The following is a 144,179-nucleotide window of genomic DNA, read 5'->3' on the forward strand; positions in this document are numbered from 1 at the left end:
CGTTATCTTGTTGTTTTTAATCCCACCCTTCAGCTCCACTCAACCCCTCCCATCTATCCCCCAACACCATCCATGGTTTATTTATAATTGCCATATATTTTTCAACTGTGCTGTGATGTTTCACAAAAGTTCTGAACCTTTCTACTCTCATTGTTTTTACAGATTGTAAATTAAAGATAACATTTTTTTGCTAAAAGTGTTATTCTATTATTGATCAACTGACAATGACTTTTCAAACCACCAGTAGCGCTATCTGCAGAGTTAGCTCCAGGTAAATGTTGCACTTCATCACCCATTCCTGGACATGAGACCAAAAACAAGCTACATGGACAGAACCAAAACAAATGATCTAATGATTCTGTCCCTTCACAGCTAAATATTCAGAGCTGGGATGGTTGTAACCCACTCTTGAACATGGGGTGAGACATTCTTACTGATCTTCTAGAGAACCAGTTCGGATTTAAATATAACTTTTGTATGACTGACGCCTTTAGTTAGAGGTCTAATGCTTTAATATTTTATCATTTCTGCCCTCCGAATTTAAATTCATAATATAAATAGGCTCACCGTTCCAAATAAAATTGAAAATGTTTTGCTAATATAATTTTTAAAAACAGGTCACTTGGTGTAGGCAAGACCATAAGTAAATAGGTAAACTGGGATATGACTAAAGAGTTAATCAGGGTGATTTTTCTACAAATAGACAGATGTTTTAGTTTCCATGGTAACAACATCGTACCTTTTTTTACTAACTTTCTATTACAATGTATTGTATTGAGATAATTTCTTTCAGGATATGTATACAGAGTATGTCCACATCACCTTCAGACCATTTTATTGGTAGACTACACGCTAATATAGTACACTTATCATCATTTGGTTGTAATCAAGAGAAGTTAGAAAAAGTATCTAAATCCTCTATGAGGCTGTGGAGAGATCCAAATGATGGATTTAAAAGAAAGCATGAATCATCAGCATACAATGACGCCTTTGTTTCTCAGCCCTGGATCTCTAACCCCTTGATATTATTGTTGGATCTGATTTATTTTAATAGCTAACATTTCGATGGCCATAATAAATAGATATGCCGATAGTGGACAACCTTGTTTTACTCCTGTTGACAGTTTAATACTTTCAGAGAAGTATCATTATTTACTTTTTTGCACCTGGGGTTACTGTACATAACTTTAATCCATTTTATAAGAGATTCTCCAAAATAGAAATATTCAAGGCATTTATATATAAATTCCAGTCGTACTTTATCAAAAGCCTTTCAAAGTCAGCTATGCATACAGATTTTTCATAGTGTTCTATTGTTTCCAGTACTTGTCATATATTATCTCCAAAGTATCGTACATGTAAAAAACCTGTCTTATTAGGATGAATAATATCCGACATTACCGTTTTAATTCTATGCTCTATGCATTTTTCTAGAATTTTTGCATCACAACACGGAAGTGTAAGGGGCCTCCAATTTTTTTTATAGACCGGATCTTTATATATACCACTTGGATCCTGTTTAAGTAGTAATTAAATCAGACCTTCTTGTTGAGTATCTGATAATCTATCATTTTTGTAGGAGTGGTTAAAACATGCTTGCGTCAAGAAGTTCTTCCTCTGTAATTTGGCATTCACATGAGTCTTTCTGTACAGCTATTAATTTTACATTATTCATAGAAAAAAAATCCATACAGTTATCTTCGGTTAGTGGAGATGGAGGAGACTGAAACAAAAACATGTGTTTCAGTAAACAATTTTTGGTAGCATTTCTATGTTGAAGATTAAAAAATAATGTGATGCATTCCTCCCCATCTTCCATTCAGTTCGCTTTATTTTTTATAATATATTACACTTGATCTTTGTTGAATAAGTTCCTCCATTTCGTTTTGTTTTTCCTTTAACTTATTCTGTGCCTCTATGTGATCAAAGACTTTGCATATTGGATTATTTGAGAGAGGTTTGGCCATTATGAATTGAAACTGAATTACAACGTCTAAGTCTAACAAGGTTATCGAGGAGGTCTAAGGGAACAAAAGAAACAAATAAATATGAGTGAAGTATTGTGTACATTACAATTGGATACACAAACTGCTGTTTGTCAGGATGAAATAATCTGGTTTCTGAGTGGTTCAGCAGTGGCTGCTGTTGGAGGCCATTAACATCTTGAGTGGGTGGAACATTTGATTAATAATTAATCATAGCCCAAACACTGCATGGCATTTACCTGGGGCTACTCTGGTGCTGCTCTCTATAGAGCACAATGAACAGAAGGAGGACAATGGCACTGTGCTGATTATTACTATCAATCCTTTTCACATTGAAGTTATTATAAGCATACACCACGCCCAATCCAAGTGATTGTGCTGTGTTGTATTTCTCTGTCCGGCCTTATCATGAAAGCAAAATTACACTTACAGTTGAAGTCGGAAGTTTACATACACATTAGCCAAATACATTTAAACTCAGTTTTTCACAATTCCTGACATTTAATCCTTGTAAAAATTCCCTGTCTTAGGTCAGTTTGTCATGGGCGTCGTAAGGATTGGACCAAGGTGCAGCGGGTAAAGTGCTGATACTTAATTTATTTGATGAAAACACTTAAACAAAATAAACGTACAATGAAAAACAGTTCCATAAGGCTCCCAGGCTATACAGAAAATAACCACCCACAAAACACAAGTGAAACAAACACAACTAAATATGGCCTCCAATTAGAGACAACGACAACCAGCTGCCTCTAATTGGAGGTCATTGCCAAAAACCCAACATAGAAAAGGGAACATAGAACCTAAACCCAAAAACACCGAAACACACAAAACAAACACCCCCTGCCATGCCCTGACCAAACTACAATGACAAATAACCCATTTTACTGGTCAGGACGTGACACAGTTAGCATCACCACTTTATTTTAAGAATGTGAAATGTCCGAAAAAAAGTAGAGAAAATTACTTATTTCAGCTTTTATTTCTTTCATCACATTCCCAGTGGGTCAGTGTAACGATCGTCTGACAGAGGGGACCAAGATGCAGTGTGGTGAGTGTTCATATTTAAGTTTTAATAATACGAAACACTTGAACTTAAGAAACAAACGAACGCCAACAGTTCTGTCAGGTGCAAACCACACAACAGAAACAACTACCCACAAAAACTCAAAGGAAAACAGGCTGCCTGAGTATGACAACGATGTACAGCTGTCCCTGATTGAGAGCCATACCAGGGCAAAACAAAGAAATACAAAAACATAGAAAAAGGACATAGAATGCCCACCCTATTCATACCCTGGCCTAACCAAAATAGAGAACAAAACCCTCTCTATGGCCAGGGCGTGACAGTCAGAAGTTTACATACACTCAATTAGTATTTGGTAGCATTGTCTTTAAATTGTTTAACTGTTCTGCTTGCGGCTATGGAACCCTGACCTGTTCACCGGACGTGCTACCTGTCCCAGACTAGCTGTTTTCAACTCTCTAGAGACAGCAGGAGTGGTAGAGATACTCTCAATGATCGGCTATGAAAAGCCAACTGACATTTACTCCTGAGGTGCTGACCTGTTGCACCCTCGACAACTACTGTGATTATTATTATTTGACTATGCTGGTCATTTATGAACATTTGAATATCTTGGCCATGTTCTGTTATAATCTCCACTCGGCACAGCCAGAAGAGGACTGGCTGCCCATCATAGCCTGGTTCCTCTCTAGGTTTCTTCCTAGGTTTTGGCCTTTCTAGGGAGTTTTTCCTAGCCACCATGCTTCTACACCTGCATTGCTTGCTGTTTGGGGTTTTAGGCTGCGGTTTTGATCAGAACTTTGCGATATCAGCTGAGAAGGGCTATATAAATACATTTGATTTGATTTGATTTAACTTGGGTCAAACGTTTTGGGTAGCCTTCCACAAGCTTCCCACAATAAGTTGGGTGAATTTTGGCCCTTTCCTCCTGATAGAGATGGTGTAACCGAGTCAGGTTTATAGGCCTCCTTGCTCGCACAAGCTTTTTCAGTTCAGTCCAAAAATCTTCTATAGGATTGAGGTCAGGGCTTTGGCCACTCCAATACCTTGACTTTGTTGTCCTTGAGCCATTTTGCCACAACTTTGGAAGTATGCTTGGGGTCATTGTCCATTTGGAAGACCCATTTTGTGACAAAGCTTTAGCTTCCTGACTGATGTCTTGAGATGTTGCTTCAATATATCCACATCATTTTCCTACCTCATGATGCCATCTATTTTGTGAAGTGCACCAGTCCCTCCTGCAAGAAGTACAATATTTATCCCCATGTGCAGTTGCAAACCGTAGTCTGGTATTTTTATGGTGGTTTTGTAGCAGTGGCTTCTGTAGCAGTGGCTTCTTCCTTGCTGAGCGGCCTTTCAGGTTATGTCAATATAGGACTCGTTTTACTGTGGATATAGATCATTTTGTACTTGTTTCCTCCAGCATCTTCACAAGGTCCTTTGCTGTTGTTCTGGGATTGATTTGCACTTTTCGCTCTTAAGTACGTTCATCTTTAGGAGACAGAATGCGTCTCCTTCCTGAGCGGTGTGACGGCTGCTTGGTCCCATGGTGTTTATACTTGCGTTCTATTGTTTGTACAGATGAACGTGGTACCTTCAGGCGTTTGGAAATTGCTCCCAAGGATGAACCAGACTTGTGGAGGTCTTGGCTGATTTATTTTGATTTTCCCATGATGTCAAGCAAAGAGGCACTGAGTTTGAAGGTAGGCCTTGAAAACATCCACAGGTACACCTCCAATTGACTCACATGATGTCAATTAGCCTATCTGAAGCTTCTAAAGCCATGACATAATTTTCTGGAATATTCCAAGCTGTTTAAAGGCACAGTCAACTTAGTGCATGTAAACTTCTGACCCACTGGAATTGTGATACAGTGAATTATAAGTGAAATAATCTGTCTGTAAACAATTGTTGGAAAAATTACTTGTGTTATGCACAAAGTTGCCAAAACTATATTGTTAACAAGAAATTTGTGGAGAGGTTGAAAAACAAGTTTTAATAACTCCAACCTAAGTGTATGTAAACTTCCGACTTCAACTGTGTATTTCAACTGTATATATCCGGTGGCATTCTGTTGTTTAATGTTATTGATGACCTCCAGCTGACCCCTGGGTCAACACAAAATCTACCGTAGCTACACTATATATACAAAATATATGTGAACACACCTTGAAATTAGTGGATTCGGCTATTTCCTGCCACACCCGTTGCTGACAGGTGAATAAAATCGAGCACACAGCCATGCTATCTCCATAAACAAACATTGGCAGTAGTATGTCGTTACTGAAGAGCTCAGTACATTTCAACGCGGCACCGTCAATAGACAACAAGACAGCTCGTCAAATATCTGCCCTACCAGTGCTGTCCCCATCAACTATAAGTGCTGATATAGTGGACATTTCAAGGAGCAACAACGGCTCAGCCACGAAGTGGTACTGTAGACCACACAAGCTCACAGAACGGGACCTCCGAGTGCTGAAGCACTTAGTGCGTTAACATCATCTGTCCTCCGTTGCAACACTCACTACCGAGTTCCAAACTGCCTTTGGAAGCAACGTCAGCACAAGAACTGTACATCAGGAGCTTCATGAAACGGGTTTCCATGGCCAAGCAGGGCACACACAAGCCTAAGATCACCATGCGCAATGCCAAGCATCGGCTGGAGTGGTGTAAAGTTCACTGCACTTGGACTCTGGAGCAGTGGAAACGCGTTCTCTGGTTTGATGAATCACACTTCACCATCTGCCAGTCGGACGGACAAATCTGTGTTTGGCGGATGCCAGGAGAACACTACCTGCCCCAATGCATTGTGCCAAATGTAAAGTTTGGTGGAGGAGGAATAATGGTCTGGGGCTGTTATTCATGGTTCGGGCTAGGCCCCTTAGTTCCAGTTAAGGGAAATCTTAACTCTACAGCATACAATGACATTCTAGACAATTCTGTGCTTCCAACTTTGTGACAACAGTTTGGGGAATGCCCTTTCGTTTCAGCATGACAATGCCCCTGTGCACAAAGCGAGGTCCATACACAAATGGTTTGTCGAGATCGGTGTGGAAGAACTTGACTGGCCTGCACAGAGCCCTGACCTCAACCCCATCAGACACCTTTGTGATGAATTGGAATGCCGACTGCGAGCCAAGCCTAATCGCACCATATCAGTGCCCGCCCTCACCAATGCTCTTGTGGCTGCAGCAACGTTCCAACATCTAGTGGAAAGCCTTCCCAGAAGAGTGGAGGATGTTATAGCAGCAAATGGGGGACAAACTCCATATTAATGCCCATGATTTTGGAATGAGATGTTCGACGAGCAGGTGTCCACATACTTTTGGTCATGTAGTGTATGTCGTCACTGTAGTGGACAGGACGATCAATTTATGAATTATTGAAATTAAAATGCATTGCTGTGACCTATACTGTATGTCCTTAATTAAAACTGCATTATCCACCATCAATGGAAGAGTTAGTGTGTTGCTAAATCTGTTCCGTGACTAAAAAGGGCAGATGGAAACAGTGCCATGTCCGGGGGAACTCTTATTGGAGAGTCATTAAAATTAGGAGTGATGCTGCAGATTCTCCTCACCTGTTGTCTGGCAACTTGACATCACAGCTCCTCTGTGTCTCACTGTTCCTTATTGCTCAACCTTTACTGCCTGCTTCCCAGAATTCTCTGTACAAACGAGGAGTCCGCCTGCACTGGCTGTCCTACCTTCCCCCACTCTTTCTCTTCCGTAACATGGCCACATGCGAAAATGTCTATCTATCTGGAGGGCAAACACAACTATGGAGTTTGCTCTGAACCTGACCATATGATGGGAAAATACAACTGTGGAAAGGAGAAACAGATGTCCCAAATGGGGCCCACTCTATAAGAACAGATTGTTGGTTTTTAGATGGACTAGTGTTCTTGACAGGAAAGGGATTCCCATTAGCGATAGATACTAAGGGCCCCACCTACCCCAGTACACACACACACACACACTGACACAGCACAGACAGGCATAGACACTTGAGCACATTGCAATAATTTCAGCCAGGTTAGCTGGGATACCCAGAGTAATGAGCCAGAAGGGATAATGCCTAATGTATTTACTCTCAATAAACATGGTTAGTAATTTGATATTATGCGTTCAGGAAAATGCCAGTCCAGTTTTATGCTGCTATAGATTACCATCACGGAGATGCATGCATTTCTCTCCCCCATAACACAATCACTAACAATCCAAATCGACCCACTGTAAAGTTATGTTAATGAATAGGATCGTACAGTAAACTTTACTGTACATGCATTTGAAGTATTCAATTATTTATGAAATGGTCTTAGAACAACGTGGACAAAATTCAAGTGTAAATCAGCCAAAAGAGCTGTGTGTGTTATTGACTGGGACATTAAGTAGCCTGTTAAAGAAAGAAACCACAATGGAAGTGGCCAGTAACATACTGTATGTAGCAGGATATCCCACAGACACACATTTATCAGTCTCACCTAACAGGTTTTCTAATGTGTTCTTGTTATATACTATCGTTCCTTATCCTTACAGCGCTATTCCTTCAACCTACAACACTACAGTTCCACAATAACATCTGCGCAAACTGTGTTGATGTGTGTTTATAAGGGTGTTTCTATAACTATACGAAAAAATAAAACCTCACTTCACATGCACTGGTTCATTAATGTAACCTTTATGATCAATGATTGTTTAGCAGCAGTTCTGTTAGATCACAACAAGGTGTGTGGTACACTCGTTAAAGGGAACCAGCTATACAGCTCATAACCAGTTATCACAGTTGCCCATGCTCAGAGCTCGATAGCAACCTGATTTACTCTTCCATTGATGTGTGCTGCAGAGAGTAATGATTATGTGCCAGTGCTTGTGTTAGATAGTATCTGACATGGCATGGAAAGGTTTCCCTTGGGACAGCTGTTCTGTGCCCATGAACACTGGGCATTGGATGCTCCTACTATTGAGTCAGTGCCCAGTCATCAAAGGGTTATGATTTCACAATCAATCTTTCTGTTGTGTAACATGGAACCTCCAATTAAAGCTGACTGGATGTGAATATATTTCCATTGTACATGAGACGGACTGGTATGTGGGAGTTTGACATTTCTGATAAGTAGGCAATACAGTAACTGAACTTTCATTTAACCTAGCCCACTTTATGCTTATAATTGGTATCTGACCTGAAGGTTCCCAAGCCAGGAACCTCATAGCGCTCCTCTTTGCCATTATGCAATATCTTCCGGTATTCTTTCTATGTATCTGAATATTTGACTGGGCTACCCCCTGGTGACGCTTTGCTGCTGGAAAAGTGCAAGTCTGAAAAACAGATGGCCAATACACACACACAGATTCGACCTCTGTGCATAGAAGCCATTGCCAAATCAGAGCTATCTGGACTAATTTCTATATACTCAAAGTAACATAACCTTATTTTTTACATGCCTGCGCTCTGATAGAAATGTGCCATTGTTTATTTTTGGCGTCCTAGATGGCAAGTCAAGCCTAACTGCCCAACATCAGTACCCGACCTCACTAATGCTCTTGTGTGTGAATGGAAGCAAGTCCCCACAGAAATGTTCCAACATCTAGTGGAAAGCCTTCCCGGAAGAGCGGAGGCTATTATAGCAGCAAAGGGGGGACCAACTCCATACTAATGCCCATGGTGATTTTTGAATGAGATGTTCGATGAGCAGGTGTCCACAAACCTTTGGTAATGTAATGTAGAAAGGGAGGCAGACAGGCGGAGCCCCGTGTGGCCCAGTTGGTAGAGCATGGTGTTTGCAACGCCAGGGTTGTGGATTCGATTCCCACGGGGACCAGTACGAAAGAAAAAAAAATGTATGAAATGTGTAAGTCACTGGATAAGAGAGTCTGCTAAAATGTAAAATGTAAGAGAGATGAATGTGATTCTACTGTTTTTATTTGTCGGCTTTAGACTTATATATTTTACTTAGTTGATGATGGTAGTTGATGATGGTAGTTATAGGCCTACTGCTGCATTGGCTGCATTGGCCTATAGACTATCTGAGTTCTATGCTCTCATTTCATTAGCCGCCTGTCATGTTCTGACCAGTAAAAGGGGTTATTTGTCATTATAGTTGGTCAGGGCATGGCATGGGGGTGTTTGTTTTGTGTGTTTGGGTATTTTGGATTTAGGTTCTAGTTTTCCTATTTTCTATGTTTAAATCTAGCTTTTTTATTTCTATGTGAGTTTTGGCAATGACCTCCAATTAGAGGCAGCTGGTTGTTGTTGTCTCTAATTGGAGGCCATATTTAGTTGTGTTTGTTTTCACTTGTGTTTGTGGGTGGTTGTTTCTAGTATAGCCTGTGTGCCTTATGGAACTGTTTTTCGGCGTTGGTCATTTCGGCAATGTCTTAGGTAGTAGAACATGTTATTACCCCAACCTCATGAAAGTGACACGTTTTCATTTTCGTCAAAAACAACTTTATATTTGAAGGACTGCACATGCGCAGTTCGGTTCGAGCGACCGTTATACCCGATGACGTGTTTCTACGTATCAGTTTAGCTAATCAACGTCGCCATGACATCACCTACGAGTGTGATCGGGGATTTATTTTGGACAAGCAGCTTTAGTCTATCTTCATACTGTACTGTCTATAATGAAACTATGTGGGAGGACCGTCTTCCGTTTGTCTACGTACGAAATGACACTCATCGACCACTGGTAGTCACTAGTTACCACAGCCACAAAGTCATAGACCCCGCCCATTTCTACAATTTATCTTCTTCAAATTGTTGTTTTCATGAATTTTTATAGACATTTTTACTTTGTGGTAACTAGTGTAAACCTCGACCATTTTTTTTTTTTTTATCGGTTTAAGGGTCACCGACTAAAGATGGGAACCTAGGTCACTTTTGTCCAAACGAGAAAACACCACAAAGTAGCTACAAGCGTCCTCTTCTCACAGCCTTTGTGCCAAAGAACCACAAGCTCGGCATGCGGGTGGGGTCAGTATTTTACGTTCAGCGTGCTTGGTGCGCCACCTTGTGAAACATTATTGTTAAACCAATGATTTTCAACTTCCTCTACAATTTAAAAATGGCGGCGGTGGTTGTCAAGTAAACGAAAGACGCTTACTGGTGTTTGTAAGATGGCAAAAAAAATGTAGCTATAATCGGTTTCTATCTTGCCTTTTAAGAGTACATGTGGCCGCAGTATTCAGTTAAACATTTAAGATCTATTTAATTGCTGCAGTTTGAGGTGAAACATTGTCATGGCAGAAATGGAGGATGAAGAGTCAATGCTGGTAAGTGTTGTAGCGTTGCACTGTAGCCAATTTCTGTTTGTACAGAGACATGTTCACCTCAATGTATACAATAAAGCAACACATCACCGTGTAGCCTGTTTAGCTTGTTTAGAATGTCAAGCTGCAGTGTAGCCTACTTGGTTCTTTCAAAGTTCTGAAATTAAAAACGCACAGTTAACCTTATCTGCCAGGCAGGCAGGATGTTTATGATGACATGCAAGTGACATTTATCATAAAAACGTGTAAGATATTTATTTATCCTCTCAGAATAAGGGGCAAAACATTCAGGATAAAGCTCCTAAGTTATTCAGGTTATGAATGGTCTTCATCCGCATATTGGTTACATTGTTGAATAAACACACGACTTCCCATCAGTAACACAGGCCAATTTGGACATGGAGGATATTACGGACAAGTATTGTCATGCTGGCCGTTTGCATTCCATAAGAGTTTTTGTTTTTATCAGCACAATGTTGGTTTACAGCCTACTTTGATTTACTCAGGTATTTATTTTCTGAAATGTTTTTTGTTGTTTTGATCTCTGCCATAAATTAAGCTATTTTCTATCACAGCTCTACATTTCATGTTTTTGTTCCCAGGCCTTGATCAACTACTATTGCCAGGAGAAGTATTTCAATCATGTATTAAATACTGCAGCTGTGGCACAGAGGAAATTCAGCAATGATCCAATCTTCAGCTTTTTCCATGCCTACAGCACACTGATGCAAGGTAAATGAGTACCCCATTGCTTAGTTTAAAACAATTAAATAAAGCAGCTACAGCCACAATTATTTGTTGTTTTGGCTCTATACTCCAGCACTCTGGATTTGAAATGATACAACTATGAGGTTAAATTGCAGACTGTCAGCTTTAGTTATAGGGTAATTTCATCCATATCTGGTTAACCGTTTAGAAATTGCAGCATTTTTTGTACATAGGCCCCCCCCCCCCCCCACGTCATTTTGGAGTCACTTTTATTGTAAATAAGAAAATAGACTTCCAGTCATTGTGCTAACGCTAGTTAGCATTGTCTCACAAAACTACCCCTAACTTTCTTCATACTGGACACAGAGACAAAAATGGTATCCATGAATGTATCTGACATCATTGCCAAAATACCGAAGTATCCCTTTAACCTCATAGTCATTGTATCATTTAAAATCCGAAGTGCTGGAGTACAGAGCCAAATCAACAAAAAAATCTGTCACTGTCCAAATACTTTTGGACCTGTATATCTGTTTCATGTAATATCAATCACAGTGTGTTGTGAAACGTGTATTGTAATGTTTTTTTAAAATTGTATAACTGCCTTAATTTTGGCAGCAGCTAATGTGGGATCCATAATAAATACAAATGATTTATATGTTTCGTTTTAGATCAAATTCAGGAAGCCATCCATGAGTTTGAGATGATAAAAGACAGAAGAGATATGTCCCTCTGTACATTCATGGCTCTTGTTTTCGCTGAAAAGAAAAGGCCAAACCCAGGTAAACCCATATTTGTCTTGATCCATGTTTACATCTCTTGTGTATTTTTTTGTAGCTGAATCTATACACTTAACTTTTTATGTTGACTTCAGATCGAGATGTCATTCAGGAACTGGATGCCAAGGTGAAAGAGGACCGTAAAAGTGCAACACCTAAGGGTCTCTACTATGCTGGGATGTTCCTCTGGCTTCTGGGACGAAATGACAAAGCAAGGGAATACATAGAGAGGATGATCAAAGTCTCTAATGGTTCCCGAGAAGTGAGTTTGGTTATATGTGTTTCGCTCAAATTGTATCAAATATTTTTTTTATTTTGAAGATGCATTTGCAAAATCTTACGAAGTCTGCAAGTGTCACTGTATACATACCTCAAACAGTTAAATGGATGAAATTATGCCCACTCTAGGGCACTATAGGGTTGCCTAGGGACGGTCTTTGTCAGCACTAGGCTATTTGAGAATTTGTTTTAGGAGCATTTTGAGTGGAATTACTTGAAAACCCGGTAGCGGTCTACTCTGATTTATATTTGTCTACCCTTCTAACATTTGGATTAATGTCTGTTGTTCAGGGGATTATCCTTAAAGGCTGGATAGATCTGACCTCTGGTAAGGATGCATATGCCAAGAAGGCTGGGAAATACTTTGACGAAGGCCTGAAAGAGAAAGCAGATGTTTTTGCTCTGATGGGAAAGGTAAGAAGGCACACAACCCTTGTGTTGCCATGAATAGATTACTTCACTTGCAATGAGAAGAGATGTTAAGATAGTGGAGACATTGTTGAGGTCTTTGTCACGTCTCATATTTCATGTGGCACCTAGGTTATTGTGCCTGAATGATAATCCCCTATTGTGCTGGATTCTCTATATCCCACAACCTCACTAGGATTTCAGAGGCTATTATTCACTAACACAATCTGTTTCTCAATTTGTACCATATCTTGAATATTGAATGGACTGTTTTGAAATGCCAAAGCTCTATGTTGCCTTATCTGTGGTAATACAGTGAGACCAATTGTTAGCTTGCTATCTTTTGCTCTTTGTGGAGAGTAATTAGCTTTTGAAACAGATGTACAACATTGCATTTTACTTTCCCTCAACATGTCCATAAATTGTGTGATATTTTATCTGTTTCAGGCACATTACTATGAGTATCGGCATAATTATTCTGGAGCTTTGGAGACAGTCAACCAAGTGATTGTTAGTTTCCCTGGGTTCCTTCCTGCCTTTATCAAGAAGATGAAGCTTCTATTGACCCTGCAGGACTGGGAGCAAACTGTAGATGCAGCACAGAGGTATAGTATCTCATATTAGAGGTGATTTTGCTCTAGAATTTCTGTTTTCTTGTTACTTAAGCTAATGACACTGGAAATAATAGCTGGCTTTAATCTTAGTTTGTAAAGATCTGTTCGGATCAAATAAATACTTTCATTGATGGATTTGGTCAATCAATAGCAGCCATATAAAGAACGAGCCAGTCAGCCTTTGCAAGTGGCCCTTATTGAAGTGCAAATTAAAATGGAGCGTGATGCCTGGAACCAGTGGCATAATGACTGAGCCATTGTTCCTGACTGCTCGCCCGCTGGACCCTGGCCAGAGCCAGGGAATATGAAAAGGCTTTTGAGCTGAAGCGCTAGAGCCACACGTTTCCCACGATGCACTTCTCCAGGTTCTATGAACTGCAGGAAGGAGGATCACTCAGGTGGAGCCCGTTTCTAAGGGGATTAAGCCCAAGGCCAGAGCCACTGGTTTAGCCCTGCTGAGCCATAGCTCTTTGAACAGGAATGGACACATGCAGTGCACAGTCCGGCTCTCTCTTTTTTTCTCATTGTCTAAGTGGGTGTTCTTCCTTAGATTGTATTCTCTCTCCCTTTCCTCCAGCCTTGTCAGGCATATAAGCCATCATGGGAAGAAACGAATACAATACTCTGACAACACCACATTTTCATTAGCATCAAACAAACAGTGCTGATCATTAAAGAGATGTTTCCTGTCCCATTCTAGGCTCTTGCAGAGGGATAAAAACAACCTAGAAGCCCTGAGAATGCTCGCTCTTCACTCCTTATGCAGAGAGGGGGACATCACAGAGGTAATTTCCAAACATTAAGAGTTAAAGGGATGGTTCGGGATTTTGGCAATGAAGCCCTTTATATATTTTCCCAGAGTTAGATGAACTCGCGGATACCATTTTTTATATCTCTGCTTCCAGTATGAAGGAAGTTAGAGGTAGTTTTGCGAGCCACTGCTAACTAGCGTTGCCGCAAAGACTGGAAGTCTTAGGGATCAGCTAGCATGCACTTCAACCTGTTGCCACACAACTACGTGTGAATGGTACATAATGATTCCCATGATGTGTACGTGGTCAAGTGGGATACCCTTTTTACTTTTGGCAGTCACTAAACCTGCTCTCAAGTCTCGTCAGCAACTTGGACGCCCAAGAGCCTCACAGCCCTGAGCTTTTCTACAGGATGTCCTTGGCTTTCACACGGGTGGTAAGACTCATTTGATTTATTAGTCGAGCGTATTGCATTTTCAGGATGCCCAGCCCACATGGGCTTATAAGACACTGTCTTCAGTGTTTAATGCTTTTCGATAAGAAAGGTTTTTACATGGAAACTACTGTGACTAGGTTTCACCTCTGAAGAGATCGAGAACCCTTTCACTTCACCTTGTGACATTACAGTCCCTGAACCAGGACAATTGCATGTCTGACATGAGGTATACACAAAGACTTAACTCTGTTGTCATTTGCTAGTGTGGAAGAAATGAGAAAGTGATTCAGCAGACTCACATCATGGTGGACAGAGCCTTCTCCCAAGCCCAAGGGGATTCTGATCTGGCCACAGAGCTGGGCTACCAGTTGGTTCTGCAGGGAAGAATAAAAGAGGCTATGAAGTGGTACAAGACTGCCATGACTCTGGATGAAACAAGTGTCTCGGCTTTGACAGGTGAGACAGGCTTCCCTGATTGTTTAGACATATGCCATAGATCTCAAACTTTATAGCTGTAATGTAGCTATGCATGTAATTCTATACCTACAGTTGAAGTCTGAAGTTTACATACACTTATGTTGGAGTCATTACAACTCGTTTTTCAACCACTCTACAAATTTCTTGTTAACAAACTATATTCACTGTATCACAATTCCAGTGGGTCAGAAGTTTACATACACTAAGTTGACTGTGCCTTTAAACAGCATGGAAAATTCCCGAAAATCATGTCATGGCTTTAGAAGCTTCTGATAGGCTAATTTACAAGTCTGGTTCATCCTTGGGAGCAATTTCCAAATGCCTGAAGGTACCACGTTCATCTGTACAAACAATAGTACGCAAGTATAAACAGCATGGGACCACACAGCCGTCATACGGCTCAGGAAGAAGACGCGTTCTGTCTACTAGAGATTAACTTACTTTGGTGTGAAAAGTGAAAATGTACATCAAAATAAAGCTTAACTTCTTGTTAATCCAGCCGCTGTGTCAGATTTCAAAAAGGCTTTACGGCGAAAGCAGACCATGCGATTATCTGAGGACAGCGCCCCGCATACAAACACATGAAAATCATTTTTCAACCAGGCAGGTGCGACACAAAAGTCAGAAATAACGATATAATAAATGCCTTACCATTTGAAGCTCATCTTCTTTTTGCAATCCCAAATGTCTCAGTGACACAATGAATGGTCGTTCGATAAATTCCTTCTTTATATCCCCAAAATGTCAATTTATTTGGCTCGTTTGATTCAGAAATACATCAGTTCCAACTAGCCCAACATGACTACAAAGTATCTAATAAGTTACCTGTAAACTTGGTCCAAACATTTCAAACAACGTTCCTAATCCCACCTCAGGTATCCTTAAATGTAAATAATCAATAAAATTTAAGACGGGATAATCTGTTTCCAATACTGAAGAAAAATAACACGGAGCGCGCTCCTGTTCACGCGCACGAAAATAGTAGGGACCTTCAGAGTGACACATGGAATGAATAGCACTACTTCTTCATTTCTCAAAAGAAAAACATCGACCAATTTCTAAAGACTGTTGACATCTAGTGGAAGCCATAGGAACTGCAACCAGGTTCCTAATAATAAGGGTATCTATTTACCTTTATTTAACTAGGCAAGTCAGGTAAGAAAAAAAATCTTATTTTCAATGACAGCCTAGGAACAGTGGGTTAACTGCCTTGTTCAGGGGCAGAACGACAGATTTTCACCTTGTCAGCTCGGGGATTCGATCTTTGGTTACTAGAACAACAGCAAAGCACCTTGTGAAGATGCTGGAGGAAACGGGTACAAAAGTATCTATATCCACAGTAAAATGAGTCCTATATCGACATAACCTGAAAGTCCGCTCAGCAAGGAAGAAGCCACTGCTCCAAAACCGCCATAAAATGCCAGACTACGGTTTGCACATGGGGACAAAGATTGTACTTTTTGGAGAAATATCCTCTGGTCTGATGAAACAAAAATAGAACTGTTTGGCCATAATGACCATCGTTATGTTTGGAGGAAAAATGGGGAGGCTTGCAAGCCGAAGAACACCATCCCAACCGTGAAGCACGGGGGTGGCAGCATCATGTTGTGGGGGAGCTTTGCTGCAGGAGGGACTGGTGCACTTCACAAAATAGATGGTGTCATGAGGTAGGAAAATTCTGTGGATATTTTGAAGCAACATCTCAAGACATCAGTCTGGAAGATAAAGCTTGGTCTCAAATGGGTCTTCCAAATGGACAATGACCCCAAGCATACTTTCAAAGTTGTGGCAAAATGGCTTAAGGACAACAAAGTCAAGGTATTGGAGTGGCCATCACAAAGCCCTGACCTCAATCCTATAGAACATTTGTGGACAGAACTGAAAAAGCATGTGCGAGCAAGGAGGCCTATAAACCTGACTCAGTTACACCAGCTCTGTCAGGAGGAATGGGCCAAAATTCACCCAACTTATTGTGGGAAGCTTGTGGAAGGCTACCCAAAACATTTGACCCAAGTGAAGCAATTTAAAGGCAATGCTACCAAATACTAATTGAGTGTATGTAAACTTCTGACCCACTGGGAATGTGATGAAAGAAATAAAAGCTGAAATAAATCATTCTCTGAACTATTATTCTGACATTTCAAATTCTTAAAATAAAGTGGTGATCCTAACTGACCTAAAACAGGGAATTCTTACTTGGATTAATTGTCAGGAATTGTGAAAAACTGAGTTTACATACGCCTTAGCCAAATACATTTAAACATACGGAGATCAACTGTATATAGAATTTGGTAACAATTATTCTTCATTATAATAATATAAACCAGCTATAAACAAATAATGAAGTTGTAAATCCTTTAGATGTAGATTGTAAAAACATCTGATCTGTATTTCCAGGTATTATCAGGTGCCAGCTGATCGAGGGAAACTTGGAGGATGCAGAGCAACAGCTGGAGTTTCTCACAGAGATCCAGCAGTCTATCGGGAAATCAGGGGTAAGGCTGATAGAGAGATATTGCTCTGTTCAATCTAGTTCAAAGGCCTTGCCAAAGTAATTATATTTCTAATTCTACTTTTGACATTAATATCTAGTGTTTGGTCATCTAGTGAAGCTTAGCAGCCTTTTGGACAGCTTTTTGTTTAGGTAATGGTAGTTCTTTAGAAATATGTGGGCTTTCCTGTGTTTGCTAAGCCCTTAACAGTGACATCAGCTTGGATAAGTAACCGCTGCGTAACAGCTGGTCCTGTGGATCTTAAGTATTATAGGGGAGACTCTGGGTACATTCCAAATGGCACCTTATTCCCTTTATAGTGCAAAATAAAGGCCCATAGGGCTCTGGTCAAAAGTAGTGCACTATATAGGTAATAGGGTGCCATTTGGCACGTTCTACTGTTCCTTGGTCCTACAAACCATGTTGTGTTAGAGCTGCCCTACTGAGCTGAATACTGTTGTGTGAACCTGTTGACACCCTTGGCTTGCTCTTTCCTCTCTGTCAGGAGCTGCTGTACCTGCGCGCCATGCTGGCTGTGAAGAAACGCAGGTCACAGGATGAGGTCACCAACCTGCTGAATGATGCCGTGGACACCCACTTCTCCACACTGCAGGGCCTGCCGCTGGGGGTAGACTACTTTGAGAAGCTCAACCCTGACTTCCTGCTGGAGATCGTCAAGGAGTACATAGCACTCTGTCCTGCTAAGGTCAGTCTGGAGAGACATGTCTATGGATACATTTGTTCAATACATATTTTAAGGTTTTACTATAGGGGACTATAGATAAGGAGAGGAGAGAAAGGTGGAAAGATCGACTTGGGGATTGAACCCCGGTCTCCGGTGGGGGTGGGGCTTTGCATATCTACCGATGCATTTATAGAGATTACTGTCAGTAATTTTTGACACCACATTTACTGGGATTAACAAACAATACAAAGACGTTGTCACAGGTCGTAAATAGATTTTTAGCCCCCGTCGTGTCATTCATTGTGGTCTTGATCGTAGAGATAACCATCGGTATCACGTGTGTGTTAGCCTCCAGCCCAGGGCCAGCCTCCTGCCCCTCAGCTCCAACACTGTGCCTCTGTGTTGGACACTGTGGTCAAGATAGTACCTGGACTCCTGCAAGGTGTCTTCCTATTGGCCAAAGTTAGGTTTCAGTCAGGTGAGTTTCAACTGAATTGCATGTGACAAAATTCTGCTCTGTTTTCATGCCAAGTTGTTCTCAACATGGATGACAACAATTAATGGGTTTGATGGCAATGCTGATGTCCTTTAGGTGACATTGACTCTGCTCAGAGCAGCCTCCAACACTGCCTGGACCAGTGTCCCTCTCATGCTGAGGCCCACCTGCTCATGGCACAGATCCACCTCTTACAAGGCAACTACAAGCTCTCCTCCCAGTCTCTGGAGCTTTGCCTCAGTCACAACTTTGCGGTAAGAAGAGCATTCCAGATGAACGTGATATTAGATCAAACAACTGTTATGGGAACATCCATCCTCTAATAACTCTGTATGCTGCTCCCTGCCAGGTCCGAGAGCACCCTGTGTATCACCTTATAAAGGCCCAGGCCCAGAAGAAGATGGGAGAGCTCCAAGAGGCCATCCAGACTCTGCAGATGGCCATGATCCTGCCGGGGGTCCGCAGGGCCGGTGCCTCAGCCAAATCCAAGAACAAGAAGGTGGAGCTGAGCTCTGCTGACTGTGTGTCCGTGTTCCTTGAACTTGCCGAGGCCCTCTGGCTCAACGGAGAACAGGTAAGGGACCATGGAGAGAACAAGCTCAACAACAGAGAGTATTATTCAATATATCTTGAGTTATGCCTACCTTTCAAGGAACTGTGTACTTTCCAGGAACTCATGAAATGCAGATCCTCCATATTTTATTGTACTTACATTCCCGGGAAGTGTTTGTCCATTCTTTTCTGTCTCAGTCATGTCGTTGCCCAGTGTTGAACAGTGAAGTCTGATTCACGAACGTGGGTTTGACGTTTCAGCACGAAGCCGCCAAAGTGATGCAAGACGCCATCAACGAGTTCTCAGGCACTCCTGAGGAGCTGCGTGTCACCATCGCCAATGCTGACCTGGCTCTGCTGCGTGGCGACACCGAGCTTGCGCTGAGCATGCTCAGAAACATCACCCCTGAGCAGCCCTACTATATCCAGGCCAAGGAGAAGATGGCCGACATATATCTGAATCACAGGAAAGAGAAGCGCCTTTATGCCAGTTGTTACAGGTGAGGAACAACACGGCATTATAAAAAAGGCTATAGTCTGACGGTTAGGCACACAAACTGTTCACTAATGGTGTTTGACATGTAGCTTAGGGTAACAAATAGTTTGTTATTTCTTGAAACCACGTCTCTTATTCAGTGTACTAACCACATCCCCCATTGCTGTGTCAGCCCACCCACCCATGTCATAGCAGCAGTCAGGCCATAACAGTATGCAGGCCACAAGTTCACAGCAAATCAAGTGTAAATGTTCAACTTTATCCACTCATGCAGCAAGGCTGTAATGTGCAAAGCTGCCTGCAGTGTCTAAAAGTGAGCCGAAGGCCCATCACCTCATCTCTGATACTATACTTGTGCTGACAGAATTTTCCACACAGAGACACCGCTGGGAAGCCATTAAGGATGAGTGAACCTCAGAGCAGAGTAGACCCATGTCTGTATAATGTGATTGAATCTTATTCGAGACATTCTAGATATTCTATGTGATCTTGTTTCTGTCTGTCCTCAGAGAATTAGTAGAGAAGCTGCCCAGTCCTCATACATATCTTTTACTTGGGGATGCTTATGTGAATATCCAAGAGGTAGGTATGAAATTGAATATCGATTAATCTCGTTGTTGCGCAAAACGAGGCAATGCAAGGCCTGCAGGGTTTTGGGGTCTTTTACAGTAGTGTGTTCATAGGAAGTAGTATTATGCAGTGTTTTATTAATTCATGCATATATTTATAAAGAGTAAACATCTGTGCATTGTGCTTATATCTTCCTTCATGACTCCCTCACTGTGGAATGTTGAATCGTCACAGTTAATGTTCGGTACAGCTAAATGTCACTAAGTCAAGTCCGTTTATCCGCAGCCAGAGAAGGCCATTGAGATCTACGAACAGGCTCTGAAGAAAAACCCCAAAGATGGAGCTCTGGCCAGCAAGATTGGGAAAGCTCTCGTCAAGACTCACAATTACGTCAAGGTCTGTATACTAACTGGGGAGCTACACTGAGGCTTCGGGAAAACAGTAGCTGCTACACTGGATGTGTACATTTTTGCCGCGCAAGCACGTCAAATTATTACAAAGAAAACCAGAGCGTAATTTTACGCTAAGTAATGCAATCCTCTCACAGCTGCACTCCTTATGCCCAGGTTTCTTTGAAATAAATTGGAGTGTCTTACATGCTGACCACACCGCCCGCATCGCCCGCGTTGCAAAATAAATGTACACATACATGTTCTTCAATCATTGGACCCACACTGCTCGCACGCGTCTGCGTAGCCAGGCGCTAAAATAGAACTTGGTTCTATTTGTGATGCTTGATGCGCTGCAAGTCCCGCCTCTCCCATCTCCTCATTTGTTTTTAGGAGCATATACCCACATTGGTGATTGAAAGATGAACTGAGATCCACACTCCAGTCCAGTTGGTGGTGGTAATGCATCTTAAAGTTGGTTGCCAACCGCCATATAAAGTCCAAAGAAGAAGGAGAAGCCTGAAGGAGGAGAGATTACTAGAAACAAACTCAGTTTACCATTTTTTTCAGTGGATTAATTGTCAGAGTAGAGGACCTTGTGCATTTCAGGTAAAATAACAATGCAATGTTTATATCCCAGGACAAATTAGCTGGCAACAGCAAGCTAGCTAGCTACATTTCGATAAATGTTTAATGCTTTTCGACCTGTCCCCAAATTAATATACTTGGTTTCGTTTTGATATTTCAACCTACGTGTCCTGATCACGTCTAGTGTGGGTGGGAAAAAAATCTACATGAGCGTAATGACGCACTCACTCGAGCGGTGTGGTCATCATGTTAGGCTCTGCAAAAGTTACGTGTCCAGTGTACCAGGCCTGTAAGGAAAAAAAACATTCAAAGATCAATCTATAGTAGTCAATAGCTGTATGATTCACCGCTGTTATTCACAGGCAATCAATTACTATGAAGCTGCTCTGAAGACTGAGCAGCAGAACTTCCTGCGATATGACCTGGCTGAACTGCTTATGAAGATGAGACAGTACGAGAGGTGTGAGAAAGTTTTACAAGAGGCTCTCGCCCATGACCCAGGTAAGCTGGACATCATTGCTACAATTTTGAACATTTTGTATGGTAAATTCTGTTTTGTTGCTGGTAATAAATTACAATGATAATACATAGTTACTTGTATAGCGCTTTTCCGACTTCTCACTCGTCGCTTTGTGTTGTTTTGTCTAGTAAATGAGCTGCCGTTGCTAACCGATGATTGTCGCTATCTGGTCCTGTTGGCCAAGATCCAAGGCAAGGTTGACAAAAACGAGGATGCTTTACTTTCCTTGCAACGAGTAAGTATTCTGATATTGTAAAAGCCATTATGCTAAGCAATGAGAGAAATTGAAATAACTGAAATATATAATTATGATCATTTCTACGATTGAAAATCTGTCTCCTCTAAAATACATGCATAATTCACAACATTGCTATTTCTTAGCTATGCTCTGGACCCAGACTTGTGTTTTCTTTTAGGCCCGGGATGTGCAGGCCAAGGTGTTGAAGCGGGTGCAGTTGGAGCAGCCAGACGCTGTCTCCATGCAGAAGCAGCTCGCTGCAGAGATCTGTGGCGAGATCGCTAAACACTACACGAGTCTTAGAGGCTATGAGAGAGCAGTGAAATTCTACAAAGAAGCTCTTGTCTATTGTGAGAGTGATGGCAAGGTCGGTGCAGCTGAATCAAGCCTTCAGTGTGTGCTCCCTGCAGCTGTATTTGTGGATCCCCAGCATCCCTTTCTTTATATGCAGTTTTTGTATTTGCTAATTTGCATATTACAGTAGTTTATCATGTTTATAATCACAAAATGTTTACAATTACATTCAAATCAATTTTTATGAATGTGTAAATGTATGTTTAATGCCAGCAAGGCATACTGCAGCAATTGCTCATAGGAAATGGTATTATAATTATGATGTTAGAAGGTAATTGGTTAACAAAGTTGAATTCAATTGAATGCTTTCATTGTTACCAGGTGATGCTGGAGCTGGCGCGGTTGTACCTCACTCTAGATGATGTGGATGGCTGCCAACAGCAATGCAGTGTCCTTCTGAAGAGTGACCAGGTCAATGAAGATGCAACACTGGTTAGTTCTATTTATATGCCATGTCTGTCAAGTCCCAAAGGAAAATCCTATTGTAAAACTTGATTGTTTTACGAACTTCTCGGTCTCCTCGTAGATGATGGCTGACCTGATGTTCAGGAAGCAGGACTATGAGCAAGCCGTCTTCCACTTTCAGCAGCTACTGGAGCGCAAACCAGGTGTGACAGGGCTCTGTTTCTCTTAGGTCTGAATACACAACTTCCCCCCCGAAATAGATTTTAAATGGAGATTTGTAAAGCTTGAAAAGGAAGTGTAAGAACCTCAATGTAAATATGCACTGCTGATTTGACCTCCCCTGGAAGGGAAGTAATGTCTTTCCCATATGTTCCTGCCAGACAACTACCCAACACTGTCACGTCTAATCGACCTGCTGAGGAGAGCTGGGAAGTTAGAGGAAGTTCCCAGGTTTCTGGAGATGGCTGAAAAACATTCCTCCAGGGCCAAGTTTGACCCTGGGTTTAACTACTGCAAAGGACTTTACCTGTGGTAAGTGCATTAGTCAAAAGTATCTTTAGCTAGAATGATTATGGTGTCTTTTTAATAATTGAGTTGTATTTGGTGCCCAGGTACACAGGTGAACCCAATGATGGGTTGCGACACTTCAACAAGGCACGGAAAGACAACGACTGGGGTCAGAATGCTGTGTACAACATGATTGAGATCTGTCTTAACCCAGACAATGACACTATGGGAGGGGAAGTCTTTGAGAACCTAGATGGTGACATGGGGTGAGTTACATGTGCAGTAATTTGTCCTTTTTATTAGGATCCCCATTATTAGCTAACGCCGTAACGCTAGCTAATCTTCCTGGGGTCAAACACCAATTAACAAGACATTACAAATAACCACAAATCAAGGCTTCATAAACATTCAACAAGTAGACAATAGAGACAATATCTGACAGGAAACACATTTAACATTCAGTTTTCTATTTCCTGTCCAGTCATCGCATTTCACTGAGTGTACAAAACATTAAGAACACCTGCTATTTCCATGACATAGACTGACCAGGTGAATCCCGGTGAATGCTGTGATCCCATATTGATGTCACTTGTTAAGTCCACTTCAATCAGTGTAGATGAACAGTTTCCTGCATGTATCAAGAATGGTCCACCACCCAAAGGACATCCAGCCAACTTGACACAACTGTGGGAAGCATTGGAGTCAACATGGGCCAGCATCCCTGTGGAACGCTTTCAACACCTTGTAGAGTCCATGCCCACACGAATTGAGGCTGTTCTGAGGGCAAGGGGGGGGGGGAAGGGTGCAACTCAATATTAGGAAGGTGTTCTTAATGTGTTGTACACTCAGTGTATATCTTAGCTAAAACACAAATCCTTATGTCCATGTTATACCTGCTCATTTATCTGGCTGTCATTGATGTAAATGCACTTCCTTTTCCATTTTCATCTATGCTCAGGAACTCTACTGAGAAGCAGGAGTCAGAGCAGCTCGCCGTGAGGACAGCAGAGAAGCTCCTGAATGAGTTAAAGCCACAGACAGCCGGTGGACACGTCCAACTGCGGATCCTAGAGAACTACTGCTTTCTGGCCACCAAGCAGAAAGCCAATGTCGAGAAAGCCCTGAATGTTTTCACAGAGATTGCAAACAATGAGGTAAGTCAACTCCAGATGGTGTACATAAGTGTGCCCTTAGCAAATCTAACATCACTACGCGGGTGCATTATCTTAGGCTTTCTCTTTGCTTTACACTTTCTTGATGCTGACTTTGGAGGTTTCCTTAACAGCTTATTTATTGAGTAACTTACTATGTCTTTAACATAGTAAGATAACTTGTGTAAGATAATATCCTGTTGCGCAAATTGAATCCTCCTTGCTGACAAGGAAACCTTTGTTTGCATTTTTGGATACTCTTGTCTACTTCATAGAAATAGAGGGAAATGTTAGACCTGATTCGCTGTAAAACGACACCGAACTAACCAGAACTCTCTGTTTTAACTTAGAAGGACCATGTGCCTGCACTGCTAGCCATGGCGACAGCCTACATGATTCTCAAACAAACCCCTCGAGCCAGGAACCAGCTCAAACGTGTAGCTAAGATGAACTGGAGCATTGTTGACGCTGACGAGTTTGAGAAGAGCTGGCTGCTCCTGGCCGACATCTACATCCAGTCAGGGAAATATGACATGGCCGGGGACCTCTTGAAGAGATGCCTTCGCCATAATAAGGTCAATGCATACCCTTGATCAAAAATGTATCCGGAATGAGTTTGAGTCACTCACGGTAACAGTCATTGTTTATTTTCACAGTCATGCTGTAAAGCTTATGAGTACATGGGCTACATTATGGAGAAGGAGCAGGCATTCCGGGATGCGGCGCTGAACTATGAAATGGCTTGGAAATATGGAAATCAAACGAACCCCACGATAGGTATGTTTAAGGACATCTTGTACATGCTGGCATTAGATTTCTTTTAATAATGTAAATATACAACAGTCCATGAATAGTAGTATGTGTTTGTCCCAGGATACAAGCTTGCATTCAACTACCTGAAAGCAAAGAGGCATGTTGATGCAATAGATGTCTGTCACAAGGTAAGTTGAAATTGTAGCTTCACATGTTATTTATGTTGAAATAAGTGTGTAAAAAAAATCTGATTTTGTTTACGTGTTGTCATTGAATAACATCATATGCATAAACTAAATATTCATGTTTTGTTTAGGTTTTGGATGCTCACCCCAATTATCCAAAGATGAGGAAGGACATCTTGGACAAAGCTCGGGCAGCTTTGCGGTCTTAACATAAATGTTTTAGCGAGAGAGAGTGCAGTGTGTGGGTGTATTATTGCTCAATCTTTTTTGATGTGTTTTGTTAACAAGCATTATTACTTAGGTAAGTATTTGGATGGAATTTTGGAGGGATGAGAGACGGTGCTTTTTATAAACGTGATTACAATACAAAACACATTGTTGTAGAGTTATTGTGTTTTTCTTACAATACAATGAAAACAGTGACTCTGTTTCAACACTCTCTAAAGAAAGACGTATTGCTTTGCAATAAATGTCACAGAGTTCAATCTTAATCTTAAATAAATCTTAATTGTACACCTTATTAACATGTCATTATATAGGAGGGCAGACATGGCGGTGTCCCAAATGTTCCTGGTCTAAAGTAGTTCACTACATAGGGAATAGGGTGCCATTTGGGACAGACAGTCAGTGATTTCCAGGTTAAGAATGAATATGAACATCCAACTCAGTGCCACATAGACTCGATCTAGATATGGTAACATCCACACCGATTTTATTTATATATATATATATATATATATATATATATATATATATATATATTGATATACATACATGGTTGTTACTTTTTAATGAAGGTTAATGCCACTCTGGGAGTTGACAACTTGACAGCACACTCCCATAAGGAGGTTGAGGCTACTATTAAATGTTGACATCAAGTCACACATCCAAAAGTCTTGTACCAGTCCATAATTTGACATTCAAATGTATTTCTTTCCAAAAGTATTTGCACTGTTATCTATTAAGTTTAGGTTATAAAAACGGCAAGTAGCCTACATTATGCCAATTACCAGTGTAAGGACATAATATTGAAACGTTCACACACTAATGGAAATTGTATGCATTGACTATGTTTAGTAAAGCATTGATTTTATTAAGAATCTAGAATGAATATATTTTTTAAAATCCCTCATCAACATCTACACACCCCATAATGAAAAAGCGAAAACCGGTTTTAAGAAATGCTTTGCAAATGTATTGAAAATAAAAACAGAAATATCTTATTTACATATATATATTCAGCCCCTTTGCTATGAGACTCGAAATTGAGCTCCGGTGCATCCTGTTTCCATTGATCATCCTTGAGATGTTTCTTCAACTTGATTGGAGTCCACCTGTGGTAAATTCAATTGATGGGACATGATTTGGAAAGTCACACCTTTCTATATAAGGTCCCACCGTTGACAGTGCATGTCAGAGCAAAAACCAATCCATGAGGTCGAAGGAATTGCCCATAGAGCTCAGAGACAGGATTGTATCGAGGCACAGATCTGTGGAAGGGTACAAAAACATTTCTGCAGCATTGAAGGGCACCAAGAACACAGTGGCCTCCATCATTCTTTAATGGAAGAAGTTTGGAACCACCAAGACTCTTCCTAGAGCTGGCCAAACTGAGCAATCGGGGGAGAAGGGCCTTCGTCGGGAATTGACTAAGAACCCGATGGTCACTCTGACAGAGTTCCTATGTGGAGATGGGAGAACCTTCCAGAACGACAACCATCTCTGCAGCACTCCAACAATCAGGCCTTTATAGTAGTGGCCAGACGGAAGCCACTCCTCAGTAAAAGGCACATGACAGCCCGCTTGGAGTTTGCCAAAACTCCAAGAAACAAGATTCTCTGGTCTGATGAAACCAAGATTGAACTCTTTGGCCTGAATGCCAAGTGTCCCGTCTGGAGGAAACCTGGCACAATCCCTACGGTGAAGCATGGTGGTGGCTGCATCATGCTGTGTGGATGTATTTCAGCAGCAGGGACTGGGAGACAAGTCAGGATCAAGGGAAAGATGAACAGAGCAAAGTACAGAGAGATCCTTGATGACAACCTGCTCGGGATCTCAGACTGGGACAACGGTTCACCTTCCAACAGGACAACGACCATAAGCACACAGCCAAGACAATGCAGGAGTGGCTTCGGGACAAGTCTCTGAATGTCCTTCAGTGGCCCAGCCAGAGCCTGGACTTGAACTGGATTGAATATCTCTGGAGAGACCTGAAAATAGCTGTGCAGCTACGCTCCCCATCCAACCTGACAGAGCTTGAGAGGATTTGTAGAGAAGAATGGGAGAAGTGTCATACCCAAGACGACTCGAGGCTGTAATCGCTGCCAAAGGTGCTTCAACAAAGTACTGAGTAAAGGGTCTGAATACGTATTGAAATTTGATATTTCCGTTTTTTTATTTTTAAACCTGTTTTTGCTTTGACATCGGGTACTGTGTGTAGATTGATGAGGGGGAAAACATATACTTGATCAATTTTAGAATATGGCTGTAACGTAACAAAATGTGGAAAAAGTCAAAGGGTCTGAATACTTTCCGAATGCACTGAGACTCGCCTATTATTCGCATAAGCTATTCGCCTATTTCAAATAGAATATATAATAGAGACGGACTACTCTTGCATATGAAAAAGTCACTTCCACAACTCGGTGAGATTGTGATCTGTAGGCTAAGTACCAAGAAGTACAGGAGAACAGTCGCGGTGAATTGTGTCCCTCGGTGAACCTACTTGACAAGACTTCTACTGCGCACCGGAGTATTCCTCCTCCGAATGTCTACGGTGTCCACGTCTTATCTTTACCACCTCAAGCATCGAACACTTTACGAACACCATCTGCCAGGGGTGACTTGGCAAACAGGAATATGTTGGGATATGTCTCAGAGGGTCCAACATGTTCGGTGAGTGGCAGATGTTCAGTCATTCCTTTTCTTAAGCCTTGAGATAAATTCAAGGTTGGACTTTGATTCTAGTGTAAACCGTAACATTAAACGTATTTGCCTGTCGTGTAATGCTCTTTACCTTCTGAGGAGTTCTATAGCTTTCTTATGCTAACCTACTGTATGATACTTTGTAACAGATGCGCTTGAGCGCTTTTGCTTGAATATTTGGCAATTCTGATAAACAGTTTGAGTTCTAATTGTATTATGCCTACTATAATTCAACACTTGTACATAAACTAACATAGCTCATGCCCGATGTTGATCTGTTTAAACAAACCAAAAAATTGTCCTCACTTATTTCTGCAGTGTAGGTTATAGGTTAACCCGTATTCTGTAAGCAACCCATTATTCTTCTAGCCTGATTGGATGCAGTGAAGTATAGGTTACGTTCCTCCGATATTTGTAACCCAGCAACAGTCTCAATGAATGGCTGAACAAATCCATGATTTTAAGAATTGATACCATTATTAGATCAGACATATCCCGCGGTGTAGACTATTTCCAATATTGCATGAGACAAAGTTACTCTGCAAGATGACACTTTTTAAATTGTATTTAACCAAACGGGGCACAGCGAGTTATAGCTTTGTAGCGGAAGTAAATCAAAGTGACTTTTGCAACTGACACACAGACTCATACTTCCTGCGCCAAATGACACATTCATCATTTTTAAGCCACTGTTTTGCAATGTTTCACTAATGTAACAAATGGCATGACTTTAGTGCTTTGACAAAGGGAGATCCGCTCTACGCAGGCGTGCCAAATATAAGGGTCCCACCCTCTACCTGAAAGGAGCTCACCTGGATCCAACGAGACGGAAGTAGTGTGCAAAGATTGAGAAACGCTGCACAACTGTATTCTTTTTGGGCAACACTTACTCTGGAATTTCACGTTATTTCGCAGATGATTTTCGTTTAGCCACATGCTCGACATAACTTGATGGACTTTTAAATCAATAATTTGGAGTCCATTTCCCATCCTTTTTATGTAACGTCCCGGTAAGTCATATCATTTTCCCGAAAAGAATGTGAAAATGCGGGTACTATGACAATAATTTTTATAGTAGCCTGGTCTATCCTGTCATTTATTAGACTGCTGTACAGTAGAACGTTTTCCAACTATTTTGATGGGCAGTAGGTTGTTTAGAAAAACAATCACATATCTTGTTACATTCCTGCTTGTGTATGGTCATAATCCAAAGTGGCATAGCATGTAACACTTCAGTCTGTTCTCAGCTTTGAAGAAATACTTGTTTTCCATTCATGTGAAACTGAGTTTTGTGATTCTGCTTTTTACCTCTGTTAATTTGTCACCTTTTCTTTCTTTTTAAGGTTACCTCCTCTGGTGGTGCAACTGACTGGTAGGTGAAGTTCTGTCTCAAAGCTATCTACCCCACACATCTCCAGAAGAATGAGTGGTCTCCGCAGAGTTCTCAGAAGGCGACTACACCCCTTAAAACTGGTGGTAGTGGCCCTTATTTTTGTCACATTTCTCTTCCTAATACAACGTGAGGTAGTAAGCCAAAGTCCCTCCCTAGAAGAGCCCTGGCTGAAGGAGATGGCTGTCAAACGGGATTCCGTGCTGGGCATGGTGATGGGGGCCGTCAATAATTTTAGGGACGCGATGCCAAAGATGCAGATCAAAGCCCCAGTGCGTCAGCAGGACAATGCAGGGAACTTCTCCTGTTTGCCAGGGACCTACACAGCTGCTGAGCTGAGGCCAGCCCTGGAGCGTCCACCTCAGGACCCCAACAGCCCCGGGGCCTCTGGGAAGCCCTTTCACACAGATAAACTGAGCCCTGCTGAACAGAAGGAGAAGGACCGGGGAGAGGAGAAACACTGCTTTAACCTGTACGCCAGCGACCGCATTTCTCTCAGCCGTGACCTGGGTCCTGACACCAGACCACCAGAGTATGTTATCTCTCCATAATTGACTGGCCATTTTTGTGCTCTTATGGTAGCCATCACAGTTGTTTCCATATCCATGCTTTAAATTCTGTGGTGGAAAAAGTACCTAATTGTCATACTTGAGTTAAAGTAAAGATATCTTAATAGAAAATGACTCAAGTCACCAAGTAAAATACTACTTGACTAAAAGTATCTGTATGTATGCATGTACAGTTGAAGTCGGAAGTTTACATACACCTTAGCCAAATACATTTAAACTCAGTTTTTCACAATTCCTGACATTTTAATCAGAGTAAAAATTCCCTGTCTTAGGTCAGTTAGGTTCACCACTTTATTTTAGGAATGTGAAATGTCAGAATAATGGTAGTGATTTATTTCTTTCATCACTTTCCCAGTGGGTCAGAAGTTTACATACTCAATTAGTATTTGGTAGCATTGCCTTTAAATTGTTTAACTTGGGTCAAATGTTTCGGCTAGCCTTCTACAAGCTTCCCACAATAAGTTGGGTGAATTTTGGCCCATTCCTCCTGGCAGAGCTGGCCTCCTTGCTCATACATGCTTTTTCAGTTCTGCCCACAAAAGGATGAGGTCAGGGATATGTGATGGCCACTCCAATACCTTGACTTTGTTGTCCTTAAGCCATTTTGCCACAACTTTGGAAGTATGCTTGGGGTCATTGTCCATTTGGAAGACCCATTTGTGACCAAGCTTTAACTTCCTGACTGATTTCTTGATGTTGCTTCAAAATATCCACAGAATTTTCCTCCCTCATGATGCCATCGATTTTGTGGAGCGCACCAGTCCCTCCTGCAGCAGGGACAGTCCCTCCACAACATGATGCTGCCACCCCCATGCTTCATGGTTGGAATGGTGTTCTTCAGCTTGCAAGCATCCCCCTTTTTCCTCCAAACATAACGATGATCATTATGGCCAAACAGTTATATTTCGGTTTCATCAGACCAGAGGACATTTCTCCAAAAAGTTCGATCTTTGTCCCCATGTGCAGTTGCAAACCGTAGTCTGTCTTTTTTGGAGCAGTGGCTTCTTCCTTGCTGAGCGGCCTTTCAGGTTACGTCGATATAGGACTCATTTTTACTGTGGATGTAGATACTGTTGTACCTGTTTCCTCCAGCATCTTCACAGGGTCCTTTGCTGTTGTTCTGGGATTGATTTGCACGTTTCGCACCTAAGTACGTTCATCTCTAGGAGACAGAACACGTCTCCTTCCTGAGCGATATGACGGCTGCGTGGTCCCATGGTGTTTATACTGGCGTGGTCCCATGGTGTTTATACTGGCGTGGTCCCATGGTGTTTATACTGCCGTGGTCCCATGGTGTTTATACTGGCGTGGTCCCATGGTGTTTATACTGCCGTGGTCCCATGGTGTTTATACTTGCGTACTATTGTTTCTACAGATGAACATGGTACCTTCAGGCGTTTGGAAATTGCTCCCAAGGATGAACCAGACTTGTGGAGGTCTACAACTCTTTTTCTGAGGTCTTGGCTGATTTCTTTTGATTTTCCCATGATGTCAAGCAAAGAGGCACTGAGTTTGAAGGTCGGCCTTAATACATCTACAGGTACACCTCCAATTGACTCAAATGATGTCAATTAGCCTATCTGACGCTTCTAAAGCCATGACATCATTTTCTGGATTTTTCCAAGCTGTTTAAAGGCACAGTCAACTTAGTGTATGTAAACTTCTAACCCACAGGAATTGTGATACAGTGAATTATAAGTTGTATATAAATTATAAGAATTAAAATTATTGGAAAAATTACTTGTCATGCACAAAGTAGATGTCCTAACCGACTTGCCAAAATTATAGTTTGTTAACAAGAAATTTGTGGAGTGTTTGAAAAATGAGTTTTAATGACTCCAACCTAAGTGTATGAGGGAATCCATCAAATTCCTTATATTTAGCAAACCAGCCGTCACAATAAAAAAACAAAAAACTATAATAATAATTACGGACAGATGTGCACACTGGCAATTAACGAACACAGCATTTATGTTTAGTGAGTCCACCAGATCAGAGGCAGTAGGGCGGACAAAGCGTTATATTTATAGGTGGGTGAATTGGACAATAATTCTGTCCTGCCTGAGTATTAGAAATGTAACAAGTACTTTTTGGTGTCAGGGAAAAACATATGGGAGTAAAAAGTACATAGTTTAATCAGGAATGCTGTCAAAAATATAAATAGTGAAGTCCAGATACCCCAAAAAACTACTTGCGTAGTACTTCAAAGTATTTTTACTTAAGTACTTTACACCGCTGTCTAAAATGTATTGTCTCAGTGCTATATGCTTCGGCTACGTAGCCATGTAAAAATGTAGAGTCAATCTTGGGGTTAGTGGCCCTGTTTATGATGATATTCTATTATTATTATTATTATAGGGTATATCTTGTAAAACATCCTAATATGAAGCAAACATCAAAAGTGGGGTTTCTCCTCATCACATCCTAGCACCATCTAGTGGTGTTCAATAGAACACTTTCTCTGTAGAGGAATTCAGTTTGTATATACTTTTATGTCTTGTCTCAGTGGCTCGATATGAAACCAAAGTCACATTCTGAATGACCACAGAAGGAAGGAGATAACCATAATGTGTCCAACAGAAATGACAGTTTTTAACTCCCAAGTCTTTTGATATTCTCTTTTGAGTTATTGAGGAAAAATTCACTCCAACCACAGGCTGAGTTTCTCTGTCTGAAACATTGTTTCAGCATGCGTGCCCAGTAAATGTGTCTGGGTCAAGAAAACGCTTAGTTTTGTTTGGCTAATTAAACAAGTCTGTCCATGTTCCTATTATTTTTAATGGTGTAATTTACACGGGTTCAGACTGTCTGATGCGGTTGGCATTTCAAAGGGAGTCTCACATCCCAGTGAAACAACTGAAACAGACACCCCTTTAGGGGAAGACTTCAGATGTTTCAACCACAGTCCTGCACTGAAAGGCCTCTCAGGGACCCAAAAATACACTTAAAAAAAAAAAAAAATTATGCTCTTTTGCAGATGTATCGAGCAAACGTTCAAGCGCTGTCCCCCTTTGCTGACCACCAGCGTGATCATTGTGTTTCACAATGAAGGCTGGACTACTCTGCTGAGGACAGTGTACAGCGTCCTCCACACCTCCCCTGCCATCTTCCTCAAGGAGATCATCCTGGTGGACGATGCCAGTGTGGACGGTAAGGAACTAATTGGCCAGCCAGGCAGACGGCAAGACCACCTTGTTTTCACTTGGAATTGATTTCAGTCGGCCTGCTGGGCGGCCTGCTGGTGTGCCATGAAATGTGCAGGCAGGAGCCCCGGCATCTTGTGAAGGGGGTTATAGCAGGAAGCAGCACTGCTAGTGAATACTTTCCTAAGAGGGGCTAGCTAGTCCGTGGCGGTGTGGAGAAATATGTCTGTTTTCTCTTGTAAACGAGGCTGTGGGTAAAAAGACGAGGAAGCAGGGAATGCAGCCCAACTGAGTGACACTCAAAGCCCTCTGTCGTTTGTTGGGAATAGCCTGCTATTAGACATCTGTACTAAAGCTATTTCCATGGCCCAATGGGATAAGGCTAGGAACTGATCAGGCAAACTTGGCAGCTAGCCATGGTCTCTCTCTGTCTCTGTCTCTCTGTGTCTCTGTCTCTCTGTGTCTCTGTCTCTCTCTCTGTGTCTCTGTCTCTCTCTGTGTCTCGCTCTCTCTGTAGAAGGTCAAGCTTCCATACTGGGGTGGGGGGGAGCAAGTTGAGGTAGAGGCCAACTCTCCCAGAAAGTGTTACAAGGTCCATTACTGTATCTTGACTGTCCGTTCTAGATCTGCATGGTCCAATGCTGTGGGCTCATTTCCTTTCACAGACGCCTTGAAAGAGGAGTTGGATGAATATTTGAAGCGGCTGCACATCGTGCATGTGGTGCGTCAGCGGGAGAGGAAGGGCCTGATCACCGCTCGGCTACTGGGAGCCTCGGTGGCAACCGGAGACATCCTCACCTTCCTCGACGCTCACTGTTAGTACATGCACACCCACACCCCAGCACACACATCGAACAATTGGGTCATCAGGCTGGAACAACCAGAACAGCTCTGCCTTTTTTTTTTAGACACGCCTGTTTATTTATCCACCTACACCCCAGAATATGAGCACTATGCAGATGCTGTTTCGGGCATGGCAGGAAAACCACAAAACATTATGAGTATTCGAATGTAACATTTTCGGGCAGCCTGCTTTGGGTTGGCCAGGGAAGAGATCAAATCAGTGTTAAATTGAGTTGTTTATACAACAGCCTTCTATGTTCCTTGCCGATGTAGTGTTTCGCATTTGAAAATGCTATGTTATTTAGTGGTTCTATTTTAAGGCTGGTGGCGAATGCGTATCCAACAGGTGAATGCTTCAGTGGCTGGCTGGAGCCTCTACTGGCCAGGATAGCAGAGAACTACACTGCAGTAGTGAGTCCTGACATCACTACCATTGACCTCAACACTTTTGAGTTTATGAAGCCCTCGCCGTACGGGCAGAACCACAACCGTGGTAACTTCGACTGGGGCCTGTCCTTCGGCTGGGAGAGTCTACCGGACCACGAGAAACAACGGCGGAAGGATGAGACCTATCCTATCAAGTGAGAAGAACTCTGTGAATGATTGAATGCCTATTTTCAGGAGGAAATACTGACATGACAAACGCCTGTGTCTATATACCTTGATTAGCTGGTTGTGAATTGTCTATTTTTCAACTGTGTGTAAACAAACTTATCTGGACCCTCTATTCAGTGGATATCTTTTACCTCACAGGACACCAACGTTTGCTGGGGGCCTCTTCTCTATCTCCAAGGACTACTTCTATCTCATCGGAAGCTATGATGAACAAATGGAAATCTGGGGCGGCGAGAATATTGAAATGTCTTTCAGAGTATGAGCTGATTCACTTGGCTTTCTAGTTAGGAAACGCCTTGTGTTAGTGTCATTTTTTTTTTTGTGATTCATTCTCTATATCTTTGTATTGTGCAGTAGAACCCAACCAACTGGTTACCAAGTATGACTAACAGTGTTGGGTGTGTTGCCTCTCTGTCTGTAGGTGTGGCAGTGTGGGGGTCAGCTAGAAATCATCCCTTGCTCCATCGTGGGTCACGTGTTCCGCACCAAGAGCCCCCACACCTTCCCCAAGGGCACCCAGGTGATAGCACGCAACCAAGTGCGGCTGGCCGAGGTCTGGATGGACGACTACAAGGAAATCTTCTACCGACGCAACCAGCAAGCCGCCCAGCTGGCCAAAGACGTATGTGGTATTTCTGAGTGAAGTTGTTGTACGTTATTTAAACCCAGCTTGGCAGGTTGATATCCCAAGAAATGGGACAGGAGTTCTAAACCAGTTAATCTATTCCCTAAAGTAATGCTTTAGCAGGAGCAGTTTGCTCTGGAATGTTTGCCCTCCACTATATCCCACATGGACATATGAATGTTCTCATTCTGACTGCAGACCACTTGTTATCCCCCTCGTAGGACAAGTTTGGGCAGCCACAGGCTGATGTGAATTTTTATTTTTTTATTTTTTATGTGATCTAGCGTTTTGGAAATAAAGTCTTCATAAATTCTTGTAGCTTTGTCATGTTCCCCAGAGAGACTCATTTTAGAGCACTGACCCCCCTAAACAAAGATCATCTTTTGGTTAGGTATCGTCTGAACACAGTTGAATGTACAAACCCATTCCCCTGAGGGGAACATACATTTTGAGGTCCCTAGTATGTACTGTAGAACTATGTGACGTGAAATGAGTAGTATCCCTCTAAAAAACCTTCTGCTGGGCTCCAGGCTATTAGGTGTTTAGAGTTGTTAACAGGCAGGAAGGGGAGCCCTTTGGAGGCAGCAGGATCTGTTAAATGACGGGGATTTGTCGTGCTGCTGCATCCCCAACACAAGTTCTCATCTCCACGCCATAAACAGTCCCCCTCAGGCCATGTGTAGTTACGTACCTCAGAGTGAAGCAGGCCAAGGGGCCTCTCCTGCTGCCTTCAAACACCCCCTGTGACGCTAACCGCTTCAAGGAGCACAGCTACAGTAGTTATCATCACACACTGCTGTTTACAGCATCCACGTCATTACCTCGCTCGAATGCTCTCGTTACTGAAGACCTGCCTGGAGAAGCTCTCTGTTCCTTGAAATACTCTGTTTATACTGGCAATCGGTGAATCAATGACTGAGCAATGTCTGCGTGCATTCTTTTGAAACGTTGATGGCGTGAATGAATTTAAATGAAGCAGAGAGAGGGGGAAAAAGTCAGTCATTTCTGGACTAGAGGGTTCATCATTTGCTATGGTATTTCATCTCCGTTGTCTTCTGTATGTGTACCGGATAATTTTTGTGCGTGTCAATTACTTGAAACAAGATCAGGCAGATTGAAACTCTGCCACACATGGTGCTGTCTTCAAGCAGTCACCCATCAACCACGGAGCTCCAGCACTAGACCGACTGTGGGGAAGTGGTAATGGAGTTTTTCCTCCCAGTCCAAAGCCTGGGCAGTGTGAGTAATGAGGAAAGTCTCCCCCCCCCTTTTTAATGGCTGCTGCCTGGAATTGTTTCCACAGAGGGCCTTTGGAGACGTCGGGCGTCGCATGGACCTCCGGGAGCGGCTGCAGTGCAAGAGCTTCTCCTGGTATTTGAAAAATGTGTATCCAGAGGTCTTCATGCCCGATCTCAACCCACTCCACTTTGGCTCGGTAAGTCCCCCTCCCCCCTCTCCCAGACTCTTTCCAGACCACAGAGAGCTTTCTGGCAATAGTGGGTTTCCACTTAGCATCTCCAGAGGGCTCTGAGGAGAGCTCCAGGGTAGGCCAGGGGAGAGAGCAGCTCCACACTACCTAAGGTTGGGAGGTGGCTGGGCTTGTTTGAACAGCTTGTGAATCTGACTGAAATCCCTTTCCTTGTGCCTCCAGGTGAAAAATGTAGGTAAAGACTCATGTCTGGATGCAGGGGAGAACAACGAGGGAGGGAAACCGCTGATCTTGTATCCATGCCACGGCCTCGGAGGAAACCAGGTCAGAGGGAAGGGAATGAAGGGACTGGGTTCTGTCATGAAGGAAATGCTGAAGTACTTTCTCGGTCACTTTCAAAATCAAAAGGATTACTTCTGGTGTTCTTTGTGATCCCTCAGTATTTTGAGTACTCGACCCATCATGAGATCCGGCACAACATTCAGAAGGAGCTGTGTTTGCACGGGACGGATGGAGCCGTGAAGCTGGAAGACTGCCAGTATAAAGGCCGCAACACGTTTGTAGGAGCAGAACAGAAGTGGGAGTTAAGGGAGGTGAGACCAAATACCCACATTGCTATCCTAATGGGTTCAGTCAACATTTGTACTTGAAAGCCTTTTTTTCCCCCTTTTTTTTAAACTGTCAATTATTACCAAATTGTTGGAAGTTTGCCTTGTTCTCTTCCATCATCTTCACCATAGAAGTGGATGTCAGTGATTTCCTACTGAGGATGTTGGTGACTAATCTGTCTCCTCTCTGTAGAACCAGTTATTCTACATCCCAGGATGGAACCTGTGTCTGAGTGCTCGTCATGAGCACCCCTCCCTGGTGGCCTGCAACCCCTCAGACAGATACCAGCTGTGGTTCTACGTCTGACTACAGGACAGACATGGTCCTCGGCACTAGTGGACGATGTGTGCCTTGGTATCCTAGGACCATTAGAACAAGTAGCAATTGGCGTACATTTTTTACGTTTTATTATCGAAGTTGAATTTTAATTTATTTTTATACATATAAGAACTGCTGCTGGAAAGTTTGCTATTTTTGAGAACGTGACCTCAGGAAGGAAGCGTTCAAACTGATACTGAAGACTTGTTTGTTTTACTCCTTCCTTTTTTTTTTTATCATGATTTGGGTAAAGGAATTGTTTTTCTTGTCATACACGCCAACCGCTCTCTGTAGACTGACGGAGGTAGCTGGGACTGTGGAAAGACTTTGGATGGATACTGAATGAAGAGAGATTTCTTTGAAGAATACAACTTGTGTTTTTCTTTTTTGTGTACTTCGGAGGGAAATCAACATTACATTTTATTTAATTACCAAGGTTTGTTCTTTATTGCCCACACTGAATAATTTATTAATATAAATGTGAAAACCAACAACAAAATGGACTGTCAAATAATGCAATAGTGCACTTGCCTCTTGCACAAACTGAATAACTTCGATGTTGTACACCAAAGACTAATCAAGGTTTTTTTTCTTTTCTATTAAAGACATGCTCCAGAACTTTGGCAACTAGTTAGTCTTTTTTTTAAACCTTCCGCCATGGGCTGGATGCATAATCTGAGGCGAATTACTGTCTTACCTCAATTAGCCACGAAAATCCATTTACTGGAAGCGGTGCAGTGCCAGTTTCCTTAAATTTTCCCCCACGTGGGCCAGCCCCCTAGCAATTCGAGTTCCAGCCAATGAGGTTCAGCCCCTCAGAGAGAAATTACGTGGTGCACATATGTGACGTATGCAATTTTTCGGGGATACTTTTTGGCTCGTAAGCTCTACTTTTAGAACTACTGGATAAGAAGTATACTGGGAAAATCTATTTTAAAATGTTTATTATAGGTTATTCAAGATCTACCACTACTGCCTATTTTTTTTTATTATGCGAACTAGTCTATCAGATGTGACAGGGAATCCTCCATTACCATTGCTAGAGGGTCTGGTTCCCCTCTCATCCAGCTGGTTTTCCTCACAAGCAGGAGGATAAAATGAGGTCTCCAAAGTGGCATTTTAACCAAGGGCTTGAGTCGTGTGGTACTGTTTAATTGGGTACCTCTAATTCATAATCATCTGGAACTTGCCAGATAAATTATATTTTCTTTTGCTTTTCCGTATTGCTTGGCTGGGGGCGTTCAAAGGTGTTTTAATCATGTATACAGTTAACCTTTTTTTTCTGAGACTTTATCAACATAGCATTTTGAAACACAATTCCAGTCACTGCTGTGGTATTTGAAATGACCTGTTGTGTACAATCTGGTTCATTTCAAGTTTGACTGCAATGAAATATTGTAATTTTTTCTTTCTTTGAAATCTCTCTTTACAGGAACAGCTGGATTGATTGGGCCCTGCCAATTTTTATCAAAAATCTAATAAAGTAAACTAATACTTTAGATGTCAGGGTTTTAGGGAATAATTTAAGGTTGACATATCTTAACATGCATAGATCGTTGGAATGTATTTTTCTATATTTGACAACACATTTTGTAAAATAATTTTCTTGAGAATTAAATGAATGTACATGGTTTTTCTATCATGTTCATGGGGATTGGAAAATGTATATGTGGGCTTAAATGGGAGAAAATGTTAACTTGGTTTACAACATGGAATGTATGATTGTAGTTTTTGATTCAAGTCTCAGAGCTCCCAGTATCACACAAACGTCAGTGTTTCGATGCAAGGGTGTGGGCTAGTTTATACGAATCTATGGGAGAATGCTGACTGACAATGGAATGTTAGAATTTTGTTGAATATGGCTGGGACTTAGAAACAGATGGGTCTACAGCAGTCTGTCAACAAATTAGAACCGTGTGCCTTTTTATGTTTGGATCCTTGAGGTTTACCATTTTCATAAAAGGAACTCTGTACAATGACTGAATATGGCAGGGGTGTTGAACTTGCTCCATGGAGGGCCTAGTGTCTGTTTCTCTTCAATTAAGCCCTAGATAACCAGGTGAGATCATTAGTAATTAGTGACCTTCATTCATCAATCAAGTACAAGGGTGTGAAACCCGTAGACACCAGGCCCTTCGTAGAATGAGTTTCACACCTATGCTGTATGGCATGAGTACCATTCTTCACCATTTCTTATGTTCAACGGAAGAGGGTGCTGTGCACAAAGGAATTCATCCTTGACCCATCCTTACTGGGCTGTTACTGTACCCTTTTTTTCTAAATAAAAGTTGTTCAAGCTAAACGCATTAAACGGATAAAGGAAAAACAACACATGGTTTCATTTTATTTAAAGGTCATGTATTGTTAAAGCAAAAACGCAACAAAAAAATTGCATAACATTTTGGATTTATCTAACGTTAAAAAACCAAAACACATTGAAACATTTATACCATTCCGTACAAAAAGTATTCTGTTTCACATTATAGTAAGCGATAATGAAATCAGGCACATGGAGCTGTACAACTCACAAGCAGCATTTTAGACAGAAACGTTTTTATCCAATACAGACGGTTCAGTAAAGCACAATAAATACACATTTCAATATATCATTCATAATAAATACTGAAAATCATAAACACAGCAGAATTACTCAATTGGATGCAATGTTACTGTATCTTGCCTTCCCTTAAATGCTTTGGCACTGATACGGTATAGTCAATACAGTAGCACTGATTGGCTGACAGCTGGATACACTTTGTTTGCCAATGAGGTGAGGTAACATTTTGTGTTTCAGTCAGGTGCAGAATCACAAATCAAGTAGTGTTGGTTGAATAGAGACAATGTGCAGACTTAGAGGACAGGGATACATGCAGGGCTGCCCACTCCTTTTATGGAGAGGGAATTTAGGGAGAGAATGTTGGTATTTCATTGTAAAGGCTGTCCCTAACGTTTTAATACAGTTGTAGCAATACAAATCTGGAGCATTCTGTTCAATGGCCTTACAAGTAAGTTATTTCATATGAGGGGTTCAAAGTTATTTACAGATTTTCTGCAAATCATACTTTTCTCCCAATGTCTCAGGCTGATCAGTCATTCTCTAACTTGGCGCTGATATGAATCATAGGCTTGCTTGATTGTCCGACCTTAAATGCCTGATGTGGCTCTCAAAGAGTATGACATGACTTTCATTAAAACCTTCGAAGGGTTGTTTTGCATTTCCTGTTATTATTGCGCTTCACACTTCAATCATTGTGTCACACAATAACGTTCTTATCTGTACAAACAATCTCTTCAGGTATTTACTGTCAGTTGTCATAAGAGGACGGAATGTTTGTGCAAATATGTACTTGAAATCATTTCCCTGTCCAACTCAGCAATACCAATGTTGTCCCCAGTTTCGAAGAGTAACGTATTTTTTATTATGACATATTTATTGGAAATGAAGCCCCGTGAAATATGATTTACTGATCATATTATTGTCCTGTTGTTGCCATATATTTGATAGTTGTATATGGTCTTTGAGAGCTGTCAAAGTGTTACATTAGTAGTCCAAACATCTACTGTATGAATCATTTTAACTTGAATGTTTCCAATGAAGTGATGCTATTGGCATTATAATTCTGAATAAATAAATAAAAGTTGTAGTCTGTTTCAAGCTTTTCCAGACCATATAAAAGCATGGATTACAAGTGACGACACAATAACAAGGTTTGTACAGTACATTGATACAGATGTTATCAACCCAAATTGACCATGGTCAATTTCTCATAAATGCCATTGAAAGACACAAAAGAACATGCATTTATAGTTATCAAAACATAAGTATACACATACTTCAGAACCAATAAATAAACTGTGACAATATTTTTTTTGCACATTTGACACAAACATAGAAAAGTCCCACTCACAATATATGCTTAAAACCTTACCTTTAAATTATGAGATACATTGCACAGGCTTATAGCTTTCAGTTTTTGTTGACTGATTCCATCTTGCAGTTTAGAATACTAGAAATCAGGGGGTTCATTAGAAATCTTTCTCATCATGGAACTTGTAGATAAATAATGTCAATGTAATATATGGTCTTGCAAATTGCTTGGAAAGTTTAGTTCCCATTAAAGGCCATAAAGATCTTCAACACCTGGTCAGCCTTCCCACGGGCGAAAAACTGGTTGAATCAACGTTGTTTTCACGTCATTTCAACCCAAAAATCTATGCGACGACATTGAATCAATGTCGAAAACTGATTGGATTTGCAAAAAAGAATCAACTTAAAGGCATTTAGTCTTTTCTTTCACCCAGCTTTTAACCTAAATCCAGCGACATGGTAACATTTGTTGTTGATTTCACATTGAATTCACGTTAGTTGACATTGAACTGTGCCCGGTGGGTCATTCATTACGAAAAGACACAACATGAAGTCTACAGACAGGTGAGCTAGGCCCACTAAACTGGTGCGACCTGGGGGAGATTCTCTGCTAATGCAGGGGTCTTTGTACTGTCTGCTAGAGAAGGCCCTTCAGACAAATCATTAGCACTAGACACTTCCTTTGGCTGCTCTGCTACAAAACACTTCCCGTTACTACCGTAGCCTTCCTGGGAGCTCTTACTGTTCAGGTAGTTGTTGTGTAACTCCATCTGGCTAATGCCCCCAGGCTGCTCAGGGAATGTTCCTTTAGATTGGACCATGTTGTTTTCCAGGTCAGGTGTGCAGCAGCCCATGGCAGTGGTCGCTGCTCTGCCGTTGGTCAGGGTAAAGTGTTGATTGGTGTACTGTTCCTCAGCCTGGTGGGGGTAGTCTGTGTACTGCTCTGCCTTGTCGGCGGCCATGTTGAATGGTCCTTGTGGCATGGCCCCGTTGCTAGTGCTAACTGGGTGTGGGAACGATAAGGCCTCCCCGTAAGTTTCACTGGGTTTGCTGGCCGTCCCGTTGGCAGAGGCAACAGCATTGGGGTTCTCCTGCTGATAATACTTGGCTTGGGAGCTGAGTAAATAAGAGTTTCCATTCATGTGCTTTTCAATGTGGTTGTCCTGTGGCACGGTGCCATCAGAGTAACACAACACAGAGGACAGGGGGACAACCTCTGTGTGGGACACAGGCGGCGTGCTCACGCCATCCTCAAAGTCCTCCGACTTCTCCTCCTCATCCTCTTCCTCAGAGTCACTGTTAGCCAAGCTCTGAGTGCTGGAGTCAGACAGTCCGCTGCATAAACTGCTGTTGTCCTCTTCGTCCTCCTCATCCTCCTCATTCTCCTCATCGTCCTCATCCTCATCATCTAGAGGCTCTTCCATGTTGTCAGCTGTCTGGAGGTGCATGATGGCAGACTGTTGGAGTGTTGGGTCTATCAGAGAGTACTCCAGACTATGTTGGGTCTGGACCAGCGGGTTGCCGTGGCTGTGGCCGTTGCTTTCGCCATGGTAACCATTGGCAGGGGAGGCCTGCTGCTGCTCGCGGCTCTTCTCCAGCTCTAGCTTCATGATGGTGTGCAGGAAGTGGGTCCGTACACGGATGGGGTTAAATTCCACCCGGCCGGCCGCGTTGCTACACCCCTCCTTGGTACAGCCACAGGGAAAAGACATGCGGTCCACCTGTAGATTGGACCACATTGGGTTATATGACCATATATTCTGCAGTTTGCATGTAATAGATGAATTAATGTAATCCTTTGGCAATATCAGATAAGCGACTGTAATTATACAATGCTTTTTCAATAATACAGTGCTTTCATCTACAGCGTGTAAAATATTTGATCACTTAATGATACATCACTGTCAGTATGTCTGGGTCAGACCACCCAGAGATTTACCTGGCATTTGATTCCTGCTACACTGCACGCACATGTCTCTGGGTCACAGAACACTCTGCAGTCGCAGCCACAGTCCTCCCTGGACAACCGGATGGCCCGCAGCTCATGCTTCTCCTCCACGTCAATTTTCTTCACCCCCGAGGTCCGCAGCAGAGCCCGGCGCTTCTTCGTGGTGAGGGGCTGGAGGAAAAAGTACTCGTCCACCTCTGTGTTTTCCAGATCAATGTCATCGTCAGAGATGTCCTCAGCCGTGAGCGTGTTGGCCTCCTCCGACTCCACTGTACCGTTCTTAGTCAGCTGAAAACGAACCAGAGGGGATCAAATTCAGTCCGGTTTGAAGAGTAAGCAGCCAGCCGAAACAAATGACATGCTGCATCTCAAAAGAGGATACAGAGTTAGCCGTTGAAAACGTGTTCTGGATTTCTACAAGGATACGCTATGACACAACTGTGCATCTAGTACCGTCTGTATATCGTGATGCATGATATCATCTCCCCGTGTACAGTACATTTCATTAGCTCAGTAGCTTCCGTTTCTTTTAATACCTTGAGTTTAATGGAGTTGATTTTCTCCTCCTTCAGATGATCTCGGAGCATGTCTCTGTGGATCCTCTCCTGCTCCAGGGCAAACTCTCCCAGGGAGAACTGCCTGACACCGCTGTGTCTGTTGGACATGCCCAGCGTACTGCCTCCCTGACTAGGCACACTGGTGAAACCCTGGCGCCGGCTGAAGTAGTACACCGTCACGTTTTCAAAGTGCACCCTCCTCGTCCTCGCGCGCTTCTCTCGCTTCAGTATGGAATCAGCTAGAGGACCAGATGACAACAGAAGAAGTGGATGGTGAAAGGAACGTTAAAAAGCAGTGATAGCTGGCCTACTCGTACATGAATAACAGGGGGAAGCAGGGTGATTTGTTCATACATGAATGCAAGATTAACCAGTTCCATATGGTGGAACCACCAGTATGAGAAAAAGCTAGATTTAACCATCATTACAGCATACAAGAACAAGGACACTGATTCAAGAAAATGCACCTATTTAAAGCTGCATCATGTACATAGGAAAGTGTTGTATGTTTTTGCTGTCTGTGATGCACTCTCAATGGTGTAAATGTGTAGCCATACTATGACAAGATAAAAAAAACGTTTCTATTCTGTGCTTACTTACTATTTGCATGATTTGAATACCTATTTTTATTTGACTTATCATGACCCTAGAACCTCAGGAGTCGTTTTGCTAGCATGTCGATCCTACTTGTGGCTTTTTAAGGGCAGGTCTACGAGAGGGAGGGAGGGAGGGAGGGAGGGAGGGAGGGAGGGAGGGAGGGGAAAAAGGAAAGCAAAGACTGAGAGCATAAATAATCTCCCTCCCCTCCTGGCCTGGATGTAGAGTCGCTTTCCCAGCGGTCACTTGAGGTCAGACAAACAGGACAAATTGGGACCATCTGGTAGGTGCAGCTCTCCACCCTGTGCCATAAGGACAATGTCTTCATTAACATGGCAGTCTTGGCTTCATGATTGGAATTTTTCTTTATTGTCTTGAGAAAAGGTTTATAAGATGTTGTTTTGGGTATTCAAACTTGCACCCTGAAGAAGGCACAGTGATGCCAAAACGTTGGTGTTTTTTTACCCAATAAATTACGGGGAGGTTATACATACGGAGTGTGCGACTGTCTTTGTTTTCAAAGCTTGCAATACCTAACATAGTTGGATATTTCTCTGTATTTCTTCCTATTTCTTGTCCATTTTCGATTAGGGTTGCTACAACCATGTCTAAAAATGTATCTTTGAGAATATATCAATCAAAATCAAATCAAACTTATTTATATAGCCCTTCTTACATCCGCTGATACAGTGAGGGAAAAAAGTATTTGATCCCCAGCTGATATTGTATGTTTGCCCACTGACAAAGAAATGATCAGTCTATAATTTTAATGGTAGGTTTATTTGAACAGTGAGAGACAGAATAACAACAAAAAAATCCAGAGAAACGCATGTCAAAAATGTTGATTTGCATTTTAATGAGGGAAATAAGTATTTGATCCCCTCTCAATCAGAAAGATTTCTGGCTCCCAGGTGTCTTTTATACAGGTAACGAGCTGAGATTAGGAGCACACTCTTTTTTAAATTAGGAGCACACTCTTAAAGAGTGTGCTCCTAATCTCAGCTCGTTACCTGTATAAAAGACACCTGTCCAAAGAAGCAATCAATCAATCAGATTCCAAACTCTCCACCATGGCCAAAACCAAAGAGCTCTCCAAGGATGTCAGGGACAAGATTGTAGACCTACACAAGGCTGCAATGGGCTACAAGACCATCGCCAAGCAGCTTGGTGAGAAGGTGACAACAGTTGGTGCGATTATTCGCAAATGGAAGAAACACAAAAGAACTGTCAATCTCCCTCGGCCTGGGGCTCCATGCAAGATCTTACCTCGTGGAGTTGCAATGATCATGAGAATGGTGAGGAATCAGCCCAGAACTACACGGGAGGATCTTGTCAATAATCTCAAGGCAGCTGGGACCATAGTCACCAAGAAAACAATTGGTAACACACTACGCCGTGAAGGACTGAAATCCTGCAGCGCCTGCAAGGTCCCCCTGCTCAAGAAAGCACATATACATGCCCATCTGAAGTTTGCCAATGAACATCTGAATGATTCAGAGGACAACTGGGTGAAAGTGTTGTGGTCAGATGAGACCAAAATGGAGCTCTTTGGCATCAACTCAACTCGCCGTGTTTGGAGGAGGAGGAATGCTGCCTATGACCCCAAGAACACCATCCCCACCGTCAAACATGGAGGTGGAAACATTATGCTTTGGGGGTGTTTTTCTGCTAAGGGGACAGGACAACTTCACCGCATCAAAGGGACGATGGACGGGGCCATGTACTGTCAAATCTTGGGTGAGAACCTCCTTCCCTCAGCCAGGGCTTTGAAAATGGGTCGTGAATGGGTATTCCAGCATGACAATGACCCAAAACACACAGCCAAGGCAACAAAGGAATGTCTCAAGAAGAAGCACAGTCCTGGAGTGGCCTAGCCAGTCTCCAGACCTTAATCCCATAGAAAATCTGTGGAGGGAGCTGGAAGGTTCGAGTTGCCAAACGTCAGCCTCGAAACCTTAATGACTTGGAGAAGATCTGCAAAGAGGATTGGGACAAAATCCCTCCTGAGATGTGTGAAAACCTGGTGGCCAACTACAAGAAACGTCTGACCTCTGTGATTGCCAACAAGTGGTCAAATACTTATTTCCATCATTAAAATGCAAATCATTTTATAACATTTTTGACCAGCGTTTCTCTGGATTTTTGTTGTTGTCTGTCTCTCACTGTTCAAATAAACCTACCATTAAATTTATAGACTGATCATTTCTTTGTCAGTGGGCAAACGTACAAAATCAGCAGGGGATCAAATACTTTTTTCCCTCACTGTATATGAAAGTGCTGTACAGAAACCCACCCTAAAACCCCAAACAGCAAGCAATGCAGGTGTAGAAGCACGGTGGCTAGGAAAAACTCCCTAGAAAGGCCAAAACCTAGGAAGAAACCTAGAGAGGAACCAGGCTGTGAAGCCCTTTTCAAAGACCTCACAATTCCAAGGCTGCTTCACTAAAAGCAATCACACCAGGAGACGAGCTGGATTATTTCTTCAACACTAACGTGACCCAAGACAGGTTTGTTCTGTATTCCCCAGGAAACAATGCTACTGTACATCTCAGGAGCAAGCCTGATACATTGTGGCACCTCTTTAGTGGGGAGAAGCTGGGAGAGCCATGTGTTGTGTTGCATAGTGCAAGACTAGAGCTTAGAGATGCGTCCTCCTGGTTGTCTTTATCTGCAGCAGCTGACACAGAAGGCTCAGGAGCATGAGGAAACAGTACCCTGGTCACTGGTCCACACACACATACACACACACCCCTGGGAGGAGCACTGTCACTCACACCCGTAATAAACCAGGGAAGGGTTACTGTATGCATCTGTCACCAAACACAACATAGATCTGTCACCTGAGGAACCATCCACCAATTTTTCCATAGGTTGCCTACGAATAGCATCATATCTGCTCATAGAAAAATACAGGTAATCTAATACACAGTTCTTTTTTATCAGTGGCGCCATCAGTGGTTCCTGCCAAAGTGGCTGTAGCCTTTCCAATAAGTAGCTGTGGAACAGAGAACAGGTTCACTCGACTGAGAGCTTCTTAGAGAGCCTGACAGACACACCAATAGCTTTGCACACGGCTAGAGACGAGACAGTCCTCCCTATGGCTACTCAGCTGAGAACACAGACACTGCACTAGTTCAGCTCAGACACGGCTAGAGACTAGACAGTCCTCCCTATGGCTGCTCAGCTGAGAACACAGACACTAGTTCAGCTCAGACACGGCTAGAGACTAGACAGTCCTCCCTATGGCTGCTCAGCTGAGAACACAGACACTAGTTCAGCTCAGACACGGCTAGACAGTCCTCCCTATGGCTGCTCAGCTGAGAACACAGACACTAGTTCAGCTCAGACACGGCTAGAGACTAGACAGTCCTCCCTGTGGCTGCTCAGCTGAGAATATAGACACTAGTTCAGCTCAGACACGGCTAGAGACTAGACAGTCCTTCCTATGGCTGCTCAGCTGAGAACACAGACACTAGTTCAGCTCAGACACGGCTAGAGACTAGACAGTCCTCCCTGTGGCTGCTCAGCTGAGAATACAGACACTAGTTCAGCTCAGACACGGCTAGAGACTAGACAGTCCTCCCTATGGCTGCTCAGCTGAGAACACAGACACTAGTTCAGACAACAACAAAAAATAATTTACCAGGATTTCTGTGTTAATATGGAGGAAGGAAAAATAATCTTATTTCTATACTAGTGGTACGAGGCTAAGCTGAAAATGTGGACTCAGTAAAACACTTTGTGATAAAAGCACCAAATTTGGCACAGAGGTAGACATACACTACATGACCAAAAGTATGTGCACACCTGCTAGTCAAAAATCTCATTCCAAAACCATGGGCATTAATATGGAGTTGCTTCCCCCTTTGCTGCTATGACATCCTCCACTCTTCTGGGAAGGCTTTCCACTAGATGTTGGAACATTGCTGCAGGGATTTGCTTCCATTCAGCCATAAGAGCATTAGTGAGGTTGGGCACTGATGTTGGGCGATTAGGCCTGGCTCGCAGTCGGCATTCCAATACATCCCAATGGTGATCAAGGGAGTTGAGGTCAGGACTTAGGTGGCATCCTATGACGGTCCCACATTGAAAGTCACTGAGCTCTTCAGTAAGGCCATTCTACTGCCAATTTCTGTCTATGGAGATTGCATGGATATGTGCTCGATTTTATACACATGTCAGCAACGGGTGTGGCTGAAATAGCCGAATCCACTAATTTTAAGGGGTGTCCACATACTTTTGTATATATAGTGTACAGTATGTACCCTGAAAATATATAGATATGGAGCCACCCCAGATTTGGCCCATGGGGGACGTGGCCGCCACTATAAAAAAAATCAATAGGCCCATATATTGCCCATATTGGTGGCCATCTTAGGTCCTACCGTTATGTCAGATTAGCTCAGTCACCAATTTCTCAGCCTCTGAGTATCACAGAAACACACACTTTGAATTAATAAATGACAAATGTTCCTAAGAAGTGGCTATGAAAGAAATGGATCAAAATCTGTTCATAGCATGGTAAACATACAAAAACTTATGTTTTCAAACATCAAATTTGACTATACATGTGAGATTTTTTTTTACATAAATGCTTATTTTTGAGAAATTAAACCATTTACTTGTATTACAAAAACCTAATAAAATCTAAAGTGTTACTGCTTGACAGAGAGTGTCTCTTTGCAATCATTACCAGTTTGGGGTCAAAATGGACCCCCCCTTTGCGATGGAAATATGTTGCCGCTTTCAGGGTTAAAGTGCACAGATTGATCCAGCTTTTTTTCTTTCCACTTCAACTGTGTTATCAGAATTATATTCCTACTGGCCATGGGTTGGTTTTGGCTTCAGAACTCAGATTATCAGTCATCACAAGTTATTATTGACAATATGTTTCCTAACACACTCAACATCCATTACAAAAGCAACATTATGATGGATTAGTTACATCAGAATGACACATGCTTCATTAAAAAACAAATGTCTCTTTCACTAATGTACAATATGAACAATGAATGTAGCTTTTTGTTCGTTCTTTCGACACTGTGTCAGTGTTGAGCACATCAATGAGTGTTTGTAGTGTTTTGAGTGTTACGTTGACTGCAGGGGGAGAGAGCAGTGTGTGTGTATGTGCATGTGTGTGTGGGAGCCAGGTGACTCACGGGTGAAGGTGCCCGAGGCCGAGGGGTTGACACTGTCGCTGCTGTCCCCGCTCTCGCTGCAGGAGACCTCGTAATCAGACTCCCGCAACGAGGAGCACGGAGAGGAGGACACCTCCTCAAACCTCCTCTTAAGTATTCCGCTCATGGCCCTCCTCTCCGTCTCCGCCGCTGCACCTGCAACGTCAACAGGGAAGGAAGGTAACACATGATTTAATGCCCGGCGTAGGCCCCGCCGGTCTGGGCAGTACTCCTCAACACAGTCAATTAGCAGTGAGTCACAGAACACAACACCCCCAGCTGCTGCCCAGCTTCCCCTGCCCTCTTCCCCCCCCTTCCACACACACACCTCCCTGATGGTCCCCAGGCAATTGATCACCTTGCCACAAAGGGGCTTGGATGCGTGGCAAAGGCTGCGAATTGCATGCTACGTCTACCTCTCAGGAAGTTCATTCTGCCTGTCTTTGATTGAGTGACCACAGAAAAAGGACACTGTTCTCGTGATGGTGTTCATAAAAACACTGCCTGACTGTTGTTCAACTCAATAGAAAATGTTATCACAAAAGAACAACATGGGGTGAAAATGAAATGAGACGTTAATGCCCAAAGCAGGCTTTTAGTATCCGGCCACAGCGTCATCTGAAAAATTAAAAACATTATGTGACTGCACCTCAGAAGCACAATGAATGCATCCAGCCGGCTACTGATTAAAATTATCCACTGGCTTCAAAATGTATTAATTACATTTTAGGGGAAATTTAAAAAAGCCTGACTACAGCTTTACTTATTCTGGGATATGCAGTGAATTTAAATATGCCTGTAAAAACTGAATGTGTGTGGGTGTGTGCGTGTGCATGCGCACGTGAATGTGTGTGGGTGTGTGCGCATAAGATGCATGCATGTAAAATCAAATAGTGATTTGTGAAATGGTTAACGTTGCACATTCAGTGCTCCTCCTTAGAGGGGTTCCAATCTGAGGCATGACTTGTAGTACTTAGGGGGAAATTATGAGTGACATGGTTATACCTTCTATAAAAGAAAGTTAACATTTTCCAGTGGACCGGGAGGAGCACCCAGAGGGCTGTAAAGTGCTATTGGCTGAATAAAGGAACCTGAGAGTTTAGCTAGCTGTCAGTGTCACAGAGACTGAGGAAAGACCCTGGTTGCGTCCGAAATGGCACCCTATTCCCTATATAGTAGGGATCTTGTTAAAAGTAGTGCACTAGATAGGGAATAGGGTGCCATTAGGAATAGGGCGCCATTCGGGATACAGCCCCTTTCTGAGTCCCTCATCCTCCCCAATGCCACTACACAGCAGACCACTACACGAGAGGCCAGTGGAGAGCAGCCACCAGTGACAGCCATTAAACTCTGACTGATGGTGCAATTAAACCAATCAAAACAAGAGCAGGCTCATCAGTCAACTACACAGATATTAAGTGCCAAATTAGGCTACTGACTTTAAGAAGCCTTACTTTGTAACTGTCAAACATTGTTTTTCTGGAACTAGCTATACCTTCCCTCCACAAATCATGTTACATCACTTGGTCTTCAGCCAGTCATTGTCTGCATCAGTAATCTAGTAGCAATTATTTTGATATGAATAATGTCATTTTAGACATCAATAAATCTATGCGTTATTACACAAACAATAGTAATTGCATTTTGTGTAATAAATGTATGTCCCTCAATATGATGACAACGTAACGTTATATGTGACAACAAGAGTCTGGCTTTTGTTTCTCTTACTACATGACTTGGGAAGTTATCTTCTAAAACCCATCCAAGACCATTATCATATAGATAGACAGCAAAGCTAGAGAAGCATGACTGGCAGGTTCTCTCTCCGACTCCTCTTTGTTTTCGACACGGAAATAAAGAAACAAGACTTCAGAAGGACAAGACATTGAGGTAATGTGTGAACGTTTGTTCACTCAAAAAACTTTGCTTAATTTGAGCTGAATGTATAAAAAGTTGTTGAGACGAATTACAAATTCATGTTTGCCTTTGGAAGGCAACACTGCTGTTGGTTCAGCTATATTCCCAAATGTTGACAAAATTCACAATCATATTGCAGCTGGTTGCCTTACAATTGTACGTTGAATCAACAAACTCAGCTCGAAGTGAGCTGAATTTGAACAAGCTTGACGAGTCAAATGACAAATGTATGTTCGCTTAAATCCACTAAAAGCCATACCCATCATTATCATATTTCCCAGCATGCTCTATTGCAGGTTGATTTTCAGAATTGTTTGTTTCAATATCTGTGTTTTTTCATGTACATTGATTGGTTGATTAATATCTTATGCTACACTAACAAAAATAAAATACATTTTTCTAAACTAATCCAATCTGTTAGTAGTTGGACTTTTTGCACCCGTTACTGAGATGGCTGTACCAGTTTATATGACTTAGGTCGTCTTAATAATCAACCTTCCCTACCCTAGCAGTCATACTCAATGCAGGTTGTGGGTGATTAGAAGTTCAAATTGTTAGATATCCTCACTCTGGCTGGATTCCAATAGGACTTACGCATCCCTTTGCAAGCCAGCATAATGGCACTTGCAGTCTTGATATGGCCTGTTAACGAGGAGTTTCAACTAGGCCCTCAAAGAAAGGCCTTATGATATATGTAATAATTAAAGGTAGAATAAATTCTCAGGTTAAATTGTTCATTGTTCACTCAACCTATAATTCAAAGTTGTGAACATGCAATTTAACTTAAGAATGTATGTTTGTTCATCTATATGCCAAAAATGTTAAGCAAACTCACAATCCTATTGCAGATGGCTGCCTTAAAATTGTACGTTAAATCAACTTTTACATTTTATTTTGACCATGTGTGGTAGTTACTATGACATAGGCCTGCTTGCACCTGGAGGAGATTCAACGTCGACTACAGTACCTTGCACTGTGGAATGTCCAAGTGAGGCATCAATGTGAGGCACCCGCTGCATGTACAGTAGGCAACTCACACTGTTGACGCCAATCATTCTTTTCCATTGTCACTTTAATGGATCACAACAAACTCTACATACTTTGATCCAAAACCTATCAGCATTTCTATTCATGAAATATTCAATCAGTCTAGAATGGTCACTGGACCGTATCATTTAGCGTCAAAGGGTGCACAGATAACGCAACTATCAAAGACTGCCTGAATGCTAAGATAATTGAAAAATGTAAAAGACTTTTATCCACCTTTTGGGTCATTCGGTGTGAAAATGATACACCATAAATGTCAAGGACATTGAGGAGCTTCCTGTAACCTACGGAGCCTTTTTATGTAGTCTATAACCAATGGAGGAAATGTATAAAGGTATAAGAGGGTTAATACCTCTTTTTCTACAGGTGTCCAACTGGGAAGTTGGACAATGCTCCATGTAATTCAGGAAAAAAATACAAAATAGTACAGACATTTGAGTTCCATTTTACAAATGGGATGGCCCATACAATGTAAGTCTATTTTGTCATTATTTTAAGTAGTTCCCCATTGCTGAAAATCATTCGTATTCTTAGCCCTCAGCGGATGCTGCACCAGTCTTTGATAGACAAAGTGGTTTCCATGGAAATGCTAATATACTAGCACAAATAGTGCTTTCACAGTGATACTCCTCCAGCCCTCTATGTCTGTGAAACATAAATGTCACCGCAGCACCACATCTGAAAACACATGAATACAATACAGGTTGAGGATAATCATTTTTGAGGAAATCACACAAATTAAGAATATTACAAGATAAATATCCTACTACCAACTTCACACAGAATCCAAAGGCACACAAATAGAATTTTCGGTATGAACAAGGATCATGATGTCTTATTTCACACTGTAGCTATCCCAAAATAGATCCATCCAGACAGGGTAGCATCATCTGTATTGTAACACAGTGGTTGATGTAAGCAGACTCCACTTCTAACGGCACAAGCCAGAGAACAGCGCTCGTTCCTCCTCTACATCATGCAGTTCTTTCTTTGTCTCCTCCAATGTTGTGTTCTAACTAATCAAGGCTGGGAATACACCACGGTGCATGAGAAAATGCTTGGAGAAATAATGCAGCAAAAGCCTGCTTGCAAAGCCCCTCCCTGTGCTGGCTTCACTGAGCGCACACACATGCACTGTACAAACCAACTGTATTCCTTTAGGAACTGTATCCACAGCCCGCGGTGGCACACTCATATTCTGAATCAAACGGACAATGTTTTCCCCATTCATAAGGTTCGCAAATCACCATACACAGAGGTGACACACAAGACTCACACTGCAGATCTGCTATATGGAGAGAGACACTGTGAAAGCTCTCGTCCCAAGTAATACTAACAAGCCCACAGCATCTGTAGCAAGTCATGACACATCAGGTCCTGCAAAAGAATACATAAGGGTGAACTTTGTGCCAACCCTGGTAGAAACGACTGACCTGTGTCCACTGGCGTGTTCTCCGACTCCTTTGACACCCTTCTCACAGTGAGACTTGGGAGCAAAATCTAAATGAAGCACTCAAAAAGAGGTGAAACATGATAAATGAAGGGCTCCCATTTTGCTTTAGTCCACTGACTTGCTGCGACCCTGCTACTCTGAGGGCACGAGTGCCGGCTGAGAGGGAGAGATAGGGAGAGACACAGAGAGACTTGTACATTTCCCAGCCCTGACTGCCACTGCCGGTACCATATGTTTATTGTTAAATGAAGATAGGCACTCTCTCTTTAACTCTCCCTATCCCTTCCTCCCTACCTCCCCCTCTCTGTCTTACTCACCCTAGCCACACAAAGACTCATTAGCTGCTGCCGGCTGAAAGGCTGGATCCTAACTGGAGTGGAGGGAGGAAGCCTGTGAGATCACATGGGTGGGATGTCTGAGAGAGAATCAGGCGTGCCTGTGCTCCTGCTGTCTGCAGATCGTTTTTTTTTACCAGCATGAGCCTGGGAGGGAGGGAAAGACAGAGGGAGAGGAGGGGGGGGGGGTAAGAGAGATGCAGAGGGGGAGGGTATGGTGAAGGGGAGGGGAGGGGAAGAGAGGTAGCGTGAGAGAGTGAGCGAGAGAATAAAGAGAGAGAGGGGCAGGGAGCGGAAGAAAAACATTTGATTCCAGGCTCAATAACCCAGTAAGATGAATGGGCACAATGCTTAAAACCACAGGAGGATCCATTGCATGGCTCACAACATTGAGATTGGAAGTAAAATCTCCAGAAAGTGACAAATCCAGCAAAAGAGAATTATTTGTGCTTATTCTAAAAGGTCTTCGAATCATTGAAAATGTATGTATACCTCAGACAAATGGGAATTAGCCTACCCCATACAAGCTAATTATGGCAAAAGTTTACTGGCCCCAAAACCAACTAAATATCCAAACCATCACAGTAATAATATAAGGATCTCACATCACAGTGAATACTACACTATATCACCCGCAGAGAGGAGCCCATCTACCTTTGTAATAGTTGTCCCCATGTGAAGTGATTATAGCAGAAGCACTTCCTATCCAAGGAAGTCCTGTTTAGTGTGGCTGTGGCTTGTGGAGTGAGAGGGATGATACCATTCTTACACGCAATCGGAGAATGATTCAACATTAGAAGCACTGCACTTCCTCCTACAGCTTTGGCTTAATCTACTGCTTTATAGTCAGACAGGAAATCAAATCAACATTGGAGCAGTGCTGTTAGGAGCTACAAGCACTATGGCTGATTACAGACAAAAGGCAAACATACAGAGACAGAGTTACACCAAATGTCAATAAATAAATGCACTTCAATACACACACAAATATATTCTATTTACTCCTCTGCCCACAAAATGTGTATTCCAAGATGAAGACATGTAAGACTTTGTGGGGCTAATACACAGTGCATAATGTAAATCCCCAGTGCCTCTGGCGAATGCCTATGTTTAGTGGGCGGTTACAGTGTGAGAAGCATGTTTTTTGATAGTGACATGTTATGTGTTACGGGATTACATTGTTTTATTGATAAACCATTAAAACAAAGCTGTCATCCCTCTCAGGCAGGGGCAGGCGTGTGAGTGTCCTCACTGAACTTTCCCTTGACAGCAGCCTGGTCTCATAGACTAGTAAATGTAAATCTGGGACACTCAAATTGGTATGACATGTTTACGTTTGTTGTGGTTACATAAGACGGAAGGTTAGCTAAAAAAAACCTCTAAAATTCTAAGCCGTTTAGGTATATACATTGATTTTCAAATAACAAATATACAAAATTTGGCCTTTTCTACTATAGCCATAGAAACACATTGAATAACACACTCATAAATGGCAAAAAAAATGTATCATAAGGAATAAGGTTTTGAAGTGTCTGTCCTATATCTAGGATATATTAGAAAGCTCAGGAAATATTTTAGTTTTTTTGGAGACATATTTAACAACGTATTTTTGTTGGCACAAAACTAACACCATATTTCCATTCATTTATATGGATTACCTTCAGATGAGTGCTGTGACACTCGTAGAGCAAAACAGAGAATACCATCGTGTTCGTGAGTCTCCCCTTTCCACAGTTGGGTAATATTAGTTTGTAGGCCAAACCATTCAGACGTTTTTGTGAGAAGACCGATTTTCGGGATGTCTCCTGGTCTGACAAACATCGCTGTAGCTCGGCCACCTTCCACTGCAGATGCGGAAGGCCGGCCATAGGCGGATGCAGTGGATTGAGCCCATGCAAAACAGATGTCTAGCTTAAACTGAATGATTTTGATGACAATTTTTTCATTATATTACTTAGATTGACACAGGGGTGTGGCCCAGCCAGAACCCGATCAAACATCTCTGGAGAAACCTGAAAATAGCTGTGCAGCGACACTCCCCATGCAACCTGACAGAGCTCGAGAGGATCTGCAGAGAAGAATGGGAGAAACTCCCCAAATACAACTGTGCCAAGCTTGTAGTGTCATACCCAAGAAGACTCGAGGCTGTAATCACTGCCAAAGGTGCTTCAACAAAGTACTGAATAATGGGTCTGAATAATTATATAAATGTCTTATTTCATTTTTTTATTTTTAATTAAAAAAAATTAAATTCTAAAAACCTGTTTTTGGTTTGTCATTATATTGGGATATTATGTGTAGATTGATGAGGGGAAAAAACAATTCAATCAATTTTAGAATAAGGCTGTAACGCAACAAAATATGGGAAAAGTGAAAAGGTCTGACAAACACCCTTTGACTTTTTCCCCCAGGTTTTTTGGTGTAAATTAATAACAATTGAAAATCTGAAATGTCAGCTTGAGTCAATAAATCAATACATATATTTAACCCCTTTGTTATGGCAAGCCTAAATAAGTTCAGGAGTGAAAATGTACTTAACAAGTCACATAATAAGTTGCATGGACTCAATCTGTGTGCAATAATAGTCTTTAACATGATTTTTGAATGACTACCTCATATCTGTACCCCACACATACAATCATCTGTAAGGTCCCTCAATCGCGTAGTGACTTCCAAATAGGGATTCAACCACAAAGACCAGGTAGGTATTCTAAAGACTCGCAAAAAAAGGAACCTATTGGTAGATATAAAAAGCAGACATTGAATATCCATTTGAGCACGGGGAAGTTATTAATTACACTTTGGATGGTGGATCAATACACCCAGTCACTACAAAGATACAGTTGTCCTTCCTAACTCAGTTGCCGGAGAGGAAGGAAACCGCTCAGGGATTTCACCATGAGGCCTATGGTGACTGTAAAACAGTTACAGAGTTGAATGACTATGATAGGAGAAAACTGATGATGGATCAACAACATTCTAGTTATTCCACAATACTAACCTAACTGACAGTGAAAAGAAGGAAGATGATACAGAATAAAAATCTTCCAAAACATGCACCCTGTTTTCAACAAGGCACTAAATTACTGCAAAAGATGGGGTAAAGCAATTCAATTTTTTCCTGAATACAAGGTGTTATGTTTGGGGTTATCCAATACAACACACTACTGAGTACCAATCTCCATATTTTCTAGCATTGTGGTGGCTGCATCATGTTATGGGTATGCTTGTAATCGTAAAGAACTGGGGTGTTTTTCAGGATAAAAATGAAGCGGAATGGAGCTAAGCACAGGCAGAATCCTAAAGGAAAACTTGGATCAGTCTGCTTTTCACCAGACACTGGGAGATGAAATCATCTTTCAGCAGGACAATAACCTAAAACACAAGGCCAAATCTACACTGGAGTTGCTTACCAAGAAGATAGTGAATGTTCCTGAGTGGCCGAGTTACAGTTTTGACTTAAATCTACTTGAAAATCTATGGCAAGACCTGGAAATGGTTGTCTAGCAATAATCAACAACCAATATGACAGAGCTTGAATAATTTTTTTAAAGTATAATGGGCAACTGTGTCACAGTGTCCACAGAAGGTGGCGCCCCTTCCCGGTTGGGCGGTGCTTGGCGGTCGTCGTCGCCGGCCTACTAGCTGCCACCGATCTATGTTTCTGTGTCTTTTGGTTTTGTCTGTCTAGGTCCGCACCTGTTCCTTGTTAGTCATTTAGTTTGTCTTTTTTGTTTGGGAATTCGTGCGGGATTATTTCATGTCATGTGTGAGTGGCAGTTGGTATTTTGCGCTGCCTTTTACTACGCAGCGTACTTTACATTGGGATTGCCGGGCTGCGCCCCGTGCGTTTTGAATTTTGGAGTTGTTCTCCTATCGTGTGTTTTGCGCACCCTGCCTTGTGGCTAACTTATTTATACAGTGTTTAATAAAACATCTGTGTTAACGGACCTCAGTCTCCTGCACTTGACTCTGCCCCTTTCCTGCTACCAAGGATATCGATGACAAACTGTTGCACAATCCAGGTGAGAAAAGCTCTTAGAGATTTACCCTGAAGACTCACAGCTGTAATCTCTGTCAAAGGAGCTTCTGCACAGTATTGATTTAGGGGTGTGAATACTTATGGAAATTAGATGTTTCTGTAATTCATTTTTTTAACTATGTCATTATGGGGTATTGTGTGTAGATGGGTGAGTTTTTTTTATTTGTTATTTTTTAATTTTAAAAAAAATGTTGAATTCAGGCTGTAACAGAACAAAATGTGGATTAAGTCATGGGTACTTCCTGAGGGCACTGTAAATGTGCACAAAATAACTCACCAACAATAATTATTGAAGCATTGAAGTTAAAGACACCAAACCAACATTCACATGTTCAGGCTATCCTAACTTCAAATTTGTATGTTTTTTTCCCAGACTAAAACGATGGACATTTGCATAATATAAAACTCACCAAAAGTAACCCTTGAATCGTTCAAGCTGGATACACCAGCACCAACTCTGATATGTTCAGGCTGTCCAAACTTTTCATCTACCTACTTTTTCAACTATAAACAGTCACCACCATTACCACAGCAAAAACTACCACTACTATAATGTATTTCAAAACCATACATAGTTTAAAACATGCTAGCAAACACACCACATTTTCTTCAGGAAATGTACTTTTCAGTGATCACTGTTAGCCTGAAGAGTGTATTTATTACATACAACAACAGCTAGCTATCAGTAGGTCTACATTCAATAGCCTAAAACTTCAAAATCTTTACATCATCATTCAACTGAAATCAAACTTAATTTACACTGAACGTTTTACAAAAATCAATTGTGAAACCCACAGCTTGATTGAGAGTTGCTTTGCTTTCCTAAGAGTGTTGTCCACATGATCCTCGCCTTTATTCCCATTTTATGACAGAAGATCACTTTGTCTTATGTCTTTCGTTTTCACACGCAACAACTGTGGTTTAGACATTTTTGTGATCTAACTGACTCACAATCCAAAGTAATATGGTTGATATAGTAGTCCATCAAAGTAATCAGACCAATTTTACGACATTTAAACTTTTACCACTACCACAAAAATACTTTTAAAGAGTTAAAGCAAGTCCCACCAATTGTACATCATGTACAATTACCATCTACTTATTATTATTATTCTTTACAACGCTACTCCTCTTACAACATTTAAGATAGAGATGCCATTCAAAACTTTTGAAGTGTAGACTGGTCTGGAAGAGTGTGCTTGTATACTTTTTAAACTATTTAACTTGTTGTCCTCCATCCACTTTCATGGCCTGGCCTGCTAGCTGTCTGAATCGCCGTGCCTCCAGCTCGTCTAGCTACTCACTGGACCCTATGATCACTCAGCTACACATGTCTCTCCCTAATGTCAATATGCCTTGTCCATTGCTGTTTTGGTTAGAAATTTTTGCCTTATTTCACAGTAGAGCCTCCAGCCCTGCTCAATATGCCTTAGCTATCCCTTATGTTCCACTCCCCACACATACGGTGACCGCACCTGGCTTAAATGGTGCCTCTAGAGACAAAACCTCTCATCGTCACTCAATGCCTAGGCTTACCTCCACTGTACTCACATCCTACCATACCCTTGTCTGTACATTATGTCTTGAATCTATTCTTCTGCGCCCAGAAACCTGCTCGTTTTACTCTCTGTTCCGAACGCACTAGACGACCAGTTCTTATAGCCTTTAGCCGTACTCTTATCCTACTCCTCCTTTGTTCCTCTGGTGATGTAGAGGTTAACCCAGGCCCTGCAGCCCCCGGCATCACTCCCATTCCCCAGGCGCTCTCATTTGTTTTATTCACTGCTTTAGCACACTACACCAACCTGGATGTCCTAGCCGTGTCTGAATCCTGGCTTAAGAAGGCCATCAAAAATCCTGAAATTTCCATCCCTAACTATAACATTTTGCGACAAGATAGAACTGCCAAAGGGGGTGGAGTTAGCCTGCAGAGATCTGTCATACTATCCAGGTCTGTGCCCAAACAATTTGAGCTTCTACTTTTAAAAATCCACCTTTCCAGAAACAAGTCTCTCACTGTTGCCGCTTGTTATAGACCCCCCTCGCCCCCCAGCTGTGCCCTGGACACCATATGTGAATTTATTGCCCCATCTATCTTCAGAGTTCGTACTGTTAGGTGACCTAAACCGGGACATGCTTAACACCCTGGCCATCCTACAATCTAAGCTAGATGCCCTCAATCTCACACAAATCATCAAGGAACCTACCAGGTACAACCCTAAATCTGTAACCATGGACACCCTCTTTGATATCATCCAAACCAACCTGCCCTCTAAATACACCTCTGTCTTCAACCAGGATCTCAGCGATCACTGCCTCATTGCCTGCGTGCGTACTGGGTCCGCGGTCAAACGACCACCCCTCATCACTGTCAAACGCTCCCTAAAACACTTCTGTGAGCAGGCCTTTCTAATCAACCTGGCCCGGGTATCCTGGAAGGATATTGACCTCATCCCTTCAGTAGAGGATGCCTGGTTGCTCTTCAAAAGTGCTTTCCTCTCCATATTAAATAAGCCTGCCCAATTCAAAAAATGTTGAACTAAGAACAGATATAGCCCTTGGTTCACCCCAGACTTGACTGCCCTTGACCAGCACAAAAACATCCTGTGGTGTTCTGCATTAGCATCGAATAGCCCCCGCGATATACAACTTTTCAGAGAAGTCAGGAACCAATATACTCAGTCAATTAGGAAAGCTAAGGCTAGCTTTTCAAAACAGAAATTTGCATTCTGTAGCACAAACTCCAAAAAGTTTTGGGACACTGTAAAGTCCATGGAGAATAAGAGCACCTCCTCCCAGCTGCCCACTGCACTGGGAATAGGAAACACTGTCACCACTGATAAATCTACGATAATCGATCATTTCAATAAGCATTTTTCCACAGCTGGCCATGCTTTCCATCTGGCTACCCCTAGCCTGGCCAACATCTCAGCACCCCCTGCAGCAACTTGCCCAAACCCCCACCTGCTTCTCCTTCACCCAAATCCAGACAGCTGATGTTCTGAAAGAACTTCAAAATCTGGATCCCTACAAATCAGCTGGGCTAGACAATCTGGACCCTCTCTTTTTAAAATGATCTGCCGAAATTGTTGCAACCCCTATTACTAGCCTATTCAACCTCTTTCGTATCGTCTGAGATCCCCAAAGATTGGAAAGCTGCCACAGTCATCCCACTCTTCAAAGGGGGAGACACTCTAGACCAAACTGTTACAGACCTATATCCATCCTGCCCTGCCTTCCTAAAATCTTCGAAAGGCAAGTTAATAAACAGATCACCGACCATTTCAAATCCCACCGTACCTTCTCCACTATGCAATCGGGTTTCCAAGCTGGTCATGGGTGCAGCCACACCAAATGTCCTAAACGGCCATCGATAAAAGATAGTCCTGTGCAGCTGTCTTCATCGACCTGGCCAAGGCTTTTGACTCTGTCAATCACCGCATTCTTATCGGCAGACTCAATAGCCTTGGCTTCTCATATGACTGCCTCGCCTGGGTCACCAACTACTTCTCAGATAGAGCTCAGTGTGTCAAATTGGAGGGCCTGTTGTCCGGAACTCTGGTCAGGTCTCTATGGGGGTGCCACAGGGTTCAATTCTCGCGTTGACTCTTTTCTCTGTATATATCAATGATATCACTCTTGCTGCTGGTGATTCTCTGTTCCCCCTCTACGCAGACGACACCATTCTGTATACATCTGGCCCTTCTTGGACACTGTGCTAACAAACCTCCAAACGAGCTTCAACGCCATACAACACTCCTCCGTGGCCTCCAACTGCTTTTAAATGCTAATAAAACTAAGTACATGCTCTTCAACCGATTGCTGCCCGCACCCTCCCACCCGACAAGCATCAATACTCTGGACAGTTCTGACCTACAATATGTGGACAACTACAAATACCTAGGTGTCTGGCTAGACTGTAAACTATCCTTCCAGACTCACATTAAGCATCTCCAATCCAAAATTAAATCTAAAATTGGCTTCCTATTTCGCAACAAAGTCTCCGTCACTCATGCCGCCAAACGTACCCTTGTAAAACTGACTATTCTACCGATCCTTGACTTCGGCGATGTCATTTACAAAATAGCCCCTAACACTCTACTCAGCAAACTGGATGTGGTCTATCACAGTGCCATCCGTTTTATCACCAATGCCCCATATACTACCCACCACTGCAACCTGTATGCTCTCGTTGGCTGGCCCTCACTACATATCCGTCACCAAACCCACTGGCTCCAGGTCATCTATAAGTCTTTGCTAGGTAAAGCCTCGCCTTAGCTCAGTTCACTGGTCACCATAGCAACACCCAGCCGTAGCATGGACTCCAGCAGGTATATTGCACTGGTCATCCCCAAAGCCAACACTTTCTTTGGCCGCCTTTCCTGCCAATGACTGGAACGAATTGCAAAAATCTCTGAAGCTGGAGTCTTATATCTCTCTCTAACTTTAAGCATCAGCTGTCTTAGCAGCTTACCGAACACTGTATCTGTACACAGCCAATCTGTAAATAGCACACCCGACTACCTCGTCCACATATTATTACTTACCCTCTTTCTCTTTTTCACCCCAGTATCTCTACTTGGACATCATCATCTGCACATCTATCACTCCAGTATTAATGCTAAATTGTAATTATTTTCGCCTTTAGGGCCTATTTATTCCCTACCTCCCTACTCTTCTACATTTGCACTCACAGTACTAGATTTTTCTATTTTTCTTTTCTTTTGTGTTATTGACTGTACGTGTCACGACTTCTGCCGAAGTCAGCTCCTCTCCTTGTTCGGGCGGCGGTCGACGTCACCGGCTTTCTAGCCATCACCGCTCAATTTTTCATGTATCCATTTGTTTTGTCTTGTTCCCTGCACACCTGGTTTTCATTCCCCAATTACACTACATGTATTTATTCCTCTGTTCCCCCTTGTGTCTTTGTGTGAAATTGTGTTGTGTTACGTGTCAATTTTGACCGCCAGACTGGTGTTTGTATATTTCCGTGTTTTGTCACGAGGTATGTTTATTTGTTTGAACATAATTATTGTGACTGTTTGCGCGTTTTGCACTTTTGCAAATTGGCTGGAGGTTTTGACGCAGTGGCGTTCGTCTGTTGGTTTCTCCTGCCTAAATAAAGTGTGCGCCTGTTCACAACTCTCTGCTCTCCTGCACCTGATTCCGCTCCCAGTACGCACACCATTGACAGTACATTTGTTTTTGTGTAATTCTGTATTGTTGTTTTTGTCGCACTCCTTTGCTTTATCTTGGCCAGGTCGCAATTGCAAATGAGAACTTGGTTAAATAAAGGTGAATATTTTTTTTTCAAGATTAAAAAGGGATTTCTTCAGCGTTCATCACACCCAACATTCTATTCACTGTAAACAATGTAACTTATTACACAAATCAGTTACTTTGACCACTTTCCCAACTTCAAATTCTTTAAAACTTTTTATCAACTATAACTATAAACATGTGCATAAATTAGCATAAAACATCACACCAAAAGTAAGTCTTGAACCGTTTAACCTTTTACTGCAGTTGGCTAAATCAGGGTCACACAGTGTGTTTCTTAGTAGTCTTAAACAAATCTACTTTGAAACAAAAGTATACACCTCACACATGGATATGAGTTTAAAAAAATAAGACATCTGTACCATGTTAAATATATATATTTAATTAAATATTCTAATGAAATATTTCTGTATTAAGTTTCAATATGGTAGATATTGCATTCTTGGTCTGTGTATGAAGTTTAATGATCATTTCAAGTTGAGCAAACTTTTATATATTCAACTTCTCTAATCCGTTCAGGTTCGGTTTTCAAATTCAGTTCTCTAAATTCTGATTCAAACCAACATCCTGGTACTTTGCCAGCTATTATGACCCCATGCCTGAAAGCTGAGACTGTGGAGCATTTATATGCCTTCTGTTTCCCTTTACGATACTCACAAGCCGCACAGGACACATTACAAGGGAGTGTGACAAACACACACAATTTGGCCCCCATAAGAATACTGTTGAATATCCCTGTGTAGCAGAGCCTGGGGAGAGGCCACTACCACAGACCAGAGCTAGGAGGGGTTTCAGGGTACATAGGCTCAGTGAGGCAGAGTTCAAACGTAGGTTTTTATTATTTGTACTAATTTGTAATAACTAGGCTGAGTGAGTTTGCTGAACTCTGGACATTGTATACGTTTATTAGTTACAGATGTTACAGCCTTCATAACCCTAAAAGCGCAAGACAGGGCCAAAGTTTGCTGAACTGAGATTGTATATGGTAATGTGTTACAGATGTTACAGCCTTAAAGATCACAGTGCAGTTGACACATGCGCGCGGTTGATTAAGTTCGTTAACCAACTTATACAACCGCGCCAGGCCCTTCCCTCAGTTTTTTTTTAACCAAAACAGCGGTGGGGTGTTGCTTTGTTATCGTTTAAATTAGGGACAACGTTTTTTTGTTACTGAGGTGATAGTTGAAGTTCCTTCTTCTTGAGCATTTCTGTTTTTAAGTTATGTAATAAAAATCTATGTTCGAACTGTTTACTCTGCCTCACTGAGCCTTTGTACCCTGAAACCCCTCCTAGCTCAGGTCCATGGCAGTGGCCTCTCCCCAGGCTCTGCTACACAGGGATATTCAACTACAGTGAGCTCCAACAGTATTGTTTAAGCTCTGTACTCCAGCACTTTGGATTTGAAATGATACAATGACTGTGAAGTTATCCTGCAGACTGTCAGATTTAATTTGAGGTTATTTTTATCCGTTAATTTTGAACCGTTTCGAAACTACAGCACTTTTTGTACATAGTCCCCCTATGTTAGGGGACAAAAAGAATTGGGACAAATTCACTTAAAGTCTTCCAAAGTTTAGTATTTGGTCCCATATTCATAGCACACAATGACTACATCAAGCTTGTTAATCTACAAACATGTTGGACGCATTTACTGTTTGTTTAGTTGTCTCAGATAATTTTGTGCCAAATATACATTTATGGAAAATAATGTATTGTGTCATTTTGGAGTCAGTTTTATTGTGATTAAGAATAGAATGTTACTAAACACTAAACACACATGCTAACATGATTACGGATAGTCCTGAATAAATCATGAAAAAAGATGAGTGAGAATGTTAGATGCACAAATATCAATTTTGAGAACTGAATTTGAAAACAGAATCTGAATGCAACTGAGAAGAAGAATATTTTAAACTTTGGTGCACTTGAAATTATGGTTTGTAAACTTGATACACAGACAAGGATTGCAATATCTACAATATTGAAATTGAATATACAGTACCATTCTAAAGTTTGGACACACCTACTTATTCAAGCGTTTTTCTTTATTTTAACTATGTTCTACATTGTAAAATAATAGTGAAGACAACAACTATGAAATAACACATATGGAATCATGTAGCAACCAATTTTTTTTTTAAACAAATCAAAATCTGTTATATTTGAGATTCTTCAAAGTAGCCACCCTTTGCCCTGATGACAGTTTTGCACACTCTTGGGATTCTCTCAACCAGCTTCACCTGGAATGCTTTTCCAACAGTCTTGAAGGAGTACCCACATATTCTGAGCACTTGTTGGCTGCTTTTCCATCACTCTGTGGTCCAACTCATCCTAAACCATCTCAATTGGGTTGAGGTCGGGGGTGATTGTGGAGGCCAGGTCATCTGATGCGGCACTCCATCACTCTCCTTCTTGGTCAAATAGCCCTTACACAGCCTGTAGGTGTGTTGGGTCATTGTCCTGTTGATAAACAATTGAAAGTCCCGCTAAATGCAAACCAGATGGGATGGCATATCGCTGCAGAATGCTGTGGTAGCCATGCTGGTTAAGTGTGCCTTGAATTCTAAATAAATCACAGACAGTGTCACCAGCAAAGCACCCTCACACCTCCTCCATGGTTCATGGTAGGAACTACACGTGAGGAGATCATCCGTTCACCTACTCTGTGTCTCACACATGGCGGTTGGAACCAAAAATTGCTACATTTGGACATATCACACCAAAGGACAGATTTCCACTGGTCTAATGTCAATTGCTCGTGTTTCTTGGCCCAAGCAAGTCTCATTATTATTATTATTGGCGTCCTTTAGTAGTGGTTTCTTTGCAGCAATTCGACCATGAAGGCCTGATTCACGCAGTCTCCTCTGAACAGTTGATGTTGAGATGTGTCTGTTACTTGAACTCTGAAGCATTTGTTTGGGGTGCAATTTCTTAGGCTGGTATCTCTAATGAACTTATCAGCAGAGGTAACTTTAGGTCTTCATTCCCTGTGGCAGTCCTCATGACAGCCAGTTTCATCATACCGCTTGATCTTTTCTTTTGACTGCACTTGAAGAAACTTTCAAAGTACTTAAAATGTTCCAGATTGACTGACCTTCATGTCTTAAAGTAATGATAGGCTGTCATTTCTCTTTGCTTATTTGAGTTGTTCTTGCCATAATATGGACTTGGTCTTTTACCAAATAGGGCAATCTTCTGTATACCACCCCTACCTTGTCACAACACAACTGACTGGCTCAAATGCATTAAGGAAAGTTCCACAAATTAACAAGGCACACCTGTTAATTAAAATGCATTCCAGGTGACTACCTCATGAGCTGGTTGAGAGGATGTCAAGAGTGTGCAAAGCTGTCATCAAGGTCAAAGGGTGGCTACTTGGAAGAATCTCAAATATAAAATATATTTTGACTTGTGTAACTGTTTTTGGTTACTACATGATTCCATATGTGTTATTTCATGATTTTGATGTCTTCACTATTCTACAATGTAGAAAATAGTACAAATAAAGAAAAACCCTAGAATGAGTAGGTGTGTACAAACTTTTGACTGGTACTGTATATTGAATATAAATAGAATTTTAAAACGGAATGCAATATTCATTCAATTCAGTTTCAAATCATTATGAATTTAATTATTCAATTTGTGCATTACAATTTCAAAAACATTGAATTCAAATACAATTTCTGTCGACACTTAAATCACTCCATATTCTTTTCTGCCATTTAAATATGAAATTTGAACAGAAACTGAGTGTACAAAACATTATGAACATCTGCTCTTTCCATGACAGACTGACGAGGTGAATCCAAGTGAACACTATTATCCCTTATTGATGTTACTTGTTAAATCCACTTCAAATCAGTGTAGATGAAGGGGAGAAGACAGGTTTAAAGCCTTGATACAATTGAGACGTGCACAATTCAGAGGTTGAATGGGCAAGACAAAAGATTGAAGTGCCTTTGAATAAGGTATGGTAGTAGGTGCCAGGTGCACCGGTTTGAGAGTGTCAAGAACTGAAACGCTGGTGGGTTTTTCACACTCAACAGTTTCCTGTGTGTATCAAGAATGGTCCACCACCCAAAGGACATCCAGCCAAGTTGTTCCTAATGTTTTGTACACTCAGTGTATATTATTTCAGAAAGAAAACATCACGTGTAAGTTTAACCATTCATCAGAAAAGATGCATGGTTTGGCGTTAGGGCTCTGCTCCTTCAGGATAGTTCACAGCCCAAGCGAAGCGTTATATGAAGATGATATTATAACTACAGCCAGCTGATTAACTATGTGTACGGCAGAATGCACCGTTTAAGAGCTCTCAATAGACCAGCAAAGGTCATTCTACCATACATGACTGACTACTAGGCCTATGTGTACATACTATGTGTAGCATGAGCTAATGCAGCCGTATGACTATTTCACATATGACGCACCACCTGGTACCCTCGATGAGGCAAGATGAGCTGTCGTCTTGGATCATGAGGATATTCTACATATGAACACAGCCAACCACCTGCAATATAGATCCACCGCCAGGTGGTCTTGCTGAGCAATATGAGCGGTCATTTGTGCATGAGAATATTCTACATATGAGCCCAAGCAACCACCTGCAAAATTGATGCACTGCTGGGTGCCAGCCACCCACCTGAGCTGACAGTGTTATATACTGTATCAGATGCGATGCAGAACAAAAGCAACCTAGTTACTGGACCATATGGATGACGCAATCATGATCATATTAGTAATTAGTGCCGGAACTCATGTAGGCTCCACGCTCTCAGAGTGAAACATCGTAGGCAGTAGAAGATTATGGCCCATAATCTTGAGGGTCAAGCCGTGACCGATGAGAAGTAGCGCCAATGCAGGCGTGTGCAGCCCATAGATCAGAGCTGACACATAGCGCTGACAAAGGAACCAGAGCAGTGAGGAGTTCCAGGATCTTGTCATTGGTTGCCAGCATCGGTGTTGAACAAGGGTTAGCCAGGTGCCGCCCATGCTCAGCATGCAGAGGACAAAGCATGTTAGCATGTTATGCTACATAACATGAGAGGACAAAGCAATGTTAGTTCTTGTTATGACGACATTGTGTTCCATTGTCAATTCTTCATCGCTGAGTATAAAATAACTTTCAGTATGTAAGTGTCCATAAAACAATACAATTTGATATAGCTTGCAAGATTAAAGGGATGGAACATTTAGTGCATTTCAGACTGAAGAACCCATACAAGCCATCAAACAGACCGCTTCTAGCAAAGATTAATGTAAACCCAACACCAATGAACTCAAACTTGTGCTACTGGGAGAGGAGAGATACTCCTGATATGCATGCCGGTTGCTGGAATCCAGATGGATTCCTGAGCGAACTACTCGGCTAAGGTTCCTGAAAAGGGCTGTTGCAGTGGCCGTGTTACTGTCACACGGGCAGTCATGAGGCAAGGCCGCAGTAAAAATCCACGTGACCGTTGAGTCGCGGTAATCTCCTTTTATGCACACTGGACATGCTTTAGTAGTACCCAACTTGCTAACAACCATCAGGTCCTAATGGCCTGGTACTCGGGGCCCTATTGTCTCTTTAACCACTCTGACATCAATGCAAATGCAATCAAATCACATAAAAAATGTGTCATCAAAATAAACTCATCCAAAAAAAGAAACCTCCTCTCACTGTCAACTGCGTTTATTTTCAGCTTAACTGAACTTGTGTAAATATTTATTTAAGCATTTCACTGTAAGGTCTACACCTGTTGTATTCAGCACACATGAAAAATAAACTTTGATTTGATTTATTTGTATGAACATGAGATTCAACAACTGAGACAAACTGAACAAGTTCCACAGACATGTGACTAACAGAAATGGAATAATGTGTCCCTGAACAAAGGGGGGGGGGGGTCAAAATCAAAAGTAAGTCAGTATCTGGTGTGGCCACCAGCATTAAGTACTGCAGTCCATCTCCTCCTCATGGACTGCACCATATTAGTTAGTTCTTGCTGTGAGATGTTACCCCACTCTTCCACCAAGGCACCTGTGAGTTCCCGGACATTTCTGGGGGGAATGGCCCTAGCCCTCACCCTACGATCCAACAGGTCCCAGACGTGCTCAATGGGATTGAGATCTGGGCTCTTCGCTGGCCATGGCAGAACACTGACATTCCTTTCTTGCAGGAAATCAGGCACAGAATGAGCAGTATGGCTGGTGGCATTGTCATGCTGGAGGGTCATGTCAGGATGAGCCTGCAGGAAGGGTACCACATGAGGGAGGAGGATGTCTTCCCTGTAACTTACAGCGTTGAGATTGCCTGCAATGACAACAAGCTCAGTCCGATGATGCTGTGACACACCGCCCTAGACCATGACGGACCCTCCACCTCCAAATCGATCCCGCTCCAGAGTACAGGCCTCGGTGTAACGCTCATTCCTTCGACGATAAACGCGAATCCACATAGGCTTATTTTTTAACAATTTCTTTTACCTTTATTTAACTAGGCAAGCCAGTTAAGAACAAATTCTTATTTACAATGACGGCCTAGGAACAGTGGGTTAACTGCCTTGTTTAGGGGCAGAACGACAGATTTTTACCTTGTCAGCTTGGGGATTCGATCTAGCAATCTTTTGGTTACTGGCCCAACCAAATCCAAAATGGCGTAGCAGTCAGACCTCTTTGTCTTCGTCTTGTCCCGTGTATATATATATATCTTTTTATATACACTGCTCAAAAAAATAAAGGGAACACTTAAACAACACAATGTAACTCCAAGTCAATCACACTTCTGTGAAATCAAACTGTCCACTTAGGAAGCAACACTGATTGACAATACATTTCACATGCTGTTATGCAAATAGAATAGACAACAGGTGGAAATTATAGGCAATTAGCAAGACACCCCCAATAAAGGAGTGGTTCTGCAGGTGGGGACCACAGACCACTTCTCAGTTCCTATGCTTCCTGGCTGATGTTTTGGTCACTTTTGAATGCTGGTGGTGCTTTCACTCTAGTGGTAGCATGAGACGGAGTCTACAACCCACACAAGTGGCTCAGGTAGTGCAGCTCATCCAGGATGGCACATCAATGTGAGCTGTGGCAAGAAGGTTTGCTGTGTCTGTCAGCGTAGTGTCCAGAGCATGGAGGCGCTACCAGGAGACAGGCCAGTACATCAGGAGACGTGGAGGAGGCCGTAGGAGGGCAACAACCCAGCAGCAGGACCGCTACATCCGCCTTTGAGCAAGGAGGAACAGGAGAAGCACTGCCAGAGCCCTGCAAAATGACCTCCAGCAGGCCACAAATGTGCATGTGTCTGCTCAAACGGTCAGAAACAGACTCCATGAGGGTGGTATGAGGGCCCGACGTCCACAGGTGGGGGTTGTGCTTACAGCCCAACACCGTGCAGGACGTTTGGCATTTGCCAGAGAACACCAAGATTGGCAAATTCGCCACTGGCGCCCTGTGCTCTTCACAGATGAAAGCAGGTTCACACTGAGCACGTGACAGACGTGACAGTCTGGAGACGCCGTGGAGAACGTTCTGCTGCCTGCAACATCCTCCAGCATGACCGGTTTGGCGGTGGGTCAGTCATGGTGTGGGGTGGCATTTCTTTGGGGGGCTGCACAGCCCTCCATGTGCTCGCCAGAGGTAGCCTGACTGCCATTAGGTACCGAGATGAGATCCTCAGACCCCTTGTGAGACCATAAGCTGGTGCGGTTGGCTCTGGGTTCCTCCTAATGCAAGACAATGCTAGACCTCATGTGGCTGGAGTGTGTCAGCAGTTCCTGCAAGAGGAAGGCATTGATGCTATGGACTGGCCCGCCCATTCCCCAGACCTGAATCCAATTGAGCACATCTGGGACATCATGTCTCGCTCCATCCACCAACGCCACGTTGCACCACAGACTGTCCAGGAGTTGGCGGATGCTTTAGTCCAGGTCTGGGAGGAGATCCCTCAGGAGACCATCCGCCACCTCATCAGGAGCATGCCCAGGCGTTGTAGGGAGGTCATACAGGCACATGGAGGCCACACACACTACTGAGCCTCATTTTGACTTGTTTTAAGGACACTACATCAAAGTTGGATCTGCCTGTAGTGTGGTTTTCAACTTTAATTTTGAGTGTGACTCCAAATCCAGACCTCCATGGGTTGATAAATTGGATTTCCATTGATTATTTTTGTGTGGTTTTGTTGTCAGCACATTCAACTATGTAAAGAAAAAAGTATTTAATACGATTATTTCTTTCATTCAGATCTAGGATGTGTTATTTTAGTGGCGTCTCCAGACTGTCACGTCTGTCACATGTGCTCAGTGTGAACCTGCTTTCATCTGTTAAGAGCACAGGGCGCCAGTGGCGAATTTGCCAATCTTGGTGTTCTCTGGCAAATGCCAAACGTCCTGCACGGTGTTGGGCTGTAAGCACAACCCCCACCTGTGGACGTCGGGCCCTCATACCACCCTCATGGAGTCTGTTTCTGACCGTTTGCGCAGACACATGCACATTTGTGGCCTGCTGGAGGTCATTTTGCAGGGCTCTGGCAGTGCTCCTCCTTGCACAAAGGCGGAGGTAGCGGTCCTGCTGCTGGGTTGTTGCACTCCTACGGCCCCCTCCACATCTCCTGATGTACTGGCCTGTCTCCTGGTAGCGCCTCCATGCTCTGGACACTACGCTGACAGACACAGCAAACCTTCTTGCCACAGCTCGCATTGAGCTGCACTACCTGAGCCACTTGTGTGGCTTGTAGACTCCGTCTCATGCTACCACTAGAGTGAAAGCACCGCCAGCATTCAAAAGTGACCAAAACATCAGCCAGGAAGCATAGGAACTGAGAAGTGGTCTGTGGTTACCACCTGCAGAACCACTCCTTTATTGGGGGGTGTCTTGCTAATTGCCTATAATTTCCACCTGTTGTCTATTCCATTTGCACAACAGCATGTGAAATGTATTGTCAATCAGTGTTGCTTCGTAAGTGGACAGTTTGATTTCACAGAAGTGTGATTGACTTGGAGTTACATTGTGTTGTTTAAGTGTTCCCTTTATTTTTTTGAGAAGTATATTTTAACTTAGCTGAATAAAATAGAATGGATACATTTCCCATTCCGGAGCGAGTGCGCATATGAAGTGATTATGGTAAGCGTAAAAGTGATCACTTGAAACAGGTCCTATATGCTAGATTGAGTTATTTGGCAACTTTAGTTGTGAATGATACAAACCTTAGAATGTCTTAGAAATCAAAACATATATGGGCTGCATGATGCAACTATAGGCTATTGATGATTTGAGTCGCAATAAAAACTTGCGCTCTGTTCCTTGCCTTAGGCTGCACAGCTGTTCTCTCATCAAGTGATCATATTTTCACCTATCAGACTATTCTCAATTTAATATTGTCTTTACTAATATGTAAAATTTGTTTAGATTTAGAATGGACCATTATCAAATAGGCAGGAGAGCGGAAGGCGAAGAAAGACGTCATCTGTATGCGCTCGAATAGCGAATGGAGGCCGTTCACTTTCCCCCAGTCCGTTTTTCAATGATGCGTGGTAGTCTGCTTTGGTTTTAAAGCGGAGCTGTGCTTAATATGAGCAACTGAGAAATAAAAATAACACTTATTTCACTCCACACATCAACCACTGTTTAAGGAGCATGCTCTCGCTGCGCAACAGGTGATATGCCGTCCAAACTCTGTATGCCATGGGCTCTCCAACCCTGTTCCTGCAGCTACCCAGTGCTTAATTTGGGAAACCAAGTGAAATCTGTTCTGGAACATCAAAAGTAACATGTTTTCGCAACAAAACATATTTCACTAAACTGTTGACAGCCCCTCTGCACACTCGGGAATAAAGGAGAGAGAGGAGGAGATGGAAACGCATGGTGATTAGATATTCTATATAGCTAAAGGTAATGTGCCACCCAAATTCACTATTACGAGGCTATTCAAAATCAAATACAAATTCACTATAATTGTAGGCTCCTTGTAAGCCGCCCTACACAATCAATGAACCAACAGCATCGCCTAGGGCTATACATTCTCTACCAGACTCATGGATATACATTTTGGAGTGTAGCATATGGTAACCAGTCCATCCAGTATGCATAACAATACAGTCCACACTCAAAAACGACTATTCGAATTACACAGCGTACACAGTGAGAGTGACATGATAATCTAAAACGTAGACCCATTGTGTAAAGTAACGAAGTAGAAATACTTTGTTACTGTACTTAAGTAGTTTTTTGGGGTATCTGTACTTTGCTATTTATATTTCTGTCTACTTTTATTTTTACTTCACTACATTTTCAAAAGAAAATGTATACTTTTACTCCGGGACATTTCCCCTAACGCTTCCGTAACTTGCTACAAAATCAAATCAATCTGAAGCTGGAAGAAAAAAATCATGTTTGGAAAAAGATGCGAGCAAAGTCAACGAGTCGGCACACTCATGGGTGAACTTAATTTGTAAGGCAGCAGGCAACAACATGCAAGCAAAGTTGATCCAATCCTCATCAGTTTGGGCAAATCCAATGGTTCTAAAGTGTAAACACCACCCACTGGGAGCCTGTCACTTGCAAAACAGTCATCCACTCAGCTGCACTTTTCCCAAGCACGTCGGACATTGCACAATCATGACCGACATCACTCTACCACCACCACCTCCTGATGAAGACGAACCCCCTTGGCCGTATCTAAAATAAATGCTAGCTAGCTAGAATAACGTTAGCTTGCTAGCTAATGATACTTACATTAGCATGCTAGCTAACATTAGCTAACCTAGCTAGCCCACATTTGCTAATACAACAAGCAGTATTAGAGTATGCTAGCTAATCCTATAGCTAAATAGTTCACTAGCTAGTTGCTACCTACTTTAGCTGGCTAAAATATGCCCAGATTCGGAAGCTTTGTTATCTAACTAAACTAACGTGAGCCAACTAGCTAGTAGTTTCTGAACCTGGGCACATTTTAGTCAACTAACATTAGTGTAGCCAAACACCTTTTCTCTAAACGTTAGCTTTCAAATTTGAGCTAACACCGAATAGATTAGCTAGTTTGTTGATAAAGTTGTTCTTCTTACCTAGATAATTAATGTAGACTTAATTAAATAGTGGTCACAAACTCTTACTTAACTAATGTTGTTTATAGCTTTAAAAAAATGTGGATCCTATACCTTAACTACCTTACCTTTTGGTGATGGTAGTTATCTAGCTAAGTAACTAATGTCTTTCTCTTTTCCTCTTATTATTTTAAAGAAAACATGTACACCATCTTAAGAAGTATGGAGAACTGACAGAAAACATACTGAAGAAAAAACATACCCCTAAGACTCCCTCCACCATCAAGAAAAGCACATTACTAAAGACAGTGTCTCAAAAATCCCTCGACAATGCTGTGGTGAAGTATGTGGTCCAAGGGCTCCAGTCAGTCGATATTGTAGAACAAGAATCATTCAGAGAGTTTGTCCAGGATCTGCAGCCTAACTCGAAGATCATATCAAGGCCCACACTGCGCTACAGTATTGAAGCCTCCAAAGAAATGAAGAATAAGGTGACTGAGGCCATCGGAGGGGTTGGCCATATCGCCACCACCACCGACTGCTGGGTTGCAAGAAGACAGAGCTTCATTGTCATTACAGCCCATTGAATAGACCCTGACAGTCTCAACAGATGCTCTGCAGCCCTGGCCTGTAAATGGTTGAGAGGATCGTACACCTTTGATGTGTTGGCAGGCGCCCTAAATTACATCCATTTTGAGTTTGAAGTCCAGGGTAAGATTGTGAGAACAACAAACGGTACTAACTTCTTGCTTTCCAAGTTATTGGAGAAGATGACAAGACAAGGCAGTCAAAGCAGTGGGTGGTGAAGCAGCTCAGCCAGGACAGGAAGATGGTGAAGAGGAACAAGAGGAGAGTGAAGAAGTGGAGTTTGTTGATGTGGTAACGATCATGAATGAAGATGATGGTTTCGAGTACCAGCTGCCGAAGCTCCAGTGCTGTGCTTGCCACCAACTCAACTTAGTATTTAGTCAATGCCCTGAAAGCAACATCCAGTGAGGCTTACAGATCCACACTTGCAGCCGAAATGGTTAAAAATGCTTGCGACCTCCAGCTGCTGCACCCGAATGCTACAAGGTGGAACTCCTGGTCGATAGCGGTAGAAAGACTCCTGAGGATTGTCAAAGACAAAAGAGAGTCAGGAGTTCTCTGCACAGACTTCGAGGTTCCAATGTAAGTAAGGATTATGTATTAATTTAAGGTCTTCAATGTTGTCTTAATCTGTTGCAGCGTTTCCTGGCCCTTTGCTTGGGGACAAATAACTGTTTCACATGTTGTAGCCATACATTATCATTGATCCATTTAGTCAACTACTCATCCAGCCATTGATTACTGTAGTTAAAACCAGGTGAAATGGTTCACGGTCCCCTTTCTATAGGGTTAGGAAACACAGTATTATATATTTATTTTTCACAGGTTCAATCCATCTGAACTCGCCTTCCTTACAGAGTATGCTGCCACCATGAACCCAGTCGCAAAGGCCATCAACATCCTGCAGGCTGAAACCAATGTCCAGATGGGGTGGCTACTTCCAACTATCAACCTACTGATCACAAAACATGACTGAATGAAGTTGTCCCTGAAATACTGTAAGCCTCTGATGGAGGCGCTACAACTGGGACTGAAGAAGAGCTTCAGCCACGTTTCAAGAACCTGAGCTTATTGCAGGTGCAATCCTTCTCTCCAAAATCACAACAACGTGGACAAAAGATGACACCACCATCAGAATGGGTAAGACAGCATGTGGTTAATGAACAATATTTTATTATTCATAAACAACTGTGTATAGTGTACATGTTGACACTTCATAGATTTGAGAACCACCCATTTAAACTACAATCCTGACTTTGTGGTTCAGTCCAATGGGTAGCCTACTTAGCCCTGTTGCTTGGTTTATATAAATGGGGGATGGGATTAATGTAGGCTCACAAAAAACATAACTGCATGAATTCTATTGTCATCTCCCTTGCATTTCAGGAATGGACTACATCAAGGCCCACATGCAAGAACCCTTGCTGCTGCTAGGTGATGGCACCAGTTCTTCAGATGAGGAGGACTTATTCTCTGCCATGAAGACGTCTCAAGCACAAGAAAGCTTCAAACAGCTGGATGGATACCTGCCCTGTTCAGCTGAGCATATGGAGTTGCTCAAGTCCTTCCCAGCAGTCTGTAAGTTGTCTCTGATGCGAAACACACCCTTACCTGCCTCAGCTGCCTGTGAAAGGCTGTTCAGAGTTGCAGGACTTGTTTTCAGCCCCAGGGTTCCAGAAACGTTGAAAAACAGCTTTTACTGAAGAGGAACCGCAAATGCGTCAACTTCAAGTAATGATAGCTTAATGCTAGCAAGCCCAAGGACAGGGATGCCTTATGCGTTTTGTTAATTTATGTTTAAAATTCACAAGTTATAGGTGTCCTTGTTACAAATGCATGGCCTGACACACTGATTTCTAATACAGTTCCAACAGTGGTGATGTCCTCATATTCCAACAATGAGGTTGTGTTCAGCTCTGTAAATGTACTTTTAATGAGCTCATCATCTACATTTTTATTTAAAAAAATTGCCACAAATTCACAGCAAGCTAATATTTTCACATGCAAATTGGTTTTGTGGCAAACTGTTGTGGAAAATTGTCATTTCTGGGAAACTTGTGGTGAACATTCTACTGTTGCTGCAAACTCATTATGAATATGCAAATTAGATCTGTCTTTTTGTTACTTTGTGTATTAACAACATTGAAAAGTTGCAAAGAAAAAGCCATATCTCAGACTGGCCAATAAAAAGAAAAGATTAAAGATGGGCAAATGAACACAAACACTGGACAGAGGAACTCCGCATAGAAGGCCAGCATCCTGGAGTCGCCTCTTCACTGTTGACGTTGAGACTGGTGTTTTGCGGGTACTATTAAATGAAGCTGCCAGTTGAGGACTTGTGAGACGTCTGTTTCTCAAACTAGACACTAATGTACTTGTCCTCTTGCTCAGTTGTGCACCGGGGCCTCCCACTCCTCTTTCTATTCTGGTTAGAGCCAGTTTACACTGTTCTGTGAAGGGAGAAGTACACAGCGTTATACGAGATCTTCAGTTTCTTGGCAATTTCTCACATGGAATAGCCTTCATTTCTCAGAACAAGAATAGACTGACGAGTTTCAGAAGAAAGTTACTTGTTTCTGGCCATTTTGAGCCTGTAATCGAATCCACAAATCCAGATGCTCAACTAGTCTAAAGAACGCCAGTTGTATTGCTTCTTTAATCAGAACGACAGTTTTCAGCTGTGCTAACATAATTGCAAAAGAGTTTTCTAATGATCAATTAGCTAACACAATGTGCCATTGGAACACAGGAGTGATGGTTGCTGATAATGGGCCTCTTTACGCCTATGTAGATATTCCAATAAAAATCTGCAGTTTCCAGCTACAATAGTCATTTACAACATTACCAATGTCTACACTGTATTTCTGATCAATTTTATGTTATTTTAATGGACAAAAAATATAAATTTCTATGTGACCCCAAACTTTTGAACGGTAGTGTATAACTTTAAATTAACTTGCTTCTCATTGACAAAATGTATCTAAATGTACTAAATATACTAAACAACATGTATTCAATGTCTTAACAGATCAAAATAAATCCAATACAACTTGAAATCATCAGCATGCTAATGAAAAAAAGAGCAAAGACCGAATATCTCCCAATTCAATTGTGCATTTAATTATTTTATCGAGCTACAACATTTACATGAGAAAAAATGTAAAACTATGGGGATGTTGGCATTAAGAGGTTTAAAGGGGCAACTACAAAATTTACATGAGCCAAGTGATAACTGAGCAATAGCTTTCAACCAATGGAAGTTTAAAAGAGAATAAACAAAATTGAAATAACTAAAACAACAAAATCGAATCAAATGCAGTTCAGAACTATTGCTTTTTTAGAGTAAACTTTGGAGATGGCGGCCCTATGGAAGTACTGTGTCCAAAGTTTGTTGAATGCATGCACTAAAACAATCAGAAAACACAAAACAAAAACAACATTAGGATACTGAAAACAATTACTGAAAATTATTTTATTTTGGCATCTTAAATCCTGATCCTGCTTTAGATGCGATCTAGTGGCCAGGCGTCCATTTATTCATATTTTTCATAATTTATAAACTGTATTTTTTTAAATGCTGAAAATCCTTCTGCTTAATGCTGGTAAACACTAAGACAGATCGCTGTCATTCAACAGCATCACCTTCAGTCTATCAAGATGGTATTTGAGTCACTCATTACATACATCTCCTATACACTTCCTGATAAACTCAGTCACCGTATCTGTGTATTCGTCCATGTTATTCTCAGAGGCTATCCAGAACATACCCCAGTCCGCGTGATCAAAACAATCTTGAAGTGTGGATTCCGATTGGTCAGACCAGTGTTGAGTAGTCCTTAGCACGGGTACTTCCTGTTTGAGTTTCTGCCAATAGGAAGAGAGGAGCAAAATGGAGTCGTGATCAAATTTGCAGAAGGGAGGGCAGGGGAGGGCCTCGTAGGCATTTCGAAAAGCTGAGTAGCAGTGGTCTAATGTTTTCTCAGTGAGTGCTACAGTCAATGTGTTGGTAGAACTTCGGTAGCGTTTTCCTCAAATTTGCTTTGTTAAAATCCCCAGCTACAATAAATGCGGCCTCAGGATATGTGGTTTCCAGTTTGCATAAAGTCCAGTGAAGTTCTTTGAGGGCCGTAGTGGTATCGGCTTGACGGGGAATATACACAGCTGTGACTATAACCAAAGATAATTCTCTTGGGAGGTAATACGGTCGGCATTTGATTGTGAGGTATTTTAGGTCGGGTGAACAAAAGGACTTGAGTTTCTGTATGTTATCACAATCACACCATGAGTGGTTAATTATGAAACATGCAACCCTGCCTTTCTTCTTCCCGGAGAGTTCTTTATTCTTGTCGGCGTGATATACTGAGAAGCCAGCTGGCTGTAAGGACAAAGACAGTATATTTCCGTGAAACAGAGTATGTTACAATCCCTGATGTCTCTCTGGGAGGAGATTCTCGCCCTGAGCTCGTCTACTTTATTATCAAGAGATTGAACATTAGCGAGTAATATACTTGGAAGCGGTGGATGGTGTGCGCGCCTTCTGAGTCGTACTAGAAGTCCACTCCGAATACCTCTTCTCCGCCAGCAGTGTTTTGGATCAGCCTCTGGAATCAGTTCAATTGCCCTGGGGGTATGAACAAAAGGTCCAATTCGGGAAAGTCGTATTCCTGGTCGTAATGCTGGTGAGTTTCACGGCCGGATAAAAAACGTACCCGATTTAATCTGGTTATTACTCCTGCCCAGAAACTAGAATATGCATATAATTAGTAGCTTTGGATAGAAAACACTCCAAAGTTTCTAAAACTGTTTGAATGGTGTCTGTGAGTATAACAGAACTCAAATGGCAGGCCAAAACCTGAGAAGATTCTGTACAGGAAGTACCCTGTCTGACCATTTCTTGGCCTTCTTTATCATCTCTATCCAAAACAGAGGATCTCTGCTGTAACGTGACACTTTCTAAGGCTCCCATAGGCTCTCAGAAGGTGCCAGAACGTTGAATGATGACTCTGCAGTCTCTGGCTGAAAAACAGTAGCGCATTTGGATAGTGGTCGATCTGAGAACAATGAGATGTGCACGTGAAGAGGCCATTTTACATTTTCAGTCTTTGAACGAAAACAACGACTCCCGGTCGGAATATTATCGCTATTTTACGAGAAAAATCGCATAAAAATTGATTTTAAACAGCGTTTGACATGCTTCGAAATGCTTTAGTAAATTCACCGGAAGTGTTCGGTGGGTATGCTAGTTCTGAACGTCACATGCTAATGTAAAAAGCTGTTTTTTGATATAAATATGAACTTGATTGAACAAAACATGCATGTATTGTATAACATAATATCCTAGGAGTGTCATCTGATGAAGATCATCAAAGGTTAGTGCTGCATTTAGCTGTGGTTTTGGTTTTTGTGACATTATATGCTAGCTTGAAAAATGGGTGTCTGATTATTTCTGGTTGGGTACTCTCCTGACATAATCTAATGTTTTGCTTTTTGAAATCGGACAGTGTGGTTCGATAAAGGAGAGTCTTGTCTTTAAAATGGTGTAAAATAGTAATTTGTTTGAAAAATTGAAGTTTTCGGATTTTCGAGGAGTTTGTATTTCGTGCCACGCCCTATCATTGGATATTGGAGCGGTGTTCCGCTAGCGGAACATATAGATGTAAGATTAACGTCGCTCTGACATCTAAAAGTTATTTCTGGCTGTATGTAATAACACAAAACAATTCCTGGGCTTATAATGTAAGAAATAACACACACACAAAAACGAAATACTGCAAAGTTGCTTAGGCAGAGCTGCCCTTTCTGTCGGCAGCATCTTGCCACTTGATCCATCAGTGTAGATGAAGGGGAGGAGAGAGGTTAAAGAAGGATTTTTAAGCCTTGAGACAATTGAGACACGGATTGTGTATGTATGCCATTCAGAGGGTGAATGGGCAAGACAAAATATTTAAGTGCCTTTGAACGGGGTATGGTAGTTGGTGCCAGGTGCACCAGTTTGAGTGTGTCAAGAACTGCAATGCTGCTGGGTTTTTTCACACTCAACAGATTCCTGTGCGTATCAAGAATGGTCCACTACCCAAAGGATATCCAGACAACTTGACACAACTGTGGGAAGCATTGGAGTCAAAATGGCCTAGCATCCCTGTGGAATGCTTCGACACCTTATAGTCCATGCCCCAACTAATTGAGGCTGTTCTAAGGGCAAAATGGCGTGCAACTCAATATTAGGAAGGTGTTCCTGATGTTTTGTTCACTCAGTGTATATTTCGTGAATAGGTAAAACATTTGGAGAGGTTTTTAGCCACTTAAGGGCCTAAACCCAAACATTCATGACAACATGAAAAAAGTATTGTCTACATAATTTTTGCCATACAAATGATGTCATATACAGTCAGTTCTAGGAATGGATAGAAAGATTTTACACAATTTGACATTTGAGAGGTTTTTGACACCTAAAAGACGTCTAGGCCTTGTTATGGATAAAAACACATACAGACAGACTAGTATAAGATATGCTCTATACGTTTGTCTCAAAGTAGACTTGTTTATGACTAACAAGAAACACTCTGTGTGGACCCTGTTTAAGCCCACTGCAGAAACAGGTTAAAAAGGTACTCAGCGGCTAATGGGCGGGTTTGGCATTAGAAAAACGCGGGCAGCTGTTACAAAGTTGCCTTGATGTTGCAATGCTTCTCACGGTAACTGGCATTCTATATATTTTTCAGCAAGGAAACAATGTTTCTGCCTTGTATAAATGCTATTTAATCAAACAATTGATAAACTGGGAGCTAACATAAACTGGGAGTTAGGTCTACTAAATCTGCCTTTAAATGTGTGGCTTCTGTTCCTAGAGAGCCCACACTATACAACATTTTCCCCCAGCCAAGCCACAACACAATTGATTCAAGCTAATCAAGTAATTATGATCTTCAGTCTAGACTGGGGACTTTGTCATTTCCCAAAGTTACTGGAATATTTGGTAATTAAAAGAATCTATGGCAATCTATCGTAACTTTGGTAATTTATACTTTAATAACTTAAAAAAAAAAAATGTATTCATAGATGCCATGTGTCAAAATCATTACAATTAGGGCTGAGTGTCTGTGGGTTTTCGCTCCTCCATTGTACTTGACTGATGAATTAAGGTTACTAATTAGTAAGGAACTCCTCTCACCTGGTTGTCTAGGTCTTAATTGAAAGGAAAAAACAAAAGCCAGCAGACACTAGGCACTCCATGGAATGAGTTTAACACCCCTTATAAATAGAATACATGTTTTATATCTGTGTCCATATTGTCCATTACTTTTTGGTAGAGAGACCATATGGTTTAAGAGAAAATAGACTAATGAAAAATGCATCTATTCAACAATATACACATATTTCTCTGTCCTCAATTTGATTGAAGCCCTCAATCTGTATTTTTACTTTGTAACTGATTAGCTACTAGTAAAAAGCAATGAAATATCTAATTCTTACAAAGAATTCATGTATAGGCTAAAAAACGTTTTCGGCCTTCCTCTGACGCCACCTGGTATAGAGATCCTGGATGGCAGGGAGCTCAACCCCAGTGGTGTACTGGGCTGTACACACTACCCTCTGTAGTGCCTTGCAATCGGATGCCAAACAGTTGCCTTACCAACGCCTCCTAAAGGGGAAGAGGCGTTGTCGTGCCCTCTTCACGACTGTGTTGATGTGTGTGGACCATGATAGTTCCATAATGATGTGGACAATGAGGAACTTGAATCTCTCGACATGTTCAATAACAGTCCCATCGATGTGGATGGGGCATGTTCGGCACTCCGTTTCCTGTAGTCCACGATCAGCTCCTTTTCCTTTCTGACGTTGAGGGAAAGGTTTTTGTCCTGGCACCACACTGTCAGGTCTCGCAGTCCTGGGTGAACGGAGAGTACAGGAGGGGCCCCTGTGTTGAGGGTCAGCGTGGCAGATGTGTTGTTGCCTCACCACCTGGGGACAACCCATTATGATGTCCAGGATCCAGTTGCAGAGGGAGGTGTTTAATCCCAGGGTCCTTAGTTTAGTGATGAGTTTGGAGGGCACAATGATGTTCAATGATGAGCTGCAGTCAATGAACAGCATTCTCACGTAGGTGTAACTTTTGTCCAGGTGGTAAAGGGCAATGTGGAGTGCAATAGAGATTGCGTCATCTGTGGATCTGTTGAGACGGTATGCAAATTGGAGTGTGTCCAGGGTGTCTAGGATGATGGTGTTGATGTGAGCCATGGCCAGCCTTTCAAAGCATTTCATAGCTACAGATGTGAGTGCTACGGGGCGATAATCATTTAAACAGCAGAGGGACTGTTTCTGCTTGAAACGTATTACAGACTGGGTCAGGAAGAGGTTGAAAATGTCAGTGAAGACACTTGCCAGCTGGTCAGCTCATGGTCTGAATACGCGTCCTGGTAATCCTTCTGGCCCTGCGGACTTGTGAATGTTAACCTGTTTAAAGGTCTTACTCTACAGCCATCAGGAACAGTTGGTGCCCTCATGCATAGTTCAGTGTTGCTAGCCTCAAAGCGCACAAAGACGGTATTTAGCTCTGAGGAGGTCCAGTGTGTGTGCGTAAGTTTGTCAGTGTTTTGGGTGGGAGAAGAAAGGGGAGGAGCTGAAGGTAATGGTCAAGATTCCTCACAAAATATGAGATAATACTTTGAGCTTCAGGGTATAGCTCAAAGGTTAGAAAATCACCATGACTCCTCCCAGAGCAGGGTTAATAGTGTAACTATGACTTGCATGTTGCATGCTCTGTATCAAATCAAAGCAAATTTTATTGGTCACATACACATGGTTAGCAGATGTTAATGCAAGTGTAGCGACATGCTTATGCTTCTAGTTCCGACAGTGCAGTAATAATGTAGGATATGTAAACATTATTAAAGTGCCGTTATTTAAAGTGACTAGTCATAACTTTATTAAATCCATGTATTAAAGTGGCCAGAGATTTGAGTCTGTATGTTGGCAGCAGCCTCTATGTTATGATTGGCTGTTTAACAGTCTGATGGCCTTGAGAGAGAATCTGTTTTTCAGTCTCTCGGGCCCAGCTTTGATGCACCTGTACTGACCTCGCCTTCTGGATGATAGCTGGGTAACAAGGCAGTGGCTCGGGTGGTTGTTGTCCTTGATGATCTTTTTAGCCTTCCTGTGACATCGGGTTACCTTTCATGCTACTTTTCTTTTCCAATGTCATGCTGATCAATGGGAAGTTAATAAATAACTGACAACAGTTTATTTTGTAGAACTAATAAAACCAACAATTAAATTTTTAACAATATGAGTACTATTGGAAATAAGCTTTTTATCCCTTCCTTTTAAATTAGCAATGCTTACTTGTTAGTAGTAAATCCAACTATTCATCAGTATCGCTGTTATACTTTTGCATTATAATTCACTAGCTAGTATCCAGCTAATTTCAGCTACTCTATACTGTATGTTAAGGCTGTCACATTGAGATTACTAGCGAGCTAATCCTCTCCATCTCTGTTGCCCTAAGGAATCATTAACCTGAACCATTCAGCCTGCAGTTAAACTTTAGTCCACAGGAAGGACTGACTAGGGTTATATAACAGCCTGCTTGCACAGGCAGACCCAGACCTAGCAGGGAGACACATACTCCCACAGTTTAGTCTGAGGTCTAACCGCCTCTCAGTAGCACTCAGTGCCAGACCTCAGGGAGGTAGTGTCCTTCTCACAACACAGCTTGTATAACTGAGCAGAGAAGCAGAGAGGCATGGGCTGGGGGAAAAGTGTTCCTGTGGTTAAGCAGGGGCTGAGGCTGGGGCCGGGGCATAGGCTGGGACTGCTGGTTCTGCTGTGCTGCCTAGCCCTGTGTCCAGGGCCCATCCAGGGGGACAAGGTCCTGGTGATGCCTGTAGAAGGGAGCCACTGGCTGAGTATGAAGCTGCTGGTGAAGGAGCTTGCGGCCAGGGGCCATGAGATGGTGGTGCTGGTCCCTGAGACATCCATCCTCATCAAGAGTTCTGACTACCACAGGACTGAGATCTTTAAGGTCCCCTTCAACAAGGCACAGCTGGACAAGAACATCAACAAATTGAAGGATGACATGTTCCGCAACACCCCGAAGGTAACGGACATATTTATGAATGTGCAGGGCCTGATTGACTTCACTGACATGCAGGTGAAAGGCTGTGAGGGTCTGCTGTATGACAAGCCCCTGATGCAGCGACTGAGAGGAGAAGGGTTCAAGATGATGCTGACCGACCCCTTCCTACCCTGTGGATCCATCATCGCTGAGTCCTTCAACATTCCAGCGGTGTACTTCTTGAAGGGGATCCCCTGTGGGATGGAAGATAGGGCTGCCCAGTGCCCCAATCCCCCATCCTATGTACCACGCTTCTTCTCTGGCAACACTGACCACATGGACTTCCTAGGGAGGGTTAAGAACATGCTCATGTACAGTCTGGAGAGCTACCTGTGTACGGTAATGTTTGCCAGCTTTGACGAGCTTACCAGTAGGTACCTGGAGAAGGACATGACGTACAGGGAACTGCTGGGTCATGGGGCGATCTGGCTGCTGAGGTATGACTACTCCTTTGAGTATCCCAAACCCACGATGCCCAACATGGTCCACATTGGAGGCATCAACTGTGGTAAAAGAGATCCACTTCCAGAGGTAAATGTCTTATAAAACTATTTCAACTGTGCAGAAAATTCAACTGTGCAGAGCTGTGCACCCTATATCTTATATGGGTCCAGAAACCTTACGGTACGCGTGTCAAACTAATTCCACAGATGGCCAAGTGTCTGAGGGTTTTCGCTCCACCCTTGTACTTGATTGATGAATTAAGGTCCCAAATTAGTAAGGAACTCCCCTCACCTGGTTGTCTTGGTCTTAATTGAAAGGAAAAACCTCCATGGAATTAGTTTGACACCCCTGCCTTAATGGATAGATTCACTGCAGTGGCAGTTGTACCTCATCAGACATTCCTCTGGGGAAAATCTCGTACATTTTTAAGTGTTTAAATTTCAATTCAAGCTATCAAATTCTTCTCTTACTTTCTAATTTGGGACCACATCTCTTTTCAAGATCGTTATGTTTTGACAGATTGAGATTACTCTCTCCTCTGAAACCCTACTTTTGTAAAACAGTCAGAAATATTCTGTTGGGTGTTTTAAAGGGACAGTCAGAGTGTTGGGTGTTGTCCCACACCCCAGATGTTGTGTTTCCCTGCCTGTCAGACACTCAGCTAGCGACCAGATGTAACCCGATCTCTGTTTCCTCCATAGGGACTGACTGGACACAGCTCTCTGTTTATCTACCAACTAGCTCCTCCTCACGTTATACAGCCCACATTCCACTAGCTCTCATTAATGGGACTTGTGAAGCAAACATCCCATTCAGAATCTTCGTCATTCTTATTATTATTATTTGGAATGCTACTCCTCCTACACCGTTTAAGATAGAAATGTAATGAAAACTTTAAAACATGCAGATCGGTCTTTTATACTATCAAAATATATTATACGGATCTAACGATACAGCTGTTTTAGTAACTGCATTAACACATTTTACCCCCCCCCCCCCAAACAACTGCCATTTTGACCCCTCCCCCAACAAGTCCGACAAAATATCTACTACCAATTCAAAGTTACAGCTGTTTATCGGAGTTTAGAGGGACAAAAAGTTGCTAGCTAACAGCTTTCTCATGTCTCATCATAGAGCAGCCCAAACAGGCCCGTTGCTATGGACACTCAGACGCAGAGGAGCACATGGGGAAGCTTTGGCAAAAATTATGACAACCACAACCACAGAACTAGTCAACACACAACTACTTACCACAACAGCACAACTACAGACCATACTCACAACCACAAAACTACTGACCACAACTATTGGCCACAACCACTGACCACAATTACTGACCACAACTATTGGCCACAACCACTGACCACAATTACTGACCACAACTATTGGCCACAACCACTGACCACAACTATTGGCCACAACCACTGACCACAATTACTGACCACAATTACTGACCACAACCCCACTACTGATACAACTAATGAACCACACAACTAATGACCACAACCTCAAAACTACTGACCACTACTACTGAACACAACTATTGACCACAACTAATGAACCACACAACTACTTACCTAAACTACTGACCAAAACTACTGACCACTACTTACCACAACCACACAACTACTGACCATTTCCATACTGTAGGGTCCAAAGAATCTGCAACACAACCACTGACCACACAACTACTGACCACAACTACTGCTCTGGTCTGCACTAGCTCTGGTCCAGCTCTGTTCCTGGGCATAGCTACCTAGCTCTGGTTCACATATAATACCTACCAGCAATAATTGTAACTCTTGAACCGTTCAAGCTAGAGACACCAAACCGACTTTCACATGTCCAGGCTAGCCTATCATATCAACCAACCAATCAATCAAATCAATACAACTATAACCAATCACCACCATTACTACTGCAGAAACTACCACTACTATAATGTATTTCAAAACCATACATAGTTTAAAACATGCTAGCAAACACACCACATTTTCTTCAGGAAATGTACTTTTCAGTGATCATTGTTAGCCTAAAGAGTTAATCTTTTAGATAGCTAGCTGTTGTTCTATCAGTAGGTCAACATACAAACCTATTCTGCATAGTTCTTCAACAACCATAAAAATTATTTTAAAGAGCTGTCATCACTAGATCCACCATCTTATTTCTCTTCCCAAATTGTAGCTTAAAACGTTCTAATCATTACTAATCATCATCATTCAACGTTCTAATCATCATCAATCAACTAAAATCAAACTTAATTTACACTGAATGTTTTACAAAAGTAAACTGTGCATCTATTTATCTGAAACCCACAGCTTGAATGAGAGTTGCTTTGCTTTCCTAAGAGTGTTGTCCACATGATCCTCCCTTTTATTCCCATTTTATGACAGAAGATCACTTTGTCTTCTTGTAGTTTTCACTCAATAACTGCAGTTTAGATATTTTTGTGATCTAACTGACTCACAATCCATAGTAATATGGTTGATATAGTAGTCTATCGAGGTAGTCAGACAAATTATTTTACTACATTTAACTTTGACTATATGTAAGTGCTTTGCTTTAAATAGTAAAGTTACTTTTTAAAGTTCTACCACTATCACAAACATATTTTTAAAGAGTTAAAGCATGTCCCATCAATTGCACTTCATGTACACTTACCATCTAGTTTGCCTTGCAATCTGTCAAACCTGGTGTAACCTAGAGTTCAAGTTACTTTCCTGTCATTTGTAAATATTGTGGGTACTGATAAAAGACGCCAGAGATCTATGGGAGTCATGCCAAACACAAGTAATCCTGACAAAGTTTTAGGGAATATAAAAAGAAATGCACCAATAGAAATGCTCCATAATCGCACCCATAACTTTCAGATCGCACCCATTACTTTTCAAATGTTTCCTAACCACGTCCTTCAGCTTGGGGAAAGAAAAAGGACAAGGCAGATAGATGTGCAGGGAAAGTTAAGGTGTGGTTCCTCATATTTTGTAGAAAGAGAAGTATTGCTCAAAATTAACATTGGGGGAATATCCCTCTCTGTACTACCCTCCATTCTCTCGCTTCTCTAAAGACTGTGTTCAGTCAGTGAAACCTGAGCCAGGAACAGCATTGATGTGCCCCAAATGGTACCCTATTCCCTATACAGTGAACTACTTTGGCCAGAGCCCTCTGGGCCCTGGTCAAAAATAATGCACTGTATAGGGAGTATGGTACCATTTGAAGCACATCAATGCTCTTCCTGGCTCAGGTTTCACTAACTGAACACAGAATTGTCTTCCTATTTCGCAACAAAGCATCCTTCACTCATGCTGCCAAATATACCCTCGTAAAAGTGACCATCTTACCGATCCTCGACTTTGGCGATGTAATTTACAAAATAGCCTCCAACACCCTACTCAACAAATTGGATGCAGTCTATCACAGTGCCATCCGTTTTGTCACCAAAGCCCCATATACTACCCCCACTGCGACCTGTACGCTCTCGTTGGCTGGCCCTCGCTTCATACTCATCGCCAAACCCACTGGCTCCAGGTCATCTACAAGACCCTGCTAGGTAAAGTCCCGCCTTATCTCTGCTTGCTGGTCACCATAGCTGCACCCACCCGTAGCACACGTTCCAGCAGGTATATCTCACTTGTCACCCCCAAAGCCAATTCCTCCTTTGGCCGCCTCTTCTTCCAGTTCTCTGCTGCCAATGACTGGAACAAACTACAAAAATCTCTGAAACTGGAAACACTTATTTCCCTCACTAGCTTTAAGAACCAGCTGTCAGAGCAGCTCACAGATCACTGCACCTGTACATAGCCCATCTATAAATAGCCCAAACAACTACCTCTTCCCCTACTGTATTTATTTATTTATTTATTTTGCTCCTTTGCACCCCAGTATTTCTACTTTGCACACTCATCTACTGTCAAATCTACCATTCCAGGGTTTTAATTGCTATATTGTATTTACTTCGCCACCATGGCCTATTTATTGCCTTTACCTCCCTTATCTCACCTCATTTGCTCACATTGTATATAGACTTATTTTTCTACTGTATGTTTTACTCCATGTGTAACTCTGTGTTGTTATATGTGTCGAACTGCTTTGCTTTATCTTGGCCAGGTCGCAGTTGTAAATGAGAACTTGTTCTCAACTTGCCTACCTGGTTTAAATAAAGGTGAAATAAAATTTTAAAAAATTAATCTGAACACAGTCTTTAGAGAAGAGACAGAATGGAGTGTAGTACAGAGGGACATTCGCCCAACATTAATGTTGAGCAATACTTGAGTGTTTGAACAGTCTTCGGTCTGGTTATATTGACTGAAGGAGGGAAGGTGAAGTTGTGAAAGGATTACATTCTCTGATAACACACCCTGTATTCGTAGAAGATGAAGGCATAATAAACCCTATTATGGCCCCTCAGTTCTTCTGTTAGATTATAGTGGCCACAGTCCAGGAGGAAATAACTGTGTTATGTCCTAAATGGCACCCTATTACCTATATAGTGAACTACTTTTGACCAGAGCCCTCTGGGCCCTGGTCAAAAATAATGCACTACATAGGTAATAGGGTGCCATTTGGACATAGCACAGTTATTTCCCCCTGGACTGTGGCCACTATAATCTAACAGAAGAACTGTTGTGTTCTAGTTCCAACTAGTTGGATAAGGGTCCAAAAAGTTGTACACATTCTGAAATGGACCTGAGGCTTTCCCACCCGGACCCGATATGCATAAATAAAATGTCAAAAAATATAGAGACCCGTTCCCAACAGACCCGAGGACAGTTAGACCCATTCCATATAGACAGATCCAGACCCGTTCCAATCCCGGTGAGGGAAGCAGCAGAAATGTCCTTTTTTATTAACCGGAACTGATAAAGCGCAATAGGCTGTGTTGCCAACTTAGCGATTTTAGCGAGTTTTTAGACCCCTCCAGCGACTTTTATTGGTAAACGATTCTAGCGACAAATTCAACTACTTACAGGCTGCCTTTGGGGAGTTTTGACTCCGAGGGTTTCTATGGTTTTGATAGCATTTAGCTACTTTTTCCACTCAATTCATCCATAAATGAGAGTGGGAGAAGCTGAGAAGTACAAGAGGCGGTGGTGTGCAGCGGGAGAGGGGACCAAAACACTATGTCGGGGACTGCAGCTGTGTCGTTGCGGCAATGGCAAAAGTTGGCAACACTGGAGGGACGGAGAGAGGTACCGCTTGAGCAGGCGGGAGAGGGGCAGTTCTGTGAGTGAGTGACACGTGAAGAAAGGAGGGAGAGACAGCACTAACCACCAACCAAGCCGACTCACACTATAGTAGACTAAGAGACAATTTGTGCTTGAACCAAAAATATGGTCGGAGGCTCCATATGGATGGTGCGATGCAATGCGGAGCCTTCAGAGGCACGCAGAGGGCAAATTGAGCTCCGTACTGCATTGCCTTGCGCCTCTCAAATGTTGTAATAATGCGGTGGGCTCCGTATAGCTCCGCATTGACATGATTGGTTGACGGTAGGTGAGGGCCGGAGATCCTGTATAAACACAAACTCACTTCCTTGACAACTTCCTTCACAACAGCTCTGCGCTGCTCTGCAAAGTGCAAGAAATATGAATACCATATCACCGTAACACCTCGATCACACCTATAGCGTGTCGTTGCACAAAATGGTACGCAGCATCATCTGGATATGTGTGCATCAAAAGTTCAACATTCACCTTCTGCTACCATTTTTGTCAAGCCTGACTACAAATACAGTTTGAGGCATATGTTCGATAAATCCAACATATGCACCACACAGAACGCACTGCAACTGCCTCTGCAATGCAATGCTGCAAGGCAAACGCAGCGTTCCATTGGAAATGAATGTACTTCTGTTGTACCAAAATGCAATGACGCTGTTGGTGTGATCAAGGCATAAATGCTGCTCAGCCAATGCAGACGTCAGATTGAACACGCAGTGCCTTTAACATGCTGACCAAACCGGAGCCGCGCATGCGTCATTGTGTGCATGTTGATTTAATCTATCCCCACCAGAAATGTTCATGACACGCAGGTTACAATACCAACACGAATTGTGAACCAACTATATTAATTTTGGAACAGGTCGAAACGCACATGAAACATTCATGGACATTTGTGACCCGTTTCAGGAAACTAGACGTATGTCGTAGGTCACTACCTCACAGGAGAGCCGTTTGAACTTAACTTTCTTTTTTATCAAAAAGTTTAGGGCGGCAGAAATGACTTCTTCAACTTTCATGTGCCTTAATAACAAACATGTATGCCATCTGTAAATACAAATAAAATTGTTAAATAACGAGCCTAGTTGGTTAAGCCATAGAAAAAGCCAGCAACCTTCCCACTACCCATGATTGGCTGGGATAATGAGTGGGCTGGACATGCCGAGAGAGGAGTTTGAATGGTCTGCCAAATAGCACGCTTCTGTCTATTTGAGCTGGTCAGCTTATGTAGGTAATCCTGCCTAACGAGGCATTTTGTTTATGTATCGCGTAGTAAGATTTAATAAAAGACTCGACTATGCAAGTATCCATTTCAAAAGAACGTCACTGCAACAACTGTTTCATAGCCCTCTCGTCTGAGTGTGCCAGAGCGCAGAATAACTGATGAATTTACGAACGCTCAACACTGGTTGAATATGGCCGGTGTCAGTAAACGTCAGCAAAAATTCGCATTGCTAGTTATAGCCTAATGTTAGCTAGCTAACTAGCTAATTGTGCCGTCTGGTTTGCTTAATATAAGGAATTTGAAATGATTTATACTTTTACTTTTGATACTTAAGTACATTTTAGCGACTCTATTTACTTTTGATACTTAAGTATTTTTAAAACCAAATACTTTTACTCAAGTAGTATTTTATTGGGTGAGTAGTAGTACTTTTACGTGAGTCATTTTCTATTAAGGTATCTTTACTTTTACTCAAGTATGACAATGTAGTACTTTTTACACCACAAGCATTTCGCTACACTCGTATTAACATCTGCTAACCATGTGTATGTGACAAATAAAATTTGATTTGATGTGGCTGTGGGTTATAGCATTTATTTCACATGACCTATCAATTTAGACAAGTGTGTCTGGGTAAGCATCATCTAATATTTATAAAATGTTTTTATCTGGACACTTTCTGTTTATCTGGAATTTTTCCTTATTGTAGGCTACTACTTTTAGCACTTTTAGTCTTAATCTTTACTACACTACTCACTGTTTAGCACATGACCTCACATGTGAATCCTTAAAGAGATGGGTGGGGCTGGCCTAAGAGGGTGTGAACAATGCTGAATGGGTGAAGACAAAGGAGAGCTCTCCAGTAGGTATAAAAACATTCAAAATGCCATTTTCTCAAAAGTGAGTTCACATGTTTATCAACTTTCAAAGCAGAATTACTTTCCCATTGTTCCTCAAAAATGCAGTGTATGATATACCATTTTGTAGCTCTGAATCTCTACTTTTATCCAATGTAAAAAAAAAAAAAAAAACACTATTTCAAATTTTGCTACATAAGACGTTTTTGAGCCGGTCGGTCACATTTAGCTAGCTTGTTGTTGCTAACTAATTTGTCCTAGGAGATAAACATTGGGTTGTTTACCTGAAATGCATATTGTTCTTTTGACTTATGACCAACAACAACAAACTACACGCACCACGCTCCACTCCCGTGAAAAGCAAGAGCAGCAGCATAAATTATCATATTTCTCTCTTTACTTGTAATAACTATGATATGTGGTTGAATGCACTGACTGTAAGTCACTCTAGATAAGAGCGTCTGCTAGATGACGAAAATGTAAATTAACAAATTTCTTGTTAACTAACCCTTCCCAACGTGCCTCAACAGGATCTGCAGGAGTTTGTGGATGAGTCAGGAGAGGATGGCTTTGTGGTCTTCACCCTGGGCTCTATGGTCTCTCAGATGCCGGAGGAGAAAGCCAAGCAGTTTTTTGATGCCTTCAGCAGGATCCCTCAGAGGGTAAGGACACCTCGAATATGTCCCAAATGGCAAAAAGTAACCCTTTCTGACCAACACAATCTTTACAATCTATACGTCTTCTGTAAATATCAACAACTGACAATATATTTTCTAAATCTTAAAAATATAAATTCTCACTCACAGTTGAGATGTCAGTGTTTGTAGAAGGACAGTACTATGCATGTTAAGCATATAGGCCTAATCTCCAGTCCACTATTACATGCTGACCAAATCGCTCGCGCGCCTACGCCATCGTGTGCATGTTGATTTTGTACCCCCACACCAGACACGATCAGGAAACGCAGGTTGAAATATCAAAACTCTGAACCAATTATATTAATTTGGGGACATGTCGAAAAGCATTAAACATTTATGGCAATTTAGCTTGCTGTTGCTAGCTAATTTGTCCTGGAATATAAACATTGGGTTGTTATTTTACCTGAAATGCACATGGTCCTCTACTCAGACAATTAATCCACTGATAAAACGGTAAACCGAATTCGTTTCTTGTCATCTCTCCTCCTTCCTTCAGGCTTCTTTTTCTTCTTTGGACTTTATATGGCGGTTGGCAACTAACTGTACGGTGCATTACTACAACAGACTGGAGTGTGGACGTCAGTTCATCTTTCAATCACCCACGTGGGTATATGCTCCTAAAAGCCAATGAGGAGATTTGAGACACAGAACCAATTTCTATTTTAGCGACTGTCGCAAGCGTCTGTGCAATGATTGAATAACATGTATGTGTAAATGTATTTTGCAACGCTCTTGCACGCGACGTGTCTGGTCTGGTCAGCATGTTAGTCTAAACTAAAAACAAGTCCTTTAATTACGTGGAGTTTCAATGGCATTTGCATATTCTCCATATACTATGTCAAGTGTCTCATGGCAAGCTTCAGTTCTATGTTGTTCACTTTGTGTGGAAATATACACTGGAGCTATGCCTTAAAACAATCCATACACATTTATATCCCACTACAAACTGGTGTGCCTTCACCACTATATCCAGAACTGGCAGATGATTCTATATGACTTGATTAGGAAGGTAAGCGGTTGTTCTCTGTGTTTTCAGGTGGTGTGGAGGTACACAGGAGTGGTGCCTAAAAACGCTCCAGCCAACGTCAGACTGATGAAGTGGCTTCCTCAGAATGAGCTGCTGGGTTAGTTTAGTCTCTCAGTTATAATGTAAACCACCTGGGTTACAGAAGTTACAGATGGGTACTCTTCTCAGTAAACACAACATGCTAATTTGTTGCCATTGTGCAAGAGAAGCAATACCTTCTTCTTCTTCATGGTTTCATGTTCTACGTTCCATGTTCTAGGCCACCCCAAGGTCAAGGCCTTTATAACCCACGGAGGAACCCACGGTACCTACGAGGGGATCTGTAATGGCGTTCCCATGGTGATGCTGCCGTTGTTCGCTGAACAGGGAGACAACGTACACCGCATGGTAGTGAGGGGCGTCGGGGAGATGCTCAACTTGTTTGATATCACCTCGGAAAAACTGGTGGAGGCTCTCAACAAGGTCATCAACGACAAGAGGTCAGACATCATGTTATGTAATACTAGGAGATACTATGAATTCAAGTAGCAGTGCAAGCAGTACAGAGACCAAATCCTAACTTGAGATCTACACGCGCATATTGAGTTTCAGTGCAAATATAATTTTGTCAGCCATGCATGATTTACATGCAAGTCTGAGTTCCTCCTTAAAATTCAGCCCCAGGTGAATATTGCACTGTGTAGTGTGACACAGTGGTTCCTATATTCTGTATTAGCAGTCATGAGCTGTCTATGAGGAGATTGTAAATCCTGTTGTATTTGTCCTTCCTCCCCAGTTACAAGGAGAAGATGATGAAGCTGTCAGCGGTACATAAGGACCGTCCCATCGAGCCCCTGGACCTGGCCGTGTTCTGGTCAGAGTTTGTGATGCGCCACGGCGGAGCGGAACACCTGAGACCCGCCGCTCACGACCTCAACTGGATCCAGTACCACAGTCTGGATGTGTTCACTCTGCTACTCACTATAGTTCTCATTGTTGTCATGGTGACCGTTAAATGCTGCAAAGTCTGCTTCCGCAAGTGCTGTGGAACGAAGAGGACTATGAAGAAGAAGAGTGCATAGCTGTGGGAAGTAGGGGCGCTGGAGGTGCTGCAGCACCCCCTGGTGGTGGGATGGTAAAAGTGTAAGAATCAAATAAAACGATTGTAAAAGGTTTTTCCGTTGCCTTATTGATATAAATGATCATGGGACTGGGGTAGGGGAGAGAAAAAAAAACATGGGATATTTATATATGGGCCCCATTCTGCATGGAGAGCTCTCAGCTCCGTTTTGTAAACAGTGCGCTCATGATATGCTCTTATCTATTCAATTGTGGAGGTTTGGAGTTGGACACACGCTCTACTGTACGATAGACAGTTTCATTTGAGTTGAGTCGGATCTCTCCTTCTCCCCTCTCCCATAGTAGGCGCGTGAGTTTCTAGTTTGGGGAAGCATATTTTCACCATGAAAATGCACCTTTATAATAAAGCATTCCATATCATCACATTTCTAGACTTATGTAAGACAGCCTACTATTCCTAATGTGATGAGTAGATTGGATAGTCAATTTAGGCTAATAATATAACTCAATCGCTATAAAAAAAAAAAAGACTGCAGGGTTCAATGCATGCACGCCTGATTATGTAGTGGCGAAGAGTAGGCCTAGGCTATAGGCTATATCAGATATATTCTCCTTTCTTTTTGTGTTTATAGACACATTTCATGCTACTCTAATACACCTTATATGACTGGAGACATTAGCAGAATATTCTTTAATACGACAATTACAGGGTAGTATAGGCCTATAGGCTACTACTGACAGTGACAACAGATCAACGACCTTGTCTACAACCATCTCATCTAGGCCTATGAAAAGGGGAGACACATTTTACAATATGATGTCCATCTAACCAGGAGGAGGAAATTATTGTCCAAAAACAACGTTTCAAGTGGCACAGCCCAATGATAAAGAGTGAATATCTCACACAGCGTACTCACCGGGGCTCCTGAGTAGCTCAGCGGTATAAGGCACTGCATCTCAGCGCAAGAGGCAACACTACAGTCCCTGGTTTGAATCCAGGCTGAATCACATCCGGCCGTGATTGGCAGTCCCATAGGGCGGTGCACAATTGGCCCAGCGTCTTCCGGGTTTGGCTGGGGTAGGCCGTCATTGTAAATAAGAATTTGTTCTTAACCGACTTGCCTAGTTAAATAAATATGGACGATACTCTACGCCGGTGCCAATAAGATAGGCTACAGATGCACAGTCCTTTGACTCCCTTCACATCTTCCTCTTGTGTTTAGCTGATAGGAGTGGAACCCAGTAGGGTCATCTGCTGCAATTCGTGGACACCAAGAAACTTGAAACTCTCGACCCGCTCCACTACAGCCCCGTCAATGTTACAGCCCCTGGCACCACACTGCCAAGTCTCTGACCTCCTCGCTATAGGCTGTCTCATTGTTGTCGGTGATCAGGCCTACCACTGTGGCGTCATCAGCAAACTTAATGGTGTTAGAGTCGTGTTTGGCCACACAGTCGTGGGTGAACAGGGAGTACAGGAGGGGACTAAGCACGCACCCCTGAGAGGCCCCAGTGTTGAGGATCTGCATGACAGATGTGCTGTTGCCTACCCTTACCACCTGGGGGCGGCCCGTCAAGAAGTGCAGGATCCAGTTGCAGAGGGAGGTGTTATGGTCCTTAACTTAGTGATGAGCTTTGTGGGCACTATGGTGCTCTTTATTGGGCCTTTTATAAACATGTCATGCAATTCTACATAATTTACATGTGTCTCTTCATTGGCCTGGGCTATTGTTTGCATTCAAGACCAAGTCATTTTTATTGCTCTCAGTTTGTCAGTGCCAGAGTAGCCACTCATTTCAGTCATGTGTGTGGTATAATCTAAATGTAAATGACGTAGAATTGCATGACATGCGTTTATAAAAGGACCTACACCTACACACAAAAAACGGCCCATGTGTGGAAATCCTGCTCAACTGTATGCCACTACGCAAATGCAATTATAGATGCACCCCCGACTAAAAAAATTCTTCCAGCGGCCATGGTTCTACATGGAACCCAAAAGAGTTCTACCTGAGCTGGAACCCAAAATAACACGTTTGTAACTATTTTCTCTAAATACTTTTTTCGCCCACTGTATATAATGTTGATGTGTACAAGCTTAGTCAGCCACCAATTGTGCAAGTTCTCCCACTTAAAAAGATGAGAGAGGCCTGTAATTTTCATCATAGGTACACGTCAACTATGACAGACAAAATGAGAAAAAAAATCCAGAAAATCACATTGTAGGATTTTTTATGAATTTAGTTGCAAATTATGGTGGAAAATAAGTATTTGGTCACCTACAAACAAGCAATATTTCTGGCTCTCACAGACCTGTTACTTCTTCTTTAAGAGGCTCCTCTGTCCTCCACTCGTTACCTGTATTAATGGCACCTGTTTGAACTTGTTATCAGTATAAAAGACACCTGTTCACAACCTCAAACAGTCACACTCCAAACTCCACTATGGCCAAGACCAAAGAGCTGTCAAAGGACACCAGAAACAAAATTGTAGACCTGCACCAGGCTGGGAAGACTGAATCTGCAATAGGTAAGCAGCTTGGTTTGAAGAAATCAACTGTGGGAGCAATTATTAGGAAATGGAAGACATACAAGACCACTGATAATCTCCCTCGATCTGGGGCTCCACGCAAGATCTCACCCCGTGGGGTCAAAATTATCACAAGAACGGTGAGCAAAAATCCCAGAACCACACGGGGGGACCTAGTGAATGACCTGCAGAGAGCTGGGACCAAAGTAACAAAGCCTACCATCAGTAACACACTACGCCGCCAGGGACTCAAATCCTACAGTGCCAGACGTGTCCCCCTGCTTAAGCCAGTACATGTCCAGGCCCGTCTGAAGTTTGCTAGAGAGCATTTGGATGATCCAGAAGAGGATTGGGAGAATGTCATATGGTCAGATGAAACCAAAATATAACTTTTTGGTAAAAACTCAACTCGTCGTGTTTGGAGGACAAAGAATGCTGAGTTGCATCCAAAGAACACCATACCTACTGTGAAGCATGGGGGTGGAAACATCATGCTTTGTGGCTGTTTTTCTGCAAAGGGACCAGCACGACTGATCCGTGTAAAGGAAAGAATGAATGGGGCCATGTATCGTGAGATTTTGAGTGAAAACCTCCTTCCATCAGCAAGGGCATTGAAGATGAAACATGGCTGGGTCTTTCAGCATGACAATGATCCCAAACACACCGCCCGGGCAACAAAGGAGTGGCTTCGTAAGAAGCATTTCAAGGTCCTGGAGTGGCCTAGCCAGTCTCCAGATCTCAACCCATAGAAAATCTTTGGAGGGAGTTGAAAGTCAGTGTTGCCCTGCGACAGCCCCAAAACATCACTGCTCTAGAGGAGATCTGCATGGCGGAATGGGCCAAAATACCAGCAACAGTGTGTGAAAACCTTGTGAAGACTTACAGAAAACGTTTGACCTGTGTCATTGCCAACAAAGGGTATATAACAAAGTATTGAGATAGACTTTTGTTATTGACCAAATACTTATTTTCCACCATAATTTGCAAATAAAGTCATTAAAAATCCTACAATGTGATTTTCTGGATTTGTTTTCTCATTTTGTCTGTCATCGTTGAAGTGTACCTATGATGAAAATGACAGGCCTCTCTCATCTTTTTAAGTGGGAGAACTTGCACAATTGGTGGCTGACTAAATACTTTTTTCCCCCACTGTAAAATTGGGGATATAGAGGACACACAGAACTGAACTCTTAGGAGTGTATCACATATTTAGCTCTATTAAATGAAATGCTGGAGAGATGGCATTTTGTTACACACAATTCCATTGCACCACTGCTATTGACCTATATTTTGTCTGACTTGCAAAGTGGCTTTATGATTTCTATGAAGCAATTGTGTGACAGCAGGCATGAAAATAAACATACAAAATGTTGTGAATCAATCAATCTTAAAACAGTATGTGTGGCCAAGCTGTGCAATTGTATTGAGGTCATATGCTAATGAAGTGTCCAACCCAGAATGCTCAGTGAAGACATGACACTAGAAAATAGGAAATAAAATAGAAGAAACATTTTGAAATAGATATCCCAAAGCTAACATATTTACTGTATCTTATGCATTGGTGAAGAACTATTTCTGCTGTCCAAGAGTGCTATTGTTTATCATAAACATTATAAACACAGGTTCAAATAGGCATCTTAATCTGAAAGAAGCAGACATTGTGTGGATTGTCTGAGCTGTGATTGATATCATATCTGATGAATATGTCTTATCCTGCATACACTTTTCATTCTACCTACACACCTTGTGTGTCTTGCTGAACATGTTCTACTAAACGAAGGCTGAAGAAGCATCATTGGCAGAAGTCCTTATTTCAGATGTTACTCTGACACTTAATATATTGAAAATCATATGCACAGTCTCCGTAGATCCCTTGACAGTGCAGCAGTGACGCTGGTGCATAAGAGAAAATTGGGGCAGGGTATTCCTAATTATTGTGAAGCTAGAGAGGGGGAAAGCTGGGTAGACTTAAGACACCACAGCTTGCGTCCCAAATGGCACCCTATTTCCTACATAGTGCACTACTTTTTATAGGGCCATGGGGAATAGGGTGCCATTTGGGATATAACCCTGTCTCTCTCTCTCTCTCTGAAGCCTGAGGACCTCGCCAGCCTTAGCCAACACTCAATATACCTCGATTATTACAACATTAGGACATTATTCTTATTAAAATTCGTCATGCTCTGTCAAATTGGTTGTTGATCATTGCTAGACAGCCATGTTCAAGTCTTGCCATAGATTTTCAAGGTGATCTAAATCAAAACTGTAACCCGGACCCTTGCCCAAACCCCCACCCGCTTCTCCTTCACCCAAATCCAGACAGCTGATGTTCTGAAAGAACGGCAAAATCTGGATCCCTACAAATCAGCTGGGCTAGACAATCTGGACCCTCTCTTTCTAAAATTATCCGCCGCCATTATTGCAACCCCCATTACTAGTCTGTTCAACCTCTCTTTTGTATCGTCCGAGATTCCTAAAGATTGGAAAGCTGACTCGGTCATCCCCCTCTTCAAAGGGGGTGACACTCTAGACCCAAGCTGTTACAGACCTATATCCATCCTGCCCTGCCTTCCTAAAGTCTTCGAAAGCCAAGTTAACAAACAGATCACTGACCATTTTGAATCCCACCGTACCTTCTCCGCTGTGCAATCCGGTTTCCGAGCTAGTCACGGGTGCACCTCAGCCACGCTCAAGGTACTAAACGATATCATAACCGCCATCGATAAAAGACAGTACTGTGCAGCCATCTTCATCGACCTGGCCAAGGCTTTCGACTCTGTCAATCACCGTATTCTTATCGGCAGACTCAATAGCCTTGTTTTCTCAAATGACTGCCTCGCCTGGTTCACCTACTACTTCGCAGATAGAGTTCAGTGTGTCAAATCGGAGGGCCTGCTGTCCGGACCTCTGGCAGTCTCTATGGGGGTACCACAGGGTTCAATTCTCGGGCCGAATCTTTTCTCTATATATCAATGATGTCGGTCTTGCTGCGGCTGATTCCTTGATCCACCTCTACGCAGACGACACCATTCTGTATAAATCTGGCCCTTCTTTGGACACTGTGTTAACAAACCTCCAAATGAGCTTCAATGCCATACAACACTTCTTCAGTGGCCTCCAACTGCTCTTAAACGCTAGTAAAACTAAATGCATGCTCTTCAACCGATCGCTGCCCGCACCCGTCCGCCCGACTAGCATCACTACTCTGGATGGTTCTGACCTAGAATATGTGGACAACTACAAATACCTAGGTGTCTGGCTAGACTGTAAACTCTCCTTCCAGACTCATTAAGCATCTCCAATCCAAAATTAAATCTAGAATCGGCTTCCTATTTCACAACAAAGCCTCCTTCACTCACGCTGCCAAACATACCCTCGTAAAACTGACTATCCCACCGATCCTCGACTTCGGCGATGTCATTTACAAAATGACAGCTCAGCAAACTGGATGCAATCTATCACAGTGCCATTCGTTTTGTCACCAAAGCCCCATATACCACCCACCACTGCGACCTGTATGCTCTCGTCGGCTGGCCCTCTCTACATATTTGTCACCAGACCCATCTCAATCCATTTTAAATGCAGGCTATAACACAACAAAATGTGGAAAAAGTCAAGGGGTGTGAATACTTTCTGAAGGCATTGTTTATACTGTTTTCTAGTCAATGCTCATCTTATACATTTACTGCTGTACACACCTTTTCTATACATATACTGTCCATAATGTCTGTACACATCATCATATACATATATATTTATATTCCCGGACTCTGTCATTGCTCATTCTAATATTTCTAAATGTATTTTGTTTTATTTTGGGGATTTGCATGTATTGTTTGTATTGTTAGGTATCACTGTACTGTTGGAGCTAGGAACATAAGCATTATTCATTTTGGATTTGATTTAAAGATCCTCTGCCATATTAGAAGTCTGAGGTCAGGCTTAACCTCATAAATCACTGGTGTCAGATGCGGCCATAAACAGCAACCTTGAGAGGCAGGCCGGGTCTCAGCTGGGCTGCCTGAGGAGGAGCTGAGGCCTGGATGATTATATATCTACAGATGATGTTGACGGAGGATTCCTGCATGTGGCGGAAAGAACATAAACACAACGCTGATGTATTCCACATTTGATGACACTGTTTAGAGGGTGGAGAGCCTCCTAAATTATACATGAAAAGGCCACGGAGGAATATGTTTGGTGAACGTCTCTCTCTCCCTAATTCTCCATCTCTCGTCTATTCTCTCTCTCTCTCTCTTCTATTCTCTCTCTCTCGCTGTCAGTTAATCACATGTTCAGGAATAACAGAATGCTCAATGTAATTTGCATCCCTGTGTCCCAAGGGGAAACTTTGACTTATTTTGTGGGGGATGTGGGCTTGACAAATGTAGGCTACAGGATGGTTTCAATCAAAGTGGTATGGATAAAAACTTTCCCACATCTGAAAATAAATCAGTGATTATATGGAGAACAATCAAAATGTGCAGCAGAATGATGTTTTCAGACCTAGCAAACAATACTATGAGACATTAGCACAACACATTACCAATATATATCAATCTACACATAAAACCACACTCTATGCATTTAGAAAATGCAACTATGATCGCTCTGTCTAATCACAATAAATAAGCTGTGGTGGAGAGGGCACAGTCATATTCAAACACTCAAATGTTTCTCAACTATCAATAACACAATAATATAATCTATCTACATATTTCTTATGGATGATAGGCTCATGGTGAAATTAAATCAAAAAGGAGAACAACACACTCCAAGAGGATATTGATGTTCAGGCAGCTCAGTGACAATTGGAAAGTCACATGCATAAGGAACAATGCACCATTTAAACACAAAGGAATCCATTCAAGAAAATGTCGTACATTTGCAGATTTATGCAAATCAAGCTTTCGCACGTTTGTTAACTTGATGTTGCCTGAGGCTGTAGACAGCTCCACACACGAAAGGAAAGGAGGGAGTCAGACCAGCCCACTGCTCAGCACTCTGTACACGAAAGATGGGAGCTGCCTGCCTGCTGCAGCTAGCACAGGGACCATTGATCTATCTGCTCTTCCTCACAGAACAATAGAGGAAACACCGGCGCTGTCTATTATCAATGCAGGTCCAGGGATGACTGAGATAGAGTCTTATACCAACCATTAGGTTGTTTGGAGTACCATTATATCAAACTTGGCTGCTCTGTTCCATTTCATAACATCGGCCATTAACATACGTCTGCCAATAATATTTGTTTCTAAGGGGGGGCCTTAGGGGGGTGTCATTACTTTTCAAAGACAGGGAAATAGAATAACATATTATATTGGGTGCACCCAATAAGTGTTTTTTTTTTTTGTCTGATTATTTTTCAAAGGCAGTTGGTGTATCATCTAAAAAAGCAATTTAATGATTTACATATGGTCTTTCATAACATGGATTCATGAAATCATCACACTCTCACGAAAAGACAAAAGCTGAAATAACCCTGCCCTTGGTTTGACGCTCGCGAGGAGCAGCAAAGGGGATTCATCTGACAGTCTGACAACATAAATCCATCCATTGTCTGCCATAATGAGTCAACATACAGCTTATAGGGGCTTAACTTTTTTTAAAACACCAAACCTGGGCATGTTTTGGTGCAATTCAAGTCATGCCCTGTGGAGGCATAATCACGTTCTTTCACCCTAGTTGTCAATCACAATGCTAAGCTGAATTATTGATAAAAGCGTATTTTATTTATGACTGCGTTTTCCCATGCCGCCTAAAAGTTCACAGAAGCCCTAGCGCTAGCAGAGACAGAGCTGCCAAGGCACCTCACAGAGACAAAGATGCTTTCATCTCCGTTACATGCGGAGGGAGCTGAGGGGTTGTGGGTCCATGTTAGCAGACGTCCTTATTATTTATATATAGTATCTGTTGAGATCTTCAAGCATTTTCATATGTAAAACATTAGCTCTGTTATCTGGAGGAAATTCATGAAGCGGGTCATGCAGTACTTGTACGTCGACAGTGGGAAATCTAACTATATTCATCGGTAAATAATCTCAGTACATCAAACGAAAACATGGTTTGAAGGTGCCTTTGTAGGCTAAAAGCTATATGCAGCTTTCACATTTCAAAGGATAAATGTAGCCTAATTAACTCATTTCATCCTAATGGATACGGATTCCTGCATCCTAGAAATAGGATCATCATCAGACAAACTTAGAAATTGACTGAATATCTACTGTAAATGAACATCTAATACAGTGCATTGTTTAATGTAGCAGAATGCAAAAAACGTGAAGAAATATGTAACTTGATAGTTTCTCATGTAGTTATTCAAATAAATAAAATGACTCATTCTAGTTCTGTGGTTATACTGAATCAACACTTAGCGATTGATTCATACTGTATCTGAGGAATATTTTGTTTACAGTATTGCAACTTCTCTGACTAATGGTCTGACAAAATGAAAACATATACCACAATGGTCATTTCATCAAAGAGTCCCCCCCCCCACATTAAAACTGGTTGCCATAGTGATGGCAGGCATAGAGCAGCATGATGGAAATCATTTGTTGAGAATTTATTCAGAGAAAGACGACGTGCCCAGACTCGTAGGAATGGGAAAAGAGGTGCTCTTGATTTTCCTCTGAATCAAAATAAATAGTTGATCAAAATTCACATCCAATTGAAAAAAAATGCCTTGAAAAAGATGTGCAGGCCCATTATTAATGAGAGTGCATCAAAATAGATAGGATGCGTAACTATGCTACTGTGTTTATGACATTCAGACACACTATCAGAGTTGTTAACATACTGTAATAAATTGTTGGATTCCAGGGCAATATATGTATGTGGACCTCCAGTAATTAACAGTGCAGGTAAAAGTACCCAATTGTCATACTTGAGTAAAAGTAAAGATAACTTAATAGAAAATGACTCAAGTGAAAATGAAAGTCCCCCAGTAAAATACTACTTGAGTAAATCAAAAAGTATTTGGTTTTAAATATACTTAAGTATCAAAAGTAAAAGTAGAAATCATTTTAATTTCCATATATTAAGCATATATTATTATACCAGAGGGCACCATTTTATTTTTTCCTATTTTTTGTTTGTTTACGGATAGCCAGGTGCACACCCCAACATCATTTACAAACGATGCTTGTGTGTTTAGTGAATCCGCCAGATCAGAGGCAGTAGGGATGACCAGGGATGTTCTCTTGATAAGTATGTGAATTTGACAATTTTACAGTCTTGTTACTGTACTTTCGGGTGTCAGGGAAAATGTATGGAGTAAAAGGTACATCATTTTTTTAGGAATGTATTGAAGTAAAAGTTATGAAAGATATAAATGGTACAGATACCCAAAAAAACAACTTAAGTAGTACTTTAAAGTACTTTTACTTAAATATTTTACACCACTGGTAAATAACAGTTGATGTCAGGTCCAAGTCATTTGTTTTGTTTCCAAATAGAACCATCACTTCAAGCTCATCAAGATGAAAGGAAAACACATTTCAAGTCAACCCATAATAAGCTGGAGAGAGAAAGCACATTCCACATTGATGTCATGTCAACATCTCATGGGAGCCTGATCCCAAACCCTGACAAACCCAGCAAAGCCTGTACATAGCCAGACCAAAGACACTCAAGGAATAGTCATATCAAAGATGCAATTCTGTTGATATTTGTGCTGTGTGCTTAAAGGCCCAGTGCAATACTGTGAGACCGGCTGAAAACTCCATCCCAACAAAACAGGCAGAAGTTTTGCCCTGCCTGGTGACATCAACGGTCGGTAAATTAGTTAATAGACCAATAAGAAAGAGTATTCCAAACCTCTCTTCCAATAACAGCTAGTTTTCAGTTTTCCCCTCCCCACTCAGACCACTCCCAGACAGTCCTGGGAAAAAAAAATTATTGTGAAATTGCTCTCTGCTAAGAAGCTATTTTTGTTTCTTTTTGACAATTTTAATTGAAAAAAAAAATAATAATCACACTAAGGTACATAATTGTTACTCATAAATGATTTGATAGAGAGAAAAAAATGGTTCCATTTGGCCGTTAATTTAATACTGGCATATACAGTATAGTAAGTCTATAGAATGGATTGACGTGGTCTTCCAATTTCAAGAGGAATGAACATTAGTTGAGACATTAAAAGGTGAGAAAATAGGAATATCATCAGATCAATATTTATCTAAGACTGATTCAAAAAAAGTTGAATTGTTGTGATCTTGTTCCCTGAATAATCAACATGCAATGTCCTGTTAATCCTAAGGACATGCTTCCGAAACAGAACATTCCAACTGATCAACAAGATATGAACCGCTGATCTAAAGCACCAGCTACTCCCTCCCCCCAAAAATCTTCTAGCCTGACCTGTTTTACAAGTCAGTATGAATGGAACTGCAGGCCAAGTTTAAAGGAAAGCATGAATCCCTGTCATTCCCACAATTGTTGGCTCTGACTGTGAAACTGTGAGAAGACTACTCACCCGCGCCACAGTCACGCAGGGACATTCAACTCTGTACTATTATCTTTAAAAAGTCGCACTACCTTCCCTCTAAATCTTTAATGAACCACATTCAATGTGCCCAAGCCATCTATGCTACAGTTTTTAATAGCAACGCATGGCAGATTCAGTTATTCAAAAGGTACCAACATTCAAAGGCTCAGTTATTCAAAAGGTAAATACATTTAAATCAAATCAAATTTTATTGGTCACATACACGTGTTTAGCGGATGTTATTTCGGGTGTAGCGAAATGCTTGTGCTTCTAGCTCCGTCAGTGCAGTAATATCTAACAGTTTCACAACATATACCCAAAATACACATACATCTAAGTAAGGAATGGATTAAGAATATATATATGTCAGAGCAGCATTGGACTAATATACAGTGGCATGGTATAGAGTACAGTATATACATGAGATGCGTGATGCAATATTTACAAACAATTAAAGTGACTAAGATAACACAGAATAGTATAGAGTACAGTTTACACATATGAGATGAGTATTGCAAGATACAGAGAGATTATTAAAGTGGCTAGAGTTTCATTTCCTTAAAGTGGCCAGTGATTCCTAATCTATGTCTATAGGCAGCAGCCTCTGATGTGCTAGTGATGGCTGTTTAACAGTCAGTGGTGTAGTATAGAATACAATATATACATATGAAATGGGTGATGCAATATGTAAACACAATTTAAAAGTGACTAAGATACCGTAGAATAGTGTGTGTAGGCAGCCGCCTCTGATGTGCTAGTGATGGCTGTTTAGCGGTCCGATGGCCTTGAGATAGAAGCTGTTTTTCAGTCTCTCTGTCCCAGCTTTGTTGCACCTGTACTGACCTCACCTTCTGGATGATAGCGGGGTGGTTGATGTCCTTAATTATCTTTTTGGCCTTTCTATGGAATCGGGTGCTGTAGGTGTCCAGGAGGGTGGGAAGTTTGCCCCCGGTAATATAATTTTGTGAATGTTTCAATGTTCTTTAATGTTCTCTTAAGCACAACAAATTAGTAACATATGTGTACGAATTGGATTCGTACCATATCATAAAAAAATATATTTTTTAATATATACAGTATATATTTTTTTATACAGTGCCTTAAGAAAGTATTCAGACCCCTTGACATTTTGTTACAGCCTCATTCTAAAATGTATATAAAAAAAAGAAAACCTAATCAATTTACAAACAATACCCCGTAATGACAAAGCAAAAACAGGTTTTAGAAATGTTTGCTAATTTCTAAACATGTTTAAACTGAAGGATCACATTTGCATAAGTATTCAGACCCTTTAATCAGTACTTTGTTGAAGGACCTTTCTCAGCGATTAAAGCATCAAATCTTTTTGGGTATGACGCTACAAGCGTGGCACACCTATATTTGGGGGAGTTTCTTCCATTCTTTTCTGCAGATCCTCTCAACCTCTGTCAGGTTGGATGGGGAGCGTTGCTGCACAGCTATTTTCAGGTCTCTTCAGAGATTTTCAATCGGGTTCAAGTCCGGGCTCTGGCTGGGCCACTCAAGGACATTCAGAGACTTGTCCCGTAGCCACTCCTGCGTTGTCTTTGTTGTGTGCTTAGGGTCAGTGTCCTGTTGGAAGGTGAATCTTCGCCCCAGGCTGAGGTCCTGAGCGCTCTGGAGCAGGTTTGTCAAGAATCTCGGTGTACATTGCTCATCTTTGCCTCGATCCTGACTACTCTCCCTGCCGCTGAAAAACATCCCCACAGCATGATGCAGCCACCACCATGCTTCACCGTAGGGATGGTGCCAGGTTTCCTCCAGACGTGACTTTTGACATTCAGGCCAAAGACTTCAATCTTGGTTTCATCAGACCAGAGAATCTTGTTTCTCATGGTCTAAGAGTCTTTAGGTGCCTTTTGGTGGAGTGCTGCAGAGATGGTTGTCCTTCTGGAAGGTTCTTCCATCACCACAGAGGAACTTGAGAGCTCTGTCAGAGTGAGAATCAGGTTCTCCCCCAATTGCTCAGTTTGGCCGGGCGGCCAGCTATAGGAAGAATCTTGATTCCAAACATCTTCCATTTAAGAATGATGGAGGCCACTGTGTTCTTGGGCACCTTCAATGCTGCACATATTTTTTGGTACCCTTCCCCAGATCTGTGCCTCAACACAATCCTGTCTCGGAGCTCTACGGACAATTCCTTAGACATCAAGCTTGCTTTTTGCTCTGACATGCACTGTCAACTGTGACCAATGGAAACAGGATGCACCTGAGATCAATTTTGAGTCTCGTAGCAAACGGGCTGAATAGTTACATAAATAAGGTATTTCTGTCTTTTTTATGCATGTGCAAACATTTCTAAAAACCTGTTTTCGCGTTGTCATTATGGAGTATTGTGTGTAGATTTGAGGATTTCAAAAAAATGTAATCCATTTTAGAATACGGCTGTAACGTAACAAAATGTGGAAAAACTCAATGGGTCTGAATACTATCCGAAGGCACTGTATGTATGTATGTATGTATGTATGTATGTATGTATGTATGTATGTATGTATGTATGTATGTATGTATGTAAACTTCCGACTTCAACTGATATATAATATATATATATATATATATATATATATATATATATATATATATCAGTTGAAGTCGGAAGTTTACATACACTTAGGTTGGAGTCATTAAAACTTGTTTTTCAACCACTCCACAAATTTCTTGTTAACAAACTATAGTTTTGGCAAGTCGGTTAGGACATCTACTTTGTGCATGACACAAGTAATTTTTCCAACAATTGTTTACAGACAGATTATTTCACTTAATTACAATTCAATGGGTCAGAAGTTTAGATACACTAAGTTGACTGTGCCTTTAAACAGCTTGGAAAATTATGTCATGGCTTTAGAAGCTTCTGATACTGAGTTTAAATGTATTTGGCTAAGGTGTATGTAAACTTCCAGATTCAACTGTATATGTATGTAATATATATATATATATATATATATATATATATATATATATATATATATATATATATATATATATATGTTAGTACCAGTCAAAAGTTTGGACACACCTACTCATTCAATGTGTTATTTCATAGTTTTGTTGTCTTCAATATTATTCTACAATGTAGAAAATAGTAAAATAAAAAAAAAACCTGGAATGAGTAGGTGTGTCCAAACTTTTGACCAGTACTTTATTTATAATATTTGCAGGACGTAACATATCATACAAAACGGATGACGTAGTACACAATTTGACGACGTAGTACCCAAAAAACGTGGACCACGTTTGGCCCATGAGCACCACTTTCAAAACTACAGGCTGGAATTATACAACAGTTTGAGAGTGCATATTTAACCATGTAACAAGACATGTACTAATTAAGTCACATTCCTGTGAGGACAGGTTGCTGACGGATTGGATAGACAAACAGATGGATTAGGGAGGGGAAAAAAAACATTGCCAAGATAAGAGGTGGAGCCCCACTCTTGCCTCACAGATCTCTATCACTTTGCTGGAATGAGTTTGGGTGTGCGTGTCTGTAAGAGTGTGTGTCTCAGTGGCTCCTTCCTGTTTGGCAAAAGAGAATGGTTGAGGCACAACAAAGAGGGCATAGCTGGATAACGAGACACACCGCCATATTCCAACCCACCACTTCACTGGCACAGCATGTCTCCCCAGCTGCTGCCAACACTGACATCCAATTACATGACCTTTGCTATCTAACCCATTTTGATAAGGCATTGAATAATCAGCCTTGCAATTATACCTAAAATCTAAATTCACAATCCACTAAGACTATGTTTTGCTCTCTAAAATGTCGCTGAGTATACTACTGCTCGGTAAAGCCTGTATTGTGTCTGTTGAAGAAAATAAATGCACACCCACCAGAGGACTTTTCAGCCATTATATACAAGGCCGTTGGGTGTTTCACAGCATCAAAAGCCATTGGAAAACTCCATGCATCTCATATGCTGTACATTTTGAAACATTGAAGCATGTATTGAGGACCTTATATCATCTTATTGCCATCTCATAATGATCCTGACTAAATAACAGCCAAAATGCACATCACAGATGGTACAATGTGTTTGCGTCAATTTCATATTTATACCAGAAGCTGTATCTGGTCTAACCCTTCCATCCTGACTCAGGTTTTTCCTATTTAATAACCATTCTATATTGAGAAGACCAGTTGTCAGTCTGAATATCAAGATCAAATCTTACCATCGGATGTTATAATAAGAGCTTTTGCAGCAAAACTGCAACAGCTGAGCAAGCTTTTAATGGAATCTCACAGTCATAAATCCAACATGTCAACCCAAACAGAAGGCAGGTGACATCACATTTCTGTATTCCGCGGCAAAACATGTTAGCCAGTACAAAAGAGACAATAGACTTAGTCTTACCTTAAATAAAAGACGTAGGTATACTCTGTAGCGAATTGTCTCTATTCTGTGAAAGAAATACATGTACCGTAAATGAGCCTGGAGTGAATTATTATTTCCAGAAGCAGTGTAGCAACCAGGGTGCCACATAAAATCAAGCTGAAAGTGACTGTAAAATGTAACCACCAATGAACTCGAGGTGATATAGGTAATAGAATACAGTGCATTACATTATTTTTCACTGGGAAGGTCTGTAAAGATTGACCTGTTGGAAATGATATGTTTTCATTAATCCTTTCAATAATAGTCACAGAAACATGCAAAACAACTACTGTAAATTGTTCTGTTAAAAGCCAGACCTGCATTTCACAAATGCGCGCGCACACACGTACACGCACGATATTCAATATGTCACAAAATACACACAGATCATTTCCGATGGGTCCTGGACAAGATCGAAAAGCATGCAATCTGAAGGCAGAAATTATTTAGTTCCAACACAAAGACAATCATACGTCAATGAAAACTGTGATCAAACATGATTTAACTCTATGCCAGATCACTATCGGTTCTGGGGGGGGGGGGGGGGGCAGTGGACCCCTTGTGGCCCCCCTAAATGTGGAGTATGAAATAATTTTTACATAACTAATTTTTGTTATCGTTCTTTTTTTACATCCGCGGAACACTAATTTAATCCACACATTTTCTATAGGGACGGCTTTAGGCGGAACACAACAGTATCGTACCACATGCAAAACGATATGACAACAATAACGTCTCATGTAACTGGCCCCAGCTTGGCCCCCCCAGTTGAAATGGTCTAGAACCGCTACTGTGCCAGATTGCTAAGGATAATGATCCTCAAATTGCGGAACTTACCATTCATTTCGTTTTTCAGCCTTTATAAGCAATCACTGATTGTTCAATGTTGTCCTTCTCTCTGAGTAACCTAATTAAGCGAGCAAATTATACGCTTTTTCTTAAAGAATGTAATTCACTCCATTCATAAAAAAGCTCCAGTATTGCAGTAATACATAATTGATGTGCACCGTAATGAAGATTTGCCTACCCGGCATAGTTGTGTCGCATCCAAAGTGTGCGTTCATAGGCAGTTCTTCCGGCTGCTCGGGGAACATTGAGGGTATTCGATTAATCTCGCCCGGGCGTCCTTGTTGCTGTGTTTTGCATCGGCTGAAAGTTGATTGCATTCTATTCAAAGCCCATTGCGATCACGGCTTAAAACCAAAGTAACGTAATTAATAGGATTCTGTGTTTCCCATGCAAAAGTGATTGCTTTATCTGCCTTCCCAATGAAAAATAGTTAGAAAATGGAAATATTTATTTTATGGAAAATATATGTTGTATGTTTCTGGACGATGCACCATGCTGCTGCCTTGACAAAATGACCAAGTGGCACAGATTACTGTTCAATTTGAGAAGGGCGCGCCTCCCTCCACGCTTTCTCCTTTTGGGCCATTGCCTGGTGCCCGGCAGTTCAGCCTAATCGAATCTGCCCAATGGTGCGCGTCAGTCTGACAGCTACATCAGCAACGTGACTTCCCTCAACCAATCATTTCACATGGTTCAAGGAATCAGGAATAGAGTACCACAGTATGTCATAATAAAATCCTAGCGGTCCAACAAGGAAATGGTTCCAATCGTTTTTCCCATAGAGGATTTTAGAAGCACTTAAAATAAGGGCTGTTTTGTGTAGACTTACACTGGTGTGATATTTTGATAACAGTGTAAATCTCTCTAGGACAAGATTACTTGTATCAATATATTCACCTGTATTTATCACCCAAAAATAAATGCTATTTAGCTGCTAATGTGGATATCATAAAGAACTACAAATGCAATATTTCTTTTATTTAACTAGGCAAGTTAGTTAAGAACAAATTCTCATTTATAATGACAGCCTACACCGGCCAAACCCAGACGACGCTGGGCCAAGGGTGTTTGTAGTGACACCTCTAACACTGAGATGCAGTGCCTTAGACCGCCGCTCCACTCGGGAGTCCAATGATGATCTGGACGAGACTGCCGAATCAAGGCAAAGGTAAGAATCTCATCTATTGTTAGTAATTAATACATTTGATACATTTCTTTACATTGACAATTCTGTGAACTGTCTTGTGCAAGTTTTAAATTGACACTATACCTGTCAGCTAGAGATGACGTGCACGAGCTTGCAGGGATTTGAAGTCTTGCATGATGTCTACTTTGATGCTAATTGGCATTTTTGAATCTGACAGCAAATTGAGACTAATAAATGTATAAAAGTCCCCTTGTCCGAGAGAGATTTACATGGTTATCAAAACATTGCGCCAGGGTTAGCCTATACAAAACACAACCCTTATTTTAAGTGTTTCTAAAACCATCTATGGGAAAAATGAATGGCGTAAAAACGGTTAGAACGCTAGGTTTTATGGGTATTATGACACCTCCACTATGGGGCTGTATAGTCCTCTAAAACCTTTGTACAGAAATGTCTCTATGCTGGCTTCACATGCTCCTGGGAAATGGGAAACTGTTACAAGTCGCTGACCATCATTGGTTACCGCCTTTCAAAGTGTGTTGCATTATAAGGATAAACATTTTATGACTTGCGCCTACATATCAACTGCATGAACTTTACAGAAATCATGTGATCAAAGGTCATGAAGTTTGGACTGAAGGCAACTGCAAGTTTCATCCTGCAGCCATCGCCTGCATAGTGGGAGGCTCTATTGTCAATCAATCATTAGTGTGTTTTTGTTTGACCCACGCGAACATGACGAAGTCAAGATTGAAACAGAAACCTTAATTGCCATAATTCATGTGGATATGTATAAATTAATGTGATATTTGAGGCTCTCTGTGTCACCACTTGATTGTACACACATATATTTTGGAGATGTTTTTTCGACATTATAAAGACATTTTCTTTGTAAACAATTGCAACTGCCATGTTGCACTGAGCCTGGCTGTAGGAAAACCACATCAGTTTCTGACTTTCAGCTGTTGCAGATGCACCTCCCCCGACTTCACTCCTCAACTTTCGTCTACAGTCGGTTGCTTTCGCCTTACCACTCAAACGAGCCTACTGTGTTCAAGTGCTTTTATAGTTGGAACAATTCTTCAAACAATAAGATTTTAGTTAGCTTGATAACCTTGCTAACATTGCTAATAATAAAGTTAGCTAGCTTGCTTAACAATGACAATATGGTCAGACTAGCTATTATCCATATTGATAAGGTTGTAACTGTCAAAAACGTATTTGTTGTAATCTTTTGGTTCAAAAGGTAGCAGGTCAGTGGTGAAACATCACAACTCAGCAACTCTGGTAACAATTATTGGGCTTGTTCGACATTTCAGCCAACAGTGCAGGCAAAGACAGTACAGTATGAAGACAGTCAAAAATTGCTTCTCCAATACAAATCCTCAAACACGTTTGCAGGCTTGTTGGCTACTCAATTAGCAATGAGCACTCGGGAGGCCGGCGTCCCTCCAGAGTGGTCGAGCGCCATTCGACAGCTTTCTTCCCCCCATCGCCTCATTCATGGGCACCCGCGACATGCTGCTTTATCAAAGGGAAGCCGTGCTCCTGCAGTTTACATGCCGTTTTCCTCACACAGCGTTCCCGACCTTCTACCGACCGATGACCCTACACCTGCCAGTCGGAGGCAAGATGCTTTTTCAGCGTCAAGCCAGTGGCGTGCCTACTCCCTTTCCACACGTATTTTTATATATTTTTTTTATTTTTATTATTTAAAGGGAAACTTTGGGATTTGGCAATAAGGCCCTTTATCTATATACTTCCCCTGAGTATATAACTATAACTATAACTATTTTGCCAATTGGATTGGTCCCCTCTACCACACGGAACCCCACTAATCTGCCGACGGAAATGCACAAGGTGGCTAAAACAGACTATCTTCTGCAAGCTTGCTACCCATGGCCCGGCTAGCTGTCTGAATCGCCGTGATCCCAACCAACCTCACTACTCACTGGACCCTTATGATCACTCGGCTAAGCATGCCTCTCCTTAATGTCAATATGCCTTGTCCATTGCTGTTCTGGTTAGTGTTTATTGGCTTATTTCACTGTAGAGCCTCTAGCCCTGCTCATTATACCTTATCCAACCTTTCAGTTCCACCACCCACACATGCGATGACATCACCTGGTTTCAATGATGTTTCTAGAGACAATATCTCTCTCATCATCACTCAATGCCTAGGTTTACCTCCACTGTATTCACATCCTACCATACCTTTGTCTGTACATTATACCTTGAAGCTATTTTATCGCCCCCAGAAACCTGCTCCTTTTACTCTCTGTTCCGGACGTCCTAGACGACCAATTTTCATAGCTTTTAGCCGTACCCTTTTCCTACTCCTCCTCTGTTCCTCTGGCGATGTAGAGGTGAATCCAGGCCCTGCAGTGCCTAGCTCCACTCCTATTCCCCAGGCGCTCTCTTTTGATGACTTCTGTAACCGTAATAGCCTTGGTTTCATGCATGTTAACATTAGAAGCCTCCTCCCTAAGTTTGTTTTATTCACTGCTTTAGCACACTCTGCCAACCCGGATGTCCTAGCCGTGTCTGAATCCTGGCTTAGGAAGACCACCAAAAACTCTGAAATCTCCATCCCTAACTACAACATTTTCAGACAAGATATAATGGCCAAAGGGGGCGGTGTTGCAATCTACTGCAGAGATAGCCTGCAGAGTTCTGTCCTACTATCCAGGTCTGTACCCAAACAATTTGAACTTCTACTTTTAAAAATCCACCTCTCTAAAAACAAGTCTCTCACCGTTGCCGCCTTCTATAGACCACCCTCTGTCCCCAGCTGTGCTCTGGACACCATATGTGAACTGATTGCCCCCCATCTATCTTCAGAGCTCGTGCTGCTAGGTGACCTAAACTGGGACATGCTTAACACCCCAGCCATCCTACAATCTAAGCTTGATGCCCTCAATCTCACACAAATTATCAATGAACCTACCAGGTACCACCCCAAAGCTGTAAAAACGGGCACCTCATAGATATCATCCTAACCAACTTGCCCTCCAAATACACCTCTGCTGTTTTCAACCAAGATCTCAGCGATCACTGCCTCATTGCCTGCATCCGTAATGGGTCAGCGGTCAAACGACCTCCACTCATCACTGTCAAACGCTCCCTGAAACACTTCAGCGAGCAGGCCTTTCTAATCAACCTGGCCCGGGTATCCTGGAAGGATATTGACTTCATCCCATCAGTAGAGGATGCCTGGTTATTTTTTTTAAATGCCTTCCTCACCATCTTAAATAAGCATGCCCCATTCAAGAAATTTAGAACCAGGAACAGATATAGCATTTGGTTCTCTTCAGACCTGACTGCTTTTAACCAACACAAAAACATCCTGTGGCGTTCTGCATTAGCATCGAACAGCCCCCGTGATATGCAACTTTTCAGGGAAGTTAGAAAACAATATACACAGGCAGTTAGAAAAGCCAAGACTAGCTTTTTCAAGCAGAAATGTACTTCCTGCAACACAAACTTCAAAAAGTTCTGGGACACTGTAAAGTCCATGGAGAATAAGAGCACCTCCTCCCAGCTGCCCACTGGACTGACGGTAGGAAACTCTGTCACCACCAATAAATACACTATAATTGAGAATTTCAATAAGCATTTTTCTACGGCAGGCCATACTTTCCACCTGGCTACCCCTACCCCGGTCAACAGCGCTGCACCCCCCACAGCAAGTCCAAGCCTTCCCCCATTTCTCCTTCTCCCAAATCCAGTCAGCTGATGTTCTGAAAGAGCTGCAAAATCTGGACCCCTACAAATCAGCCGGGCTAGACAATCTGGAGCCTTTCTTTCTAAAATTATCTGCCGAAATTGTTGCAACCCCTATTACTAGCCTGTTCAACCTCTTTTGTGTCATCTGAGATTCCCAAAGATTGGAAAGCAGCTGCAGTCATCCCCCTCTTCAAAGGGGGTACACTCTTGACCCAAACTGCTACAGACCTATATCTATCCTACCCTGCCTTTCTAAGGTCTTCGAAAGCCAAGTCAACAAACAGATTACCGACCATTTCGAATCCCACCGCACCTTCTCCGCTATGCAATCTGGTTTCAGAGCTGGTCATGGGTGCACCTCAGCCACGCTCAAGGTCCTAAACGATATCTTAACCGCCATCGATAAGAAACAATACTGTGCAGCCGTATTCATTGACCTGGCCAAGGCTTTCGACTCTGTCAATCACCACATCCTCATCGGCAGACTCCATAGTCTTGGTTTCTCAAATGATTGCCTCACCTGGTTCACCAACTACTTCTCTGATAGAGTTCAGTGTGTCAAATCGGAGGGCCTGTTGTCCGGACCTCTGGCAGTCTCTATGGGGGTGCCACATGGTTCAATTCTTGGGCCGACTCTCTTCTCTGTATACATCAATGATGTCGCTCTTGCTGCTGGTGAGTCTCTGATCCACCTCTACGCAGACGACACCATTCTGTATACTTCTGGCCCTTCTTTGGACACTGTGTTAACAACCCTCCAGACGAGCTTCAATGCCATACAACTCTCCTTCCGTGGCCTCCAACTGCTCTTAAATACAAGTAAAACTAAATGCATGTACTTCAACCGATCGCTACCTGCCCGCCCGTCCAGCATCACTGCTCTGGATGGTTCTGACTTAGAATATGTGGACAACTACAAATACCTAGGTGTCTGGTTAGACTGTAAACTCTCCTTCCAGACTCACATCAAACATCTCCAATCCAAAGTTAAATCTAGAATTGTCTTCCTATTTTGCAACAAAGCATCCTTCACTCATGCTGCCAAACATACCCTCGTAAAACTGACCATCCTACCAATCCTCGACTTCGGCGATGTCATTTACAAAATAGCCTCCAATACCATACTCAATAAATTGGATGCAGTCTATCGCAGTGCCATCCATTTTGTCACCAAAGCCCCATATACTACCCACCACTGCGACCTGTACGCTCTCGTTGGCTGGCCCTCGCTTCATACTCATCGCCAAACCCACTGGCTCCAGGTCATCTACAAGACCCTGCTAGGTAAAGTCCCACCTTATCTCTGCTTGCTGGTCACCATAGCTGCACCCACCCGTAGCACACGTTCCAGCAGGTATATCTCACTGGTCACCCCCAAAGCCAATTCCTCCTTCGGCCGCCTCCTTCTAGTTCTCTGCTGCCAATGACTGGAATGAACTACAAAAATCTCTGAAACTGGAAACACTTATCTCCCTCACTAGCTTTAAGCACCAGCTGTCAGAGCAGCTCACAGATTACTGTACCTGTACATAGCCCATCTATAATTTAGCCCAAACAACTATCTCTTCCCCTACTGTATTTATTTATTTATTTAGCTCCTTTGCACCACATTATTTCTATTTCTACTTTGCACTTTCTTCCACTGCAAATCTACCATTCCAGTGTTTTACTTGCTATATTGTATGTACTTCGCCACCATGGCCTTTTTTTGCCTTTACCTCCCTTATCTCACCTCATTTGCTCATGTAACAGGGTTGGTTATGTTTCCACTTGCCTCTAAAGAAATGTGAATTTAATGTTCAAGCATTTTTATTGCTTGGTTCAACTCTGATGACAATAAGGTGTGTTGTAATTGGCCCCGCTTGCAGATAGGGGGAGATCGCGAACGTCAGGTCTTCCAAGTATGAAAATGTGATGCAAGGGGTAGGTCACGTTCTGAATACTGTTTTATATTTTACAATGTGTACAAGTTTGCTGTACGTTACTGATTTATACATGTGTGGGTATATGGTACCTGTTAGGAATTGAGGGGCTTTCTGGGATGTGCTTTGGCATATGATTGCTGTAAATAAGTGTGTTAGCTAGCATACACCGATGTAATGGTCACATAAGCCCACTGCTAACACAGTTGTCTTCATGCTACAGATTTTGCCATCGACAGCCATCAATATCGTTAAGCCCTGCACAACTAACGTGCTGTTTCCCATTTAACAACAGAAATAAATGATGCTCAACTGGGACCACTAGCTGATGTGATTTATTAGGAGAAAACACAACGCAAGGAGAGTACGATATACATCTGTTACACTGGTGCCGTGACTCGTCTTCTTGTCTTCGCCGGACGTCAGGTGGAGGGATCCGAGTCCCGGCTTCAAGAAGTACTGTGGTTGCTGATGCACGCCAGAGGCCTAGGTTTCGCATTCTGCACAAGTGGAATTATCAGGGAGCTCCTGGTAGCATAAGTGAGTGGGGGAAATATAATGTACTGTTTATTACTTGTATGTGGTGATGCTGTCATTATTTAGTGATGTAATTGTGCTGTCACGCTAGTAACCTTCCGAAGCCAATTAACGTGAGGGCGACGCCATTTTCTACCACACGGTGGCGACAACTATTTATTAAGGCGTTTGTTGTTACTTTTCTGTGTTGATTCTTGGTCTTGTTAGACAACTACTATTGAACTTTTACTTTGAGTGCATTATGTTCAAGCTGATTTTATAGAAGTGTTCATATTGATTGTGATAACATTTTATTTTATTTTAAAAATGGAAAGTTTTGGGAGAGGTAGGAGAGTTCTCATGTTTAACCCTTCACCTCCAGTGGGTAGGGGGGCAGCTATTTCTCCAGTTACTTCCACACCTCTGGCCAGGCCAACTGCACAGGCAAGTGTGCGGTTTCCACATGATTTAGAGCTACCTCAACTCAGTGCATTCGAGCCAGTTTCACCTAGTCCTAGGAAGGAGGATGTGTCTATGGATTTCCTGGCGGGCATTGTTAAGCAGATAGGTTACTCCATAGGTGAAAATATTGCCTCTTGTTTGGAATCAAAGGCTATGGGAGATGGGGTGGGACAGAAGGTTGATAAATGTTGGTGGTACCAAGGTTGGGGCTAGCTCTAGTCTAAATGTAGTGGTGAAAAATGATGTCAGGGAACCAGTCTGTTTCAGGGGGGATGGTTCAGAGGAATGCACAGTGCATGAGTGGGAGGAGACCATGTTAGTGTACATGCAGAAGAAGGGCTATGGTGGGCAGGAAAGGTCAGATGAAGTTTTGGGTAAGCTGTCAGGGCGGGCACGTGACGTGGTAAGAGTAAGCCTACGCAGTAACCCAGTTGACTTAAGCCAGGGCCCTAGACCAGTTTTTGACATTCTGAAGCATCACTTTAGTGACACAATCAACACCGACATGCCCCTAGCTGATGTTTATTCTACGTTGCCAATGGAAGGGGAGACTCCATTTGATTACTGGATCAGACTGAACAGGGCCATAGAGGTGGCAGAGGACTGTTTGAAGGGGCAGAACAAGGAGCTAGACAATCCATCACGTGTTCTGACTATCATGTTCATCAAGCACTGTCCGAACCCAGAGCTGTCATTGATATTCATGTGCAAACCATTGCATGAGTGGATGGCTGCAGAGGTCCATGGCAGGCTGGAGGAGTACCAGAGGAAGTGCAAGGCTCCACGTCCCTTGCGGCTGGCCCCATTGGTCACCACACTGACGCAGGAAGTAAGTAGGCCAGTGTCGGCTGTTGCAAACTGCCCGGACCCCTTGCAGCAGCCCACAAATTGATTGGCATGCTTGAACGGGTCTTGGAGCAGAGGCCACAGCAACCGGTAGGCGGCTATGATAACCGTTTCCAGAGGAGGCCCAGGAGAAGGGAGAACCCGTCTTTGCAATGCAAAGTGTGTGGGGATGCGAATCACAGCACAATGGCCCATTGTAATTCTAACCACCTATGCTTCATCTGTTACGCAGCTGGGCTCACACGTCAAGAATGCCCTCGCACTTCATCGGTAACTCCCGTCGCTCCATCAAACAGCAACACGACACAGCGGCAGGAAAACTAACTGGCCCGCACGGGATGGTGGGAAGTGCTGGGCCTTGTGAGGTGCCCCAATCAGATAGTGGTGTAGATTTAGAGTCAATATATTCAAGTGTTTGTGATTAAGTCAAGTCGAACAAAAAGTCATTATGCAAAATACACAGAGAATGCTCCACAACGATGAACTCTTCATGTGTTACTGGGAGATGTTATAGAGGTGGGCAGGAGAGGAGAAAAAAGGTGAGCGCTATGATTGACAGCGGTTCTATGGCATGCACATTGAGCTCAACAGTGGTGCCACGCCTTGAGAAAGCAGGTGTGCTCAAGAGTGGCTCCCTCAGTAGTGGTGTTGGTTGGCTGCGGGGGGTTGAAGACCAAACATGTAGGTGTGTGTGAATTGAATCTGTCTGTGTATGGCAGCAGTGTCTCTGTCCCTGTTCTAGTAGTGGATGGCCAACGTGATGAGCTTATCCTAGGCAGCAACGTGATAAAACGCCTCCTCAGGGTGCTGAGGACGACTGGTGACAGAAGATGTCATCATCTGAACACAGTGGAGATGACAAACTGTTCCGTCTGCTGGCTAATGTAGAGAGATGGAAAGGGACTGAAGTGCCAGAAAGAGTGGGCATAGTAAGGCTGAAGCGGGCGGTCACATTGGAGCTTATGCAGGAACATTTAGTCTGGGGCCGGCTGTGTACGCCTCAAAATGTTTCCGCGGGCAGTGCTGTTGTTATTGAGCCTACGAGGACACGCTCAAGACCAAAAAACATTATAGTGGGGAGAACAGTAGCGACATTGTGGAGCGATGGCTGGGTCCCTGTCAAAGATATCAATCCCTCACCAAAGCTAGTGACAGTGAGACGCAATGCCAAGGTAGTGGACGTTTTTCCTTGCATGGCATTAGAGGACTTTGACACTGACTCTATGGATGGGCCCACTGTCGAACCGGTCCCCCTGGTGCAGCAGGTACACAAAATGGATGACAATCCAGACTTTGACAATGGTAGTGGAGATAGCTTGACCGTTGACAGTACCGTCAAACCGCACAGAGTGACAAGTGAGGTGTCACGAATTAGGGCTAGGTGACATTGACATTGAGTCCACTCAGTTGTCGCAACAGTGTAAGGCCAGCCTAGTTCAGCTTATAGCCCGCTACGAGTCTATCTTCTCCCGGCACAAACTAGATTGCGGAAAGGCTATTGGATATGTCCATCGCATCAGACTCAGTGACACTAAGCATTTTAGGCTACCTTACCGTAGGCTCTCCCCTAACCATTATGACAAGCTCAGGCAGGCCTTGGATGAGATGGAAGAGCGAGAGATAATCAGGAAATCCAGCAGTGAGTATGCCTCCCCGCTCATGCTGGTCTGGAAGAAGTCTGGTGATCTGAGACTGTGTCCAGACTTCCGATGGCTCAATGCTCGCACCATAAAGGATGCTCACCCTCTACCTCACCAAGCTGATGCTCTGGCGGCCCTGGGTGGCAATGCCTTCTTCTCTACAATGGATTTGACCTCAGGCTACTACAATGTGGAGGTGCATGAAGACGACAAGAAGTTTACAGCCTTCACTTCTCCTTTTGGGTTATATGAATATAACCGTCTTCCACAAGGACTATGCAACAGCCCAGCTACATTCATGAGGATGATGTTGAGCATTTTTAGGGATCAACGTTTTTCTAGCCTTCTATGCTACCTGGACGATGTGTTGGTTTTTGCCCCGACTGAAGAACTTGGATTGCAACGCTTGGAGTCAGTTTCTGACTCCAAGCGTCAAAGCCCATAATCTGAAATTGTCTCCAAAGAAATGCCATTTCATGAAGAGGTCAGTGCAGTTCTTGGGGCATGTCATCAGTGAAGGTGTGGCCACAGACCCAGAAAAAGTGAAGGCTATTGCAGGGATGACAGAGAAGGATCTCATGGAGGATAACACGGACGTGCCCTCCCAGGGGAAGATTCGGTCCTTTCTCAGAATGATTGTCTATTACCAGCAGTTCACTGAGGGGTGTTCCACCATCGCTAAGCCGCTGCATGGGCTGACAACGGGGACAAAGGCACCACGCCATGGGAAAGGCAAGAGGAAAAGAGGAATACAAAGGAAACTCACAGCAGCAGACTGGACTGGTGAGTGCAAACAGGCCTTTAGTCAGTTGAAACAAGCTCTCCTCGATCAGGTCATGCTAGCTCACCCTGATTTTAGTAGACCTTTCTTGCTGTCAATAGACGCATCTAGTAATGGATTAGGTGCTGTCCTCTCCCAGGTGCCAGAGGATGGGTCTGCAGCCAGACCCGTAGCATTCGCTAGCAAATCCCTTACTTATGCACAGTCAAAGTATCCTGCCCATAGTTTAGAGTTTTTTGCTTTACGCTGGGCCGTCTGTGAGAAGTTTAGTCATTGGCTAAGCCTTTTACTGTATGGACAGACAACAACCCATTAACGTACATCCTGTCCAAGCCCAAATTGGACGCCTGTGAACAGAGATGGGTTGCTTAACTCGCTCCATTCGAGTTTGACATCAAGTACATCCCCGGGCCCAAAAATGTCATTGCTGATGCACTCAGTAGACAGCCATTTGTGCAGCCGAGCGCTCTCCACCGCATCACAAGGGTTCCATACAAGGCCATGCTGGAAGAAGCTGCAGGAGTACGTGCTAAGAAGGTACAAGATGTGTTCCGCTGGTCCACCCATTCGACTTTGAAAGCTGCTCACCGTCAATTGAGGCAGATGCCTGTGAAATTGTCATGGACTGCCAAACTACCTCCTATCGTTCTCCTGGTTCTCTGTCAAAGGAAGCGGTGTTAGCAGTCCTGAGGTCGCAAGGGGAGGCTGGTCTACAGAACTGTGTGCTGCTACTGCCTCAGCTCACTCAGTCACTGGTGCCATCTGAGATGTCAGATGTGAGAGTGCTATCCCGTGATGACCTGATATCAAAGCAGCGCCAGGATGACGCACTCGCCAGAGTTGTCTTCTACGTGGACAGGGGCCGTAGACCTTCTAGGAGGGAACGTGGCCATGAACCACTCGAGGCTCTGCGGATTCTGAAGACCTGGGAGAAGCTCACTCTGAAAATGGGTGTACTATATCGTGTTACCAAAAGTTTGCTGTCAAATAAGAAGACGTACCAGTATGTAGTACCCACCTCAATGAGGGCGACAGTTTTGAAGGGTGTCCACGATGAAGCCGGTCATCAGGGGCAACAGCGGACGTTGTACTTGACGAGACAGAGGTTCTTCTGGCATGGTCTGGAGTCGGATGTGAGAGAGTATGTCAAGACCTGCAAGAGGTCTGTGATCAGTAAGGCCCCCGAGCCAGAGGCCAGAGCTCCACTGGAGAACATCATCACGACTGAGCCCCTCGAGTTGGTGTGTGTGGACTTCTGGTCTGCTGAAGACTCCAACAACCTTGGATGTTCTGGTCGTCAATGATCCTTTTACTAAGATGGCCCATGCCTTCTTGTGTCCGAACCATCAGCTAAAGCAGTGGCCCTTCAGCTGTGGAACAACATCTTCTGTGTGTATGGTTTTCCTCGTCGTATCCACCCTGACCAACAGGCCAACTTTGAAAGTAAATTGATTGCTGAGTTGTTGAGTGCTGCAGGAGTCCAGAAGTCGCACACAACTCCCTACCATCCGATGGGGAACGGGGGAGTCGAAAGGTTCAATAGAACGCTGGGAAACATGATCAGGGCTTTACCTACGAGAGCGAAGCACAGGTGGCCCCAGAAGCTGAAGTCGTTGACCTTCGCCTACAACTGTACAGTCCATGAAACCACGGACTATGCCCCTTTCCAGTTGATGTTTGGGAGAACCCCACGTCTGCCTGTCGACATGTTTGGTACTGTGCTGCAAGACTCAGAGGTTGTAGACTTATGACGAGTACATCAAGTCCCTGACGAGAGACCTGAGGGAGGCCATGGAGACGGTACAGGTGTCGGCAACCAAACAGCTGAAGAGGCATGCGGGCCTCTACAACAGGAAGATCAGAGGAGCTCCAGTGGAGGTCGGTAATTGGGTGCTCCTGGCGAATAAGGGTGAACATGGAAAGAGAAAGCTGGCGGATCATTGGGAGAACAACCTCTATTGTTACGGAGAAGAATAGTGACATCCACATCTTCAAGATACAGAACATGTCGACTGGCCAGGAGAAAACGGTCCACCGTAATCTGATAATGACTGTAAACTTCTTGCCTCGCCCTGACACTGCCTTGGACACACCTAATACGGGAGACCGTGAGGATCCGAGTGAGGAGATGGAGGACTCATCCATGAACGATATACCAGAAATGGACATTGGTGAGAGGACTAGTGTGTGGGTAACAGAACAGACCTCGGGGGAAGCACAGCCGGAGCACTCTGAAAAAGAAACCCCAGATGTGCTGGAAGATGGGCCACTGGCGAGGGACCCTCAGAACTCACCACATTCTGAGGGTGCCACTGGTGGCACAAGCATGTCAGGGCTAACCATTGGAGAAGAAATGTCCGAACCCTCTGAAGAAGAAAGGCATTCTGAAGATGCTGCTGGTAGCACAAGCTCCAGCAACAGTCACAGAACCCTTGACCTTGACAATCCACTGACTGTGAACAGTGACCCACCAGTGGTGGTTGTAGGTGAACAGGTTAAATGTACTAACTCTGTTAGGCCTGTCAGGTCAGGGGCTGGTCGGGTTAGGAAACGCCCAGTGAGACTCATAGAGACTATGCATACACAGAGGGTTTTTCATACAGAATTCATTAGAATACCTGTGTGGGTGTAGGATTAGAATCCAAGTCTGTAGCCCTTTTTTTCTTTTTTTAACTATCAAGAGACCCCATGGAGGTCATGGGTCTGAGGTCAAGTAGGCCAAGGTTTTTCTGTCTGAGGTTCTTATTGTCACTGAGTGTACTGAACATGTAACAGGCATGTTTTCCTACGGGGTCTTTGAATTCCCCTAATTCTCTTTAGAGAATAGTCTTTGCACTGGAATATTTGGTGACATATGTATTGCAAGGTATTGCATACCTCATTTTGTTTCTTTATAGTATGCAAGTGTAATTCAGCAGGGGAGAATGTAACAGGGTTGGTTATGTTTCCACTTGCTTCTAAAGAAATGTGTATTTAATGTTCAAGCATTCTTATTGGTTGGTTCAACTCTGATGACAATAAGGTGTGTTGTGATTGGCCCCGCTTGCAGATAGGGGGAGATCGCGAACGTCAGATCTTCCCAGTATGAAAATGTGATGCAAGGGGTAGGTCACGTTCTGAATACTGTTTTATATTTTATATTTTACAATGTGTACAAGTTTGCTGTACGTTACTGATTTATACATGTGTGGGTATATGGTACCAGTTAGGGATTGAGAGGCTTTCTGGGATGTGCTTTGGCATATGATTGCTGTAAATAAGTGTGTTAGCTAGCATACACCGATGTAATGGTCACATAAGCCCACTGCTAGCACAGTTGTCTTCATGCTACAGATTTTGCCATCGACAGCCATCAATATCGTTAAGCCCTGCACAACTAACGTACTGTTTCCCATTTAACAACAGAAATAAATTATGCTCAACTGGGACCACTGGCTGATGTGATTTATTAGGAGAAAACACAACGCAAGGAGAGTACGATATACATCTGTTACACTCACATTGTATATAGACTTATTTTTCTACTGTATGTTTGTTTTACTCCATGTGTAACTCTGTTGTTGTATGTGTCAAACTGCTTTGCTTTATCTTGGCCAGGTCGCAATTGTAAATGAGAACTTGTTCTCAACTTGCCTACCTGGTTAAATAAAGGTGAAATAAAATAATTAAAAAAAACTCATTTTTATGTCTCTGTGTCCAGTATGAAGGAAGTTAGAGGTAGTTTTGTGAGCCAATGCTAACTAGACTTCCAGTCATTATGCTCACGCTAGTTAGCAATTGTGCTAGCGCTAGTTAGCAACATCCTTCAAACTGCACACAGAGACATAAAAATGGCATCCACGAGTTCATCTGACTCTGGGGAAGTAGATAAAAGGCCTCATTGCCAAAATCCCGAAGTATCCTTTTAAGATTTCCAATAGCTATTTACAAGTACTGTAAATGATTTTATGTGTGCAAAATATATCAGCCTAACAAGGGCGAGTCCTGGTTCCCTGGATCAACAGGTAACGACAAATAAATCCAGTCAAATCAAATTATATTTTTTATTGACAGGCTTCTCACATAGTAATTAAAGTGTCATAGTAAAAGAATCAAATAAGTGACATTGTAAATATAGTAAAAAATGTAATAAAATAAGACTAAACTAAATCAAGAACAAAAGAAGGATGCAGATCAAGAAAATAAGATCAAACAAAAATAGCCTATAGGCATATAGGGTGAATTCGGGCAAAAGTGGTACACTTTTTGCATTTCCATCTTCTATAACGTCTTTCTACATCTATCCAACACATGATACACTATACAGTATATAAAAAAGTATATGGACATTAGAAGAAATTAGTGGATTTGGCTATTTCAGCCACACCTGTTGCTGACAGATGTATAAAATCGAGCACACAGCCATGCAATAACCATAGACAAACATTGGCAGTAGAATGGCCTCACTGAAGAGTTCAGTGACTTTCAACGTGGCACCTTCATAGGATGCCACCTTTACAGCAAGTCAGTTAGTCAAATTGAAACGGTGACTGCGAGCCAGGCCTAATCACCCAACATCAGTGCCTGACCTCACTAAAGCTCTTATGGCTGAATGGAAGCAAGTCCCTGCAGCAATGTTCCAACATTTAGTGGAAAGCCTTTTCAGAAGAGTGGAGGCTGTTATAGCAGCAAAGGAGGGACCAACTCCATTTTAATGCCCAGGATTTTGGAGTAAGATGTTTAATGAGCAGATGTGCACATACATTTGGTCATGTAGTGTACATTTCTGAAATCCCCAAGATGTTTCCTAATCACACACCCAACAATGCTGATATCATATTCACAGGAGGCATGACACCCATTTGTGTACACTGAGACAACCATATTTTCAGTTCGCATTTGGTAGACTGACAGCAGGTTAGATAAACTGGGAAACAGTTATCATAGTCCTCATTGAGCAGGTTGTCATCAAGGATCTCTCTGTACTTTGTTCCGTTCATCTTTGCCTCGATCGTGATTAGTCTTCCAGTCCCTGCCGCTGAAAAACATCCCCACAGCATGATGCTGCCACCACCATGCTTCACTGTAGGGATGGTGCCAGGTTTCCTCCAGATGTGGCGCTTGGTATTCAGGCCAAAGAGTTCAATCTTGGTTTCATCAGACCAGAGAATATTGTTTCTCATGGTCTTAGTCTTTAGGTGCCGTTTGGCAAACTCCAAGCGGGCTGTCATGTCTTTTACTGAGGAGTAGTGGCTTCTGTCTGGTCACTCTAGCATAAAGGCCTAATTGGTGGAGTGCTGCAGAGATGGTTGTCCTTCTGGATGGTTCTCCCATCTCCACAGAGGAACTCTAGAGCGCTGTTAGAGTGACCATCGGGTTTTTGGTCACTTCCCTGACCAATACCCTTCTCCCCAGATTTCTCAGTTTGGCCGGGGCGGCCAGCTCTAGGAAGATTCTTGGGGATTCCAAACATCTTCCATTTAAGAATGATGGAGGCCACAGTGTTCTTGGGGACCTTCAATGCTGCAGACATTTTTTTGGTACCCTTCCCCAGATTTGTGCCTCGACACAATATTGTCTCGGAGCTCTACAGACAATTCCTTCGACCTCATGGCTTGGTTTTTGCTCTGACATACACTGTCAACGGTGGAATCTTATATAGACAGGTGTGTGCCTTTCCAAATCATGTCCAATCAATTGAATTGACCACAGGTGGACTCCAATCAAGTTGTAGAAACACCTCAAGGATGATCATTGGAAACACTATGCACCTGAGCTCAATTTCGAGTCTCATAGCAAAGGGTCTGAATAGTTATGTAAATAAGGTATTTCTGTTTTTAATAAATTAGCAAAAATGTCTAAAAACCTGTCACCCTACTATGGACATTTTTGCCCATGTGCATAGAGTGGAATAACTACAGTGCAGTAGCAGCATAGAATTACAGTATAATGAAATGATCTACATTATCTTACATGCTGTAAGGTTACATAACTATTGCATTGGTCCAGTAGACCAGGGTTTCCCAAACTCGGTCCTGGGGCCCCCCTGGATGCGCGTTTTGGTTTTTGCCCTAGCACTACAAAGCAGATTCAAATAACCATTCAAATAATCATCAAGCTTTGATTATTTGAATCACACTTACATCTGTGGAGATTTAAGTGTGTACAGAATATGAATAAATGGTAAATGTGTGGTGGTAGGTTGCAGTAGTCAGCCCAGGGTTCAGCTGTTGGAACAGTCTTGTGACTTAAGGGTAGACGCTGACTTTGAGACAGGTGGTCTGAGACTTGATGTTCACCCTCACTGCGGTGGATCCCTCTCCGCTGCGCGTCGCCTTCTCCCGCCTTCATGATCTGTTATCTGATGCCCCTTTCTGGTAACGGGTGACGTGTATCTGGACCCCCTCATCTGTGGGATCCCGGGTTGCAGGGTTCTTCGAAGAGGCTCCTATACATAAAGAAAGAACATTGAATTGTATTTGAATTGCACAAGATCTTACACAAAAAGTTTACAAAATGTACTTAAAAGTAACGCATTTAATAATATTAAAACTTACCGTGAAGAATAGTCTTTAGAAACAAGTCCTTGAAACAGACATTATCCCTTGCACCAGTCCAGGTCGTGGCGATGGCAAGCCGATTTGACAGAATGCAAGGTAGCATCTGCCACCCTGTTGACTTCAGGTCCTTGGCACCTTTTAAAGACAGAAACCTTAGCTACAAATGCAAAGGTATTAGAAATGACACACTTAACATATTTCTTTCCCCCACTCCCTATATTTTATATACATGTATTGTGACTGTATAGAAACGGATATGAGCTTTACAATAAATATTAACATGTAATATAAATGCCTTGTGTTAAAATTCTGAGTGGAGGAATTTAGAACACCCTGCTGTCATGTCAGGTTACAACGGTTGCAACAACAGGGTCAAAGTTGAATGTCTCTGGCTCCTTCCCGGAAAAAGCAGTTGCTATATACAATTCTGAGCACACATACAAGTCTGTCCTGGAGCTTGGTGTCCTGGCTCAGCCTGTTCTCCAGCAGCTCCAGGTCTTGCCTGTCCTCCAGCTTAAGATTGATATCATCAGGAAAAGACAAGTCTCCAACCGACCGATTGGCCTGTTGTTAGGCTAAAAAGGTATTCATCTTATTATCCATCTCGTGCTTTCGGTCATTTACTGTTCCCATACGCCACAGCAAAAGTTTTATCTGGGGAAAAAAGCAGTTAATCCCCGTAACACTCCGAAAAACAATTACAAACCATGATGTTTAAGGCTACACCAAAAGGATATGTTCTTACCTGATTGCCCAGTAGCAACAAAGGTCCTTAGCATGGTAGCAACCTGCGCCACTTCTTCACTCAGTGATCTGATACCACCCGGACCTATAGGAAAAAAGGAGCAGATAATCACTGTCACACTCCTGAAAACAATTATACACCAACAAGAGATGTGCAAGTTATGCCCAGATTATCATAGTCTCATCTGGGCTAAATGGAGGTACATGTAGTACATTCACATCCGTCATCCACGTGCTGCTGTGATGAATATGATGTTGGGGAATATGATGCTTGTCCTACTTGAAAGACAGATTATATGAATAAAGGGGCTTGTTTCTCCTCTGAAATTCCATCAGTATTTACCAGGACAGAATATATCCTCCAATTGACTTTTTCATGAATAATGCTTCACTTACTTGTATTTGGACTCTTGGCCCCTCGATGTGGTGTCCGTGTTATAGGGGAGACAACTAAGAGGAAAAAAGTCTAGGCGTATGTACATTTGGAAATGGAATGTATCATATAATCATGCATTAAACATTTTTATTTTACATACCAGCTCTAAAGTTTGCTGGCACCTCAATGTTTTCATGGTGCACTAGAGGCTCCTGATACGGTGGGACTGGCATTATGCAGAAACACATCCTCTGGCAGTACGCAAAAACACATCCTCTGGCAGTACCAAAAACACATCCTCTGGCAGTACCAAAAACACATCCTCTGGCAGTACGCAAAAACACATCCTCTGGCAGTATGCAAAAACACATCCTCTGGCAGTACGCAAAAACACATCCTCTGGCAGTAACAAAAACACATCCTCTGGCAGTACGCAAAAACACATCCTCTGGCAGTACCAAAAACACATCATGGGGACCACCGTCATTGCATTTTGATACAACAGAATTACATTCCATTTCCAATGGAACGCTGCATTTGCCTTGCAGCATTGCGTTGCAGAGGCAGTTGCAGTTAGTTTGGTGTGAGTCCATAAATTGGATTTATCGAACGTATGCCTCAAACTGTATGCGTGGCCATCTTGACAGAAATGGTTGCAGAAGGTGAATGTTTGAACTTTTGTTGTATACATATCCAGATGATGTGTACTATTTTGCACAATGACGCTGTCAGTGTGTTCGAAGCGTAACATGACGATCACACACTGACAGCTTCATTGCGCAGAATGTGACGCAGTATAATCTGGATATGTGTGCAACAAAAGTTCAACGTTCACCTTCTGCTACCATTTCTGTCAAGCCGTCTACGCATACAGTTTGAGGCATATGTTCGATAAATTCAACATATGCACCACACAGAACGTACTGCCTCTGCAACGCAATGCAGCAAGGCAAATGCAGCGTTCCATTGGAAATGAATGTATTTCTGGTGTACCAAAAAGCACTGTTGGTGTGATCGAGGCTTAACGGTCGTCTCGCGCCGAACTGTGTGGTCAAATCAAAGGCACTCCTTTGATGTAAAGTTTTTTGGATGAAAATGAAAACGCATCAGTTTGTCACTTTCAACGAGGTTGGAGTAATATGTTCAACTATTTAAGACATTGTCTCGAATCTAGGTTGTGCCTTTAGATTTTGAGAAAATTAACAACTAAGGAATCATTTTTCACTTATATCATTGACTTCTCAAACCCCAAACTCTGGCCTGGTCTGCTTTGCATGCTGCTGGAGCATGATTTGTACATCAGTCAGTCACCATTTATCCACAATGCCTCATGGATTTGACACTCCCGAACACAGCCATTTTCTATGAGTTTCCCACTTGTATTCATGGATGCCCAAAACCTTTTCCAAGAAAAGAAACATACATTATTTTGTGTCTTTGTCTCTCTGTGTTTCATACATTTCCTTCAATTCGCAAGAGGCTGAATGTATTTCACCGAGAAAGCATCTGAGCGAACAAAACAGCTACCATCTGTCTCTGTATATGTAGCCCATCTATCTGATGCTGTCTGGTCAAAAAGAGTATGACATCATTGCAGCCAGTAGCATTGAATGCAAGGGAAGCCAGCGAGCATTTGACCTCCCTTGATTAAATTTTTTTTTAAATAGCCAATCAGCGTTGAGCTAAACTGAGTGAGCTGAGCTATGAATGGTCCTGGTGCACCCCAACAAAAATGTCAAGGGAAGACAGTTTGGATTTGGCTTCACAACATATCAGAAGCCAAACATCATTGACTGAAAAAAACATTAATTGTTGCATCTCCTTGTGTCGGTGTCCTCCCGTGGCTAGCTAGCGATTTCCTAAATTAGCCATGGATGGAGATAGCGATTTGGACCTGTGGTTTTACTTAATTTGCGGCGCTGGCCAATCATTATAACGCCGATTCTGATCCATCCACGAATTCATACGTTGTGCCCCTGGCCTGAAAGGGTGGAAGTTCAACATGTAGCTAGATGTAGTAGACTAATGTTAACTAGCTGGCCCGGCGCATCGTTGCCCATGAAAGGAAGTTAGGCTAGCGAGCAAGCATTTTAGACAGGAAGCCTAGCACAACAAAAACTAAAAGTGTGTACTGTATGACAGAGTCATAGAATGTTTAGGCATCATGAAAGAGGATGACATTGGCGCTTCTTTACAAGTAGGGTGAGTCAACATGTTTTTTCTACTTGCACACACACACAATTTTAATATTTTCATTTATTTATTTTATTTCACCTTTATATAACCAGGTAGGCCAGTTGAGAACAAGTTCTCATTTACAACTGCGACCTGGCCAAGATAAAACAAAGCAGTGTGACAAAAACAGCACAGAGTTACACACAAACAAACGTACAGTCAATAAGACAATAGAATAATCAAACAAATCAGTACCATGGACAGCCATATCATATTTGGACTAAATCGTTTTTGGTATCTTTTAGTTCTAAATCAGTAGTTTTTAAGTAGTCTGAAAATGTCAGAAACATTAACTTGCTTGACCATGCTGTTGGTAATGTAACTGTTTGTTACATGCATTATGTTTTGTGGACTTCACCAGACAGATGTAGCTCTCCGGTTTTGTGTGATGAAACAAAGGTGTGGTTGAATTTATTCTGCCACTGTGTCTTCTTATTGTCTTGGCCTTAGGCCTGTATATCACTTTGTCACGGCATATGAACTAACAGGTTATTTGCATCAATGCTAGCAACTATATCCTAATTATATATGGCCTATACTCTCAACTTGGACACAATTGTATATTTTTAAAGTCAACAGTTTCAAACTTGGTGTATAAATAACTCATACCCAGGCTAGTTGCTGAAGTGTGGGAAAGAGATTAGTGTATGAATGACAATTAAAAAGATTCACATTCAATTTTCAAGTGAAACTTTAAAGTGTTCATAAATAAACTAGATTGTTATCACTCATTCAGTCATCTTATCTGTTTTAATGCTAAATGTGTTCCGTTATTGACAACACATTGCAGTGGGATATCTGCATTGCTCGCTCTTTGGGGTTTTAGGCTGGGTTTCTGTAAAATAACTTTGTGACATCTTCTGATGTTACTTAAAAGGGCTTTATAAATACATTTGATTTGATTTGACGTAGCCTAGAAACACATTTTTCTGTAGAGTCTACACCAATTGTGTGTACACTGTGTTTAGTGCTGCAACCGAGTCTCAGAGCATTTCATATTATTCTGTACGTAAATCTGTGGATCCATTTAGTATGATACGTTATGATGTATTCATTTGAGGATGTCCATCACCCATTTCATATGACAATTCTTGTTATGTTACCAATTTTCAAAACGTACAATATCATTTTGAATTTTGGCTAGGTGGTTAACATTAGCTAGGCTAGGGTTGAGAGATTTGTGTTAAAGCTAGGCATTTGGTTAAAGGGTTAGGGGAACAGTTAGCTAAAAGAGTTAAGGTTAGGGCAAGGGTTAGCTAACATGCTAAATAGTTGCAAAGTAGCTAAAAAGTAGTAAGCAGTTGAAAAGTGACTAATTAGCTAAAATGCTGAAGTTGTGCGTGATGAGAGTCAGGCTTGCAACATTTGTGTTATACAACCATCCATCCACCCTGACCAACCACCCTACTTTAGTTTTTGCCTTAAGTAACCATATCAAACGGAACATATCATTTATTATGTTACGTCTACTCTATGACACCATGTTACGTCTACTCTATGGCAAATTATTGAAGTGCACTGTCATCTAGTGGGCACTATTTGAAGATACAATGTGTGAGAGGCATTTACTACAGTACTGTACACTTTCTATTGACCAATTCCATGTACTGTAGGCATATGGAACAAGGGACTCAGAAGAATGAGTTCTGAGTGATCCTAGGTCCATGATGATACACCTGTGCAACAGCCTATGCATTTAATTGTAAGTAGAAAAACTGACTACAGGCTACTACTTATGAAAATAACTAGATTGGACTCCGGTACACAGCAGGCGGGATAGGTAGCTAACTAGCACACTGCTAGACAGTTTACATTGCCCCCGCCTGTTGGGCACTGTTTTCCCGCAGTTCTGTTAACGACAGCGAGGGCAGGTGTTCAGCAGCCGTTAGCGAAGGACACTGCGTACACAGCCGGCAGAATAGATCCAGTAGCTAGCTAGCACACCGGTAGACAGTTTACTTCGCCCCCGCCAGTCGGGCACTACTTTCCCGCAGTTCTGTGATCGGGAAGTGGAACCGAGGGCCATTGTGTGCTATCTTAGCTAGATAGGAAGACTCGGGTACACAGTAGGCGGGGGCGACATGGGTAATGTTAGCTACCTAGCTAGTTAGGATAGTGTGCAGGAACGAACCAATGAGATGCTCGACAGCGGTGTTCAATGCCCACATGCAGGAACGCCCCGAATTGCAGGCCACAATCACACTATTAGCTGGGTGGGGATGTGCTTCTCAGAAGGAACAGTAGATGATGCTAGTAGCTCACATACAGCAGGGATGGTTAGAAATACTCAAGATGTTATGGTACTCTTCTTTCATTATGCAGTGATAATACATCTAGCTATGGCTTTTCAGTGCTGCTTCATGTACTATTGTATACAGAGGAGGTTGTGGTTATTACTGCAAGTAACATGTTATTGGCCATTTTACTGGCACCTCACTTTCATATCATTGTCATTCCGCCTACATACCTAATTGACATGGGCACTCAAGCAAGTGCTATTGCCTTTCATTGATAAAGGAATTGTGAAAAATCTTTTTTTGTGATACATTGTGGTGCCTACAGTGTGAGTCTACCGGTTTTTCTACCAGTACTACCAGCATATGTACCATTATGTAATATTATGTTTTCTGTGTAGGGCCCCATTTTTCCTGACCATGTGACCTGAACATAAACACACATCTTTATTCTACTACTGTGACCCGAATGTTTTAAATACATTTTGCCTTTTGTATTTCTCCTCCTTGTTTTATTCAGAGTGACTGTGTTATGTTTTGGCATCACAGTTAGCAGTAAAATACTGTCTTGGTAGTGCTTATTACTTTAGCCCCTGACACATTACATAACCATATAATTATAACCAATGTGCTTATATTCTATGAGAAACAAAGTGCTAATTATTGGTTAGCACTTTTTTTAAAGTTTGAGACAATAATGATAGCTGTGCTATTACAAGTATTGTATTTGCCTGTTAAAGACATGTGTTTTATGTGTGGTAGTATCTAAATGGCCTTTGGTCTTGCTGCCTCCGCGGTGTGTAACATGAGAGGTCTGAATAGATGGGGAATCCTGCTCTGGTCTGGCCTATGCTGAATTATGCATCCCTCTCAGGTGAACAGAGGATATCTGGTGTCATTCAGTCACTGTTGTATGTACACTATACAGTACCTGTCAAAAGTTTGGACACACCTACTCATGTGTGCAAAGCTGTCATCAAGGCAAAGGGTGGCTACTTTGAAGAATCTCAAATATAAAATATATTTCAATTTGTTTAACACTTTTCTAGTTACTACATGATTCCATATATGTTATTTCATAGTTTTGATGTCTTCACTATTATTCTACAATGTAGAAAATAGTAAAAAATAAAGAGTAGGTGTGTCCAAACTTTTGACTGCTACTGTATTTACAAAAGTATGTAGACACCCCTTCAAATGACTGGATTCGGCCATTTCAGCCACACCCGTTGCTGACAGGTGTATAAAATCAAGCACACAGCCATGCCATCTCCATAGACACCTTTTTCAATAATTCAGTTTGTAAAATTTCTGCCCTGCTAGAGCTGCCCCGGTCAACTGTAAGTGCTGTTTAGAGGTCGACCGATTATGATTTTTCAACGCCGATACCGATTATTGGAGGACCAAAAAAGGCCGATGCCGATTAATCGGCATTTTTATTTATTTATTTATTTGTAATAATGACAATTAAAACAATACTGAATGAACACTTATTTTAACTTAATATAATACATCAATAAAATCAATTTAGCCTCAAATAAATAATGAAACATGTTCAATTTGGTTTAAATAATGCAAAAACAAAGTGTTGGAGAAGAAAGTAAAAGTGCAATATGTGCCATGTAAGAAAGCTAATGTTTAAGTTCCTTGCTCAGAACAGCGCTTTTGTTAAATCACCCCCGTTTGGCGAAGTCGGCTGTCTTTGTTAGGAAGAAATAGTCTTCACAGTTCGCAACGAGCCAGGCGGCCCAAACTGCTGTATATACCCTGACTCTGTTTGCAAGAGAAGTGACACATTTTCCCTAGTTAAAAGAAATTCATGTTAGCAGGCAATATTAACTAAATATGCAGGTTTAAAAATATATACTTGTGTATTGATTTTAAGAAAGGCATTGATGTTTATGGCTGGAGCAACGTGTCACGTCACCCCGCTCCTCCGCTCTCTCCACTGGCTTCCAGTTGAAGCTCGCATCCGCTACAAGACCATGGTGATTGCCTACGGAGCTGTGAAGGGAACGGCACCTCCATACCTTCAGGCTCTGATCAGGCCCTACACCCAAACAAGGGCACTGCGTTCATCCACCACTGGCCTGCTGGCCCCCCTACCTCTGAGGAAGCACAGTTCCCGCTCAGCCCAGTCAAAACTGTTCGCTGCTCTGGCACCCCAATGGTGGAACAAGCTCCCTCACGACGCCAGGACAGCGGAGTCAATCACCACCTTCCGGAGACACCTGAAACCCCACCTCTTTAAGGAATACCTAGGATAGGATAAAGTAATCCTTCTAACCCCCCCCCCCCCCCCTAAAAGATTTAGATGCACTATTGTAAAGTGGTTGTTCCACTGGATATCATAAGGTGAATGCACCATTTTGTAAGTCGCTCTGGATAAGAGCGTCTGCTAAATGACTTAAATTCCTAGGCCGACATTGAAAATAAGAATGTGTTCTTAACTGACTTGCTTAGTTAAATAAAGGTCTGTTATGAAAACTTGAAATCGACCCTAATTAATCGGCCATTTCGATTAATCGGTTGACCTTTAGTGCTGTTATTGTGAAGTGGAAAATTCTAGGAGCAACAATGACTCAGCCGCGAAGTGGTAGGCCACACAAGCTCACAGAACGGGACTGCACATTGCTGTAGTGTGTAAAAATCATCTGTCCCCAGTTGCAATACTCACCACCGAGTTCCAAACTGCTTCTGGAATCAACATCAGCACAATAACTGTTAGTCGGGAGCTTCACGAAATGGGTTTCTATAGTCGAGCAGCCGCACACAAGCCGAAGATTACCATGCGAGATGCCAAGAATCGTCTGGAGTGGTGTAAAGCTCGCCGCCATTGGAGTCTGGAGCAGTGGAAACGCGTTCTCTGGAGTGATGAATCATGCTTCACCATCTGGCAGTCCAGCAGACAAATCTGGGTTTGGCAGATGCCAGGAGAACACTACCTGCCTCAATGCATAGTGCCAACTGTAAAGTTTGGTGGAGGAGGAATAATGGTTTGGGGTTGTTTTTCATTGTTTGGGCTGGGCCCCTTAGTTCCAGTGAAGGGAAATCTTGGCGCTACAGCATACAATGACATTCTAGATGATTCTGTGCTTCCAATTTTGTGGCAACAGTTTGGGGAAGGCCCTTTCCTATTTCAGCATGACAATACCCCCGTGCACAAAGCGAGGTCCATACAGAAATTGTTTGTCGAGATTGGTGTGGAAGAACTTGACTGGCCTGCACAGAGCCCTGACTTCAACTCCATTGAACACCTTTGGGATGAATTGGAACGCAGACTGCGAGCCAGGCCTAATCACCCAACATCAGTGCCCGACCTCACTAATGTTCTTGTGACTGAATGGAAGCAAGTCCCTGCAGCAATGTTCCAACATCTAGTGGAAAGCCTTCCCAGAAGAATGGAGGCTGTTATAGCAGCAAAGGGGGCACCGACTCCATATTATTTTGGAATGAGATGTTCAACAAGCAGGTGTCCACATACATTTGGTGATGTAGTGTATTGTCATGGTTGTGCATTAGGATGATACCTCCACACTCACAGCAATCAATGTCTACATTTAAAGTCATGCTGACAGTTACAGTACGGTCAAGTTGAAATATTCACATTGAAAGTATGTGATATATTGTAAAAAGAGTGTTGAACACAGTAGAATGAATTTGAATGTGTGTGAGCCCATGGGGTATTTTGTTCAAAGCCAGTCAGTTACCCCAGTCTGTTGAAAGAGACCTCTCAGATTTCATAGAAAGTGAAACCCTGTGGAGTGTACTGAACTGTGTCCTCCCCTCCCCCTACGTGTATCCTGTGTATGTGGACCAGGCCGATACAGTTCCCCAACAATGGAAATTCAATCAACCTGTATAAGTGATGAGGGCCCCAACCACAAACTCTCTCGTCTCTCCAAGCCGCAAGTGGCCACAGCCTATAATGAAGCAGTTAAGGGAGAACAAGTCAACAATAAGATGAGGGAGGTTCACAATTTCAGAAGACTGAAGAATCCTTCGGCACAGCAGACTGTGAGTGTGTTGTTATATCATGCTATCAAATCAAATTACTATATAATTTTTTATCAGATTGTGAGACTGTTCTGTATTGTCGATAAATTGTATAGATTTAATTGAATAGTTTTATTTAAACTCATTCATAAATTCAATCTATGTAGATGGGGATATGGTATTTGGATCATTGTGTAGAAAAGCATTACGTAACTTGAGATATGCTGTATGGCTGTCTCTAAGGCAGGTCTCATTGAAATGTTGCTCGTAAAAGAAATAGAAACAAAGTAAGGTACTGAGTGAATATGTTGTAAACATTTTATGGAAATGTGTAATTTCTATGCATGAGAGCAGCAGGCCCACTGCTACTGAGTGATTCAGACCAGCTCTTTGTCTTTACACCATCGATAAAAAAACATGATATCCTCTTTCATGTTTCACCTCTGGAAGAGTTGACAACGTCCATCCCACTTTTTACAATCATAAGTACTTTAAATAAAAGCACTAGGAATAGTACACGAGTAGTCCATTACTGCGTACAATCTTCGTTCAATGTTCAAGTACAGTCTCAACTTTGCATCAAAAGTAGGATTTGATAATGTTACTTACAGCACTTAAAAAAGACAAACAGATAAACAGGCAAAAGCACTCAGCGTCTCTGTGGGGTTTATGATGAATCATGACAACTATGAGATAATTGAAGGTAATTGAGGACCTATCCGCTTAGATTTTTATGACTCATTTATTTAATGTGAACTATTATCATTCCACAGCAGCCTATCTGTGAGGATTGGCCAACATGCTCTTTGAACATGTTCCACCCTGTGGCTGGTTGGATCTCTGTTTTATTGATTTAGGTGAGAAATGCAGTTGAAGTCAGAAGTTTGCATACACTTAGGTTGGAGTCATTAAAACTTGTTTTTCAACCACTCCACAAATTTCTTGTTAACAAACTATAGTTTTGGCAAGACTGTTAGGACATCTACTTTGTGCATGACACAAGTAATTTTTCCAACAATTGTTTACAGACAGATTATATCACTTATAATTCACTGTATCACAATTCCAGTGGGTCAGAAGTTTACATACACTAAGTTGACTGTGCCTCTAAACAGCTTGGAAAATTCCATAAAATGATGTCATGGCTTTAGAAGCTTCTGATAGACTAATTGACATAATTTGAGTCAATTGGAGGTGTACCTGTGGATGTATTTCAAGGCCTACCTTCAAACTCAGTGCCTCTTTGCTTGACATCATGGGAAAATCAAAAGAAATTAGCCAAGACCTCGCGTTCTGTCTCCTAGAGATGTACGTACTTTAGTGAGAAAAGTGCAAATCAATCCCAGAACAACAGCAGAGGACTTTGTGAAGATGCTGGAGGAAACGGGTACAAAAGTATCTATATCCACAGTAAAACGAGTCCTATATCGACATAACCACAAAATAGATGGCATCGTGAGGAAGGAAAATTATGTGGATATATTGAAGCAACATCTCAAAACATCAGTCAAGAAGTTCATGCTTGGTCGCAAATGGGTCTTCCAAATGGACAATGACCCCAAGTATAGTTCCAAAGTTGTGGCAAAAGGGCTTAAGGACAACAAAGTCAAGGTATTGGAGTGGCCATCACAAAGCCCTGACCTCAATCCCAAAGAAAATGTGTGGGCAGAACTGAAAAAGTGTGTGCGAGCAAGGAGGCCTACAAACCTGACTCAGTTACACCAGCTCTGTCAGGAGGAATGGGCCAAATTCACCCAACGTATTGTGGGAAGCTTGTGGAAGGCTACCCAAAATGTTTGACCCAAGTTAGACAATGTAAAGGCAATGCTACCAAAGTCTAATTGAGTGTATGTAGACTACTGACCCACTGGGAATGTGATGAAAGAAATAAAAGCTGAAATAAATCATTCTCTCTAATATTATTCTGACATTTCACATTCTTAAAATAAAGTGGTGATCCTAACTGACCTAAGACAGGGAATCTTTACTAGGATAAAATGTCAGGAATTGTGAAAAACTGAGTTTACATTTTTTTGGCTAAGGTGTATGTAAACTTCCGACTTCAACTGTATGTTCCTTCCTTGCATACTAATATAATACCTTGTGAGAGTCATTTTGCTTTCTGTCATGTTAGAGGTAGTTCAATCAGTCTGCTATCATTGGGTGCTACTCTTAAAATACATAAATATCTGAATTATTGAATTCAAGTAACACAGCACTGGAAATGCACAGCAATGTTTGTGATCTTGCTATGTATTTGCAGCCCTCAATAACAAATCCTAAGATTTGTTTTAATGGCCAAAGACTCAAACTCAAAATACATTATTTCCTGCAAGGAAAAGACATTTGACTTATAATGGATGAGACTGGGGACCTATGGATGAATCACCCTCTTGATACAGTACAGTTTATGACCATTTAAAGCATGACATCCACTTTGTCCCAGAATCGGGTGATCCTTCCCTTTCATTACTACTATGTGAGAGCAGTGTGGCGGCTGAGGGGAATAGAAAGTTTAGGTCAGGCTTTGTGGATTGTGAGCATGTGGCTAGGAGAGGATTAGACTTGTCTTGATTTGTTTAACTCTAGGATATAGCTGGATTAGGATAGGCATAACAGCATCCCTAATTGCTAGCCTAATGTTGCCCTGACCCAAACATGCACCATGTTCATCTTCCTCCTCTGTAGGAAAGAGCCAATCCTCCCACTGTGTGAGATGGCAAAGCTCACAGTGACCGGTGATTAGAATGCCAAGTGCATTCACACACTCTGTCCCCGAGTGACCTGGTTAGTATGTCTGGGATGAATTTCTGCCACTTCTGTCCGTCTAATTTGCCTGAGTAATATATTTGGACCTTCCCTGTATTATAAATAATGAGTGTTAATGAAACATGCCCTCTTGTCATCTTCTTTACAGCCACTATCGTGTCCCCCTCTCTGTCTGTGTGGATTGTTTAATTCACTTGTATCCTGAATTAGATCATTGCTGCGGTCTCGTTTGCAACAAGGTGACCTGATATGAAAAATGATGATGTCGCACACTGATGGTAGTTACGTTGGAGCAAATTGTGGCATTGGGGCTGAACTCATGACACTACATTCTGTAGATTAGGGAATTCAAAAGCCAGTAACAATGACAGTATGTTCTTCATCAATGTCATTTGTGTACCTCCCCCCCCTGACAAAGTCACAGCATGACTTTGTAACGTAACTTAGGCTACGGCTGTTAACCCAATGCAGGGCAATAGACCTCAATGTTTTGACATGAGATACAACAAAGCCAAGTCAATTGGGTAATGAATGTTTTTCTAATGTTGTAGATCTCTGTTTTACATGATTAGTTATATTGTGCAAGAGACAAGACGATGGACATATTGCACAAATATGAATTGCTTTTCTTGGGAAAGGCAGTCCAATAGCAAGACATGCATGATTACTAGCTGCTTGTTCTGCTAATGGAAGCCAATCCTGCGTATGGCCGATGGAGCAGAGTGACAGGATATTGGTGAGTAAATGACAGTTGTATGATACTGCACAAGACAGGATCTCTGTTGTCAAGCTAGCAGCTGTGTGGCGGTGCACGGTAAAATAATGGCTCTCCTAAGATTTGTATTTCCAACATATCTTAGAGTGATCCCAACCATGGCTGAAGCTTGAACACTGTCACGTGTTATATAATGAAATAGGCTAGTTATTCTGTAACCAATTAAATAAAGCTGGAATCAGTAAAGGTGAAACTGTCGTTTGTGATATTATAGCAACAAAGAAATACAAAAAAAAATCCCCCCCTCAGAAATCATTGCATGTTATTGTGCGCATGATAGAACAGCAGACTATGTATTGCATTTTTTTTTTTTTTACCAAGATGCTGCATGCGCCTCTTCTCTGTTTCCTAAACAAAACAAAAACTATAACAAATGTGCTGGGGGCAAACAGTGGCGCTGTTTCCCAAAATGCGGATTTGAGGTTTTACGTTTCTGATTTTGTATAGGATCTCTGCATTACAGGCGGTCTTCAATGAAGTGTAATGACTTGTCTCTGCCACAGAGTGGCAGCCAAGACTCTACACACCAGGAGACAGGCTTTGTGATGTTTGGGCCCCGTTGAAAGACTGCTTACATTGAGCTCTTGCAAACTATTTCACAATGTGACAGACACGTTCTGTTGCAGTTGCTAGATCAAGCATATGTATTAAGGTGTATTGATTGTTCTTCAATTTAGGTGTTGAGTACAATAAGTTTGCCAATATTTTGCCAATAACAAATATCTGTAAAAATGGAACATGTGAAGTTGCACTGTGCCAATATGTTTATCATAGCAGGATTTGACAGACATTTTTATATTGCATATCAGTCTCATGTTATTTCTGTCTTAGTTTGCTTCATAGCCCTTATGAGTCTCTGGCTGCATTGCACAAAGCCTTTTGATTTTGTCACATGTATGTCTCCCAGATACAGTAAATACCACACCGATGTCATCATGGCCTCCTGAGAACATGTTGTTTCATGTTCTGTGCCTATACATAAGCTGTCAATTCAGGCAACACTCCCCAAATGAATGAGACACATAGCTTTACTTTACAGATCTATGTCTAACCGATCTCCAATATGTGCATAAGCCTGTATTTTACTGTAAACTTTACTGAGGGAAATGTCGAGATATTGTAATTGGTTATTGGCAAACCATTAACCAT

At 42.2% G+C, this 144,179-nt stretch overlaps 4 protein-coding genes across 11 annotated transcripts; 3 read left to right on the plus strand and 1 right to left on the minus strand.

The window, feature by feature from the left end:
* Window positions 1-9,775: 9,775 nt before the first annotated feature.
* Window positions 9,776-25,487, plus strand: ttc21b (tetratricopeptide repeat domain 21B). The gene is made up of 29 exons (XM_014164111.3): window positions 9,776-10,283; window positions 10,883-11,012; window positions 11,660-11,770; window positions 11,863-12,029; window positions 12,338-12,460; window positions 12,902-13,059; window positions 13,769-13,853; window positions 14,158-14,256; window positions 14,520-14,712; window positions 17,131-17,228; window positions 17,731-17,931; window positions 18,259-18,388; window positions 18,503-18,660; window positions 18,756-18,980; window positions 19,220-19,458; window positions 19,964-20,036; window positions 20,310-20,420; window positions 21,364-21,502; window positions 21,650-21,756; window positions 21,938-22,126; window positions 22,435-22,545; window positions 22,640-22,721; window positions 22,899-23,049; window positions 23,130-23,291; window positions 23,984-24,179; window positions 24,527-24,751; window positions 24,833-24,953; window positions 25,050-25,117; window positions 25,246-25,487. The coding sequence occupies exons 1-29, from the start codon at window positions 10,251-10,253 to the stop codon at window positions 25,321-25,323; spliced, it is 3,963 nt and encodes a 1,320-aa protein (XP_014019586.3). The 5' UTR covers window positions 9,776-10,250; the 3' UTR covers window positions 25,324-25,487.
* Window positions 25,488-27,510: 2,023 nt separating this feature from the next.
* LOC106581795 (UDP-N-acetyl-alpha-D-galactosamine:polypeptide N-acetylgalactosaminyltransferase 3 (GalNAc-T3)) lies at window positions 27,511-38,203 on the plus strand. Of its 2 annotated transcripts, none has more exons than XM_014164109.3 (11): window positions 27,511-28,009; window positions 29,383-29,961; window positions 32,976-33,148; window positions 33,807-33,956; window positions 34,331-34,565; window positions 34,738-34,855; window positions 35,021-35,221; window positions 36,528-36,659; window positions 36,876-36,977; window positions 37,094-37,246; window positions 37,455-38,203. In XM_014164109.3, exons 2-11 carry the CDS (start codon window positions 29,462-29,464, stop codon window positions 37,566-37,568), a joined length of 1,878 nt encoding a protein of 625 aa, XP_014019584.2. In that variant the 5' UTR covers window positions 27,511-28,009; window positions 29,383-29,461; the 3' UTR covers window positions 37,569-38,203. The 2 variants fall into 2 exon arrangements, with proteins under 2 accessions (XP_014019584.2, XP_014019583.2); XM_014164108.3 differs by lacking the exon at window positions 27,511-28,009 and adding an exon at window positions 28,832-29,049.
* A 1,692-nt stretch (window positions 38,204-39,895) lies between these two features.
* LOC106581794 (cysteine-serine-rich nuclear protein 3) lies at window positions 39,896-112,605 on the minus strand. Of its 7 annotated transcripts, XM_082966996.1 has the most exons (8): window positions 112,501-112,605; window positions 112,311-112,380; window positions 111,453-111,498; window positions 54,462-54,626; window positions 49,710-49,883; window positions 43,933-44,192; window positions 43,388-43,684; window positions 39,896-43,169 (listed from the first exon to the last, which is right to left on the minus strand). In XM_082966996.1, exons 5-8 carry the CDS (start codon window positions 49,852-49,854, stop codon window positions 42,027-42,029), a joined length of 1,845 nt encoding a protein of 614 aa, XP_082823122.1. In that variant the 5' UTR covers window positions 49,855-49,883; window positions 54,462-54,626; window positions 111,453-111,498; window positions 112,311-112,380; window positions 112,501-112,605; the 3' UTR covers window positions 39,896-42,026. The 7 variants fall into 7 exon arrangements, with proteins under 7 accessions (XP_082823122.1, XP_045560426.1, XP_082823123.1 ...); XM_045704470.2 differs by lacking the exon at window positions 54,462-54,626; XM_082966997.1 differs by lacking the exon at window positions 112,311-112,380 and having other exon boundaries at window positions 112,501-112,555.
* Window positions 85,013-96,157, plus strand: LOC106581797 (UDP-glucuronosyltransferase). Its single transcript, XM_082966998.1, has 5 exons — window positions 85,013-86,064; window positions 93,809-93,940; window positions 95,013-95,100; window positions 95,263-95,482; window positions 95,779-96,157. Exons 1-5 carry the CDS (start codon window positions 85,162-85,164, stop codon window positions 96,062-96,064), a joined length of 1,629 nt encoding a protein of 542 aa, XP_082823124.1. The 5' UTR covers window positions 85,013-85,161; the 3' UTR covers window positions 96,065-96,157.
* Window positions 112,606-144,179: the final 31,574 nt, after the last annotated feature.

The sequence above is a fragment of the Salmo salar genome, chromosome 21 (assembly GCF_965601325.2).
Source record: "Salmo salar chromosome 21, fSalSal1, whole genome shotgun sequence".
NCBI classification, from domain to species: Eukaryota; Metazoa; Chordata; class Actinopteri; order Salmoniformes; family Salmonidae; genus Salmo; species Salmo salar.

Excerpts from the sequence above, each read along its gene's own strand:
- ttc21b (XM_014164111.3), top strand. The coding sequence starts at position 10,251 with ATGGCAGAAATGGAGGATGAAGAGTCAATGCTG. Across the intron at positions 21,503-21,649 it reads GGCTCTCGCCCATGACCCAG|TAAATGAGCTGCCGTTGCTA; the intron begins GTAAGCTGGACA and ends TGTTTTGTCTAG. Across the intron at positions 22,127-22,434 it reads ATTGTGAGAGTGATGGCAAG|GTGATGCTGGAGCTGGCGCG; the intron begins GTCGGTGCAGCT and ends CATTGTTACCAG.
- LOC106581795 (XM_014164109.3), top strand. The coding sequence starts at position 29,462 with ATGAGTGGTCTCCGCAGAGTTCTCAGAAGGCGACTACACCCCTTAAAA. Across the intron at positions 33,149-33,806 it reads GGACGATGCCAGTGTGGACG|ACGCCTTGAAAGAGGAGTTG; the intron begins GTAAGGAACTAA and ends TTCCTTTCACAG. Across the intron at positions 36,978-37,093 it reads ACGGCCTCGGAGGAAACCAG|TATTTTGAGTACTCGACCCA; the intron begins GTCAGAGGGAAG and ends GTGATCCCTCAG.
- LOC106581794 (XM_045704470.2), bottom strand. The coding sequence starts at position 49,854 with ATGAGCGGAATACTTAAGAGGAGGTTTGAGGAGGTGTCCTCCTCTCCG. Across the intron at positions 44,193-49,709 it reads GGCCTCGGGCACCTTCACCC|CTGATTCCATACTGAAGCGA; the intron begins GTGAGTCACCTG and ends CTGGTCCTCTAG. Across the intron at positions 43,170-43,387 it reads TAGCAGGAATCAAATGCCAG|GTGGACCGCATGTCTTTTCC; the intron begins GTAAATCTCTGG and ends TCCAATCTACAG.
- LOC106581797 (XM_082966998.1), top strand. The coding sequence starts at position 85,162 with ATGGGCTGGGGGAAAAGTGTTCCTGTGGTTAAGCAGGGGCTGAGGCTG. Across the intron at positions 86,065-93,808 it reads AAAGAGATCCACTTCCAGAG|GATCTGCAGGAGTTTGTGGA; the intron begins GTAAATGTCTTA and ends GTGCCTCAACAG. Across the intron at positions 95,101-95,262 it reads TCCTCAGAATGAGCTGCTGG|GCCACCCCAAGGTCAAGGCC; the intron begins GTTAGTTTAGTC and ends TCCATGTTCTAG.